At 43.9% G+C, this 127,167-nt stretch overlaps 3 protein-coding genes across 5 annotated transcripts; 2 read left to right on the plus strand and 1 right to left on the minus strand.

Moving 5' to 3' along the window:
* Positions 1 to 16,884: 16,884 nt before the first annotated feature.
* On the plus strand, positions 16,885 to 19,635 carry LOC147902550 (pescadillo homolog). The gene has a single exon (XM_087373712.1). The coding sequence runs from the start codon at positions 17,041 to 17,043 to the stop codon at positions 18,901 to 18,903; it is 1,863 nt and encodes a 620-aa protein (XP_087229838.1). The 5' UTR covers positions 16,885 to 17,040; the 3' UTR covers positions 18,904 to 19,635.
* Positions 19,636 to 51,161: 31,526 nt separating this feature from the next.
* LOC147902551 (uncharacterized) lies at positions 51,162 to 106,133 on the plus strand. 3 transcript variants are annotated; one of them, XR_015540923.1, is made up of 7 exons: positions 51,162 to 52,195; positions 57,240 to 57,385; positions 76,843 to 76,953; positions 84,846 to 85,070; positions 85,263 to 85,655; positions 85,804 to 86,122; positions 105,134 to 105,251. XR_015540923.1 is itself a non-coding variant. In XM_087374241.1 (7 exons), exons 2-7 carry the CDS (start codon positions 57,293 to 57,295, stop codon positions 105,704 to 105,706), a joined length of 1,005 nt encoding a protein of 334 aa, XP_087230367.1. In that variant the 5' UTR covers positions 51,162 to 52,195; positions 57,262 to 57,292; the 3' UTR covers positions 105,707 to 106,133. The 3 variants fall into 3 exon arrangements, 2 of the variants coding, with proteins under 2 accessions (XP_087230367.1, XP_087230365.1); XM_087374241.1 differs by lacking the exon at positions 85,804 to 86,122 and adding an exon at positions 105,684 to 106,133 and having other exon boundaries at positions 57,262 to 57,385; positions 105,134 to 105,293; XM_087374239.1 differs by lacking the exon at positions 85,804 to 86,122 and adding an exon at positions 105,684 to 106,132 and having other exon boundaries at positions 105,134 to 105,293.
* Positions 106,134 to 118,147: 12,014 nt separating this feature from the next.
* On the minus strand, positions 118,148 to 119,974 carry LOC147902552 (uncharacterized). The gene has a single exon (XM_087374177.1). It carries the CDS (start codon positions 119,915 to 119,917, stop codon positions 118,598 to 118,600), a length of 1,320 nt encoding a protein of 439 aa, XP_087230303.1. The 5' UTR covers positions 119,918 to 119,974; the 3' UTR covers positions 118,148 to 118,597.
* Positions 119,975 to 127,167: the final 7,193 nt, after the last annotated feature.

A 127,167-nucleotide genomic window follows, 5' to 3' on the forward strand; every position in this document is an offset into this window, starting at 1 on the left:
GTGCTTCTGCCACTTGAACTCTAGCTTTAAGGACTGTCATCTGGTCCTCCAGTTGCCGCATTTACTCCTACTGACCTTGCAGAGAATCATTTTCCATGCGCAATTGCATGACTTCTGGTCACTCTAGCAGATTCTCCCCCTGTACCAATTTGTGAAGCTATTTGCATGAGCAAATGCGAACAAAACTGTAGCTGTACGTGCATAGGCCGTGACCAAAAATTGAACCCGATAGAAGACACTGGCGATACACTCGCAGACTCCGAGATCGCCGTTAACACTTCTGCCATCGACACCCTTGTCGCATCAAAGACTGCCACTGATGTTGTAGTAGTCACCGTAGTCGTTACTGCTGAAGCTGCTCCATCCACCGTTGCGTAAGGGAACCTCCCACCACCGGAGTACTGCCTTGGATCACCACTCAGGCATTAGACACTGGAGTCACCATCACCTGCTTTGCCATGACTAGTAACACCATCAGTGTAGACACAGCAATTTGCCTCGTCGCAACCCCACTAGTGGAAACGCCTCCCACACCGCCAATATGTACAGGAGTTGAAGGTGCAAGGGGAGATACCACCCCCTGGCTAAGACGAGGCTTCTTCCATCGTTGTTTCGTAGCCACTCCACCAGAAGATCCCTCAGCTTCATCTTGTACAGGCCCATCAAGTGCGAGAGTGAGCACCAAGGCAGTCGACCGTCGAGGCGCTGTAGACTCTAGATGAATTGGAAACAAAACCTCCGAGACCTGCCCAATCTTGGAATTCACTACCTGCTTCTTATCCACATGAGCTTCCACCCGTAAAGCTTCTACATGAATCTGCTCCTTCAGGATTCAAGCCCATGGCACCGCCCTCTCTTTAGCAGCATCTATCATCCCTCAAGTCCGAGGAGTGATGGTATACATTTTGGCCTGCAAGAACAGCAACTCGAGAATCCAGCGATACATGTCCCTCATCTGAGCATCTGAACACCCACTCAGCTTGTATTCACCCCAGGTAGGAGCTCCAAACTTTGCTAGTGTACACGTTGGTTGCACGATCATCCCTCCATCCATAGGCAAAAAGAGACGTTGATGAATCAATTGCACTGTCAGCTCCCAATGCTCACCCAAAAACTCCACAACAAATCCTACCGCCAAAACTACTGGCAAAGCGCCGATGTTGACGGATGAACAGCCACCCTCTGCCAATTGATACTGCTGAAACTATGAATTCGTATTTGTTGGAGACGAGCATCAATCGATTGGGAATCTATATACACTAATAGAAGAAGAGGAAGAAATTGAGCATGAGCCATCCCCATGGAGAAATGAGATAACAATGAATGCCGATGAGAGCTGGAAGGTGAATGCACTCAAGAGGACTGCAAGTGCGATGACGAGCAAGTAGCAAGCAAATTGGTACATGCAAACAATGGCTCTAGAGTCGTAATTCAGATTGCCAATATCCCGCCCTGACGAAAGTGAGTTGCATGGCGGCTAGTAGGCTAGGACCTCATAGAAGATTACTGTGTCATCATGCCACGAATCCTTCTACTACGTGTCCTCATGCGATGGCTCGGCCGCCTCCACCTCAACCTAGGAAATCTGTGCCTCATGAGAGATGGAGAATGGGCATTGAAGATTACTGTCATGATGGTATGGACGAAGCCGAAACCCATTAACTAGATGTGGAAGTACGTGCCCTTGCAAATCTGTAAAATAAAACAATGTCGATCCGCAATCATGAAAAACCCAAAAAAAACCCCACCATCACAATTTCAACTTCCCTAGCATTTTACCAAGGCGAGCATTGAACAGAAGAACCAGTTGCCCATGCTCAAAAGATTTCTTCTTGGATGCCAAATCACCCTCCACTTGCGCCTAGCTTGAACCTCCAAGGTGAGATAGTAGCTCTCCAGCCATAAATCATCCAATTGATCTAGAACATCCAACTAGAATACCATAGAGTCCTGTGAAAGAATTATGTCCACCGCAATCCTCAGACTCAGAACAATATGCTCGATCGACGTGATTGCTTTCAACCCAAACACCAATTTAAAAGGAGTCAACCCTGTGGCCACCTTGAATGATGTGCAGTATGCCCATAGTGCTACCAGCAACTTCTCATCCCAATCCGTGCGGTGCTCATTCACTAGTAGCGACGTGATCCTTTTAAACGTATGATTGGTAGACTCAGCCACTCCATTTGCTTGTGGATAATAGGGGGAAGACTTCTTATGAATCACCATATAAAAAGCATTCGTCCGCTTGATGACTTTGTTGACAAAATGAGTCCCCCTGTCTCGCTGAGAATCTCAATTGGACACCCAAACTAAGTGAACACATCGTGGTATAGACACCTTGTGACCGATTTTGCGGTGTTGTCCCGCAAGGCCCAAGCTTCCACCCATTTGGTGAAATAATCAGGGCTACCAGAGTGTAGCAATTTCGTGTGCGGCAGCTACGGGCTTGAATGGACCCATGAAATCTAGGCCCCATTTCTGAAATGGTTCCAGAGGCAAGATGGGATAAAGTGGCATGCGGTCTCGATCAGTGGGCCATCTCGACCGTTGGCAAAGATCACAACTTTTTGCAAACCATCAAGCATCCTTCTGTATGGTCAGCCACCATAACCCTGCCTACAAAACTTTCTTTGCAGTGACTTCGTCCGCAAAATGGCCACCCAAAACCCCACAATGGGCTTCCATTAGCACTGCTTCCTGCTCATGAGGTGGAACACACTGCAATAGCGCCTCAGTCAGATGGCATCGGTACAACTCTCCCAGGACTACTTCAAAGGATCGGCTCCGCAATGCCAAGCATTTCCTCTGATCCCGATTTATGTACTTGGGCATGATGCCAATAGATAGGAATCAGAGCATCTCATCATACCACGACCATGGTCCTTCTAGGATGACTTCGGCCTCTGCTGTGATCGGATCCCCGCCCAAAAAATTGTTGCTAGCTCCGCATCAAGGAACTCATCCTCCACCCCCGTTGGCAGCTCCCCAGACTCCAGTCAGGAAAGATAATTTGCAACCGCGTGCTGCGAGCCTGAGCGATGAATAACATCAAAGTTGTATTCCTGTAAGAGCAACACCCATCGTGCCAATCGGTCCGTAAGACTTTGTTGCTTCACCAAATATAATAATGCGGAATGATCAACATGGAAGACAAACGGTTGGCCCAACAAATAATGCCAAAATTTCTTGATAGAATAGATCATGCCTAGTCCTTCTCGCTCCGTGATGGAATAATTCTTTTCGGCCATTGAGAGCCGTCGGCTCGTGTAGTAGACTAGGCAATACCACTTATTCGCATCTTCCTACATCAAGATGCTCCCAATAGCTCTATCCAAGGCATCCACGAACACATGAAAATTTTTCTCCCAATCTAGAGATAGCAGCACTAGTGCCAGCTAAATCTTCAACCTGGCAGTATGCTTGGTCGCACTCTGTGGTCCACACAAATGCCTTTGGTTCCACATGTGCCAATGCATTCAATGGAATCGCCATGTGAGCCAGAAACCGTAGATGTCTACCATGCCATTGAATTTGGCCCAAGAACCACAAGCATTCCCTAGGCATTGTTGGTGCCCGGGCTTGCATAATTACTGCCGCTTTATTAGGATCCATAGCAATTCCTTCCGCCAATATCACATGCCCTAGGAGTCGGCTGCTACGGATTGCAAATGCACATTTCATCGTCACACTGAAGGAGACTTCCCTGCATCGTTGGAAACATTTTCGCAAGTGCTCCAATGTGGCGAACACACTAAGGTCATCTAGGAAAATCCTCATGAAATCTGTCAAATACGACCCGAAGATCTCCTGCATTGCCCGCTGAAAGGTCGAGGGAGCATTCTGCAATCCGAACCACATAACTATCCAGACATAGACCCCCCAAGATGTGATAAATGCTGTTTTGGGCTGGTCTTCCGAAGCCATTTGGATTTGGTTGTACCCGCTATATCCATCCAAGAAGGAGTACACCTCATGCCCTGCCACTTCATCGAGCATAAAATCCATATAGGGCAAGGGAAATGGATCAGGAACTGTGGCCGCATTCAGCTTGCGGTAGTCGACACAAATCCGCAATTTCTTGTTTTTCTTTAGCACAATGACAATCGAGGGAATCCATTCTGGATTTTCAATCGGTGTGATGAATCCCACTCGCAACAAGCGCTCCAGTTCTTCATGCACTTGCTTGGCCACGTGCGGATTCATATGATACCTCTATATCTTCGTCGGAGTGACATCTAGTTTGAGGTTGACCCGATGTTGGTAAAACTTTGGATCTAGACCCTTCATATCCGCATAGTCCCAGGCAAACACATCGGAAAATTCCCACAACAGGGCAATCGATTCGCTGCTGTAGAATTCAGTTGACAACAAAGTGCTGACTTTGACTGGTTTAGATGTGCCATCCGCCCCGAGATAAACCGTATCTAGAGCATCCTCTTGAACACGCATGACTCTGCTCATTCGTTCTTCGAATCCCCTCTCCTGCTGCAGGAGATCCTGTATATCCAATTCTGCTGCTACTTGCTAGGGCTCAAGCTCCTCCTCTAGAATAGGACTCTGGAACAGGGCTCACCATGTCCACCAGACAACTTTGATGCATGTAGCTGTCTGTAATGCCTTCCACATCAATGGTGAAGATAGGAACCAACTCCGGATTTGCCTTGAGAAAGGCTTCCTCCTCATCATCCTCCAATCCGTTCGCCATGTTCACCGTCTCGACCAACACAGGTCGGATTGCATCCGCCAATGGTGCCGCCACTCCCATTGTGACCCGCACTTTCTTCTTTCCTCTCCGCACTGAAATGACGTTTTGCTCCCAATTTTTCTTGACTTTCGCTTGCTGCAATGAAGGCCTACCCAAAAGGATGCTATACTCTGGTGTTGTGGCTTCCATGTTGAGCACCACAAAGGACACCACGAATGATATGCCCGCTACCTCTAGAACAACGGCCCACAAGATTTTGAGTGGTCGTTGATCAACCATGCGGAATAAGAATGGCACTGGCTCCCAAGACATCCAGCCCATTTCTCGGCAGGTCTTCAAAGTGACAATATTGACCCTCGAACTGCCATCTACCAACACCTGAGCAAAAGTCCGACCTTGTGCCTTTGAGGAAATCATCGAAATTCTCATGTCGGTCAAAGGAACTGCCGGAACTGGACACGAATTAGCTTGACATAGCTCCACCTCTTCTGGTTTAGACTCCGTGTGCAGGGAATGCAACAATTGCCAGTGGAATCTTGAAATTAGATTAAGTAATCGGCCCAATGAAATTTGGATACCTAGGAGCCTCCAAAATGCACTCCAACCCCAGCTCCCTTTGAGGAGAATTTGCCCTCCTCTTGGTGTGGTTAGTGACCAACAACGGAGTTGCTTCGATCGCCGTCGAACCATTTCTTGGTAAGTGTAATTTGAGCTTGGCTTGAGTCTGCGCCTCTATTTGAACAACTGGTTCCACAAATAGCACCTTGCATACCTCACTGGGAGTCATTGTGAACTCTGGCAAAGACATCAATGGTGGCTCCTTCGTCACCAACTCGCAACCTTGGCGTCGCACGTGTTCTTGAGCTAACCAATCCAGCATCTTGTCATCGTTCTTGGGAGTTGATCGTTGTAGCTTGGTACCAGCACGTGTGATTATGCTAATCTCCAGACACACCAGCGGATCATCATCAACAATGTGTACCATCAAAGTGCTAGGCATTTTCTTGGACATTTTTTGTCGCTCTGTGTGTTGCCGATCCCATTCCTGAGCCTCCAGGCATTCGTTCCACCAATGGCCTACGCCCAAGCAAAACAGACAGGTTTTCGGGCGATTTTGACCATGACCCCCGCTTCCACGGCCACCACTGCCTCTGCCTCATTGGAACATCTATTGCTAGGGCTGGAACGCTTGTTGCTATGGCTCTTCTTGCACAAAAGATGCAGTCGTATCTTGCCTACTGACCAACCACTCTCTGGCCACACCCATTGTAATGGCATCCCACCGTGTTGTGTGTATTACTGAAGCAAATCACGCACCAATTCACGTTAAGAGTGCACTCGACTGTGGAGTGACCAGGATTGTGGCAATGAGTACACCATATCCCTTTTAAGCCTTTAGGTATGGATCCTTCTTCGGAAGCCACTGGCACGCCGCCCTTACCTCCTTTAGAGGCTCTCCGAGTCTTCGTCTCTACTTCCAAGTCAGAATCCTCCGAACTAGTCGCATCCGAATCTTCCTCACTGTCATCCAACTTCTTGGATTTCGACATTTTCTTCTTGGATTTGCTCTTCCCAAATTTGTGGTTTCTAGATGTCATCCCGTGCAGCAACTCCCCTGCTCGCACTGCTTGCGCCATGATCGCCACGAGTGTTGTTTGTGTCCAATCCACCATGGCCAATGCCGTTCGCAGATCCTATGACAGCCCCGAAATCAAGTAGTCATTGCATACCTCCTGAGTAGGGCTTTGAGCCGCAGACACACGTTGTAAGAGTAAATTGAATTTGGAAGCATAACCTTCCACATCCCGATTGCCTTACTCCAAGCTACACAATCTCTCCAGAGTTTGCGGAATCGTATTTTCTTGACGAAACTTCCTCAAGAATGCATCGCGGGCCGCATCATATGTGGCGAAATGGTTCACTATGTATTGTGCCAACCAACGTGCTGCCTTACCCAATAACGTCGACTCAAAAACCGCCTCTTGTTGGAGTGGTACTATAACTCCCAGATTGTTGATCCCATACACCTTTTCGAACATCCGAACATGCGCATCAGGGTCATCTGACTTTTTTCCCAAAAACTTGGCATACTTGACGTTTACCCGCTGCAATTGCAAGAGTTGCCACAGCCATCACAATGCCTCCAATGTTTGGTGCTTCTCCAAACAGCCTTCCTTGACCGAAGAGATTGCGAGAAGCTATCGAAACCACAGTTGGAGATGAAGATGCACTGAGCACCCGGCGTGCATCAATCGAGACCCGTACCCGTAGCTTTGGCAGTGAAACTAACTGTGCATGTGGACTCTGATGCCGATGGACCCCTCCCGAAGCTTCTTGCAGAGACTGTCATCTCCATGCTCAGGATCACTATTGTGCAGTCGTAGCCGCATCATCGGTGTCAAGGGATCAGGAGGTCCTTTCGAGCATGTGTGCATGCATGCCTACTGGGAAGCTAACAACTGCAAAATGTGCCACCACGACCACCGGATGAGGTTCTTCACTGGAATTTTTGCACTCGCTCAATCGTAAGCGGGGGTCAGGTCACATCCGATGGAGTTCATCTTGAAATCCACAGATGTGTCTCCTCACTGCAGCAATCTCCTCCCGAGTCTCCTTTGGAGTGAGTACAACTGTGTGCAAACCTCCATGTGAAGTGCCTCCACAAAGACGGCAAGGAGCAGATGACATGAGCGCTCAATTGCCCAATCGCGAATTCCTTGCGTGATGGTAAGAATGCGCAACGTGATCGCCAATGTGTAGCGTCATAAATATGCACATACGCTATGGGAAACAATAGACAAATGATACGCATAACATCCGCGAGAACGGAATATAGATATACAAGAGAATGATAGAACACTGAAGAACACTGTATTCCGGAGCAATAGCTCGCACAACATCTGTGTACATAATGACCTCAGAATTCTAGTAATAACATGCGTACAGAACCGTCTGATGGTTAGAGAAGCAGCCATTGAAGACTACAACCACTTGGAGATCTGAACCGCCAACCCTTGCAGTGGCTAATCTACCCTCGTACACCCCTCTAGGTCACTGCTACTAACCCACATGGTTATGTAATAACACTGTGAAAATCTATTATCACAAACAACATTAATAGCTCTTTCTACTTGGCCCTATGCAAGTAACTCATCCTCTTCAGATATAGACTTTAGAACCTCCATTTTATGATTAGCGGACCATTAGCACTTTTGTAGCATGTTCCTCACTCTTGGACTCTGTGTCTTGTTCATGAGTAGCATCAACTAAGAAAGAAGAAAAATTTCCAAGAGTTAACAATTAATGAGGAACATCACACAAACCATCCAAACTAATCTCTTCCGACCCAAACCTTCTTGCTCTCAATAACAATAGGTTGTTATGGCTCTTGCTTGATGGACACCTCTTGTTCTAAAATTTTAGTTAGTCTAGAGAGTAGCTCTTAGTTCAATATAACTTCTTTTGAAGTTGTTTCAAGCTGTTTTGTAGGATATGGTTCTTCAAAGACTCTTCCTCCTTTAGATAGACCTCAAATGGTTTTCTATGTACATCCAACAATCTATTCTTGATCTTCTACCATATAGGCTTCATGTAAGTACACAACTATTATTGTAATTGGTATACAAACTCTGTATTACTTATAAAACTCCCTTCAAATTTCAGGCTCTCATCATCTGCCATACTTCTTATCTGGAATTCCACCATAGATAGAGCCTCCACTCCCTCATTCGGCAACATGTTTTTTGAGGCATCTCTCATTCAGCAACACATTTTTTGGCATTGCCTCAGCGTTCTTCTATGTGATTTCCTCCATCTGCATCAAAGCCCATCGCGCATATCATCCAACCATGCCTTGATGTCCCTTGTAAATCTTGTGCATTCTCAATGGTCTACTACGTTCTAAATTCTCCTTGTTGGATCATAACTTGAGCCTCATCTAACTTCAATAGTGTTTCTCTACTTTATGTAATAAATCCTTGATTTTTAGCGAGCAATCTATGACTTTCATTTTGCACTTTTCTATCCTTGATTCCATGTATTGCTTATACTTCTCATTGCCACTTACAAGTATATAAATAACCAACCTGACCATTTCTAGGTCCATGTATGCTTCCCTTTCCAAAAATGCATGCCAGTAGCCAACGACGGCAGTTGCAAGAATGATTTGAACCATCCGTGAGAGTGTTCTCAACGGAAGCAAGAACGGGAGAGGGAGAGAGAGAAACAAAGAGCCACACAAGTTTTGGTGGATGCAGAACACCCTAATCTTCTTTTTCATTCATTTATATATGTGTTTGAGTATTGTATATAACCGGGGTAAAGGCACAGTGACCTTTAACCCCCACAACCTCCCACTTAAAGGAAAATGTGCCTTTAAGGGAGAACAACCAGGGAGCATACTATCCAATGCTCGTCAATACACGACAATACTCAAACTGCTGACTAGGTAGACTCTTCATCAGCATATCTGCAGGGTTATCATCTGTATGAACCTTGACAAGCTCTATGCGCTTGTCCTCAAGTACCTCCCTGATGAAATGGTACCTGATCTCAATGTGTTTGGTCTTTGCATGAAAGACTGGATTTTGTGCTAGCTGAATAGCACTCATGGAATCACTATGCAATGTCGGTACACCTATATGAATCCCCAAATCTCCCACTAGCCGATCAAGCCATATAGCCTCCTTATAACCCTCTGTGGCTGCAACATACTCAGCCTCTGTGGTAGACAAAGCAAGACACTTCTATGCACGAGACATCCATGACACTACACCACCTGCAAAGGTGAACACATAACCAGAAGTGGATCTCTTACTATCCACATGCCCTGCATAGTCTGAATCTGTGTACCCAAGTACACGCATGTCTCCTCTACCAAAGCAGATGCACATCTCCTTGGTACCCTTCATGTACCTCATGATGCACTTAACTGCCTCCCAATGCCTCTTTCCTAGATTAGCCATATACCGGCTAACAACTCCCACTGCAAATGCAATGTCTGGCCTAGTAGCTATCATAGCATACATAAGACTCCCAACTGCTGATGCATAAGGAACCTTGGCCATCATGGCCCTCTCCTCATCTGATTTGGGACTATTTCTATGACTTAGTTTCACATATGGAGGCAATGGAGTACTCACTGCCTTCCCCCCCTCCATATTGAAACACTGCAATACTTTTGTAACATACTCTTTTTGTGAAAGCCAAAGGAGTTTCCTACTCTGATCACGCGTGATGCGCATACCAAGAATATGACCTGCAAATCCCAAATCCTTCATATCAAAGGCCTCATGCAACTTGGCCTTTAATGCATCTAGCTCATAAGTATTCTTGCTAGCCAATAGCATATCATCCACATATAGTGCCAGGATTATCAGGCTATTATCCTTAGCCCTTTTAGTGTAGAGGCAGTGATCAATTCCACTCCTTCTAAAACCCTGGGACCGAATGAAAGCATCAAACTTCTAATACCATTCTCTAGGCGCTTGCTTAAGACCATAGAGACTCTTCTTCAGCTTGCAAACTAAATGCTCTTTATCCTTTTCTGTAAAGCCTTCCAGTTGCACCATGTAAATTTCCTCATGCAAATCCCCATGCAAGAAAGCTGTCTTGACATCCATCTGCATAAGCTCCATATCCTCTAATGCCACTAGTCCAAGCATGCATCTAAGTGTGGTCATCTTCACAACCGGAGAGAATATCTCATCAAAGTCCACACCCTTCTCTTGCTTGAACCCTTTAGCGACCAAATGGGCCTTGTATCTAGGCACATCATCACCTGTGACCTTCATCTTGTAGACCCATTTACATGGCAATGCTTTCTTTCCATGTGGCAAAGAAACCAAGTCCCAAGTCTTATTCTTCATAAGTGAACTCATCTCTGATTGCATAACATACTCCCACTTGCGTTGATCCTCGCGCATCATAGTCTCTCTGTAGTAAGAAGGCTCTCCACAATCAGGAAGCATCACATAGTCTACCCTTGGAACAAACCTATCAAGTGGTCTAGACACTCTAGATGATCTTCTCAAGGGCATTTCAACTTGCTGTCCCACCTACATATCAGCCACATTTGGCTCATCATTTCTACCAATAGTAGATGATCCATCATCTACCCTTGATTGTATACCTATGGGAGTACTTGGTGGTACCATTTCTTGCACATTTGGTACATAGATAGCTTGCTGTCTATCAACATATGCAGGTGGATTCATGTCCTCGAAAGTGATTCTCCTCATTTCCACATCCCTCATGGGTGCCTTATGCATCTTCTTCTCATTGAAGACTACATCATGGCTGCGTATGATCTTCTTTGCTTCTGGATCCCAGAGACGATAGCCCATCTCTCCACTTTCACCATAACCCAGAAAGATGCATTTGCTAGACTTAGGATCTAGTTTCTTTCGAAGCTCTTTTGGCACATGTGCATATGCCTCACACCCAAATATATGCACATAACCAGAAGTGGATCTCTTACTATCCACATGCCCTGCATAGTCTGAATCTGTGTACCCAAGTACACGCATGTCTCCTATACCAAAGCAGATGCACATCTCCTTGGTACCCTTCATGTACCTCATGATGCACTTAACTGCCTCCCAATGCCTCTTTCCTGGATTAGGCATATACTAGCCAACAACTCCCACTACAAATGCAATGTCTAGTCTAGTAGCTATCATAGCATACATAAGACTCCCAACCATTGATGCATAAGGAACCTTGGCCATCATGGCCCTCTCCTCATCTGATTTGGGACTATCTGTATGACTCAATTTCACATATGGAGGCAATGGAGTACTCACTGCCTCCCCCCCTCCATATTGAAACGCTGTAATACTTTTGTAACATACTCCTTTTGTGAAAGCCAAAGGAGTTTCCTACTCCGATCACGCGCGATGCGCATACCAAGAATATGACCTGCAAGTCCCAAATCCTTCATATCAAAGGCCTCATGCAACTTGGCCTTTAATGCATCTAGCTCATAAGTATTCTTGCTAGCCAATAGCATATCATCCACATATAGTACCAGGATTATCAGGCTATTATCCTTAGCCCTTTTAGTGTAGAGGCAGTGATCAATTTCACTCCTTCTAAAACCCTGGGACTGAATGAAAGCATCAAACTTTTGATACCATTCTCTAGGCGCTTGCTTAAGACCATAGAGACTCTTCTTTAGCTTGCAAACTAAATGCTCTTTGCCCTTTTCTTCAAAGCCTTCTGGCTGCACCATGTAAATTTCCTCATGCAGATCCTCGTGCAAGAAAGCTGTCTTGACATCCAACTGCATAAGCTCCATATCTTATGCTGCCACTAGTCCAAGCATGCATCTAAGTGTGGTCATCTTCACAACCGGAGAGAATATCTCGTCAAAGTCCACACCCTTCTCTTGCTTGAACCCTTTAGCGACCAAACGGGCCTTGTACCTAGGCACATCATCACCTGTGACCTTCATCTTGTAGACCCATTTACATGGCAATGCTTTCTTTCCATGTGGCAAAGAAACCAAGTCCCAAGTCTTATTCTTCATAAGTGAACTCATCTCTGATTGCATAGCATACTCCCACTTGCGTTAATCCTCGCACAACATAGCCTCTCTGTAGCAAGAAGGCTCTCCACAATCAGTAAGCATCACATAGTCTACCCTTGGAACAAACCTATCAGGTGGTCTAGACACTCTAGATGATCTTCTCAAGGGCATTTCAACTTGCTGTCCCACCTGCATATCAGCCACATTTGGCTCATCATTTCTACCAATAGATGATCCATCATCTACCCTTGATTGTATACCTGTGGGAGTACTTGGTGGTACCATTTCTTGCACATTTGGTACATAGACAGCTTGCTGTCTATCAACATATGCAGGTGGATTCATGTCCTGGAAAGTGATTCTCCTCATTTCCACATCCCTCATGGGTGCCTTATGCATCTTCTTCTCATTGAAGACTACATCATGGCTGCGTATGATCTTCTTTGCTTCTGGATCCCAGAGACGATAGCCCATCTCTCCACTTTCACCATAACCCAGAAAGATGCATTTCCTAGACTTAGGATCTAGCTTCTTTCGAAGCTCTTTTGGCACATGTGCATATGCCTCACACCCAAATATATGCAAATGAGAGTAAGAGGGCTTCTTGCCACTCCATGCCTCTTCAAGAATACCACCATCCAAACTCTTACTAGGTGATCTGTTGATCACATGCACTGTAGTCTTCATTGCCTCATCCCAAAAACCATCAGAAAGACTTGCATTGGAAAGCATGCATTGCAACCTTTCTTGAATGGTACGGTTCATCTTTTCTGCAACTGGATTTTGCTCTGGAGTACGAGTTGATGTGAGCTCCCTCTTAATCCCACGTGTATCACAGAAATGCTGAAAGTCATGAGAGAGATACTCTCCACCATTGTCAGTCCGTAGGCATCTAAGCCTTCTACCTGACTGATTCTCAACCAAGGCTAGCCATTTCTGAAATACCTAGAACACATCACTCTTCCGAGCTATAGTATAAGCCCACACTTTCCTAGTTGCATCATGAATGAATGTCACATAGTATTCAGCCCCGCCTAATGACCGTGTAGGCATGGGACCACATACGTCTGAATGCACCAAATCAAGCTTTTCAAACTCTTTCTTTCCCCTTCTTTTATGGGTTGATTTAGTCTGCTTCCCATAGAGACAATGCTCACAAAATTCAAAATCAGAGAAACTCAAATGCGGTACATAACCCAAACAACATAAGAGTTTCATCCCATTTTGGCTCATATGGCCCAACCGGCAATGCCATAAAAAAGTGCTTGGCTGCTCGTTTATTGCAACAACATGATCAAATACCCCTGATACATGTAAGGGATACAAAGTCCCACACTTGGCACCCCTGGCCAAAAGCATAGAGCCCTTCTGAATTTTTCAACTCTGAAAGCCAAAAGTGGTGTGAAAACCAGCATAATCTAGCTGACCCACTGAAATAAGAATCTTGGTCACCTTAGGCACATGTCTCACATGTTTCAAAACAAATGCAAACCCATTTGCAAAAGAAAACTTTATGTCACCTACTCCCACTATGTCACATGCATAGTCATTTCCAAGATGCACACAACCTGTCTTTCCACTATCATAAGTGGAGAACCATTCCCTATGGGGAGTAACATGGAATGAAGCACCACAATCCAAAATCCAATCCTGAGAATATGCATCATTTGAAGTGGTAAGCAACTCTGCAGATAAACTAGACATGAAGAGAATGTCATTGTCACTATCATGTGTGACTGCATTGATCTCCTCGATCTTCACTTTTCCTTTGTCCTCCCTTGGACTCTCTTCCTTCTGATTTGCACCCCAATTTGCATTCTTTTTCTTATCCTTTTGCTCTCTTTTCAGCTTGTAGCAATCCTTTTTCATATGGCCCTTCTTGCCACAGTGGTAACACTCAATGTTCCGTGCCCTAGATTTGCTACGAGACTTCCCTCTTTCTTGGGACTACCCCCTGAACTGTGATCTACCCCTTTGCACATTAAAGGCTGCATCCTGCTTGTTGTCATCCATAGACTTTCGTCTAATCTCCTCGGCCAACAAGCTACCCACAACATCATCAAATTTCAGTACTCCACCAGGTGCAAAGTTACTGACAGTTGTATGGAAGGTATCCCATGAGGATGGCAATGAACATAAGAGAAATATTGCCTTAGTCTCCGCATCAAAATTCATCTTCTGAGCCTGCTAATTTTGAGTAAGCGCATCCCTTATTTGTTCTTTCCACAAAGAAAAGTTTGTCCCATCAAACTTTTTAATGCTGAAAAACTCCTTTTCAAACATGGAAGAGGATGCCATGATGCAAATGAAGCAAAATCCCAAATGCTAGTACCTGCAAAAGAGAAATCACACCAAATACCAGGTGCACCCAAATGTGTATGCCACAATAGAGTGAAATATCACCAAAACTCAAAGCTCAAAGCATCAAAAGATGCAGCTGACTCAAGTGCATGTACTATGCATCCATATGAGCAAATCTGGCCCAAAAGAAAATGCCAACTGCAATGGCAATCCAAAATGCCAATAAGTGCTAAATGGCTCAAGCATAAACATCATCCATGGGCATATGCATCAATAATATCTCATCCAAGAGAGCATAACACTATCAGTGCATCACCTGCAATGTGTCAAAGCTGTCCCTCAGCATAAAATAGCATCCATGTGCAAAGCGTCCATAAAAAATAGCATCCCACAAGGCAATCTGGGCCTATTAGTGCATCCAATAAGGATCGCAATGCATCCAAATGGCCTATAAATCATCCACTGTAACCCAATGCACACCACGAATGAGCACACATGGCTCAAACTGCAACCAGAGTGATCTGCATAAGGTATGCTCAAGAAATCATGGTCCTACGGCAATGAACGCTACTGAAAATAGAACTTGAGATGCCTCAAAACATGGGCGCCATTGCATAATCGGATCTTAGCAAGAAAATTTGCAAATATCTCTCTTCTGCCGGAACTCCAAAATCCCAACCAATGAGTGAGAAATGGGAGTCAACACTTATCCACTGCCATGTGGCATAAATCTAAGGTTTCAAAACCTTAGAATGAAAAATGCATAACAGAGAGACGAAATCCAATACACAGAGATCTATAACTCTAAAAATACTCCACCGAATCGCGCAAGAACTGAAAGGTAGGGGTCTTTGGGCGTTCGGAATGCAATGGGGTAGAAGGTTTTAGAAACCATGGTCTCAATCATTGGGTCTAACACATGGACTGAAAAACGTTTTTGGAAACATAACTATTTGTAAACTCCACCGGAGGGCGAATGATGAGCAACATAGAAGTTTTAGGACCTCTTGAGTCCACCAGAACTAACAGATCTGCAAATGGTTGCCCCAAACTTGAGTTCCAACACCCAGGCAGAAAAACGTAGAAACTGACACAGTGAGTCAGAAATCCAATGAAAGATCCCAGATTCAAGAATAAAGGTGTTTCCAAGCTCCTGAAATGAAATGGACACCAAAAGCAAGCAATAGTTGCCTCTACAAGTGAATACAAAGTCTCTGTCATCGAATGGAACAGGGAAAAGCTTTAAAAAATGACTTTTTCTTTGAAAACACTTAACAGGCTCTCAAAACCACTTCGTAAAACCAAAGTGACTTTTCCAAAGGTTCCTCCAAGGTCTCTGCACACTCGGATGCAAGTAAAGTCACCCACAAAGCTTCCCACAGAGCTTCTCCTTCCTCCCACAGAGCTGCTGAGCTTCCAGGCATTCACGCACGCTCAACTAGATCACCCGGAGAGTGCTCTCAACGGAAGCAAGAACGGAAGAGGGAGAGAGATAAACAAAGAGCCACACAAGTTTTGGTGGGTGCAGAACACCCTAATCTTCTTTTTCATTCATTTATATATGTGTTTGAGTATTGTACATAACCGGGGTAAAGGCACAGTGACCTTTAACCCCCACACATCTGATCAATGAATGAAGAATCCTAATTTGCCCACCGCTTGTTGACCAACTACATTACTCATTTCACACATACCAAATCGGTAAAACGCTCTTCCCTAAAAAACTCAGGACTAATAACTCACACACTCGTGCACCAAAACCAAATGTCACGTGCCATGACTCATTGCTTCCAATGACATCTGTTGCCTCGACTAACCGAACATGGCCATGTCATTTGCTTGTGATTAGCGTTGTCATTTTGCAATTCTTGCTTGTGAAGTCGACAATTGGTTGCTCTGATCAGGAAACGAGCAATCGGCTCATGACCTCGGACTCAAATTGGCTGCCAATCCTACTCCATCAAGGTCGCGACGTGGCTAGAAAACTTGGAAAACCGATTGAAACGGCTTGCGGTCGTTGTCACGACCTAGAGAATGACCCCACCATTCGCTGCATCGACTGTTAATCCTACTCCATCAAGGTCGCGACGCGACTAAAAAACTTGGAAAACCGGATGAAACAACTTGTGGTCATTGTCACGACCTAGAGAATGATCCCCCCATTCGCTGTTTGTCGCTTTCAAACACCCTGAAGGGCCCTAGGTCTCGTTTTTTCCCGCCCCCATACCAGGTGACCGAGCTACACGTGGGGCTTGACACGTTTGAGGTGCTTGAGCCTTGGTCTTGGCCTCCCTAGGTCCTTTCCTTAAGACCTTTAAAGCTTAAACCCTAAACCTATTAACTGTGAAATGCAGCCCCTCTGATGAGTGCCGTTGTTGCAAAATTCTGAGTCCGGCATGCCGCCGTTCAAATTTGCAGCAACTGAGACGGTTTGAGAACAATCCAAGCCGCAATCCGAGTTTCAGAAGAGCTTGTAACAGCACGGCTAGTCTTCTGCTTGCCCATGACGAAGCCCAAGCACTATCGCCCTCCCGGCAAGAAGAAAGAAGGGAATGTCGCTAAGTACACTACCCGTAACAAGGCGCTCAATCGTCTTCAGATCAAGCTTCCCGAGTTCCGGCGATTGTGTATCCTCAAAGGCATTCATCCTCGCGAGCCTAAGAAGAAGTTTGAGGGGCAGGCTAAGACCTATTATCATGTCAAGGACATTAACTTTCTGGCGCACGAGCCATTGTTGGACAGGAGCAGGGAGATCAAGGCCTTTGAAAAGAAGATAAAAAAAGCCATGGCAAAAAAGAATGCGAAGTTAGCTGCTAGATTGGAGAGGAATAAACCCGGTTATTCTCTCGATCACCTCGTGAGGGAAAGATATCCCTCTTTCATTGATGCTCTCCGTGATCTGGATGATCCTCTGACGTTGCTGCATCTCTTTGCAACTTTCCCTGCGGAAGCCTCATATAAGATCCCTGTAGAAACTGTGAACGAGTGTCGTAGGTTGAGCCTTGAATGGCAAGCATACGTAGCGCGAACGCATTCTTTGCGCAGAACTTTCATTTCAGTAAAGGGCATTTATTATCAAGCAGACGTTGCTGGACAGAAAATTACCTGGCTTACTCCTCACGTTCTGAGTCAAGCTCTTCCTGATGATGTGGATATTCGAGTGATGCTAACTTTTGTTGAGTTCTATCAGACTCTTGTGGGGTTTGTGAATTTCAAGCTTTATCATTCTATGGGTTTGAAGTACCCCCCCATTTTGGATCCCCAACTTGAGGCTGAAGCGGCAGAGCTCTACGCTGTGATGAGGGACCTTGGGAAAGGATCTGAAGTCATCGACAGAGATGATGAACAGGAACAGCATACGGGCAGCAAAGAGATGGATGCAGATAAGGTTGAGAGGAGGCTTGCAGAATCACAAGCAAGGCTGGCTTCGCTACAGGAAAGACTTTCAACTATGACAAAAGAGAGTGAGAACGCATTAAGTCAAACAGCCCCAAAACTTTCTAGTACAAGTGAAACTGTCGAAGAATTGGAAAGGGAAGAAGATGAAGACGAGGATACAAGGCAATGTAGAAGTCTTTTCAAGGACCTGAAATTTTTTCTTGGTCGTGAGGTTCCTCGAGAATCATTGCTCTTCATCATTCGTGCATTTGGTGGTGTTGCATCGTGGGATGCAGATGGAGCACCTTTCAAAGAAAGCGATGAAGATGTTACTCACCAAATCGTAGACAGGCCCACTCAGGGTCACGTCATCCTCTCAAGGGATTACGTACAGCCACAATGGGTGTTTGACTCTGTCAATAATCGCATGTTGCTGCCTACGCAGGATTATGCCTTGGGTAGGGTGCCCCCACCTCATTTGTCTCCTTTCGTGGATAATGAAAATGAAGGGTACATGCCAGAATATGCGGAGACCATAAAACGTCTTCAAGCAGCCTCACAGAAAAGAGTCTTACCCCTCCCAGGTGAAGAGGGTCTAGAAATGGAGGAGGCTCAGAGCTTCCTTGCGACCGTAGTTGCTCGTCACAATGAAACAAGTGAAAAGGCTGCGAGGGAGAGCCAGGAAGTTCTTATAGAGAAAGCATACAAGGAGGAACTAGAAAGGGAGGTTGCTGGTATCCCATATTCAAAATCATTGCAGTTGACCTTGGATACCATTGAACAAGTGCAGCAGAGGGAGCTGGAAAACAATGAATTGGCAGGTGAGGGTAATGAAACCTCCTTAGCTATGGCCCAGATTATGATGCCACGTAAAGCGAGGAAGCTGTATGAAGCAATGCAGATGGGAAGGGCAAAGAAAAGAGCAGGAGTAGAGCTACTGAAGGAGAGGAAGAGGAAAGCTGGTAAAATAAGAGAGGATACAAAATGACAGAATTGCAAGATCAAAGACCCTGTGTTGTGAAATCGGTCAATGTGGGGTAGGTTTTTAGAGGCATGCTGACCTTTAATTGTTTGTAGTCCTTGGCAAAGCTTGTTTTGTGCAGATGCTTCTTCGTTCTCTGAAACTTTAAATTATTGTTTAACTCCTCCATCATCGATGGTGTAGTCCTGAAGTTTGACTGGCTTTAGAGCATGGCTCGAATGGCAGCTGAATGAGGTGTACTGGTGAGTGAAATATATTTTTAATATCGTGGCATTGGCAGATTTAGAAGTTAACATTATTATCCCATCAACTAGGGCTGGTGACAATTGACTAACAAAGATAAATAACTGCTCCATAGAAACATCTTTGGATTTGAGGTCATAAAAGTTGGGAGGGTAGAACAATGGACCAAGTCAATTGTGATGTGAGTTTTCAGTGGATGTCTGTTTTCATATCAAGATGTTACAACTGTAAACTCTCACAATGACACTCTGATTTTCTATCCCTGCATGATATGTTATAGAATTGTTGAGCTATTATGGACCATGGTGAATGACACCTACAATAGAAGTGATCATATGTTCGGTTTGGTATAGGGGCACTACTATGAAGAACAGGCCTACGACACAGCAAACTATAAGGAATGTCTACATCTGTTGTTGCACATGATGAGATGATTATGTTATAGTAAATCCTAAACTTCGGCTAAAATGAAGGTTTGGAAGTATTGAAACCCTCCCCCACACGCATGGGCACAATTTTGGCCAACGGTGTAGCTACAGGTTAGCATTTTGTACTTCTTTTGGCACAATGCTGTTAGAATAACTGATGGAGGAGCACTCCTGCATGCCTAAGAATCACACAACACATAAATCAAATCTCATGAGGGTTGAAATACTTCGAAACTTTCATTTGTGGTCCAAGTTTGGGATTTGATTTTGCTATAACATAATCTCATCATGGGGGCACTATTGTGACACCAGTGAGCAGTTTCACTGTGTTGATTTTGAAATTCTGTGGGTGATCAGTATTGGAGACCTTGAAACTTTAGATTTGAATGCGAAAAGAACTTTACCTTTGTTTTGTTGAAGAGCCTTGCAAGATGCTTGTGTTGCCACTGCTAATTATGGGGATCTCACTTTCTCACTCAGTCTCTCACTCACTCACTGACTCACTCACACACACACACACACACACACACACACACACGTGTGCATACCATGGCTTCCCCGCTGCATATGTAAACTTCTACTAGTTTTTCAAAATGATATGTGCATGGAATGGATCTCTGAGCTGCACTTGCAAACTTCTCTGAGCTGCACTTGCCTTCTCCTTTAGTGCTAGCCTTCGTCATGGCTGAGTCTGCCCTTCACCTCCGGAGTGCCGACAGAAACTCAGTACGAAGACTTTGTATAAATGAATGCTCAAGTATGTGTGGGTGTGTGGATTTGTATGTGTGAGAGCATATTTTTATACTATGGTCTACACCCACTGTTGGGCGCTGATGACGTCAGTGGGGATGTCATAGTAGCTAGTCCCTGCTATGCATGATGGAGTTTATGGTTTTCAACCTTGTGAGTGACTATCATGAGATTGAAACTGCACTATGTTGTGTTTTTAGAGGATGAGTTTGGGAATGTTCCTGGATTCATCTAGGTGTATGCACTTGCAAACTTCCCCTTGTGAAGTTTTCGTCGATGTTGCGGCCTGCTGGTTTTGCGATAATTGTTTCTATCTTAAATGGTGCATTGCCTTGGGTCTACTTTATAGTTTTGCGATGGGTTTCATGTTGATGATGCTCTGTTGAGATGCACTCTCCTCTTTCTCTCTTGTTCCTCATCATAGGTGCATCTCTCTATTAATTCAGAAGCAATTTGTCAAAGCTAGTAGTCTCTCATCTAGCCAAGGGTTGACACGTTATGGTAATTGTGATGGATAATTGTATTCCTTGTGGGAGCAGATCTCCAATGGGACTGTACAGCAGCCTGGGAGGATGGCATGGCAAACTCCGTTGCTTGTAAGCCTGTTTAAACGGGCAATAAGCTTCTATGCATTGTTTGTGCATCATGTAGGTGTGTATGCATAGAGCTCATGTTACTTTGCAGTTTTCTCCTGCCCTCTTTCACCTTAAGATACAAGCTCTCATAGGCTGTCAACTAATCAAAGCCTTATGTTGATGACATTGAAACTGATCTTGAATAGGCCCAGTTATCTGTAACTGAATGGCCTGCCTGACCCAGCGTGTGTTTCCCACATGTATCTAGTCAGATTTCTGCATCCCTCAAGCCTTGTTAACTGTGCCTGGTGGCTGCGTTCCATAGCTGCTGTTTATTTACCTTGCAAAGTACTGTGGGTGATCAGGATGTTGGCAAAACTCCTTGCTGTAGCAGCTTTGCCAACCGGCAGCTGAGTTTCGTAAGCGAGTAGCTTGATCAGCTCTTCCTTGAAGCAGGCTTTGCCATCAGGTATGCCTCTCTGCTGATACAGCATTTCCTTCTCCATTCATGTTGATGGAAAAGCTTGAGGGAGTAATCATACTTGTACTTGGATCATTGCTTCATCGAACTCAAAGATGAGGCTATTTCCGAATTGAAACCTCCTGAAGCAGGTGTTATTGTGAAAGGAATATACCGTCTTCAAGAGGGACTAAAAGCCTCTTTGGTGCGTAATAAGCCACCGGCACCAGGTTGGTTGAGTTACTAGGAGTGAAGACTCGAAGGCCAAGTTTACCTAGTGTTTGAATGTAGAAGGACTGGATCCACTAATTGATGGGAAGATACAGCAGCCCAAAATAATTATTTCAATGTGTCTGATTCTATTGAAAACCCAAACCACCAGCTCAATATATTTTGAGCCTGAGGCTACTCTCTCGTTTGTATGGGCGAATGAAAAATGAAATTTGTATTGAGGGTTTTTTGTGGTTATACTTAAATAAAATCCCATTCTTTGTACTCGCTCACTTTGGTCTTTGTCCAATTCTCATGTTTATAATGATTTTGAAGTAACTATGCAATGATGTGGTGATTCTGTACTAACTTATGGGTTACCAGTCTGTTAGAGAACATGTATAAACCAGACTTGTATCTTCTCAAAATAGTGCTTTACAGAAGCTGGCTTGTCTCTAGCAATGTTTTAGACATGCACTTGGCTGCCTTCTTCAATAAGGATGAAGGTGGTTAAGCATTTTTGAAATGGTTGTAGCACAAGTTCAGCAAGGAGCGGGCGAATGGGTGTATGACTTTGTGGCATAAATGAGGGTGTTGGCCATGTGCATGGATCGTATCTAACATGTGCTTATGTAACATGCAACAGTTATCTGATTGTGTAATTCACAGCAAGACCCTTAAACCTTTAGCGAGGAATGAGCATTGTTTACCAGAGAGAGAGAAAGGAGATGAGGGTAGAGAGAGAGTACAGTCGACAACCGATTGGGTCCTTGTACCCATTGAGGGCCCCCTCCCCCAATCAGGGGAGAATTTGCTTTATACTTGGAGGACTGAGAAATACAGAGAACACTTTTTAAAAGAGCACGGAACATGCTTCTGAAGAGCTCACTGTGCACACGTATAGCAGACCCACCAAAGACCTGAGAGGCAACGTCGACCAATATCGAGACCTTGATGCTGTCCACATTGACGATGTAGGACGCTTTTGCAAAGCAAGAGGCTTGTGTTGTATACCGGGATGCATGGTTATTACGTGAGTGAGAGAGTAAAAACTAGAAGTGATAGATCTTATGAGAACTGAGAGATGCTTGAAATATAGAGCTGAGAGTAAGCTGTAAAAGAGAGTTGAGAAAGCTAAGGAAATAGTGTCCAAACCTTGTCCGTTTGTTGGTCCAAACCTTTGAATATTGTGCTGCGTGGTCACCTTCAGATCAGGCTGGACTGATGGCCAAGGGACTGAGGCTAGAGCAGGGCCAGATCTGAGGATCTCAGGGGTTGCACAGGAGGTTGAAGTGGAGTTGTAGGAGGATTGAAGGCAGGAGCAAATTGAATGAGAAAACAAGGCAGCCAAGGGGCCCTTTTATAGCGCTGGACTAAGCCAACCCAGTTTGTAAACAGACCAACTCAGTCTATTTTATAGACTGATGGCCTACAACCAGCCTATAAAAAGCACTTCTTGGCTCATTTGCCAGGGATTTTTTTGGGCAGCTTTTGCAGGCTGCCTTCCTTGCTTACCTGTCCAGCCTTTGGGGACCCTAAAGGGACTCCTAACCTAGGCTAAGACCTAAACTATAAGATGGAAATACTTAACCTACTGTTCTCCATTGGGTACTAGTGAACAAGAACTAACTACTGACTTGACCTAAGGCTAAGAGAATGACCTACGTAGCTTGTGCTTGACTATCCCTGGACAAGGGCTCACAAAGGGGTCACAGCATACGACAAAATCTCCTCTCTGGGAACTATAATGCACTTGTCGATGTAGCCAGTGTGTCACCTTGCACCCAAGTGCAGGGGTGCATGTGACATTTCCTCCTTAACTTGGCGGTAGGTTCATTGCTTCCAAGTAGTCCGCCAATATCTGGGGAAACTCTTGGAAAAAATCTTCGTCAACCACACCGCTTCATGGGTACCTCGATCACGGGACTTGGTGTAAAACTCCCGGATCTTGCGTCGTGGCCCATGCTTGAATTTATGACAAAGGATCTGTTTTGGTTGCAAAACTTCGGCTTCAAGAACTTCAAGTGGTTGCTCGTCAGAAATCTCTGAAAGAGGAGGTCCAAAATATGGCTTCAACCAAGCTACATGGAACACGTTGTAGGCGTAACTTCATTGAGACATCGTTGATCTTTTGAATAATAGGGAATGGTTCGAAGCTCCTGAAGGACAGCTTAGGGCATCGCTTGCCCACCTGCTTCAATCGTTGCTTGATAATGTGTAAATGCACCCATTGATCCTCTTTATACTGGACATCTCGTTTGGATTTATTAGCTTGGCATGTATACGATGCTTGAGTTTTGGCGATGCGGCTTTTCACAGATTCCATAATCTCTGCCATGGATTCGGTGGTTTTGTTGGCTTCAAGAGATGGAGACACCGCACCCATTGACCCTCTTTATACTGGACATCTCGTTTGGATTTATTAGCTTGGCATGTATACGATGCTTGAGCTTTGGCGATGCGGCTTTTCACAGACTCCATAATCTCTGCCATGGATTCGGTGGTTTTGTTGGCTTCAAGAGATGGAGACACCATCCGGGTGTGGAGTGAGGTAAATCGCCATCCAAACGCCGCTTCATAAGGTGTGCGACCAATACTCGAAGAATAGGTATCGTTCTGAATGGCCTGCACAAGCGGAAGAAACTGCTCCCACTTTCCCTGAGCATCATGACAATATGATTTCAAAATATCAAATGCCATACCATTATACTTTTTCGTCTCGTCGTTCGATTGCAAATGGAAAGCGATGGAGATCTGTAGCTTAGTACCAAAATTATCAAACAAGGCTCGCCAAAAGTTAGACGTAAACTTGGAGTCCCTGTCAGATGTTATGGTCTTTGGCAACCCTCCAATGGGATACCAATACTTGATAAATAAACGAGCTACATCTTCACCGATGGCCGTTTGTTTACAGGGAATGAGCATACAATATTTACTAAAGCGACAAACAATAGTAAGACATTGAGTATTACGCGTACCTATGAATGTTGGAAGTGGTCACACGAAATCCATACCTATGTCCTGGAAAGGAGCATCGGGGATGGGCAATGGCATAAGTAAGCCCGCCGCTTTCTTGTGGGAAGCCTTGACCTTTTGGCATATTTGACAATTCTGCACACAGTCGTATACGTGCTTCTGCATCTTTGGCCAATAGAAATAGCGCTCTAACTTCTCCAAAGTCCCGTTGATACCTCTGTGACCAATGGTAAGGGCGTCATGGGCATCATGACGAAGCAACTGTCGTTTGTCTTTGAGTACACAACCTTTTCTTATAGAAAAGCCAACCGTCCTCTAATGAGTAATGGCTTGGAGCAAGCGTCGTGGCTAACTGGAACTACGTGCCAAACTCTGCTGACTCCACGTACTGTGCCTTCATGCTATCAAGATTCTTTTCTTTGATTTCGAGCACAGTGGTCTGCTCAATGGTCTGGATGGAACCTTTCCGACTGAGAGCGTCTGCAACGGGGTTGTTTTTGTCGGGAACGTACTCGATCATTCCCCCAAACTGCTGGAATATTTGACTCCTCCACTGCTACCGATCACTCCATTGCATACTAGGCATTGTCTGAAGCCACTTAAGGGCTCGGTGATCTGTCTTCACCGTGAAGGTCTGTCCGTATAGGAAAGGCTTCCAATGTTTTAATGCCTGGATGACACCGAGGAGCTATCATACACTGAATAGTTCTTTTCGGCATCGTTAAGCTTTCTGCTGTAGTATGCCACGGGCCTATCTTCTTGCTGTAAAACTGCCCCTATGGCAACATTGCTAGCATCTGTGATTACCAGAAATGGGATCATCCCAAGAGGCGATCTTCATAACTGGTGCTGTCGTAGCCAACCGTTGCAAGTCGTGGAAGGCGTGCAAAGCTTTGCCTGTGACTTGAACTTTTTGTCTGCATGTCTTTACTCCCTTGAATAAATCTGTAAGAGGGGCTGCGTATGTATGCTTGACACAAACCCACAAAGGATCGGATCTCCTGGGCCATCGTGGGGACAGCCCAACTTGTGATAGCTTGGATCTTCTCAGGGTCCAATCGAATCCCTTGAGCACTATTGATGTAGCCCAAATACTAAATTTTCAGCAATCCGAATTCACTTTTCTTTGCGTTGAGATATAGCTGGTTATCACGTAATAACTGTAGGGGCATCGCTCATCCTTACTATGCTGCTTGGCTGTCGCGGAAAAGATAAGGATATCATCGAGAAAGATGAACATCACTTCCCAATATACTCTGCGAATACCCGAGACATCATCTTGTTGAATGTTGGTGGTGCATTCTTCAGACCAAAGGGCACGACGATGAACTCATAATGAGCTCGCTCAGTTCGGAAAGTTGTCTTTGGGATGTCAGCTTCAAAAATCCAAACTTGATGATAGCCACTCTTGAGGTCAATCTTTGAAAAAAATCTTGCACCATTGAGTCTTTCCAAGATGTACTTGATGCGGGGCATAGGAAACTTGTCCACAAATAGAATGGGTGCAGCAAAAGGCAAAGAAGGTCTAATAAACTTTGCGTGTAGTAATTGAGACAATTGCTGCTCTAATTCCCCCTCCATAGACTTTAAAAGTCGATGAGGGAGCTTACTTGGAGGTGTCGAGTCCGGAAGGAGATTGATGCGATGGTCTTCCGGTCGGTTGGGAGATAGCTGGGGTGGTAGATCGTCCCGGAGCATGATGTCTTTAAACTCTTGGAGGAGATCCACCATTGCTTGCCCCATCGGAGGAGCGGCTTGAACTGCAACGATCTGGCACTAGACATAGACAAGTGCACACATGACACCCTTGCGGATGGCGCGACCTGCTTGAATATGAGAGATTAATGGAATCCCTGATATGCTCCGATCACCGCGTATCGCGGCAGACTCAAGTAAACCTTTCACAATCGTGAAGATGTCATGCTACCAATTAGGCGTCAGAACATGCTCACGGAACCACTGAATCCCGAGGATCATGTCGCACCCCATCAAAGGAGTCAATATAAAATCCCGCATAAATATGGCCTTTTGAACTGAAAAAGTGAACTGGATGGCCTTATGCGTGATGTGTGTGTGCAAGCCGGGCGTGAACCCGTCCACTGCAAGCTCGTGAGGCACCCACTGTCTTGGCAAGCTGAGGGGAGATGGCATCTTTTGAACTCCCCATATCGAACAGGACAATAAACTGATGCTCGTTAGCTGTGCCATACGCTCGTATGAGCGCCTTGTTTTGATTTGAGAAGTCGCCCTCCTTTCCTTGAAAGACCGACGTGGGAACGGCGTTCAAAGCAAGGAAGACGACATTCGTAGCTGAGGATGGAGGCGGGGCTAGAAGAACCAATACATTGGCGACGGACGAAGTAGGTTTGTTCTTGGTGGTACCGCTTTTGCTGGTCGGGCTGTAGATAGCCTCCCGTAATACTCGCTTTAGCCTTCTCATCAGAAGTCATCTTTGGCTTGGACTCCTTCTTTTGACCAGAAGCCTAACCATCTTTCTTTTGGAAATGGTTGTCCTTATCCTTACCCGCTGTGTTGTTTGACTACTGCGGGGCTTTGGAATCTTTCTGGACCTGCTTGGGCTTTCCCCCATATAGCATCATCTCCTAATTCTATGCGAGAGTCAGTGCCTACTTGTAATCCGGTGGGTTGAAGTTCCGAATGGTTAAAAGTATGTTCGTGTCCAAACCTCAAATGAATTGCTTCATCTTAGCTCCCTCTGTCACGCCCAATTGTTGCGCCAGTGTGATGACCTTATTACTGTATGTCAACACAGGCAAACCATTCTGGGAGAGACAAGCGAACTCATCCTCCACGTTAAGCATATATTGGGGTGGGAGAAAACGGGCTTTGAGGTCGGCCACAAACATTGCCCAAACAAAATTCGTCTTAAACGTTTTTGGGTCAGTATGCTTACTAGCCCAATGCTGCCACCAAGTCACCGCCTCACCTGTAAGATGAGGGGCTGGAAGGTGGACTTTATCTTGCTCATCTTGAATCCGTGCTAACGGAAAATGAGCTACAAACTGATGAATAAACTGTAAAATTGCTGAATGGTCACACTTACCATCATACTTAACAAAATTTGGAGTGGACCGAGTGAGTTGTGTTACCTTTGTCGATGGCGAAGCTGTGGCAGAGACGGCTGCTGCGCTCAAACTTGCCTGCATAGCGTCTAACATTTGTTTGTGTTGGAGAAGCATTGCCTCTCGATCTAGCTTTTGTTGCCTCTCTTCTTGGGCAAGCTCTGCACGTCGCAGTGCCTCCTCATTTTTGCATTCCTCACGCATCATCAAGAGTAGTTTATCAAAATCTGTGGTTCCTCTTTCTTCCAGCGACTTTTCTGCTTCTTTTTCCTCCAGACATCGTTTTGTCTAGTCCAGTTGTCTTCTTCTGCTTTCTTCCAGCTTGGATGAATGTTCTTCGAGTTGTTGCAGCAGGACCCAATTCTGCTCTAGAAGGTTCGCCATCACTTCTTGAGCATTTGGCGGAAGCGTATCTTGTTGGTAGTCTTTAAAGTCTTCGCGGTTAAAATCTTTTCCCGACCCTTCCATGGCGCTTGATTGTGTGTCCTTTCCGGATCTCAACACAACCATACACTCGCGGTTGTCAAGCTGGATACAGACCGAAGCTCTGATACCAATGTAACATGCAACGGTTATCTGATCGTGTAATTCATAGCAAGACCTTCTTTAAACCTTTAGCGAGGAATGAGCATTGTTTGCCATAGAGAGAGAAACGAGATGAAGGTAGAGAGAGAGGTATATTAACATGACCAATGCGTTTATGCCAGATATCAATATCTGCAACTACACCGGTCCCATGTGCAAAAATTGCTGCACTCAATTCAGGCATGTCCGCATCCAACATAAACATCCTTCCCTTCTTCTTTCCTTTTGCTATCAAGCGACCGTTATTTTTCATATCCTCAACAAAGCATCCATGAGGATTAAATCTGACCTGCAAACCTTGCTCAACCATTTGACCGACAGAAACCAGGTTCTTGGTGATATTCGGGACATGAAATACATCTGACAGGTATTTCTTTTTCCCATCCTGCATAGACAAAGGAATTTTACCAATCTGCACAATAGGATGTGTAGTATTATCACCAGTCTCCACAAATCCTAGTTTTTCCATTTTCCTTGCATCCTGCATCCATTCTGCATGACCTGTCATGTGGCAAAGGCATTTATGTAATCTCTTTTTGTTCAATTTGAGGCTCTCAGTATGCACTATTTTTAAGTTTAATATTTGTATTTGAATGGTTATGGCCGCTACCTATAATCTTTTGTTAAAGGCTCTCAGCGATTACCAAGTTTTTATAAATGTAAGATCCTCATTTACACATCAAAATAGAAAACATAAATGAATGTGTGCATTGCATAGGATGCATCTCATTGACATAATTATGACACAAGTAGGTTATACTTACTCTGACACACTGCCATGGATAGATGCTATTGAATTGACAAAGAAGCATTGCTTGGCTAAGATGTCCACAATTACCAAGCTCCAATGCAAGCTGCATTATCAATTAAGAATAATTATTATTTGATATAATCCTCCACAATGTAAGAGATAAGCTAGGTACAACTGATTGGGTCTCTGTACCCACTTAGGGCCCCCTCTCCCAATCAGGAGAGAATTTGTTTTATACTTGGAGAACTGAGAAATACAAAGAACACTCTTCAAGAGAGCATGGAACACGCTTTTGAAGAGCTCACTGTGCACACGTATAGCAGGCTCAAAGACCTGAGAGGCAACGCCAACCAATACCGAGACCTTGATGCTGTCCACACTAACAATGTAGGATGCTTTTGCAAGGCAAGGAAGAGGCTTGTGCTGTCTACCAGAATGCAGGGTTATTACATGAGTGAGAGAGTAAAAACTAGAAGTGATAGATCTTATGAGAGAGCTGAGAGATGACTGAAATATAGAGCTGAGAGTGAGCTGTGTAAACAGTAAAAGAGAGCTGAGAAAGCTGAGGAAACAGTGTCTAAACCTCTCTCCGTTTGCTGGTCCAAACCTCCGATTGTTGTGCTATGTGGTCACCTTCAGATCAGGCTGAATTGATGGCCAAGGGACTGAGGCCAGAGCAGGGCCAAATCTGAGGATCTCAAGAGCTGCACAGGAGGCTGAAGTGGAGTTGTAGGAGGACTAAAGGTAGGAGCAAACTGAATGAGAAAACAGGGCAGCCAAGGGGCCCTTTTATAGGGTTGGAGTGAGCCAACCCAATCTGTAAACAGACTGACTCAGTCTGTTTTACAGATTGGCTGGCCTACAACCAGCCTATAAAAAGCCCTCCTTGGCTCATTTGCCAGGGGAGTTTTTGGGCAGCCTTTGCAGGCCACCTTCCCTGCTTACCTGTCCAGCCTTTGGGGACCCTAAAGGGACTCCCAACCTAGGCTAAGACCTGAACCATAAGATGGAAACACTTAACCTACTGTTCTCCAGTGGGTACTAGTGAACAAGAACTGACTACTGACTTGACCTAAGGCTGAGAGACTGACCTACGTAGCTTGTGCCTGACTATCCCTGGACAAGGGCTCACAAAGGGGTCACAGCATATGACAAAATCTCCTATCTGGGAACTATAATGCACTTGTCCAGTGTGTCACCTTGCACCCAAGTGCAGGGGTGCATGTGACAGCTTAGGCACACAAGACTAGCTTTGCTAGGCTAGGGAGGCAATTCTCAGGTTGGGTTGCAAGGGAAATGGACGAGTTAGAGTTCTTGCTTTTTTTAGTGTTGTTGGGCTAGAGCCTATATAAGGGGCACATGGGTTCAGTTTTTATTCACACAAGTCAAAGCAAGTCTAGCTCTTCCTTGTTGCTTTGGATCTTGGATCGTGTTGCGGACACGTACCTGCTTTCTAGTGTAGCTTGGATTCCCAACGTAGTCGTGAGACCTATGGGCACCTCTTGGTGGTATGGGACGCCAGGAGGTTGTAGATTGGTTGGATGTAGATGTTTCGTGCCAGCAGCCTAGCATGCGACTCAAGGGGATGCTCGAATTCTATGGGTCCTGGACCTATGAGCATCATGGTTGGGTGGTGCGCATGCTTGCGCCTCTCTTTGTGGTTCTATGGTCGGTTATTTGTGCTTGTATTCATGTTCGGAGCGATCGTGGTCGTGTTAGTTGGTATCAAAGCCACTTTGGATGGTGAATTTATGTAGGAGATAGTGATTTTGCTTGGATCTTCCAAGTAGGCGTGAATTTCGTTTTTGCACTGCTTTGGCTAGGAACTACTCAATTTTCTACAGGAGGTAGGGAAGGAGTGATCTCCATGTGTGGGAAGATGTGCTCTGGTTGGCTTGGTGCTTGTTTGGATGGGTGATTGTCAATTTGTTGGCGAAATTGTGGAAGGATGACATGCAAATTTTTGTGAGTGTCTGGAAGGCATTTTTCTCGGGTAGGAGACGCATTTTGATTGGGAGAAGAGGTTGAGGGTAGAGTTTTTGGTTGGAAAGCTTTGGGGTGTAGTAGCATGCAGGCATCGACCTTGAGAGAGAGGGAAATCTCCATTAGATTGAGGTGAGATGGCGAAAAGCAACCTTGCTTTTTGCAAGGTAACCCTAAAAGCAAGCAACTAGATTTGGATGCCTTGCTTTTTCAAGCGCTAGGACATCAATTAGAACTAAAACCCCACGAATCCTTCTTCAACTAAGGCGTACTTTGTTAGATGGCACTCATCTCCAGTTTTGCTAGTTCCTAGGTGGCTCTGGGGCTTGAGTCCAAGCTTGCAATTTCCTCTCTACCTCCTACCATCCCACAACTCCTATCCCGCAATCCCCTCCCTCCTTTGTCTTCATCTACTGGGCTGCTCAGATTCTCTTTTGTGCTGGCTATTGGATTCGGGATAAGTACAGGCTGTTTCATCAGAAAGGCTTGGGAAATCAGCTGATTCCTCAAGGTTTTGACCAGCCCAGCCATTGTTTGGGCAACCTACACTTGGTTCGTTGGATCACTTTGCTCCATCAACTCGTGTTCATTTATGATGATACCATGCAAAGTGATTGGCCTCCTTCACGTTGCGCACGCGCATTTATGATGATACCATGGCCTTGACCAAGAAGTTAACCACACCCGAGACCTAGGGCAAGAATAAGAGAAAGCTCTTTAATGCAACTTCTAGCATGGGAGAAGTGAAATCTTCGGATTCTCCTTCTTAGAAGAAACAGAAATTGGCTAAGGGTAGTAAGTAGCGCTTCCTTTGTTCGATTCAACTTTGGAAGGAAGGACGATGCGTTATTTGTGAGAAGCATAGGCATACTTAGGTTGATTGCCTGCGAAGCCTCACAAGGGCCTCTATCGAAGCTCAAAGGACCACCTACGAAGTCAAAGACAGCTACTTAGACTACTATGGCAGGTATTTTCATCAATGTCCTCACATGCTCTTATTCTTGTGATTGTTTTATTAATAATCTCCTCATTATCTCTACCGGGCTTATGGAGAGATCCAAAGGACACTGATTCATCTTCTCTTTAACTAGGGTAGTTCTCACAATTTTGTTAATCACAAACTTGTGTAGAAGCTACAGTTAACTATGACGCCTAGTGATCACACGTACGAGGTACAGCTTCCAACTAGGGAGCAGTTTAGGATCGCAAGGTTGATCGCCTTCTCAAGCCTATGAGGATACTTTGGAGTGCTATGTTATACACTTGGATCATGTAGACTTGTTGTTGGTCATTGAATGGTTTAAAACCCATGATGTCCAATTTGGTTGGAATCACATACTCTTTCTCTTTTGCATGAGGACACCCACCTCATGATACAGTGTGATGATATACATCCCTCCGAGGGCCCTACTGTAAATGCGATTCAAGTTCGGAATATATTATAAACAACTTGTTATGATGTGTTTCAATCTGTTTTGATTCCATTTTCTTCATTTGTTGTATCTGTGTCTGATACCAATGATTTAAGTGGGGTTGAATATATTGAATTAAAGAAGTTGTTGAACGGTTTCAATGATGTATTTCCCGAGCAACTGTCGGTAGGCTTGCCTCCAAAACGAGCAATAGAGCATTGCATTGATTTAGTCTCGAATGCTGAGCCTATAAGTATATCACCTTATAGGATGAGTTAATTAGAGGAGGAGCAGTTAGCTCACCAACTTTAAGAATATTTAAAGTTGGGATATATATGCCCGAGCTAATCACCTAGGGTGCTCCCGTTCTTTTGAGGAAGAAGGATGGTTCATGGAAAAAGTGTGTGGATTATAAAAGATTGAATAAAGTCATGGTTAAGGATAAGTATCCTCTTTCTCGTGCTATGACTTAATTGACAAATTAACTGGTATGCAAATCAATCAATCTTAGTGAAATACTTCGCTCCAGATTCGTATTTATGTAAAACATATTTACAGGACTGGCTTTTTGACTAAGGTGAGCTGCACCCACGCGTAATCGAGCGCCCCCAAACTCAGCCCGCCCCTTCTGCCTTCCCCACTCCGCTCTTGTTGTCGTGAGCTCGAAAGAGCCACCTGATTCCCGCCATCGCGAGCCTGGAGAAGCTGTGTCGCCACGCGCGTTCGTCTACAAGGGGGCGAGTAGAGCTCACGGCCCCTTCGTAGCTTCTAGCCACAGTCACTCTGTTTTCTCAGTCCGACTCTAGGGGCTGGCTACAGCCAGGCTCGGACGCCCTTTCAGGCCCCTCTCCAACACTCGTGCGCACCATTATTCGAACGACCAGCCAGTCTTCCTCTTTGCATTCTTCTAGCGTCCCATCCTCCACCGCTTGTGCACTGGGACTGGCGTAAGTTTTCGTCTAGCTGCCGCATCATCGTGTCCTGCTCTGACGTAGCCGCAGCAGAGCGAAGTTCACCATCATTCGCTCGACCAGCCCTCAGCTTCCCTGATGTATTGTGTGCTCCTCATTCTCATAGTTTATCCTACATGAGCCTCTTGCATCGAGACTGGCGAAGAAGAGACCAGCCAGCCAACCCTTTTCGAACTCATTGCCAGTCACATCAAGCTCAGATTGTTGAAGGCCGAGCCCCACGTGGATCAACAGCTCTTCTGTATTCTCCATTCTCATCCTTGATTGTGAGCTTGAGCTTGTTTGTACAAGCACCTCGGATGGGCTCGCTTTCAACCTCCCTCTACTGAACCACCTCCGAGCGTCTCCTATTCAAGGTTCAGCTAGGTCCTTTCCGGGAGGAGACGCGGTTGTGTCAATCTTGGCGGGCTTTTCCTCTCCTTCCCCTTTCCTCATGGGCGCTTCCTTCCTCCTCTCTTCACCCTCTTCTTCCATACACCCACCTTTCAGTTGGAGGTGCAATTTATTGCTTATCCGAGTGATACGATTCTTTTGTAGCGACCTTTGGTCTAGCCAGAGGGGCGCTATGGCAGCACCCTCAATCCCCACAATTGTCAAAGTGCGTCTTTCACCGATAGATTAGCAAAAGGTAGAGCATGCAATGAATCTTCATCACGACAAGGCAGTGACAGGCAGGATCGTTGGCCTCAATCCTTCGAGGAGACAGATCAGGGATTGGATCGAGGCCAGCCTGGCACTAAATGGTGACCACATTCAGGAGGTCACTATCTATGGACGCAGAGTTTTCCTCCTACAACTTGGCTCCCTGGATATCGTTCTGGCTCTCGTGGAGAGTAGCCCTATTCTCATGGGCCCTCACTTGGTGTATCTCATCCCTTGGTACCATGGATTCACGATGGAGAACATGGACTCGACTCATCATGTCCCCCGTTTTCTTGTGACGCTCCGCTTTCCAAGACTTCCAAAGGAGTACAAGTCCATCCTCCCTTCCATAGGGCGGGCCTTCGACACAGTTTATGACTCTGAGATGAATGAGAATCAAGATCTTGGAAAAAGTGTTATGACTCTGAGATGAATGAGAATCAAGATCTTCAACGAGATTTTGAATAATGCTTGCTCAACCCTTAGGTGAGAATTGAATAATTGAACCATTTGGTTTACTCGGAGGATTCTAAACTTACACTTCTCAATTTACCTTTCGTGATTATGATGAGCATTCCAATATCGTTATAGATACTACTTTTGAAATGTGATTTTGGATGAGGAGTATACTCAAAGAATCATTGATTAGTCTTCCTCTTGGACTTATGCTAGCGTAAATTTATTGTATATGGGGGAGAATGTTATGTTGGATTTATATGCTTCTCATAGTGAGTGAGGTCTCCTTTGTGGCTATTCCCATCCTTATTCAGGTGAGGATAGGCTATATTAGGAGGCCTTTTCAAGGCTGTTGTGGGGTTTGTTTGGTCGAGCCTCTAGGCAAGCCTTTTATGAAAGGTCAGGTCAATCAACTAGCCTGGTCAGTTGATTGGCCCTGGGATCATAGCTAACTGATTGGCCCTGGTTGGCCCAATAGGTAGGTTATATATAGCCCTGCCCACTCTTGAGTCCTCTTCACAATCTCTCTTCTAGAGCATGCTCTCCTTCTCTGCTGGTGTATTCCCCTACTATATATATTTTTTCCATTGCCTCTTTCTTGTGTCGATTCTCTCTCCCTCTCATGTATGCTTCCACATTGCACTCCACTCTTACATGGTATCAGATTTCTAGGTAAGCTAGGGACTAATGGAGGGTTGAGTTTCTATGCACTTTTTGAGGGCTTTTGCAACCAGATCTAGAGTTGAGGCACTATTTCTGAAGCAACTACCATGCCTTAGCGGTTGCGGATCCAAGTTCTGCAATTACTCAAGAATACAAATCCACGACCATATCCAAGAGCACCAAATCCAGCTCCTCCGACAGTTCCAATACAATAACTTCAAACCAAGGAAGTGGATTCGCCATTCGAGTATGAAGCTGAGTATCCAGTGTACTATGTGGAAGGCATAGAAGGTTTAATACCAGTCTATGCAAAATCAAGTTCGGCCCAACACATATCAAGATGCCACAGGTGTGAAAAGAATCACTAGATCACAGAGTGCCCTCATTGCGGTAGCCCTGCTACTTTCCAACCACTCTATAGAGATTGTGGCATTGGCCATGCCTGTATGGATCAAAAAGAGCCCACCAAGGACCCTAATGTTCCAATTCAATCAAGACAACCTCTTCAAAAGAAAACACAAGTGCCTCTACCTCCACTAAGCAATGAGCAGCCAAGCTCATCCACATTATCTCCCAAGCCTCAAATAAAAGAAGCTCCATATCCTGATGCAGAAATGGAGAAGGCTCTATTTCAGGCACTTCAACAATGGGTGCAAAAGGAGCAAGCTCAATTTGAAGCTGAGAAGCAAGCACAAGATCCAATCGGCCTCACCAAGTATTGACACTGTACCTGAGCCTCTGTTCTAGTAAAAAAATCCACACCATAATGTACTGCCACGCCAACTTGAAGGAGCCGCACTTTCTAGCATGCTAAGTTGCCTTGTGTCAATTCCCATTGGAATCCTCTATGGAATTGTCTCAATATTTGGGAGAGTTTCAAAGGATGTATTGAACTAGCGCATCCCCCTCCACCTATGGAAGACATAGAAGATATCCCTGTGCGGATGGGTGAGAGAGATGACATATCCCCAAGAAATCCTATCAAATCTTGCTGGGATGTCCTTGGTTGCGTGAAGCATCAGACCTCCATGATTGGGGAACTGATAGATTGACAATCCAAAATCGCGACACCGCAGTAAGTGTCAATGTGGGGACAGGAGCAATAAAACCAATTCTGCCTAGAGCGTTGGATGAAAACTCTTCAACGACGATCTCAAGCAAATCAACTCCCCTGCAACAGCATGCCATAGCGGGCGATACACAAAGCAATGTCAATAATTGGATACAAGCATTGTCAACCATTGACAACTGCCATTCACTAGACCCCATCTTCTCACAGATTGATGCTAAGGTCATGCAAGTAGATCCTCCACTCACACATGAAGAACCAATCAATCTAGAGGTGCCATTCTTTATGGTCGATCTTGAATGGGATCCACTCCAATAAGGACTCAAATTTTCCTTGGGACCTTGAAACTAAGGCAAAGAATGCTCAATTTTGAAGATCATGTCTTTGCCAATGACACAGCCATTCTGCATGCTTCCCAAAGTTGAAACTCCAAAGTTGAATAATAGCAGAAGATCCCATAAGAAAGCTGAAGGAGGATATCACCGCAAAGCCAAGGCCAAACACTTCAATGAGTTCGAGTGAGTCCAAACTAGGATCGCGAAATTGTATCTTACTAAGCCAACTCCCTCAAAATCTGAGCCACCTCCTCTTGAATGGTCCCTTAATGGACTTGAAGGAGTATGCACAGCAAATGAACCCTTACTTGGGAATGTTTTGCTCGTGGAAAAGTTACCCCACACTTCCCAACGTAAGAAGTTTCGAAAGTATAAGCCACATGTGTGGATGAAGCTTGATAAAGAGACTTCACAAAAAGAAAGTCCCCAAGAGCCTCAAAAATTGATTAATGATACTATGCCACCCAGTACCCATAGCACATGTCAGGCTAGTTTAGAGGTTGATCTTCAAGAAGTGCCAAAGTACTTCAAGAACTACACAAGTGGTAGTGTCCCCATAGCAATGCCAAGACCAATAAGAGAATCTGAAGTTCAAGAAACCCATAGCATTGGAGAGACTCCAATCTATGAGGGACCAGAAAAAACTCACACAATAAACCTCGCCCTTGAAGGGGAGGAAGAAAAATTGGTATTCATTGGGAAACAGCTTATACAGGAAGATGAAACAAAACTCAAAGCACTCCTAATGGAATACCGAGACTGCCTAGCATGGTCATACAAGGAAATGAAAGGAATTCACCAGAAGTGGCAGTACATACGATACCTATAAGGGAAGATGCCCACCCTAAGGTTTTGAACAGATCCAAAATATGGCACCATGGTCTATGACGACCTAGAAAAACTCTTGGATGTCGGATTCATCTATGAGATAGAGCACACTAATTGGGTTTCACCCATCGTCATCATGCCTAAAAGTAACAAGAAGCTAAGAATATGTGTTAACTTAAAGAATGTGAATGCCACCACAATCAAGAATCACTATCCCCTACCCTTAACAGAAACAATATTGGAAAAGGTGGTTGGATTAGAGATATACAGCTTCTTGGATGGCTTTAGTGGCTATAACCAAGTGCAAATTGCTTCGGTAGACCAATCAAAAACAGCATTTGCTACAAAATGGGGTATATTTGCCTATAGAGTCATGCCATTCGGCATTTGTAATGCCCAGCCACATTCCAGAGATTCATGTTCACAACTTTCAAGTCCTTTCTGAATAAGTTTCCACAGGTGTTCTTGGTGGATGATTTGTGCATCCACTTGAACAAAAAATACCACTTCAAATGTCTTGAAGCAGTTCTAATCAAATGCAAGGAGTATGGCATCTCCCTAAATCCAACAAAATGCCAGTTCATGGTCACCCACGGACTTGTTTTGGGACACATTCTTTCTCAACATGGGATTGCAACTGACATGGACAAAATTAAAATCATGGAATTGCCTCCTAAAAATTCCAAAGACATACAGGTCTTTATGGGACATGCTGGCTATTATAGAAGATTTATCTTGCAGTATGCCATGATAGCCATACCACTTTACAAATTATTAGTGGATATCTTATGGATAGAAGAGTGCAACCAAGCCTTTGAGCTTTTAAAGTGGCGCCTTTATCATAGCACCCATCCTTATATCTACCAATTGGGATATTGATTTTCAAGTTCATATTGATAGATCCAAGTTTGCAATTGGGAGTGTGCTTTGTCTACCTAGTGTGAACATAAGAAATTGACCCATTCTACTTTGCCAGGAGGCAGTTGATCAAGCGAGCGATGTCGAGCAAGCAAGACCAAATAAGCGAGCGAGAAAAAGCGAGCAAAGCAGAAATGCTTGGGCTACAAACACATAATCTCATTGTATGTATGTATGTAATCATTAATAAGTATTTATGGTGCTTTCTCAACATTGAACATGATTATAACATAATATTGCAAGTGCTCATTATTAGTAATCGTGTTCTACATTCTATGAGATGTGCTTAAATAGAAATGGTTTGGCTATCAACAATAGGTACTATATAGTTGAAATGGAATAGAAAACATTTGATTGTTTTTGTCCCAATATATATAGAGAGAGTTCTAACATGCTCTTATTATTACAAAGGGCCTTGCCCTAAATCTGGTGCAAGAAACTGGCAAAAATTCCATTAAATTCACATTTTGATGCATGAAATCTTACTAAATGTTACAAAATGTCATGATAATCATCTAAATGGTGCAAAAGGTCAATAAACTAAATCATGCCTTGCCATTCATTTTGATATGTAACATGACCCTGTTTGGATTTGTAAATCAAAAGATACAGGACATCGAAATTCTCATCTTTTGGCCCAAAAGAGGGAGTGCGTTAACGCACTGCCTGTTTTGGCTTGAATATGACCTTTTGTACCATTTAGTAAGATTTCATGCATCAAAATGTGTATTTAATCCCAAGGGAATGGTAATCCATAGAAAAAGCACACCCTAGTACCCCCAAGGGAATGGATAGGCCAAATCCACCAACAAAATATTATGCATTATCCTCACCAAGGTAGTAGAACCACATCGTTCTGATTGGGCAGAGAAACTAAATGTAGCCTTATGGGCATACCGAACCACACTCAAGGTCACTACAGGGAATACACCTTTTCAATTGGTGTATGGCCTTGAAGCTATGGTCCCACTAGAATTTGTAATACCAAGCCTATGCATAGTAGTACAGAAACACATGGGAGATCATGCATCCCTAAAAGAAAGACTATCATTAGAGAAGCATACAGAGACTAGATTAGTCACCTACCATGCCATGACAACAAAAAAACACAGAAGAAAAGGCATGGTTTTGACAGAAATCTTAAGCCAAAGACATCAAGGAAGGTGACCTGGTCTTGCTATACAATGCCAAAGTCCACAAGGGAAAACTCAAGTATCTAGGTCAAGGACCTTATCGAGTAAGAAAAATGAATCCCATCGAAGCTGTGCTGCTAGAAACATTGGATGGAGTCCAATTCAAAACAACCATAAACAGGAGCCGATTGAAGTGATACTACATCAACACGCAAGCCATCACCGACAATTATGAAGTTTTGGGAACCCCAAGTCTTCAATAGTTAGCACTAGATTGTTACACGCACACTCTTACATGCACACTCACTAGCATATGCATGCACATTCACTGGCATATGCATGTTTTTTCACATATAGGTAAATCTAATCAATTTTTGCTTAGAAATGATTGAGTCTTAGTTACCCTATGAATCCCACAAATAAGCATATAGTTAGTCCCTACCTAATCGATAGATCACGTGCACTCACACGATTTTGCATAGGCACATAATAGATTGCATCAATAAAAGTATCCCACACTTTCATTCCATACTCTCAAAGAATGCAATGAATTCACAAGCAGGACAAGAAATGCCAAAACTCAAGATGAATCGGCAAAAGTGTCTGCAACCTCAGCAACAACGAGACCCCCGCCAAACATCACAGCTATCTCCTAAATGCACAAATATCATGCTTGCATAGAAACTGATCTACAAGATCAATGATACGGGTGCAATCACATCAAACATGTATGCAAGATAGCAAGAAATGCCAGCCTCAACAATGAGACCTGCACCAAACCTCTTCCCAAGAAGATTCGATAACAAAGTCCATAGCCTCAGCAACGAGATCCCCTCCAAAATTCACAGCCGTCTACCTCTCCTCAAGAGGAGATAAGCTACCTAGAAACAGAGCAAAAATTGTATGGTGCCAAGGCTTTACAGCAGGATCGACTGGCACGCCACAAGTTCCACAACCACTAGATTACATGCATGGCATCCCAACTCCGTTAAGCCATAACTCAAGGATGGGTAATAAAATGGATCCAAGAGTATGTTGTCTCTATGCCAACATGGACTTAGGTAGCATAGAATGTGTGTGTAGAGTAGCGGCGGCAAAGCTCTGCTTGTACTTGCATAAGGCTAAGAATAATCTCTCTTAGGAATCCTCAACATGCGAGTTCTACTTACAACTCCTACATGCATGTTCTACATGCAAGTCCTACATGCAACATGCAACTCCTACATGCATGTTCTACATGCAACTCCTACATGCAACTTCTATATGCAAGTTCTACATGTAGAGAGAGAATGTGTTACAATTCCTACATGCAGAGAGAGAAGCTCTCTAACTTGTACAAATACCCCATAATGGAATGAAGCCCACACTCTTTGGGGCATTGTGTTGAGCTTTACTTTGGTATTCCAAGCAATTGTCTCCAAGTTTCCATGCTTCCTTGCACTCCATGTTCAAAAGCATGTCCTAATCTTGCAACTCCTCATCCTCCTCCTCCAACCTTGCAACCCATCCTCTCCCTCTCCTCCTCCTCCTCCTCCTCCACCCTTCTCCTCCCTCCTCCTCCCCCCCTCCTCTCCTCCCTTCTCCTCCCTCCTCCTCCCTCCTCCTCCTCCATCCTCCTCCCCTCCCCTCCCCTCTCCCCTCCTCCTCCATCTTCTCTCTCTTTCCTTCCCCCCCATGCTCTTACACCTTCTTCCTCTCCCACTCCTATGCTCCTCCTAAACCCTTAGTCGCTTAACCCTTGACCTCTATGATCTACGAGGGAGGTGAGTTCCACCATGTACTCTACCCTGAACCTTGGATCCTCCTTCTAACCCTTAAACCTCTCCTAAACCCTGGAACCTACTTCTAAACCTTGGAACCTCCTTTTGAACCTTGAACCTCCCTCTAACCCTCAAACTCCTCCTAAACCCTTCAACCCCCAATGAAGGCAAAAGCCTTCATTACCCCAATCATGATGATGCACGCCCCTTTCACACATGCATGCACTATGTTTGCTTACCACACATGCATGCACTATGTTTGCTTACCACACTTAAGCCCACGTCTCTCACTGGAATACGACCTGAGGTCCTAAGCTAGACTTATACTACAAACGACCACACCGATATATCTATAGGTGACAAAAAGCCTCGGAACCCTGCATACTGAGAATACCTTGCTCTTTCTACAAAAGTTGTGGAAAAGAGCCAACAGTCTTCAGGTCCTACACCATTTGGATCACTTTTTTCCTATCGGATCCTTATAAGCAAAATTCTTTGCCTTCTTAAACTGGATGGTGCAGTTACCTAAAGAGGTGATATTCTCCCTTGTCACTTGTTACCACTTTAGGATTTTACTCCTTGAAATGCTAAAATCCCTTTCTTCCTCTATTGACTTCTCACTCCCCTCTTCTTTTTACAACCTCCCAGGTCCCTCCCTCACCCTCAACATTCTTTCCCTTTCCTCTACCCCCAAACTCACTCCTCCTTTACCCAAAAGAAGGCATGGTTCTCCCCCCAAAATACACCCCCAAATTTTAAAAATTTACCCCTTCTACCCCTCTTAGCAACCCTTTTATCGCCTCGCACATCAAAGATTCCAACCAGAGTTCTTCGCCACTTCTTCTCCCAAAAGAAAAGCACCTGATAATGATGATACATCACACTACTCCATCGACTGGGATAAGCACTGATCATCTCCAACGTGTTTTCTTTTACAAAGCACTCCATCTGAGGACCCCGAGGTATGTTCTGTAAAACTACTCAATAATGGTTTATTTTGTTTTCAGTCTATTCCAAAGAAGAAAAGTTCAATTTACTTTCATGTTCTTTATGCTAACAAAATTTTAACTAAAATCCCTCTTAAATCTCTTATTAGCGATACATTGTTCTTACATTTTAACACTGATTCTGACACTCTCCACACTTTCGACTCTTTCGCTTTTAGCTGGGGATATACTCCACCCCTTAGATCTCTACTTTACAAACCAAAACTCACCTTCCTAGCAAAATCCTTGAGCTCCACCTATCAATGTATTTCACTTAAGAGGTTTAAACCCTTTCTTAAAACTTTAGAGGATCAACTACATGTTTGCACTTCGGACCCCAACTTCTTCCATCATCCCTTTCTTAAATCTCATATCCTTTTTTTCCTCAATCACATTTCCATTACCCCCTTAGTAGCAGCACTTTAAGCACTTATGATTGTATTTCAAGAAATTTGCCTCTATCTTAATTTAGAGCACACAACCTATGAATCTTCCCTCTCCCACCTTTTTTGGAATAGATTCCTCATTCTCTTCCCCAATCGAAAACCCAACAATATATTTTGGAAAACAAAAGTCTTCTTAATGAAGTAAACTGGCTTTCTAGCCATGTGTTTATAACTAGCTTGGACAAAGCTTCCCAAACTCCCATTGTCCTTTGCAAATATTTAGTTCAAAAACTCACCCTTGACATAATGAACTCTCTCGAATTTGTACCCCAAAGTGCTTCACTTTCTGATACACTAGTATCCATTACAAACATGCTTGACACCCTTAGAATTCCCTACAATTCCAACAACCTTCCTTATCTCATGTGCTCTTATAAATCACACAAACACAACTTTAGTTGGCTAACTAATGCTCATGATTGCATTTTTCTCCTCTCACTAACATTATCTCTTTAGGACTAAAGGAGCGTAAAAATGTTATTCCACCCATGGTGATAAACTTCGGGCTACCTGCAAAACTTTCCTCAATGTAAACACCAATTTACTTTGGGGTATAGACTCAAACTTACAATTCCTTATCAACCTACCCCATGAAATCCATTCTCTCTACTCTGCCGACATTGCAAACTGTTATGAAGCCATCCCTATATATACTCTTCCAGTCTTATGGCATCTCTATCATATTTCTGTAAAATTGCTACAAAACTAGGTTTCAAAGGATTCTTCCAAAAAAACGGTTGTTTTTTTCTCACAAAATCAACCAAAGTCAAAACCCTCTACTCCTTTAGTACTTTTCTCAGTTACAACCACTTCTTGCTCAACTTTTGTGTCATTCAGGTTGGCCCTCATTGCTAGACCCAATCTAAAGGCATTCCCATGGGTTTCTCATGTTCACCACTTTGGTGCCACCTCTATCTTACTTCTTTTGAATTCAAATTCATCAAAAAACTTGCATGTCTTGGTTATCCCCATTTCCTCTCTCACTTTCTCCATACCTTCACATACATCGATGACATGCTCTTCATAAATAATCCCTACATCACCAAGTTTCTTGATCCTTCTAGACCACTACAGGATGATGACCCCTTTACCATCTATCCATTACACATTATCTCCCTAAAATGCAGTCTTTCCTCCTCTTTTGTTGACTCTAATCAAAATCTCATCAGCCTCTCGACCACCTTTCTAAACACACACATTACCTTTCCCCTCCTTTCCTAGGTGAATTCTTTACCACTTTCGTTTGGAAGAAAAAACTTCTCAAATTTCCCACAATCTCCCTCATTAGTATAGTAACTGACCTTTCTTCTCCTCATATAAAGTCTGCTTGATCTTCATCCTTTCCATCCTCTATTCTTGCTCCGACAGCTTCGAAGCTTTACTCCACATTTCCACTCTCATAGACATTTGCAAAGACAATGGCTTCCATCCAAATAGAGTCAAAAATATTATCCATAATTATATCTCTTCCAATACTTCCCCTCAACTAAAACTCAATTTATTGACACTTCTTTATCTCTTAGGTAGACAGTAGGTCATCACACTAGGTGATGACCTACTGTCTCACCTAGTGTGATGTACCCTACTGGGGCAAAGGTGGGTACACATACACACACACACACTTCCTAACCCTTCCTCCCTTTCGTTTAATCCATGGTTCCTTTTCGCTCCCACCTTAACCCCCCCTCCCTTTTTCCTCCCCTCGACACCTACTTCCCTTGAATTGTTCCAATTTCTATTTATCTCCCCCAAAGGAAAAAATCTCACTGTTTTAACAATTCTAATCTCCTAAATTCTCCCACCCCCCCTTGCCCTTCCCCCTTTTACACCTACCTCCTATAATCCTAATTTCTATTTTCCCTCCCTCCCAATTTTTTCTCATTAATTAAACATACTCCTCACGCTCCCCAACTCTCCAATTATTGTAGCCCCCCTCTCCTACCCGACCCTCCCGACTACCCTCATCTCCCCCTATTTAAACCCCTCTACTAAGTTCCCTCCCTCGCATGCTCAAAGTCTCCCCGCTGTGCGATACCCGTTGCTCATGGCCTCCGCTTAGTCTGATGAGACTCTGGCCCCTTGCTCTATCTTCTTCCGTTGCTGACTGCCTTCGTCAGACTGTATGCTAACTCAACTCTCCCTAACACCGCATAGGTTTACGATGCCTTGCTCGTGTACACACAGCCTAATTCAAAGCTCTCTTCATCACTCAGGTCTTACACGCCCTGGGGACAACCAAGTATTCTTTGCATTCACATGTCCTTCCCGTCACGTCCCCTCCACTTTACTCTCACGTCCATGCACCTTTACTCTTCTCCTTGCTGATCGCGCCTCTGCACTCTGCGACCGCCACACACTCTTCTCAATTTCTTCATCTAATCACCTCTCCTCCTCCTCCACTATGCACATTGGATGTATAAGGCTTTGTCTTTATTACTATATACAACCCCCCACCTCATTTTTTTACAACCCCCCCCAACCCCTTTTTTCTTTTATTCTTTTTTAATACTCCCTTCCTTATATTTTAAATCCCCTCCCCTCCTGCTTAATCCCCTCACAGTATTTCCTGTATTAACGTACCCCTCCCGCCTTTTTACTATGACTAAGTTTTTTTTATTTTTTAAAAAGTAATCTTGCACTTAGGATTACTTTGCCTTTCATTACTCCTTCGAAATGCTTGAATTTTACGTTAGCTTAAAGATTAGTTTCCTCCCCTTCATTTTTCCTTTACTCTTTCTAGAAATACTTATCCCTTATTCTTGCTCTTCTTAAAACCTTCCTTTTTTTCCAGTATCCTTCCCCATATATAACTATATCCCCTTCTTTCTCTCTCTGTATTTTTTCTCCCCCTATCTAACCAAATTCTTCCTCTACAAATACACTCATTAACTCATTAACTCGTTATTAATTAAACCCGTTCCTAATTAAAGGTTTTCTCTAATTACTCAATACATTTACTTTTTCACAATCAAAGTTGTTTAAAGAATTTCTCTTTTTTCTTACCTCTTTCCTTAAATTTTTTCACTTATTTACTCCTTGTCTCACTACCTTATCCCTAGTCACTCCCTTATTGACTAATTTTTTTTCTAAATTCAAAACAGTTCATTCTGGATAGTCCACACTGAAGTAACCCTTCTTTTTTACACTCAAAACTTTACATCATGATGTGTAGGTTTGTGGCTAAAGCTCCTAATTTATTGTGACCCCGATAACAAGGGAGGAGTGTTTATGGCACCTGTCTTACCAACTAAAGTCAATTTGGTTCTTATCATGTTTGCTTGTTAGATGGTTGCAGGTATGCAAATTCTCCTCTTCAATAAAAGAGATGACTGTCAAGATTTCACCGGCTTCAATTTTATTTGCAAAATATTATTGGCATTCCACTACTCACTCAATCCCTTCCTTTACTCTATAATGTTCTCTTTTTTCTCTTCCCTAACTCCTTTGGTTTTTAACTATGCAAAAGAGGAACGGCACAATGGGAAGACATGATACAATTTGTCAAAAGCCTCTATGAAAAGAGATGGGGAAGAAAAGATCAACCACAACTATACTATCAAAGCAACAAATGGAATCATAGAGAGGAAGACATGGAAAACGGCTTGAAAGAGCTAGCCAATCAGAAGGCTCTAGAGACACAAGGGCTAGTAGCAAAGATGTTAACATTAGGGGTGAGAAAACAAAGAAACTTCTTACAAGGCTTATGAAGCAGGATTGTACCGATCCGTAAGGGGGGAGATAGCAAGATGGAAGAAAATTATCGAACAATCGTGGTAAGTAGCGTAATGGCAAAGTTATATGGCACTATCCTTGAGAAAAAAATTAGCAAATGGACTGAGGAACGAGGAGTGAGGGCACCATCCCAGGCACGTTTTCATCCCAAGCACTCATCTGTTGATCATCTAGTTGCCATAAGGGCTGCAACTAAAGAAGCCAAAGGTAAGACGGAGTTTATCTACTATAGATTCCAAGAAAGCCTTCAATATAGTGCCAGGTAAGAAGCTATGGGAAAGGCTAGAAAAGCTCAAATTTCTTCAAGAACTGAGATAAGTCACATACCAACTCTATAAGGAGCTACTAGCTGAATTAGCATAGCCGCTAGTCAATGAGTCATGCTCTAAGGGGAAAGCTATAATAACAAGTGACATTGGGGTTAAACAAGGTTGGCCCCTCTTACCGACACTCTTTGATCTTTTTATTGATGAGTTGGAAGAAAGAAATAAATAAAGAAAGAAAGAATCTTATATTAGAGTCTTTGGAAGACCGATGGGTCTATGAGACTACTAAAATGAGCATCATCACCCAGCAAGGAAGGGGTTCATATTGTAGGGTATATTTTGTTAATGCTTATCTACATAGATGATGTAGTATTCTTTGCAAAAAATAGCCTACAAGAAGATTTGGACAAAGTAAAGGTCATTGGGACAAGTAGCAAACAATTCTTTTTTTGGGCAAAGAAGAGACTTCCATTAAGCATGAACAAAACCTGCAAGAGCAAGCTCAAAGTGGAAATACATCATGTAATGCATGAGAAAAAAATGCAAGGGAGGAATTTTAGAAAGTTGCAGATAAGAAAGGAGAACCTCAGCTCAAAGATCCTGAAGGGGTGGAGAAAGGGTGAATCAGAGGAGGATCACTCCCAAGTAGGTGATGATTCATTAAAAAAAGGAGCTAGGTAATGTGGTCGTGAACAAGTCGTCTCTCTAAGCATGTGGTATGTAGATATTGGTGCCTCAACTTGAGAATGGTGCTCCTCATGAAGAGAATATGCTGGATTCCAACCACAATAAGCAAGTCCACGAAGACAAGGTGAGGTTGAAAAAACTTATTGGTGAGAGAAGCTCCAATGCCACGCAGCAATCCACTAGCAAGGTATCGAAGAGGATCAATGATGCCATTAGGAATTCCAACATTGGCAAAGAAATAAGTTTCAAATTCTCAAAGATGAATATAAGATACTCAATCAACAATAATGTAGCTAGGGGGAGGGGGAATGATTCAAGCAAATTCATTGGTTAGAGATTGAGAAACTTATGTAGTCATTTCTATAGGTGGAAGATGGAAGAAAGAGATGCCCGCACTTTGTTCCATGGGAACCCATGAAAGTACCCAAGCTACACAGGGGGTTGGGCCTCCCTCACATCAAGACATGCAATGTTCTCTACTATGAAAATGGTTGCAGCCACATTTATGCGAATGTTAGGCCACATGGGCTAACATAATTAAGTGGTATGCAAAAAATGCCAGAATTCATGGAGAAGGATCTTGGAAGGGTCTATCCTAGTATGATAGTATTTGTCTCTGCTATCCATTGAAAATTGTTGGGTCTAGCCAGCTCGGTGGATGCTTGGAAATCTTGTGGGCATTTAACACTGTGGAAAGGGAGAGGTGGTTTGAGGGGGGATGCGAGTCTCTTTGAGAATGTTTTGTGGAGCTGGGCAATCACTAAGGATGGAAAGATGCTTGCTATGGTGGATGTGCCTTAGTCTACAAAGGAAAGGGGACACAAGGAAGGCGCACTCGAAACCACTTGTACTAATTTGTAATAAAATTCCTCTAACTGAGGGAGAAGTGGCTTTGGTGGCTACTATCCCAGATAGAATCTTGGAGGAGTGGCCTTCTAATTGCATTGCATCGGTGAGTTGAAGGGTTAACCAATGGAGGATTGGGAGAACATACATAGGCAAGATCTTTGCGAGACTTATTTAGAGAGTTTGATACAAACCTTTCATTGGCCAAATCTGAAATGGAAGTTGAGACGTAGCCTAGGCTAGTGGTGGGCTCGATTGAGGGAGATTTGGAAATACTGCAAGGCAGGAAAAGCTAGTTTCCAACTATGGAAATCATTATGTGGTTGCTAGTTTAGGGGAAGCTTTCAACATGGGTGATGCTAAATCCGGTGTGTTCGTCATGCAGAAGTACGTTTGAGGAGGTCTATCATTTGTTGTGCTTGTGCATTGTGACTTGTGGAGTATGGCAGCTAAGAGAGCTCAATTAGAAGAGTTGGCATGATGTCCCATTTTTCTATAGTTTCCAAATAGCGGGTTGTTATCATAAGGGACCCCACGTGGTTGCCCTCGATTATGGTGGCTTGCTATCTGTACTTGAGAGCAACTACTGCCCTTACTGTCTGGGGAATGCATCTTGTGTCCACTGATCAACAGACTAAGATCCATCATCATAGCCTTCACATGAGTACTCCTGTTACATCCAAGACTCACAACTTTAGAAGGTTTGACAATTGCTGGCTAGATTTTGTAATGGACTTTTAGGGGTGACTTCCCCATAATACAAGTTGGCATTTCCTCCCACCCCTGGTCCCCCAGCCCCCTCTCGCCCAAAAAAAATAAAAAATTGGCAAACCACTATAGCCCTGCTTTTAACAAGGTGGGACAATCTCAAAGTCCCCATTTAGAGAAAATGTATAGTTACAATTTTTCACTAACTTGTAAAAGGGAGAGGAAAGATGTAAATTGGAAGGTGAGGGAAAGAGAAGAAAGAAATTGAAGGTGTAGGCCCTCATCTCAGTTAAATAATATAACATGCTTTTAATAAAGGTGCTGTCATACAAGCTAAAAGACAAACCATCTCATATAATGCCAAAAACTTCACCCTAAAGGCAAGTGAGAACCACAAAGACAACAAGCATGAGAAAGATGGATCATACACGAAGGATAAAGAAGAGCTTCTAGATCAAATGCGAAGCACCTTGCAAACAGGATGATGATGCCAGATGCAATGGGAAGGAAGAGAACCCATAAAGGAAAGGGTTCTGAACCTTGCCAACCAGAAGAGATGGGCACTAAGGAAAAGATGGCTATTAGCCGCAGCCTCACAAAGCGTATTGAAGATGCGGCATCATGCGAGAGGAGGTAGAGAGAACTGTTTCAACTTTTTTCAAAGATGTGTACAAGGACCTATTGTAGCAATAGGGGTATAGGGATCGACATCAAGAAAGCCTCTATTCTGTCATGGAAATTCAGAGGATGTTACAACCCAACAAAACAATGTGGTTGCATGTTGTTGAGGAGGTCAAACTATCGATAGTATCAACTAAATTGCCACTAACCTCAATTTAAATCAAGATTATCTTGAGCAAAAAAAGTCAGCGTGACTTTTGAACTGAAAACTGAAATATGTCCCCTTAGAGGACTTTAATTCAAAATTCTGAGTAATTAGTTGTGGAGAAAAGAAGAGGGGTGAAAAGGAAGAGAAGCTAAGGGACAACGGGGGGAGAGGAGGAGTTTGAGTTAAAGGATAATGGAGGGTAGGGGGCTTAGGGACAACATGCAAACCACCAACACGAACATGCAAACCATAAACACGTACTCTATGATTTCCTTCGCTCCACAATGCTCTGCTGCATCCACATCCTCCTCTTCCTCAAGGCTTTCATACAACACCGCTCGTACTCTGGCCACCCTCTTCACACGAACATGCAAACCATAAACATGTACTCTATGATTTCCTTCGCTCCACAATGCTCTGCTGCATCCACATCCTCCTCTTCCTCAAGGCTTCCATACAACACCGCTCGTACTCTGGCCACCCTCTTCCCCTTCATCATCAGGCATCTTCGGTTCCATCCCCACAAACACACCTTTAACACGGCCACGCATCGCCTTCGCATTGTGGGCTCACCTGTTCATGCACGCCCTGCTCCGATTGATAATGGAGGCTTAATCATCTTAGGAGAGGGCTCTTAATAACCCTCTCATTGGCCTTTCTTCCATTGGACACGCGGCCATGCGGCCACCACGTGGAGAAGTCTCTAGACCCCCCCACCTCCCACCAATCATCCACTCCCCCCCCCCTCCCCTCGTAACCTAATAGTATTTTTCACCAACTTGGGGTCCCTATTTGCAGGGCTAAAACTACGTTCCTAAATTAGTGCACTTTCCATAGACCCTTTGCAGGGCTAAAACTATGTTCCTAAATCTTTAACCTATTAACCGCGGACACGAGGAAAAAAGAAAGAGAACAGGTGGCAACTCCAGAGAACAAGAGCTTGCCATGTGGAGGGTTTATGAGCCGATGAGAAGGAAAGACGAGAGGTAGGCTTTGAGTGGGGAGGAGGTGAAAAGACGAGAGGTAGGCTTTGAGTGGGGAGGAGGTGGAAAGACAAGAGGCAACTTTGGGAGGAAGGAGGGTCATAAAGGGAGGAAATGGAAGGTCTCAGAGCCTTGGGTTAAGACTTAGCCAGAATTTCAAAAGCTAATCCAAGTTTTTGATGATTGAGCATGAATCACGATGAAACGAAATCTTGAAGAGGATGCAAGTCAATGCATAGAGTGTTTTAAATATGCATTTGTTTTAGACCTTGGCCATTTCTAAATTAATTTTTGGTTTATCCATTTCCTTGATTTCAGCGAAGCAAACAATTGGATCTAGAATAAGGAAGTAAATTGGATTCTTGAATCTAGCATTGATGAAACAATGTAGCACGAACCTTGGGGCATTTAATTTATAAACCACCATTGCCGGATTATTGGAAAGTTTTCCACTAAGCTAATAGTATAATCTCTAGAAAATAGAGTCTCATTTAAAGAGGGAGCTGAATGGAGTGATCATATGCGTGCTTTTGCAATGTGCGCCGCCTGATGCTGAGATGATGGTCCTCTTTCAATGCACAAAGTGTATGTCTTGCAGATGATGGTCCTCTTTCAATGCACAAAGTGGATGTCTTGCAGCCTCTTGCATTACTCTTGAGCCACAGCCGGTTACGAGACCATTCTGATCGAACAATGGGAGCGTGACACTCTGAAGCATTTGCTTTAAGTCATGCATGTAACATTGGTATTGGAGCTTCAATTTGGTTGTGAGCATCATGGACGCGTAAGATACCATGACACAGAGACAGGAATTGTGTTGAGAAGGGGGAACGCCGAGCGGTATCCTCTTCGTCAAAACTCACCATTGGGTACAACGCCACTCAATACATGTCATTGATGCAGATGTAATATATAGTAGACTTTGTCACACATATGATGCAGACGCAAATAGACGGCAAGTCAAACGAGTAGAAGCTTAGCCAAAGGAAGCATGTGACTGTAATCCCAAAGAAGATTGAAATAGCTTGGAGTCTTGGGCAGTGAGCCCGTGCAGAAAGAGGCTGCTTCGATCATGAAGTAAAGCTCATGACGTGAAAGAATGGGACAAGCTGGGTTGATAAGCTAAGACTTGGTCTGCGAAGGGAAGGAAGCACAGGAGCGGGATATGTCGTTCTGTTTTATACAGTAAGATTCTGGGCCCAAGAGCATTAAGAAGGCGGCATGTTAAGAATCCTACGCTCACAATGAAGACTAAACACACTGCACACTACCACGCAACAAGAAAACCAAACGCAGTGAGCTGGTGAAAAGGAGGAAGGAAAGCAACCAAAAGCAAACGGGAAGCAGCAGGAGCTCAAAGCCGGGCGGGGAAGGGAATCGCGACAGCAAGGGGGGCTGAAAAACGGCTGCACAGAGGCCGTAGAACTGCAAAAACGAGGTCGTAGCAGCAAGTAGACTTCTCGTGGCAGCAGGTCAAAACCCACGCAGACATACGAGCAGAACGCGCCGAAGCAGCAAGGAGGCGAGAAATGCAGACGCGCCTGACGATCAGGATCACGAGAGGCCAGCAAGGGTTCGACAAGGGTAACGAAACCAGCAAACGAACCCTAGGAGGGACTGCAAACCACCATAGCTGCTCGGAAGCTCCACGCTGCAAACCACCATACTCGGCTCACACACACACACACAAACACAACTCACACTCACACTCACACTCACACTCACACACACACACACACTCTCTCTCTCTCTTCATTGAATTCAAGTTATCTTATGTAATTAGCTGAATGTTGATGCTTATCTTTTCTTGCATTTCTTGCACCTTTTGATATGCAATAGCTAGTATGTGTTATAGGACAAAATTTATAGGTAGAATAGAAGTATAACCATAAGCTGTTTGGAATGGTGTCAATCCCCATGAGATAGGTTTCCAAAGGTGCTCAGCATGGGCAATAGCAAGAAACTATTTGTCATAGGCTAGGTATCTTGATAAGGTTTGCAAAGGTGGTAAGCATGGACAATAGCAAGAAACTATTTATCATAGAATGGGTATCTTGACTATGTCCCAGAATGGCTTGTGGCTTTTGCATCAGTGTGCTCATGAAGCTATAAGAAGTGTTCGTCATGACCTCAATGGATGATTTGGGTTAGCAGTAGTCACTAATATCGCAGTCAGAGCTTGCTTGAGGTGGTGGAAACGGATATGATGACGGTGAAAGCTGATTGTGGTTGTAGTGCTCTACCAAGTATAGCTTACGGTGTGCTAAAGACATGATGTAAATATAGCTTGTCCGGGTAATGTTGAGCTGTTAGCAAGTCTACTTTGGTAATCTATTGAACTTGGGCTTCAAGTTGAGACACCAAGGAGCTGGCAAGGAAGTTGTGTGAATAGAGTGTCAATGAGCTTTGTTATTGCGGTGCCTTGAATATGGAGACATAGAACCTATGTCACCATTAAATTTATAGTTTGTTGCCAAGACCATGCATATTGTGTGGCCTATTTAAACAAACGTGCCATTCTTGTTTATAGGAGGTGGTGAATCACATGCTCTGCGTCTGTAATTGGTAATTCAATATTGAAGCTAGGGTGAATAGAGCCTTCAAATAGGCCATCTCGTTTGGCTCAGTTGTGTTTGAGAGATTGGCTTTGAAGACATCAATCCCTTTGTCACATGCACCCCTACACTATGGAGCATGGTGACACACAGTTTGACCCATTTGTCGTACGCCGTGACCTGTTGTGAGCCCTAGTCCAGGGATGAGTCAGGCACGAGCTACGGGGGTCCGTTCCCTATTACGAAAGTCACAAGCCACGGTGGAGCAGTTCGGGTCGCCAAGGCAAAGCGTTGCGAGGTATCCACCTAGCAACAAGTTCAGAAGAGGGGAATGTCACATGCACCAGGGTCAAGCCCAGGTGGCAGTGACAACTAGCTGCCTAGCCTTCCGGAAGAGCCCAAAAGAGCCTGGTTTTATAGGCAAGGGCCAGCAGCCTGGTCGGCCAAAACCGACCATGTGCTGGCCCAACGTTGGCTGGTTCCAGCCCTATTTAAGGGGCCTTCAGTCCCCCTTTTCACTCACTCAGCCTTCCTCAGTTCAGGATTCAGCTCGCAGCCTCCAACAGCGCTTCCAGCCAGCATATGTGCGAGGTTTGGGTGTCCTATTTCCGCAGCATGGTTCCATCTCCCGCACGTCGTAGGTAGGGGAGTGGTCTCAGCACAGTTTTGTACTAATTTGGCAACCATGTATAAATAAAGCAGTGTACTATAGTTAGGTAAATATCATGTGTCTCTCATGCTTGAGTTGGCCTTTTATATTCATCTATTTTCCGCACAGCAAGTCTCCGCATTGTTACATTGGTATCAGAGCAGTATGGTTCCTTCTGATTTGAGTTAGGTTGGAGGGAGTCCTGGCAGCAAAGCTTAGTTATAGAAGAGGAGGAGCATGTTTGGGATATTATCTAATTTTGTATTTGGTCCCTACCCTGGACTAGTTGTAGTACCATACTCCATTAGCCTCTCCCTCTCAACCTTCATCGCGCATCGGGCCGGCTCCCGTCTTCACTCGTATGCGTTTACACCTTGCGGGCAAAGTTAGGGGCTTTTTTTTTCCTCTGGCAGTCATTATTGTAGCAATTGATGGTTCTTCCAGCCTTCCATCATGGACTCGTCCAATAGAGCAGCTCTTAGGCAAGTGTTTAGAGAGCAGGATCATCTCCTTGAGCAGCATATGCTCTTTTCTGAGCAGCCCGAGCAGCACAAGAAGACAAAGGAGGATGCAACGACATTGTCACCACGATGCTGCCAGATGAGAGACACTCTCCACGTGCGATACGGAGAGGGACCGGAGCACGCATGATCGAGGTTCGGTCTATTTCAGCCCTTCTCAAAGGTGACCGCCAAAGACGAGGGATCACCCTTGACATAGCCCACCGGATCTGACAGTCAACATTGGGAAAACCAAGGTTATGCTCTTCAACACATCCCGAGTAGTGCTTTCTGTCTATGGTAAGAGGAACTAGATCAAATGCCTAAGCTGCTACTCGTCCAGCAGCTTTATCATGTCCAGTTAGCTCCTCTTGGTCTTCCACTCCGGGAGCTCAGTCAGTTGGATCAGCTTTAGCAGGGGAACATATGGTTTTCACAGCTATGAGGGATGGGTCTTCCACCCTTGGAGATATCTCAGACCCATTAGCATTTGCCATAGATGAGCCTCTTGGGTCCATCGCCCGAAGGAGAGTTCTCTTCCCCATAGTTAGTTCTCTTGGGGATTCCACCCAAGGGGACACCCCAGATGCCATGTGAGTATGCTGGAGTTCCCAGGTTTTCAGTTTTGGTTGCCTAGCTTCAATGGCTTTCTCATCACCCCGGCAATTCTTGGAGTAGTACTAGCATTTCTATGTCGGTGGACCTTCCGCAATGGGGAGAATGCATGCGAGCAGTTGGTAGCCAGTTTCATGCCATTGGACTTCCGAAGTGCAGTGCCTCCATATCAGCAGCCCGATCAGTCCTCAGCAGGTCATGAGGACAGCGGGAAGTTCATATGTGCAGGAGCCTGTCAGAGTGCCATACCACCCAAGGATCAAGAGTTCGCAGTAGTAGTGTGGTGGGATGACTGGCCTCAGTAGTTCAGCTTCCAGTCTTCACGGCAGTACCAGTTCTCAGGAGTTTTTATTGAGCCACCGTGTTATCATAACAGAACATTCGTTTCTCAGCCTTTTCGCGTGGTACCAGATCAGTCCCAATGCCAGACGGCTACGCCTCAGTTCTTGGGAGGACAGTCAAGTTGGTGGTCAGCACGATCACATTTGCTTCACAGATTCACTCAGTCCCTTAGCAACTATCATCATCCAGAATTTAAGTAGGAGGGAATGTCACATGCACCCCTACACTAGGGAGCATGGTGACACACAGTCTGAACCATTTGTCGTACGCCGTGACCCCATTGTGAGCCCTAGTCCAAGGACGAGTGAGGCATGAGCTACGGGGGTCTGTTCCTAGTTCCCAAAGTCACAAGCCATGGCGGAGTAGTTTGGGTCGCCAGGGCAAAGCGTTGCGATGTATCCACCTAGCAACAAGTTCAGAAGAGGGGAATGTCACATGCACTAGGGTCAAGCCCAGGTGGCAGTGACAACTGGCTGCCTAGCCTTCCTGAAATGGCCCAAAAGAGCTTGGTTTTATAGGCAAGGGCCAGCAGCCTGGTCAGCCAAAACCGACCAGACAGTCGGTTGTGCTGGCCCAACGTTGGCTGGTTTCCAGCCCTATATTAGGGGCCTTCAGCCCCCCTTTTCACTCACCCAGCCTTCCTCAGTTCAGAACTCAGCTCCCAGCCTCCAGCAGCGCTTCCAGCCAGCATATGTGCGAGGTTTGGGTGTCCTATCTCTGCAGCCTAGTTCCCATCTCCCGCATGTTGTAGTTAGGGGAGTGGTCTCAGCGTAGTTTTGTATGCTGATTTGGCAACCATGTATAAATAAAGCAGTGTACTATAGCTAGGTAAATCTCATTTGTCTCTCATGCTTGAGTTAGCCTTTTATATTCATCTATTTTCCTTACAGCAAGTCGCTGCATTGTTACACCGTTGATATGAAAACATGGAGCCTGTCATTATCGGAGTGTCCATTGATCTCCAGCATCAATGAGAGATGTAGGCAGATAGGGGCTCCTTTGCTCAAATTGTTGCAATTGAGAGCAAGCTTAAAAATCCACATGGGTAGGGACAAACTATTTATAGGTGACATGCTTGAAATAATCCCAAATAGTTATGGTTTTTTTCTTTCAAGCATCTCTTCAACTAGAGAAATGCAATCTTCTTCAGAGCTTTGCAAACTGGCTAACCTGTGTGTCGAGCACTAATGCTAGATCTTGGACATGACATGCCCAATGATAAGGGTAAACATGTGCAAACTGCTTAATTAAAAACCTTTGCTAAGGTCGGGGCCATAGTACTTATTTCATATGCAATGTATTCAGGACATTGTCCCTCATGCTGTTAAGGAGCTTCAAAGCTGTGTGTCTGATGCCACCGGCAGTGAAAAGTGTGCATTCCATCTTTGACGTATTTTTCCTCTCTGCCAGCCCGTTCTGCTGCGGAGTATAAGGCACTGTACATTGATGAATAATACCCCAAGCTGCCAAAAAATCAGAGAACTCACGGGACATGTACTCTCCCCCCCTGTCAGTGCGTAGAGTAAGGAGCTTGTTCCTTGATTCATTTTCAGCCATGGCAAGCCAATGTCTGAAGCATGGGAACACATCAGATTTGGCCTTCATACCATAGATCCAAGCAAATCTGGTGTAGTCATCCACAAAGGTGCAAAAGTAAAGGTAGCCCCCAAGAGATGCTGTCCGTATCAGCCCGCACACATCACTATGCACCAGGTGAAGCTTCCTGGATGCACCAACTGTCCCATCCTTTGGAAATGAGAAACGGTGCATTTTGCCCAACAAGCATCCCTCACAAACATGTTTAACTTGTGCATGCATGGGTGGGAGAGCAACCACCATGTTTTGTGAATGCATTTAACCAAGCTTCTGTAGTTGAGGTGACCCAACCGAGAGAGAGAGAGAGAGAGAGAGAGAGAGAGAGAGAGAGAGAGCATCATTTTTAACCTTAGTAAGTGTTTTGATCTCAGGCATTAACTTGGCACATTATAGGATTGTGTGTCGGACGAATTTGGAGTGCCTTATGAAGAAACCACAATGTGGATATGCTACATTTATAGCGAAACATATGAAAGGCATGGGTCAACAACGACATACAACTTCAAGAGAAAAACAGGTTAATTGTTTAAACTATGTGCATTTTTCAAACTTCTGAAAATTTGGAATTTACCTTTGAGTTATTTTGACAATGTCTTGGTTGGTGACCTTTCCAAGTATTTAGGCTAATATGAACATGGAATAAGATGTGGATCCCAAGGGCAGTGAATTGTTGCATGTTTTGGGATCTTTGTGGGAGCTTTTTTGTAAGGAGTGTTTGGCTCAATTTTTTGCTATTTGCTTTGAGATGCTACTATTGTTGTCTATTCTCTAAAATCGATGCTTGTGAGTACACACGAAGTTTGACGTTTGATTAGTATACCCTTCTATATTTTGGAGGTTCGTCCGTTGCATACACTATATCCACTAGTGGAGAAACTAGCTAGGTGGTTAGGTTTCTGACAGTGTATTAGAGCCAAGCTGCCTATCTGAAGAGCTGTGAGATGGTGGTGTGCTTGGAAGAGAAGATTTGTGAGCCTCGGGTTTCAAAAGAGGGTGAGATTTGAATCCAGGAGGTGTATGCCTTGGTGATTAAGCCATCGAGTAATAGATTGAATTCGACAACTGAAAGAGAAAGGCAACTTTTGATTAGTGAAGGTGTGACAAGACGGTCAGTGCGTTTTGAGTATTCCCTTGCAATAAATCTCATCGGTGCAAGATACTGCCCCACATGCCAATTTCAAGCTTTGAAATGGTGGGGATGTTGGATGGAGCGAATTATCCAATCTGGAAGGTCAAGATTCAGAGACACATGATTGCACATGGACTGCAGGAGATAACTGAAACATATGAATTAAAATCAGAGGATCAAAAGGATGCATCAAAGAGGCGTGGAAGATCAAGAGGACATCAAAGAATGGATGCAGAAAAATGCTGATGCACTATCAATTATTATCAATATGTTTGCAAATTCAATGCTTCCACACATTAACTGATGGAGACTTTGCTTGAGGTATAGATAATTCTAAAGTACTTGTACAAGATGATGAATAGTTGTTGCATTGCAATGCTCCAAAATCAATTGTTCATGCTGAGTATGGAAGAAGCTGACCGGGTGAGCAATTATCTAGTCAAAGTTGGAGTGTTAAAACATCAAGTAGCTGCTGTAGGTCAAAAGGTGGACAGCAATCAGTTGGTCACTCTCATGTTCAGTAAATTGCCAGGGAGCTTCAATTGGTTAGTGGCAATCCTGACAGCTAGAGAAAGAAAGAAAGAAAGAAAGTTTATTAAAGTCTATTGAAGACCGATGGGTCTAAGAGACTGATAGGAAACCTGATACAATGAGCAAAAAGGGTGGAGCTACTAAATGATCATCCCAACCCATGCTAGAAAACGGTGTAGGACATAGTCAGTGCCATCATCATCAATATCACTATAGTCATAGTCCTCACTAACATCATCATCATCTAGTTGATCTTGCAAAGAGTCAGCTAAGGTGATACAAGGTGAATTGTTCTTCGTGACTACACCCAATAGTGCTTCTATAGGGTGCATAGATCTAGGTTTCACAGTGCTTATGTCCAATGTAGAGCGATGGCGAGAAAATCAGGCTCACCTATTGGGGTAGTCACCAATGTAGAGCGATTTGGCTGGCCTTGCTTTTCAAAAGCTAGGGCACCAATTGGGATTAAAGCCCATGAATTTTGCGTTGCCCTTATTTCATTGGCAGCGAGCCTCTTCTAGTTCTGAATTCCAGCTTGCCTCGTTCCTCTCTACCTCTTGCCACCCCACCGCTCCTCTATTGCCATTCTTCCTTGCATATTCGCTGCTGTTGGCCGTACGATTTGCTGCTTGGCTGCGGGTCTTGGAGTGCGTCAGCCCATAGGCTGGTTCGTCAGCAGAGCTCAAGGCTTTGCGAGTTCATTCCAGCGCTGTTACTAGGGATTCGAACAACCTTGTTATTGCTCAGCAGCCCACCTTCAGTTCGTGCTCCAGGTAGGTCCTCCCCAATCGACGTTGTGCCAGGTCTTGCAGTTCACAACCTTGTTCGTTCTTTCATGGCTGATGCAAGTAACCCCCCTAAGGCGGATCAGAATATAAGTAATTCCAATCCACCCTCCCCCATGTCTGAACGGGATATTGAAGGGGACAATTATGATGTTCATGAGGATTTAGTTACAAAGGACGCTTTCAACCAATTCCTCACGAGATTGGATGAAAAGTTTGTGCTCCTCAATTCAAACCATGAACAGTTGTTCCAGCAAATTGTTGCTATGCAGACCCAGCTTTAGACCCTGACTCTTATGGATGCGATGGCTTCTGTTCTTGGGCCCAATATTACCCTAGCACAATTCTCGGGGGAACATAAGGATCGGAAGGAAGAAGTTGCGGATACTTCGCTGCATAAATGACAATTCCACCTCAATTTTCACCCCTACCTGCAAGACAAGCGCTTATAGTTAGCAGTTGGATATCTAGCAAGAAAGGCTCTACTCTGGTGGGAGGAATTGAGGCCTCAGCCATCCACTTGGGCAGAGTTCGAAGAAGCTTTTAGAACCAAGTTTCAAAAAAAGGAAGATGATTATGATATCGTGGCCAAGTTCAAGGCCTCGGATATGACCAAACAGGGCCACTTTTGAGACCTATCCCCATAAATTCCGTGACCTATAGACCCGTGCTACAAAGATGGATCTAGTGACCCTTTTGGGTTTCTTTGTGGCCGGCTTGCCCGATTCCTACATGTTGCAAGTTAAGAACAATGAGAGCTCTACCTTGAAGGAGTCCATTCATTTTGCACTCATTTATGATGATTTGATGGCCTTGACCAAGAAGTTGACTACACTTGAGACCCAGGGCAAGAACAAGAGAAAGTTCTTCAATGCAACTACTAGCACTGGAGAAGTGAGATCTTCCGATACTCCTTCTCAAAAGTAGCAGAAGTCTGCTAAGGGCAGCGCTTCCTCCGTTTGCTTCGGCTTCGGAAGGAAGGGTGATGCTTTATTTGTGAGGAGCGTGGGCATACCCGGGCTGATTGCCCAAAGAGGCCCGGAGCCTCATAGGGACCTACACTGAAGCTCAGAGCCGCTCAGACTACTTTGACAGGTATTTGTGTCAATGTCCTCACACGCCGTGATTGTTCTTTTAATAATTCATTGTTTGACCCCCATGATCTCTACAGGGCTTATGGTGAGATTCGAGGGAAACGGATTTAACCCAGCAGTTCTTACAACTTTGTTAATCACAACTTGTGCGGAAGCTACAATTGATTATGACGCATAGTGAACACACCTACAAGGTGCAGCTTCCAGTTGGGAAGCAGTTTGGGATCGCAACTTCCCGTCTAGATTCAAGCCTACGAGGATATTTTAGAGTGCTATGTTATGCACTTGGATCATGTAACTTGTTGTTGGGATGAGGTGTTTTAATGTGTTTTGATTCCATTTTCATCATTTGTTGTATCTGTGTGTGATGCAAATGATTTAAGTCTAGTTGAACATATTGAATTAAAGAAATTGTTGAATGATTTTAGTGATGTATTTCCCGAACAATTGTCGATAGGCTTGCCATCAAAACATGCAGTAGACCATCGCATAGATTTAAGTCTGATTGAACATATTGAAATAAAGAAATTGTTGAATGATTTTAGTGATGTATTTCCTAAACAACTGCCGGTAGGCTTGCCATCAGAATGGGCAGTAGTCCGTGGTTCTCAGCCTATAAGTTGAGGAGGACGTGTTAGCTCAGTAACTTCAAGAATACTTGAAGTTGGTCTGTATATGCCTGAGCAAATCACCTTGGGATGCTTGCGTTCTTCTAAGGAAGAAGGATGGTTCTTGGAGATTGTGTGTGGATTATTAAAGTTTGGATAAAATCACGGTTAGGAATAAGTATCTGTTAGAAAGGTAGCATGAGCAAGAGCAAGTGAGCAAATGAGAGCAATAGCAAGTATGATTTCATTCATGAGTAGAGTTACATATAGTGGAATGCCCCTAAGTAGGTGGCTCTAGATCCATGATTATCTCCCTGATTGTCTCCATCAGTAATACCTCCAAATCCTCCATCAACCTGACCACCAAGTCCCTAACTTATCTCAATCACACCAACATAGGTGACACCTAACTGATGAGTCACCTACACACCTACCATGGTGCTCACTAGCACTCACACCATGTCCTACACAAGCACTAGCACACTGGCACACACACACCACATGACCATGTCCATAAGTGTGTCCCCTAAATACCCCCCCTTAAATTGATGACCTTCTACCCTAGCAGTAGACAATGGGATACTACATGGTTTTCATGCTCCCGACCTTGTTCTCACTCTAGTTGCATCGGTAGTAGACTCATGTGGACACCCTAGCTCCACCATGATCTCACTCCAAATCAGGTTACCTCGGTTTACAATAAGAGAGTCCACCTGGAATATGTGTCTTTGGGTATCACCATAGGACATATGACTTAAAGCAGGTAAACATGACTCAAAGCATGACAAACATGACTAACTTGCTTATGCTACCTTTCTAACATGGTATCAAAGCCTAGTTGACTGAGGCTTGACTTTGCTACCACGTGGTCATCCCTACCAAGCTCCATTCTTGCTTCCATGGTGTCTTACCCTTTGCCCACGATTTTGCAAGAGCAAATACTCAGCATCGCAACCGATGGACTCAAGAATCCTTCAAGCTGGAGATTGCTCATGTCTGGGCGACCTTTCTGACCAGAGGGATCTCCCTAAATTGCCGCCGATTTTGTGTGCCGCTTCCTCTTCTTCATGGCGGGATTTTTGCAATGCTGGCTGCATAGCTAAACCATTCTCAAATTCCTCTTACAGAAGGCTGGGTGACCCCAAGGGCTACCTCCTGATGGAATTTCATCTCTGTTGGTGAAGTATTCGGGCCACACTCGTCGATTTTACAGTCAGAATTCACTATGTAATGCTGGGCGACGTGATGCATGATTGTGCGGTTCTTCTCTGGTATTCAGGCTTTCATTCTGTGTGAAAACCCCCATGAATGCTACTCTGATACCATGTTAGAAAGGTAGCATGAGCAAGAGCAAGTGAGCAAATGAGAGCAATAGCAAGTATGATTTCATTCATGAGTAGAGTTACATATAGTGAAATGCCCTTGAGTAGGTGGCTCCAGATCCATGATTATCTCCCTGATTGTCTCCATCAATAACACCCCCAAGTCCTCCATCAACTTGACCACCAAGTCCCTAACTTATCTCAATCACACCAACATAGGTGACACCTAATTGATGAGTCACATGACACACCTACCATGGTGCTCACTAGCACTCACACCATGTCCTACACAAGCACTAGCACACTGGCGCACACACACACCACATGACCATGTCCATAAGTGTGTCCCCTAAACATTAATTTATCCAACAGTATCCTCTCCCTCGTGCTGATGACTTAATAGACAGATTGGTTGGAGTGAAGTATTTCACTAAGATTGACTTACGGACTAGCTACCACCAGATTCGTATTTACAAGGATAGCCTCTCGGACTAGGTATGGTCATTATGAGTTCCTCGTATTACCTTTTGGATTGACCAATACTCCCCAACTTTCCAACAAATGATGAATGACTTGTTTCAAGAGTTCTTGGGTAAGTTTGTTGTTGTGTTCTTGGATGATATCTTAGTTTACTCAGTAAGACTTTAGAGGACATCTGAGGATTGTCTTAATAAGATAGAATAAGCTGTTTGCTAAGCTTAGTAAATGTGATTTCTTTATGAGACATATCATTTACTTAGGATACAAGATTACTCATGAAGGTGGTAGCGTTGATGAAGACCGTATTCAAAAGGTTTTGACTTCGCCTATACCTTAGATAATCGTTTTCCCCTATGATTTACTATCTTTTTGAGAAAATCAGTTCATGATTATTCCAAAATCATGGTCCCCTTGACCAACGTATTGAAGGGTTGTGGCTGTAGGTCTACACAACCTATTACTTGGAATGAGGATTTGAACAAGGCTTTCGATACTTTGACCCGAGCCTTATGTGTTAGAGGCCGATGCGAGTGACTATGCCATCAGGGCAGCATTATTCCAAGAGGGCCGACCTGTAGCTTTTGAGAGTAAAAAGCTCGATGATACTTAATATCGTTGGCCTACCATGGAAAAGGAACTCTATGTAGTCGTATATGCTCTTAAGTTTTGGAGGCATTACCTGTATGGTTCCAAATTTGTCATGTTGACTGATCATCAGCGGATTTGGTATGTGTGTGAAGGGGATGATTTGAGGGGTAGAAAGGCTCGATGGGCTTAGTTGATGCAGGATTTTGATTTTGAGATTTGATATAGGAAAGGTTCTTTAAATAGTGTTGCTGATGCCCTAAGTTGGTTTAAGATGGTGAATGCTTTGTCATTTATTGAGATATCCTCTGACCTATTTCAATCCTTGAGAGGGCTTTACGTGACTGATAGTCATTTCAGTCATTATTGGCAGAAACTCCGGAATGGGAGCTCTATGATTGACCAAGACTTAGGAATTGTGTCACCTATACGGTTCAGGCGACAGGACGCCAGTGGATGATTTGGAATGGCTTGTTATTCCAAAATGAAAAAAATTGTGTACTAGATGTGTCGGATCTTCGATCGAGGATTCTTTGAGAGTGTCATGATGCAGCTAGTACGGGACATCCTGGAGTACACAGGAATTTGTCTCTTTGAAACATAGTTTTTATTGGCCTAAGATGAGAGAATTTGTTTAGGACTATGTAGGAGGTTGCCGTTTTTGTCAAGTGACCAAGGCAAAACGCATTAGAAGCGTATGATTGCTACAATCCTTAGACATTCCTGGTAATAAGTGGAAAAGTAGTTCCATGGATTTTATTACAGGATTGCCACGAATGCGCAAGGGTCACGACTGTTAGAATTATTATTATAATTCAGCAGTGACCAATGTAATGTAATAAGTAGGTTAGGGGCACTTTTCCCTCATTTAGAGGTTTTTCCCCCTAACCACAGTTAGTTCACTAACTACGGTTAGTGAAGGATAAGGTTTTGTCACTTAGACAAAACCCATCCCACTTCTTGTATTAGTCACTTCTTCAATTGCAAGTATACTACGTTCAGCTCTCTTGCTTCTTGCTCTCTCACTCTCTCGTTTCTAACATATGGTATCAGAGCAGCTAGATCCTGCTCCTAGCTTCCTAGCCCGCAAGCTCCTTGCTCCCTGCTCACTGATTCCGTACAGCAGCCCACGCTTCAGTTCTTGAGGTGCCGTACACCTTGCGCCATCGCTTGCTCCATGCTCACTGATTTCGTACATCTACCGTACTGTTTGCCGTTGTACCGTACTGTTTGCTGCCGTACATTTTGTAAATCTCCTGCTGTCCGTACTGTACCTATGCCGCACTACTTGTTCCGTTTAGATACGCGCCGATTGTCCGTACAGCTCGTCGTCAGCAGCTTGTCGTTCGTACTCCGTACAGTTGGTTGTCCGTACAACGAGACAGTACTCAGTCCGTATCTTGTACGAAATTCGTACTGACAGTTCCGTACAAGTTGAAAGCGTCCGTACACTCCTGTTGCAAGGCCTTATGTGCAAGTTTTATTCTTGCAGGTACTCTAGCAATTGGTTTTTTGGTAGGCATTGTTTGTAGACAGCCATTGTTTGGCTAAGATCTTGCAAGAATTTGGGGCATTCCGTATTTGTGGACAGACATTGCATTTGGGTTGCAGGTTGTCCAAAATTTGGGGCTTTTGCAATCACACTGCAATTTTGCAGTGAAATTTGGGGCTTTTTCAGGCAGAGTGCAATTTGTGCAACATTTGGGGCTTTCAAACCATTTGCCCTCTTTTGTATGCAATTTCCCACAAGAAATTGGGGCTTTTGCATTTGGGTTGCAATTTTGTAGGTAAAAGGGCATTTTGGAAGTTTGCAGACAGTTTGGGACTCAGTACGAGTCAAATTGCAGACTTTTGCCACCTTTTGCAGATTCTATTTGCAGATTTTTGGGCATTGAGCAGAGCATTGTGGTGCATTTTGAGCCTTTGACAGGCTGTGACACTATTTGTCACTGTGGGCATATTTTCCTTTGCAGATTTTACTTGTGCATCTTACATCCCAGGAAGGGATTTTACTTGTTCAGTTTGCTGTATTTCTGAGTTTATTTGGCAAAAATGGCATAGAACAACTCAAATGAGGTGTTCGGGGTTCTCACACAGGAGGATTAGTTGGATGGCACCAACTACTCCTTGTGGAGTTTCATGGTTCGCAATATCTTAGTTGGCATAAATCTTTGGGATTATGTCAATGGAGATGAAGAAAGACTAGATACAATGCTTATACCTGTCACTCCTACAGCTGGAGGCAGGGGTAGAGGTACAAATACATCACAGGTAATTGGAGCAGCCGCTCCAGGAGCTTCCACAGCAGAGCATGAAAGATGGGACTCTAGAGATGCACAAGCTCTTTCAGTAATTTCTCTTTCTGTCAAGAGGTTCATTATACCTCATATTCGGTCATGCAAGACATCTATGGCAGCTTGGGTAATACTGGAGAGTATGTTTGCAGCAAGGAACGATGCCAGGGTTTCCTTTCTTAAGCGAGAACTTTCCCAGACACATATGGAGGAGGGAGATTCCATGAATTCTCACCTCGCGAAGCTTTAGGATCTCAGGGAACAATTGCTGAACATTGATGAAGTCATTCGGGATTCAGAGATGATCTCGACCACTCTGAACTCTCTTCCTGAGTCCTATCTTGGTTTCCACACCTCGCTGAATTTGTCATTGAGGGGGGGGCAGCAATCCTCTCTCCTTTCACGAGTTGGTAGGACTTCTATTGCAGGAGGAACAAACACGCAAAAATATGGCAACCCGGGCTGGCGAGCATGCTATGCTCTCTAAGTTCAAGCTAAAGGGTAAAGGGCAGCATAAGCCACATGCCAATCAGCCCACACATCAGCATAAAGCTGATTATGGACAGCCTTCTTATAAGGCACAGGGTGATACAAACAAGCAGAAAAAGAAGGGCATCTGTCATTACTGCAAGAAGCCAGGTCATTATATTGGAGAGTGCAAGAAGAGCATAGCCAAAGAAAAGAAAAGGGATTCCGGTATCAGATGCATCAGGTCCACATTGCCATGATGGAGGAGATGCTGCAGCCAACTTGGTTGAAGAGCACTATGCCTTTTTGACTTGCACTTCAGATTTTTTAGTGGGTAGTTCAGATACTACAGCCACTAATGATGATGACCCATATGCTTTTTTGACTTGCAGTTACGATCCTTCAAAGGATGAATGCTCTTTCAGTGTTGATGAGACACTACATACTTGGTATTTTGATAGTGGCGCGCCAAAGCACATCACTTCCAAGAAAAATCTGTTTGTAACTTTGCATTCTTCACACACCAAGAAGAAGGTAACTGGAGCGGCTACAGGTTCTCATGCTATCACGGATGATTCGTGGTAAGTCATCCGTTCCTCACCAGATCATTCAGGCTGAGTTTGGGTCACCCCCTTTACGGCTAGATGCTGCATTTCAGGTCATCACATATCTGTATCGAGTTAGGGAATATGGGGATTATACCCCGGGGCGTAGCAGGCTACCATGGATAGCTCTATCCTCTTCTATGGCACTTGCAGCAGGAGGAGATCAGAGGTGCTGGTATGCACGTACAGAGAGATGGTTTGAGCGACTGGGGCTCCACATGGATAGACTACCTCCCTTCCAGTATAGCATGGATGCTCCATTCTCTCTCCTCTTATCAGGTCAACCAGGTTATCCGTGAGGATCTACTACAGCTACACACCTTTCGGACCTGGTTGGAACCGAGTGAACTCCCAGTGAAGCTTAGCTTCTACAGAGATCACTTCTTACATATCACAGTGGAGGGTTTCATTGACCCACCAGGATACACACAGATTCACCTATCCCACTCGATGAGGATCTCTCTTGGGTAGTTTCGGGTCTCTTCACACAGAGTTCGCATCGAGAGCGGTAGAGCAGAGCGACTACCCAGGGAGCGGCGCATATGCACACTATGCGACATACAGGAGGTTGAGACAGAGGAGCATTTCATCTTCAGGTGTCATGTGTACTATGAGATTCCACTGCCTCTTCAGAGATAGTTATGGGATTTTAGTCCATTTTCTCTCCTACCCAGACCAGCGATGTTTGGCAGGTTTCATTCATGAGGCACTTAGACACCGCGAGAGGATACTCCGAGCACGGAGACAGGAGCATACTTCTTCCTCGGTTGATTCCTCTCAGAGCTCTATCACGGAGTTCTTTCAGCTAGATCACATGGATCCCAACGAGACGAGGCCTTGACATGACCGTGACCCAGAGCCCGTGACCCGACAGCTCAGACAGAGGGTCGACACACAGATCACACTTGGAGACATTCTCTCCTTGTTTAGAGTCGGGCTCTGACCGACGGGGGCCACAGTAGCCCTGGTTAGACGCAGAGCTACGATCAGGAGACGTGCCAGGACCGCACCTCTGAGTGGCCGACAACACTCTATTGCCGACTTCATGCCTCCACTACCTCATCCATCCTGATATCTTATTGTTGCTGGGGATGATGATGATATTGATGATGATGGTGAGATTGATATATAGTCGACCATTGACATGACTATGTTGTACGTAGGACTTAGTACTGCCATTCTGCATTTTTGCATTTTTTGCATTTTGCATTGGTATGGACGCTCGTTTAGTAGCTCCACTACCACATCTCGTTATATCAGGATTTTCACAATCTCATAGACTTATCGGTCTTCCGAAGACTTTAATAAACTTTCTTTCTTTCTTTCTTTCTAGGTGCATGTGTGCATCCACTAGCAGTCATATGGTTGTGTGTGTGTATGTAGGAGAGGCACACTTAGTGCCATAGACAATGACATAGGTGATGATGTAATGCAAAGGCCCCCACATGGGGTGGTGCCCATGATTGTGGAGTTCCTATGATTTAGGAGCTACCTCCTTTGATGTAGGAGAGGTGCCATTGACTTAGGCCACCCTCTCTCCATTTCTATAAAAGAGGGACTTCCCTCTCACAATGAAGAGAACACCCATTGCTACATCTTTTGTGTTCTCACTCCTCTTGCCACAATGCATCTATTCTCCCCTACGTTCCAACATTTGGTATCAGAGCCATGATCCTCCTCGAGCTTTAAGACTCCTAGGCTGCCACCTCATCATCTTCTTCAACATTCTTCTATATCTCTCCCATTTTTCCCAATTCTGCCCGAATCTTGCAGCATCAATTTCTCTAGATCCAACCGTTAAATTTCAAAATGCTTCTGGCTCCATCTTCCCCACGCAAGAGTGCATCTCATCACCGTTGGGATTGCCAGAATTTTATTGTCAGCGACCGTGTCGCTTTGTTCTCGCCAATCTAGCTCAAAATTCCGCCTGGTGGGAAACAATTTCATAACACCCTCTTAGTCATAGTTGGACAACCTTATGAGCTAGTTGCTGTCCAAGTTTAAGCGTATTTGGTCCACAAATGAAGGAGAAATCAGAGAAAAACCAGTCAGAAATGGTGCACTTCTCACTGACGATCTGGCGCAACATTGCGTCATTCCTTTCTGGAGGAAGTACTTTGGTATTAGCTCTTTCATTCCACACAAAAAGCCCCATCAATAGAGCTTTCAACTGTTTGAATTGCACCCTCCAACTTCAGACTGTTCAATTTGGGGGTAACAGTGATATTTGCTTCTAATATGAACCATTGAATATGGTTAAGTGCTAGAAAGTTTCATTATTATCTCAGTTATCTTTGGTCTTTTGGATGTTTGACCATTGGAAGTGATTTGAGGCATTTTTTAGTCTTATCTTTGGAGCACTGTCCTGCGGTTTGACAGTTTTGGTAAATGCTCATGATGCATTTATGATATATTTTGAATGGAATATGTTTGAATGCTATTTTGTGAAGGAACAGACACTTCCTTGTAAGTGGTAAGACCTTCCTAATGGCTAACATGAGTAAGATAGATGGTCATTCTTTCCATACTTGGCAGACCAAATTCATTCTCATGAAGAAAGGTCTGTGGAATATTGCTTGTGGAAAGAAGAAGAAACCTTCAACAAGAAAAGGTGAAATAGCATGGACAGTAAAATATGAAAAGGCCCTTGCTATCATAGCATTGGGACTTAGTGACTCATACATTCATGACATAGATGGGTTTGGGTGCAACTTGAAAAGGTATTTGGTGCACAAGTTTTACTCAAAAGTCTTCTAGATGATGAGTATAGCAACACTTTTACATCCAACTTGGTGGATAGTAAAGCTTCTCTTTTGGAAGAGGAGAGAAATGACTCCTACTAACTAATCTTGCCTTGTATCTGTTCACAGAACCATCTGCATTGTGCTTCACCTTATAAACCCATTTACAGCCAATTGCATTCTTGTCTTTAGGCAAAGGCACCAATTCCCATGTTGCATTTGCATCCAAGGCATCCATTTCTTCATCCATGGCTTTCTCCCATCTTTCTTTTCCCATGGCTTGCTCAAAAGAAATGGGTTCTGGTTCCTGTATCACTTTGACCATATAGGCATAGTGAATGGCTGTAAATCCATCATATTTCAGCCTATCCACAGGATACCTAGCTCTGGTAGACCTGTGCAAAATAGGCTCACTTCTAGGTGCTCTCAAAACATCCCTGGTCTTCCTTACTCCAGGTGTAACAACAGAAGGAATACCCAACTCATCATCAATGCTCTGTTCTGAGCCACTGGATTCACTATCCACATAAGAGTGACCTGCATTCACATCAAACATGGGCTGATCTACCTTCTATTTTCCTTTTCGTGATACCTGCGGACCACTATCTGCATTGCTTTGAGGAGATTCTCTTGATCTCAATCTATCTGTCCATGGCAAGGTATGTGAACCACTGCTAGAGGACACTGCAGGTCCACTGATATTTTGTGATTGTTGCTGTAAATTCTGTGCAGCATTACCATTTTGTGCATCTACATCAATCATCACATTTACTGGTTTATACCAGCTGCTCATCTCATCAAAAACAACTCCTCTGCTCACTGTAAACTTACGAGTAGAAGGGTTATAGCATCTATACCCTTTCTGCTGCAGAGAATAACCAATAAAGACGCACTTCTCAGCTTTTGGATCCAACTTGGACCTCAATTCATCTGGCACATGAACATAGGCAATGCAACCAAAAATTTTCAAATGGGAAATATCTGGTTTCCTACCAGTATACATCTCCTCTGGCGTCATGCCATGTATTGCTGCAGTGGGAGTCCTGTTCATTATGTAAACTACTGTACTCCAAGGAAAGTGAAGCATACCTTTGCTAGCATGAGATCCTAGCCATAGATTTATCCTTGACTACCATGAGATCGCATGAGAAACTATGTGACTAGATGTATCCTTGAGAGACATAGCAAGAGGCAAACCCTTGAGTGGGGGTATGTTGGGATATGTGTGATCAAGGGCTTGCTAGGTGCATGTGTGCATCCACTAGCAGTCATATGGTTGTGTGTGTGTGTGTAGGAGAGGTACACTTAGTGCCATAGACCATGACACAGGTGATGATGTAATGCAAAGGCCCCCACATGGGGTGGTGCCCATGATTGTGGAGTTCCTATGATTTAGGAGCTACCTCCTTTGATGTAGGAGAGGTGCCATTGATTTAGGCCACCCTCTCTCCATTTCTATAAAAGAGGGACTTCCCTCTCACAATGAAGAGAACACCCATTGCTACATCTTTTGTGTTCCCACTCCTCTTGCCACAATGCATCTATTCTCCCCCACGTTCCAACAGTATTGTTTCAGTCCTTTAATGCTTATATACGGGTTTCAACCTAAATCTCCAGTAATGGTTGCATTCAAATGAATCAAGAATGATGCTGCGAAAACATTCTTGCAAGACATGCAAGAGATGCTGCAATTTGTCAAGGAGTCTATTAGAAGTGCCCAAGACAGGGACAAATTTTATGCTAGTAGACATCGTTCCCCCAGAGAGTTCTCTATTGGAACGATGGTATACTTGTGTATTATCAAGGAATCCAAGAGTCTCAGTAATGGACATGTTAGGAAGTTATCCCCCAGATACTGGAGTCCATTCAAGGTTATCCGAAGAATTGGCTAAGTTGCATATGAACCGGATTTGCCTCTTAATGTAAGAATTCATCCAATCTTTCATGTCAGTAGTTGAAAGAAGTGCTAGGTGCTGAGGATCAAACTCCTCAGGAACTTATAGAGGTTGAAGATTTATTTTTATATCGCACGAGCCTGAGAGTATTCTTGGCTTTCGTGAATGTCAAGCTAGAAATAGGCAATCACGGAATACAAGATTAAGTGGAAGGATCGTGTTGAGGAGGACTCTACGTGGGAGACATTGACTAACCTTCGGAGAGAGTTTCCAGACTTTCTTTTGAACTCAAGAGTGACTTCTTAGAGGAAGGGGAGATTGTATCTAACGTGTGTTTAGGCGCACATGACTAGCTTTGATAGCCTGGGGAGGGTAGTGGCTAGGCAGGTGATTCTCAGGTTGGGTTGCAAGGGCAATGAACAAGTTAGGGTTCCAGCTATTTTTAGCGGCATTGGGCTAGATCCTATATAAAGGGCCCAAAGGTTCACTTTTCATTCACGCAAGTCAGAGCAGGTCTAGCTCTTCCTTGCTGGTCTAGATCCTCGATTGTGTTGCGGACGCGCACGTGCTTTTTAGTGTATCCCGGGTTCCCAGCGCAGTCTTGAGGCCATATGGGCGCCTTCTGGTGGTACGGGACATCGGGAGGTTGTGGACTGGTTGGATGCATATGTTCGTGCCAGTAGCCTAGCCTGTGGCTCGAGGGATGCTCATATTCTATGGGTCTTGGACCCATGAGCATGACGGTTGGGTGGTGAGCATGCTTGTGCCTCTCTTTGTGGTTCTATGATTGGTGGTTTGTGCTTGTGTGCTGGTATGGATTTCCAGGAGCGATGGTGGTTGCATCAATGTTGAGGACAAGGCTGTATCCATCATGGAGGATGAGGAAGATAAAGACCACTTTGAGACGGATTTTGGGTTGGTAACTACCATTGATTGGAGTATTGGCTCTAGAACTCATAGGTGTGCAATGTGCTGACAAGATTACTTAATTGAGGTACTCGGCATGCAAATTTAATCTTCCAGATAATGGCCTGGATGTGGAAATTTGCACCAATGGGAAGTACATTTTTTGAGCATTAAAAAATGTTAGACCAAGTTTTCCTTTTGGCACATCATGAATTCTTCCATATTCATGGAGATATAACTTTTTCACACACTGTCAATGGTGTTTTGAGAATTCCTTATGGAAATGGAGTTCTTATGGATAATGTATGAATGCTGAAACTTGAGAGGAAAGAAACACAAATTAAAATACACAAATAAAAAAATATACACATGAAGGAAAGACATAGGAACAAGGAATTACTAAATTTACTTTTTTAATAACCAAGGAGCTATGAAATTTTTGAATAAAGAATCATGCATTGGAAGTTCTCCGTGAATACTAAGCTTTGCATGCTCAATTATGCATTTGTGGTTCCCATATTCTGTTCTACTTCACTAGTAGCACAGACATCCTCATGCTGGGATAGCAAGGGCCAATTTGATTTACTAGTTCATATAGGTGCCCTCTTCTCTCCTCTAGGATGTGGCCCAGATGATGCTGATCTGCTGCTCCTTGCTGCTCCTTGGAAGGCTGCTCCAGGTGATGATAAATGAGGCCCAAAGCCTCCTCTTATATAAGCCCCAAGGCCTGCCCAAAAAACCAACCAGGAGAGATGGATATGGCCGACCTAGTCAGCCCCTCCCTGGCTGACTTTTGCTGCTACAAAAGCGCCCCCTCTGGGGCTCACAAAACTAGGCCAATAGCCCTCACTTCTATGCAGGGTCCAGCCCTCCTGGTCTGCTCCATTCTTGTCCTGGTTGGTTGACTATATCCAGCCCAACCAGCCGCCTCTTTGGCCGACCTTGTTGCTGTCTGCCCCCGCCATGATCCAGGCTCTCTGCAGGTCCCATAACCCCCGCCACACAGGTGCCTGTTGCCCCGGACTGTCTCTGCCTCGTGTCGCCATCTCCAGCGCTTCCTGGCCCATGTTCCAGGCCATGTGCAGCCCTGACATGCTGCCACATGGTGCGCATTTGCTGGCGCCATCTCCGACCTGCTCAAGCCATCCAAACCTTCGTGGCTCTACTCCGACCTGATCTAGCCAGCCAGGGACATGCTCTTGCCTTGTGCTGCCCATGTGGGAGCCCCATGCTTTTCTTCTCTCTCTGGTCCGTCCCCCCGATGCACACCTCATTTGGGGGCTCACAAGTGGGGAAGTGACCATTCATTTTCCAGCAGATATGAGTTTCACCCAGTGAACAATACATTTTCCAGATCCTGAGACACGCTGCACTCGTCAGCAGATGGACATGTAGATCACATTGAGCAACCTCCCTGAAGGACAAATTGATGTAATGGGGTGTACCAAGGGGTACAAGGTTTGTGTGAGTTTGTGTCACCACATGGTGGTTAGTGTGACCAGGTTAGGTGGTAGAAGGTTCTATTAGGTGTGATTGAGAGATTCATGGGCTTGATTGAGAGATCAGTGGAGTGATTTGTGGATCTGGAGATGCTCTCCTTTGGGGCACATGCATTGTATCAGTTGCCCTTATAAGGGCCTCTCCTCTTTTGAATAAACATCTCTTTGTTCCATTTGTTGAATCCTTCATGCTGTTCCATCATGTGGTATTAGAGCCACGTCCACCCTCTTTGAGCCTTCTTTGAGTGCCATATCATCATCTTTTCCAAATGAAGCTTTTCTTCATTCTCTTACCACAGATTTGCTTAGGCTTGTTCTCCTTCATCTCTGAGATATTTCTTGCGCCATCTGAGCCCAAGCTTTCTCATGTTGGGGTGAATCCCTGGCTAGGAGAAATTAGGGAATAGTTTCTTCATTTGCCCGTGCCGACACGTTTTCTAGCTGTTGAAGATTCACACAATTCTCCCTGTAGGAGCCACCATTCATAATGGCTCTAGTTGCTATTGGGCAACACTATAAGGAGCATGCTGATGAAGTTTGGTCCCATTTGGTTCAGTAATCTGCCCGCAATCGACCAAAACACAGTCGATCTTTCTCATACAATGCTACGCGATTCTTGACGAATCGGTGCAATTCCTTTTCGTGGCTTCTTGTGTGGGGTATGAGCTTCGAATCAGTACCAAAGGCCCTCTCTGAATCGCTTCTGATCGCTCCAATTTTGGCCTACAAGTTCACTGTTTCATGGTTGACTATTTTCTGGATGTTTGACTGTGTTTGACAGAGTTGACCAAGTCAAACTGAGAAATTTATTGAGGGATTTTATTCCCAACATGCTATTTGACTTTGGAAAGCATTGGTTTGACTCTCTTGACTTTGATTGTCCTGAATGATTGAGACATTTGTAACCGTTGGTCAAGAGCAAGATTTATCTTTGTAAGGGACTAGACACTGCCACATCAGTGGTAAGACCTTCCGTATGGCCTCTAAAACCAAGATAGATAAGTTTGAGGGAGAGGGTTTTTATACTTGGCAGACTAAAACTAAATTTATTCTTATGAAGAAGGGGATCTGAAACGTGGCTAATGGAAAAGAAAAGAAACCAACCACTAGGAAAGGAGAAGCTTTATGGCTTTGTAAGGATGAAAAGGCACTAGCCATAATTACTCTTGGATTGAGTGATTCTTTTATCTACCACATTGATGGTTGTGAGACTGCTCATGCTGCATGGAGTCCTCTTGAGCTTGTCTTTGGAGCACAGGGGAAGTGTTCCAAGTTTAGCTTGCTCATCAAATTCTTTGATCTGAAATTGGATAGAGGAGAATCCATCTCTTCACATTTAAACTCCATGAAGAGCATACTGACTTAGTTAGCTAGCATCAAGTTTGATCTTGATGATGACATTGTAATTGCTATCTTACTCAAAAGCCTAACTGAGGAATATGGCACTATTGTCACTACTGTTACCAATATACCAAAAATTAGTTTGGTGGAAATTGAGACATCCCTCTTGGAAGAGAAAAGGAAAATCAAATAGAGGAATGACTACAAAGAACATGGGGCATATTTAATCAAAAGCAACTTCAAGGGATCCTTCAGCAAGAGCAAGATGAAGTGCAACTTTTCTGGAAAACCTGGACATTTTGAGAAAGAGTGCTATGCAAAGAAGAAATGTTCAGCAAATCTTGTGGAAGAAACAGAGAAAGAAGAAGAAGAAGAACCAGAGGATGTTAACGCTGTGATTGCTTTCACCACCCAAGTCAACCTTGATGAGGGTGATGACCCATATCTCTTCTAAGTTGTGTGTGGTCAATAAGGGTTCTCTGCCCTGGGATGTCCCCCTTAAATGATTGTTAGTCCTTTGTTTGAGGTTTTATCTTGTTGGACCCATGGGGATTCCCATACATAGTCATTGTTTAATCTTCTAGTTGTAAACCAAGAGCCATAACCAGAGTGAGTCACAGGTTGGGGTTACGAGTGTTGTTACTAGGTGTGAACAAACCATGAAGCTTCCCATGTACTACTGCCGGGGTGAGGTCATCAATTTGTGGGGGGGTATGAAGGACAAATTGATGTAATGGGGTGTACCAAGGGGTACAAGGTTTGTGTGAGTTTGTGTGTCACCACATGGTGGTTAGTGTGACCAGGTTAGGTGGTAAAAGGTTCTATTAGGTGTGATTGAGAGATTCATGGGCTTGATTGAGAGATCAGTGGAGTGATTTGTGGATCTGGAGATGCTCTCCTTTGGGACAGATGCATTGTATCAGTTGCCCTTATAAGGGCCTCTCCTCTTTTGAATGAACATCTCTTTGTTCCATTTGCTAAATCCTTCATGTTGTTCCATCACTCCCATCCTTGTTCAGGCTTGGGACACGACTCACAGGGGTTATGATAGTCCTGGTCAGGAGCAAAGTCATTACCGGGAAATCGAGATGGGCAGCACCTCCAGACAGTCGCCAACGCTCCATCAGTGGATACATATCCATACCCCTGTGACACACACATACCCTTGTGGGGGTGCATGGCATTGACCAAAGCCAGCCAGCCTTGATGGCGATTGACTAGATGATGATGATGATAACGATGATGATGACGATGATGCCAGTACTGATGATATGACTATGTACTTAGCACTTAGCATTCAGCATGGGTGATGATGCTCATTTAGTAGCTCCACCCTTTTTGCTTGCTGTATCAGTTTTCTCTCAGTCTCATAGACCCATCGGTCTTTTGAAGTTTTTAATAAACTTTCTTTCTTTCTTTCTTTCTCTCTCTTTGTGTGTATGTGCAAGTGCAAATCTGTGCCTGTGTGCATCTTGATGTGCAACTTTCATTATTCATTGTGTTTGCTTGGGTAGGGTTATAGTGCTGCAGTTAAAGTCCAGTCTAAAGCTTTCACTCAGAATCTTAAAGTGCCATGGTATTGGAAGCTTAATCTTAGTGCTCGCCATAAAGTTGGTAATGTTTATATTTGGCTCCTGGTAGCTTTAAGGATGTGCCTGCTTAATTTTTTGACTTGCTTGGATGTGTACCAGGCTGCTTCAAATATTGGTGAAAAAGAAGTGGTCCCTGACATAGAGGAGCTACGGCGGACCAACTGCTGGCGGCTGTGGCAAGAAAGGGGGTTTTCTGTTCAGGATATTTCTGTAAGTGTTTTGGATGTTGATTCATGCAAGTTAAAGGATCTCTTATATACTATTGCTTTGTGTTTTAGAAGAAAGTTAGATAAGAGCCCTGCATGGTCCTTTGGTTTACATGTAAAAATTACTTCCAAGCCAAATGTACGTTTTATCAGGGTGTTTTAGGAAAATTTTGTATGTCTTCATCATTGGAAGTGTCCATTAGCAGTCTCCTCAACCCCCTCGTTCAAGCCATGTATCTGAGGAATCTCTTGTGCAGGGCTCTTCTAGCTTGACTTTTCTCATGTATACTGAAGGCCTATGGTAACAACAATCTTAAATTAGCTCAGCATGTCGATCAGTTGGTATGTTATCTACTCATTGTAACTAATGGGCATACATATACCATATGTAAAGTTACTTTTTAGATGTAGAGTCTCCAAAGATTGACACAATAGTCTAGAGATTTTAGCACTTATGGAATTACACTGCCCTCTAGAGTATTGGATGCTTGATCCCTTACCACAGATAATCTTGAGCTAGCTTGGGTGATGTGGTGCCGGTATAAGTAGGAATTGAGAAGGCCACAACTTATGTGCCCTTTTGCTATTTGGCGCAATTTTTGCATATTAATGGTTAAATGAGGTTCATAAGGACGAAAATTGTCTTGATGTGCTCTCTAGTGCTGATCTTGGTCTGCCCTTCCCTGGAGGGAATCGATAGCAACCCAGGATCTTGGTGTAACCTTAATTTTAAAATACACTGAATGCATGATTGAAGGTGTTTATTAATTCATGTGCCTGCATGACCTGCATGTGAACTGTGCCAAATTTTGGATGTTGATGACATGTAGTGATGTCGTAGCATGCAGTCTATGTATGCATGATTTTATGGCTTTAAAACTGTGCCCATGGAGTCTTGTGAAGACTTGTCTTCATGTGTTTTTGTTTGTGTTTATGATGCTGGAGGGGGGATCTCAGTGAGCACTCCAAAAGTAGCTCCAATCGTGGGAAGGAGTGATTGTACACTTGGGTCAGGCTGGAAGTCCGATGAAGAGAGATGTCGTCTGCTTGTCCTCCACTATAGGGTTGAAACCGAGAGAGAAGGGCTTGAAGAAGATCTTCCTAGAACCGAGTGGTAAGGGGTTCGCATTGAGCACAGTGCTCGCAGCTCTAGGATTTTAAAAAGCCACATGAAAGAATCCTTGTCCTAATAAAATGAATGTTGGTGACGTGTTGGGTGAGGTCCTCAAATAAGTTTGCAAGCATCCAGTCCCTATCCTGTGATCTGGAAGGGTGGGACCCATGGATACATGTGAAAAGTGTGGTAGAGCTCTCAAGCTCCACTTCCTTTTGCAACCGCAGTAGCTCGTCTTTTGAGAAAATACATGTTCTCATGGCTGGGGGAAGTGGATGAGGATTCACTGGATGGGTCGCCATTCGTCAATCAATGGTGGAAGGCCGATTCAAACAGATGAATCCATTTGTCCTCGGAGAGGAAAGAGAGGGAGGGGAGAAGGAGGGAGGCTGGGAACCTAAGGAGGGAGCTCTATGGGAGAAGAGCTAGGAGACTTGGTTTGAGGGGGTGAGAGGGAGGGCTGAGAGGGGAGAGTTAGGGACTGAGAGGGGCTGAGAGGCAGGGAGGGTCTGAGAGGGGAGAGCTGAGGGGTGAAGGTGGGTGAGAAAGAAAGATGTATTAACGTCTGCAGAATGCTTCGTGGGCCTCTGAGACAAAGTGCAAAACCAAAAGGTAACTCATACAAGCCACTAAGGGCTGAAGCAAAGGGCTCACTAAGGCCCTTGCTGAAAGCTAAAGTGCTAAGGTAGTGAACAAAATAGTGGAGTAGCAAAATATCATGAGAGTATCAAGTGCTTAGAGCTAACGCTCCTAGTACATGCCCAGGTTCCATATATCCAGGTAACCTGGTGGCTCTCGTATGAGATGTGAGGAGCTCTCGTATCTGTGTCTGTCGAGCCGTCTCTCGATGCGGTGGAGGGCATGGTCTCCTCGATCTCAGTATCCCGATGGGCTATGTCAAGGGTGACGCCGGTGACCTCTGAGGAGGGCTGAAATAGTCCGAACCTCGCGTGCTTTGGTCCCTCTCCGTGTCGCATTTGGAGTGCGTGTCTCCTGTCTGGCAGCATCGTGGCGGAGACTCCCTCTGCTAATCCGTGATGCTCTCATCACATCAAGCTCCTCTCCCTCAGCCTCACTGGCAGCTGACTCAGATGCATAGAAATCTGTAACAAGTGTCTGTGCTCTGTCGATCTCGGTGACCTGTGGCATCAATCCTTGCCGCTCTCTTGTTTGTCGCATCATTATATCCCTCCGTCGTCTCATCTCAATCAGATAGAGCCCAACACAAACCTGATCGAAAAAATGAATCAGTCGTGTAAGTGGACCAAAGCCATGCCCCTCCTGAAAGAGACAGTGATATCGCCCTCGGATCTCATAGTAGACTGGGCAGACACATAGAAAGTGCTCCTCTGTCGTGTCTCCTCCATTTGAGCATAGTGTGCAGATCCTTTGCTTGTAAGACTCTCCTATCCTCGAGATACTAGGGCCTAATGACGAGACCATGCTCTGAGACCCTCAAGAAGTGGTCATGGTAGAACTGCATCTTGGTGGGGAACTCCTCTCCCCCCCAAGCCCTCGCTATATGGAGCTGGAGAGAGAGGGAAGAGATTGGGGCCCTTCCTTTCACCCCCTCAGCCCCTAACTCTCCCCTCTGTAGCATGTTATGTGAAGTGATGCTCGCAAACAAATGCTATTCCCAAAAGAGTACTGCTGTAATGACAATAAATAAAACAGTGCCTCTTGAGTTACAAAGCCCTTTGAGTTGCAAAGACCTTTGCCAAATAGTTAAAAGTTCTTTGAAATGTGTAGGACACAAAATGCAAAAGCTGCATTCTTTGTCACCACAAAACACGGGTCTTGTTCTCCCAAGGTTTCTCCTAATCAACACAGACCAAATTGTGTCTTTCTTCTGCGAGGCGCTGAGAATCCATTGTCCCTTGAAACTTGCAGATGATCTCTTAACATTGAACATCTTTAGGCCCCCCTCTTGCTTTGGGAGAATACAAAAGTCCCACCTGATGTTAGCTATTTTTCTTTGACCCATCTCCTTTCCCCATAAGAAGGTTTTGAAGAGTGAATTCAGCTAACTCCTGTTTTAGATGGGTAACTAGTAGGATTTAAAAAAAGTAATTGAGGGATAGTTATTATGGTTAAGAACAGATTTATGCTTGGCTAGCGTACCTTGTCATTTAAAAATTTTCCCTTGATCCTCTGCATTACCCATTCCCACCTATTTTTCATGGAGAAGCTTGCACCTCTTTTCCTCCATAAAATCTGGAGGTCTATTTCTGGTCCCAAAAATCCTTGTTTTACTTGTTAAAGCTGCCTCAAAGGGAGAAGTAAATGGCCTCACATCTCATCCCTTTGCATTGAAGAGATCCATTAGGCAAGGTTTTCCTCTCTCTCCCCTGCTATTTGCAATAGTTGTAGATGCTTTAGGTTGGCTCATTCAGGACAAGGTTGATGATTAACTAATTAAAGGCATACATGTAGATAATGAGAGGCAAATTGTGTGGTAAAAATTTGCAGACAATACAAACCTCATACCTTACAATGACCCAATGTTTGTTGGAATGTCCTTTTTTTTGGGGCAAATCTATTTGGTAGTGTCTTGTTCAGCAGTCTTGTTCAGCATCAAACTCCAAAATCAACCATTGTTGAAGAGATCTTGCTTGTGTTGCATACAATTCTTGATATCTTGCAATCTTACCAAGTGTCGATACTCTCTTCCAATCTAGATCTTGCCTGGGTGTCCTTGTTTGGACCCAAAGCACTAGTGTTGTGTTCTAACCTTTTCCTTTTCTCCCTACTTAATTTTCCCAAGCTATAGGTTAGGATCATCTTGTAATCCTTTGCACTTCTCATGGTACCAAACCATTGGGAGGAATAAACCCTTCTCTGCAAGGGAATGAGTATGTGCTATTAGGTGAATAGAGTTAGTGAGAAGCTTGGTCTTGGCATCAAGGCTGGGCTGCCTTTCTATTGGCTCTAGAAATGAGGCCAAGTAACTGTCATATATGTAATCTAGAAAAGAAAGTTTATCAAAAGTCTTCGGAAGACCAAAGGATCTATGAGACTAAAACAAACCTGGTACAATGAGCTAGGGGGTGGAGCCTCTAAGCGAGCATCAACACCCATGACGAATACAAACAAAACCCATAATCATAACCATACCGGTACATAGAGAGATCCTCTGGGCTCATGGTGAGGATGCGGAACTGGTGGCACTATGGTGATCATCTGGAAGCTAGTAGAGATGTGAAGCCTAAGAAGGGGTCAATGATGTGTGAGGCTGTTGTGCAATCATAAAACCTGTGATGGAGTGCTGACGTCTATTGGCCCGTGTGGTCCGTTGTGATCTCCGAGCTATGGCTTTGTGACGAACAAATGTCACCGTCACTCCTGTCGGCCAGTGCCTCCAATATGGTGAGCATGGAGGGAAGATTCCCTAGTTTGATATGTGCCTCGACCTTGGTGAGTCTAGCATGTCTCCTCGAATCCGCGCTCCTTGAGTCATCCTGGTCAGTGTTGTTTGGCTGTAAAAATGAGCAATCATACTCTGATTGGAGTTTGATTGTGCATCTTGATCAAGCCTACGTGTCCTACGCAAATGCTCCCTATGTCAGATGTCCTCATGAATGAAAGATCTTTGATCTGGGTAGGACAGGAGACTAGATAGCCGAAACCATTCTTGAAGAGGTAGTTATAGCGACCTTTGATCTCATACATAGTACACAAGGCATCTGAAGATGAAATGCTCCTCTGACTCGATCTCTTCATGGTCACATAGGGTGCCTCTCTAAGAATGCCCTCAGTCGGTCCTCTCTCAATGCGAAGTCGGTGTGATGAGACGCAGAACTGCTCAATAGATATCCTCAAGGAGTGGGGGACCTGGATCCATGTGGATCTTGGTGGGTTGATGAAGCCCTCTACAAAAAACTGCAAGCAATGGTCTGAATGTGCGTAACTATAAGAGAGTGATTGAAGACATAGTGGTAATAAGTGGATGAAATAATGGCAGGCGGTGGCCGGATGGGGTGAGGCATTGTAAGATGGAATGATATATGTAAGTGGTCAGCTCGTGGCATGAGTGAGTGGACAGTGAGGCTGGAGATATTTGAGACAAAGGCAGGACGACCCTACAATGTAGGCCACGATGCGGTGGATGATTCAATGAGGGATGTATGTATAGTGCTCTGACCTTGGCCATCTTTGTGGACCATTGTATAGCACATCTCATGGGCTGCACACATGCTAAGTAAGTATATCTGTAGTGTGTGACCTCTAGGCTTGGGCATGTGTGTTCTCTTGGAAGTTTAGGACCTTTGCGTGAACATCCGGTGTCCTGACATTGAAGTCCCCTGGCAACATAACCTTTCCTTGTCCATATCTTTGGATGTGGTCATATAGTATCAAAAAAGGTGATATGTGTGCTTGGCTTGTGAAAGCCTTGACATAGTCTAATGACTTTGGAGAGAAGTAAATTGCTGGAGTAGATTCTATGTCAGGCCTCTTGATCCATAGATGGCGGGCGTGTTCATATTTTTCTAGTACAATAATGTATGATTGTAGGCGTGAGTGGAGCAAGATTGCCACTCCAATTGACCACCATACCCCTCCATGAGTTTATGTTTCTAACTGCAAAGAATCTGGTCTCCCATGCTTGAACAAAGCACATTGAGGTTAAATACCGCTCTGTACAAGGGAAGATTCTCTTCAAACACATCAGTAATAAACCAAAGAAAATGCTTTAGACATCTTCCAAGGTTCTCAGTTGAGAGACACATGAGTACCCTATGAAGCCTTTTGGTATTGGATCTTCATCGTAGTCTAGAGATTGGACATTGAGAAGGGGTATTAGAGCTCAATGCTCCACCCTTGGGGCAGCTATTTAAATTTGAATGCTCAAATGAAGGCCCCCCTATGAAGAGAAGCTATGTAAAAGTAGCATTTCGGTCATCTATGGCTGAGCAAAAGACATGGCGATGAATGCATAGCATTGCCAAGCGTTGGGTCCCACAAATGACCCACGCTCTCTAAGATCCAAGGATACCTATGTGGCAGCCACATGTAGGTTGATGACATGGCAAATAAGGTGGTAGATGATATGAAAATTTATTGGGATGGATAAATTTCACTCTCTCTTCATCATTTAAGTCTCATTTCGTGTTTACTATCCCTTACTTTACTTGTTACGAGCATTAGGAAAGCTACTGACCTTGGCGAGTTTGCTGTACTTTCTTCAGCTCGTTTGGAGCATCATCTTTATGAGATCTCCTTTCTTCATCTTCGTCCTCTTCATCCATGAATTAGGCTTGAGATTTATTGCTTCTATTTTGTGCAAAGTGCATTGTAATTCTTGCACGAACACTAGAAAATGATGTTTAAATAAGAATCTGTGAGAACTTTGAGGCTAGAAAGACTTGGATGGCCTAGAGAGAGCCCTCCTGAGTTACAATGCTTTGTAGTGTTTAAGAAGCTTGTATCACAATCCCTTAATGAGCATCGCCTTAGAGTGTAAATTTGTCCTTGAATATCCGTAGCCAACTTGGTGGAAATCTCAATCCAAAACCTCTCTGTTCTAAATGCCCATGTGAAAAACGATGAGATATTGGATACCACGACATTGGAGTTCCTATATTTTTTAATCTAGATGGCATCATTTATATCCCTTGCAAGGGATCCCTTTAAGGGTATGGATCTCCTTTCATTTTGAATCAGGACTTGCTGCCTAGGACTTGGTGCATGCATGCAATATCTTTGGGCAGTAAGTGCCCGCCCAATGCATCTACAGATCGCAGTTAGAAATGTGCCGCAGACTTTGGTTTTGGGAATCAATGACTTATGATAATGATTTGAATGCTCGGGCAAGTGTCCTTTTGATGTCGTAGTAGTCCGGACATCTGAGAATCACATGGTCCATAGTCTCTATCTTGCATAGGCCAGAGATGATGTAGAGTTGTCCTCACTCTCTGCTTGTCTTGATGTGCATATTTATCATAGGCTGGACCAACTGGTTCCTATCTTGCTTAAACTAGATGTATCCCTAGCCAAGGGATCCCTTTGAGGTGATGGATCTCCTTCCCTTTGGAAGCAGGAGTTACGAGGTGCTGCCAGACTTGGTACATGCGTGCCATCTCTCTGTGCAGTAAGTGCCCTATACCTCTACAGATCTCAATTTAGAAACAATGCCACAGACTTCGGTTTTGGGAATCAATGGCCTGTGATAGTTTTGAATGCTTCACAGAATAGTTAGTTTCCTTGGATCTTGTAGTAGTCTGGAAATCTGAGAATCACGTGATCCATAGTCTCTATCTTGTGTAGGTCAGAGATGGTATATACCATAGAGTTGTCCTGCATGGAATACCCACACCTCTGGTTGTCTCGATGTACAATTTATCGCGGGCTGGACCAGCCGCTTCTATGGATAAGAAAACCAAAAAATTGAATAGAGATCTCATCCTGTTAGAACCTTCTACAATGAGAGTTGTATAGTATAAAGAGAGATTATTTTCCTATTCCTTCTGTGTGGAAATACTCATAGACAGTTGTGGTGTTTTGTTGCTTCAAACATAAACTTGAGAACCTCTACAACCTGGTGCCCTATATCCTTTTGCAGTAAATCAGAGTACTTCCTCTGAGTTTTGACTATAATCTTACCAATTCTTCTCATATGGAAGCAAGCAGGGCGTTTCAAAAAGGCTTTTTTCTCTGTTTCACTTTTCTAGGGATATTCCTGGTTTGCATCTCTAATGGTGAAGATTGTTTGAATACGAGCTTTTGTTATCCTTACTACTAAGAATTGAGAAGCTAAGCCTATTCAATATGATAATGTTTTACAGTTCTTTCTCCGTATGCAACCTGAGACAGTGATTAACAACATCTTCAGTGGAGTGCGGAAGTCACAAAATGTGGATTGGTGCAGACTTTGCAAGGTGGTGAAGATTACTCCAGATATAGCTCAATCCATTTTGATGGGAAGGACTAAGGCAAAAGTGAAGCTGCCATCTTCAGGCAACGAAATAAGTTTGTCTATATCTGATATCCAAAAATGTTGTCCACGGAATGTATGCCCCGATTTTCTCATGTACTGAATTAATTTTGAACCTTATGCAAATGTTTTTCACTTACTTTTTACAAGTTATTTTCTGTTGATGGATATCATTATTCTTTATGAAGTATGGAAGCTAGCCTCTAGGTAGGATACTTTCAAACTTCAGCTCAAATAAGGGGAAGTAAGATGTTTTCCTTGTCAATAGGTGACATCGCTGCACATAGGGTTAGTGCATGTGATGTTGGGACGTGGCTTGTCTTCATCGGACATTGTACGGATTTCAAAACTTGTGGCCACAGAGTGTGATGCTATAGCAACTGATGATGCTGCTAACAGAGAGTCTGTAAAACTTTCCAGTGCAGATCAGTGCCAAGTCATAGAAGGGAATAGTGCCAGTAACAGGACTGCAAAAGGTCCTAGTAAGGATCTTGTAGTAAGCCCTGACAATTCCAATGCTAGAGGAGTGTGTGTGCCTGCTGCAGATACATTTGCCAGTTCAGGAAACAAAGAAGTTTATGAGTACATTGATGAACATGATGCACAAAAGAAAGTAGTGACAATGTTTGGCATACTTCAGTGGCTTGAGAAATCTAATGGAGTAAGTTAATAGTCCCTTTTGTCTTTATAATGTCATTATATGCAATGCGACTTGTAATTGGTGCCATTTCTCCTGCTTTATGTGTAATTACTGCACACAATGCTGCTGTTGTTTAATCAATTAAGTATCTTCTCGAATCTTGTGCTAGGGCGTACCTGAGAAAAGTACAGGTATGATCATGACCACAGTTATGTTGGAGAGTGGTAAAGGTCCTATGGATTGTCAGTCATGACACTTTTCTGTGTGTCCATACTCATAATGGCCTCCAGTGCAGCACATTCATGCATGTGGTGCTCATCTTGGTGAAGACGCTGTTTTTCGAGCAGCAATTTATCTTTCTGAAGTTGGTCACGTTCAGTTGCAAGGAAGCCAAAGTACTGGAGGCATTGGAACATGCCTGTTGTGTGGAGATGAATGTGTTTTGGAGCTGAACCCTGTCAGCATCCCATGCCGTCTTTTCTTCACAGGTTTGTTATCTGTGTCTTGAATGTAGCCTTGTTGCGCTTGAGATCTGCCAGTTTAGTTGCACGAGCTTTCTTGACTTGCTGCAATTCAAGAGCTCTTTGTTGCGCTATTTTTGCTCTCGTCTCAGCGCTGTAATTTGCTTCTCTTCCCAAGAGTGGTCCTGGTGGTACTGTGCATTTTGTGCCATGTCCTGTACCTTTACCTAATTCCTTGATGTGATTGAGATAGTTATGAGCAATAGATGAATACAATGCAGTGCCTAACTGGCTGAAAGACGACCCACCATATGAAGAGAGTGATTGGTTCTCTACGGGTGCCATAGTATCAAAGATCCATGAAGGGCTCCTAGAGTCCAAGAGGGAGCTCCCTTGTCAGGGGTCAACACCCGTGAGAGTGGACAGGTAAAAGTTTTATCTAAACCCTCTTCCACCAAATACAGGTGTTTATGCTGCCCACTCAATTGTAAGGCTCATCACCGACAACTCCGATTAGAATCCAAACATGGCCTATCGAGCGAACCAGACACGTTACGTGAGTATCACCGTCTAGTTCGCCAGAAGAATGAAACTTTGTTCGCCGTAACAAGGAGGAATTACTGAACATTCTGTTTAGTAAAAACTCCAAATACTTTTGGCGGCGGTTCCTTGAACGGCGGTCCCCCTCACCACTCACAGATACTCAGGTTTGGCACAACTATGCCCACACATTATATGACATCCTCGATCAGCCCACTCTTGATCTCTCACACACACCACGACGGACCTCTTGTAAAGGCGCGTCATGAAGCTTCACAATGGCCGAGCGAAAGATCACGAGTGTTTATGCACTGAGTTTGTTGCATACGGGATTGATATCCTAGCCCCTATCCTAGCAAAGCTATTTAATGAAGCAGTTTGCCTCGGTTTCCCGCACACATATCACACCTATTCACAAGGCAAGGGATCCCATGAGTCCATGTAAGTACAGGACCATTGTGATTGGGCATGTCATGTCCAAGATATATGCCTCAGCACCTGACATGATCCCGTAGGACAATTTGTTGTTGCCTCGGTGTCAATTGTGGGATTTTCTTGTAGTGTCAATTGCGTGTATACTTCTAATGAGGCCCAAATGAGAGATGAGTGTTGGAGGGAGTTTGAATAATAAGGTCATAGGGAATAGGTGGATTCTTGCAGGTGATTGGAATATGACAAAGTCCAGCGGGATAGATTGCTCAATGTTAGGGAGCTGTTGGCCGGATTGGAAGCATGGGATGACTGTGTATGGTCAAAAGTCTTATAGATGAGGTCATCCCCTATGTAGAGATGCAGGGACTCAGAGCAGACATGATCTCATCTATCCATCCACCCCCGTCCGAACTCTGCCTGAAACCCTCTTGTGTAGTGCCATAACAGCCCAAACTATCTCCTAGTCAAAGCCCAACTCCTGCAACCGTTTGATGAGACGTGCACATGGTTTTGTATCAAAGGCTTTGCGGAAATCCACAAAGTAGCAATAAACCCTTTGGCTTCGTGCCTTGGCCTCCTCTATGACACTCCTGAGTGTAAGTATGTGGTCCATGGTCCTGTGATCACGTCGAAAACTTGCCTGCTCCATTGGGGTCAAACAAGGCTGCCCACTTTCGCCGACCTTGTTTGGCCTTTATATAGACGAGCTTGAGTCTTTTGAGGACCCTAGGAGGAGCTGGTCACTCTTTGGCCGGTTACTTGCTCCAGATTTTATTGTACATTGATGATGTGGTGCTCTTATCTTCGTCCACTGAGGGGCTCTTGAGACACCTAGATGCATTATTGGCTTTTTGTGAGTCCCGTGACTTGAAGGTCACTTGGGTAAAACCAAGGTTATGATCTACACACAGAGAGCAGTTTACTTTTGACGGGCTAGTAGTTGAGATTGTCTCATGATACAATTACCTAAGGGTTCTATTCTATGGACCTATCTTCACGACGAGGCCGGCGATGTAGGCCCACCTGAGTAGAGGATACGCCTCCCTTGCCCAACTGGAGAGACAGTGAGTCCATTCACATTTTCAGGATCCACGAACCAAGGTTCTCCTTTTTGACTCCTTGGTCCGCATGCATGGCAGCACTTGCTGGGGGCCAAACCTATCCGATACAGATTGGACTTGAGTGGAGAGATTACAGGTTCTCTTGTTATCACGGATGATCCGTAGTAAGCCATCTGTTCCTCATCAGATCATTCAGGCTGAGATTGGAGCATCTCCAGATTATCACTTATCTATACTATTTGTGAGATTATGGCTCCTGTACTGCAGGGCGAAGCAGGCTACCTTGGTTGGCGTTATCGTCTTCTATGGCATTAGTAGCTCATCAGGGTGACCAGAGATGTTGGTACGCACACACATGCATATGGTTTGACAGTCTGGGTTTCCATGTAGACAGGTTGCCACCCTTTCAGTATAGCATTGATGCTCCGTTTGTCTCGTTTGGGGGCAACGAGTTCAACCCGATCATCTGAGAGGATTTTTTTAAAGTTATATACATTCTAGACTTGGTTGGCGTAGGCCGAGCTTCCTGTGAAGCTCAGTTTCTATCGGACCACTGCCTACGCATCTCCGAGGAGGGTTTCATTATCCCGCGTGGGTACACTTAGATCCACCTACCAACACTCACTTATGATTGCCATTGGATAGTTCTGTGTGTCATCTCTCCGACTCCATATCGAGAGTGGACGAGAAGAGGGGATCCCCGGAGAGAGCCCTATCTACACATTATGTGAGCGGCCTGAGGTTGAGTCAAAGGAGCAATTGCCTTCCGTTACCTAGTCTACTACGAGATCCGTGGATGATACCATTGCCTTTCAAAGATGAATTCGAGGGCCTCTCCAAACTCCTCTCATACCCAGATCAGAGGTGCCTTGCCGCCTTCATTCACGAGGCGATCTGACATAGAGAGTGTCTCATCAGATCACGGAGATAGGGGTGGGAGGTCTTGTCTGGTTTATCTAGGGTATGATCACAGAGTTCTCCTTCCAGAGCATGATGCTTCCCCGACCACAAATAGCAGGAGAGGCAAAGACCCCGAGATCGAGATGCTGCACACTCGACAGAGGACAGACGCACAAATCACACTAGTTGATATTTCATCTATTTTTAGACTTCGGATGCGGTTGTCAGGGGTCACTGTGGCGCTTGTTAGGTGTAGAGTCGCCGCCAGGAGGGCATGATGGACTTCTTCTCCAGATTGCAGATAGTGATCTATAACGGGCTTCTTGCCTACACTACCTAGTCCATCATCGGGTGTACCTTGACGTTTCATACCTTGTGTGTGTTGCATTGTATTGTATTGTATTGGATCAGATTGCATCTATTGTGAGGATGATGATGCCAGGGATGACTATGACTATGGTGACATGTATGATGATAGCATTGACTATGTCTACACAGTTTTCTCTGGCATGGGTTGGGATGCTTGCTTAGTAGCTCCGCCCATTTACTCATTGTATTAGGTTTTCTATTAGTCTCATAGACCCTTTGGTCTTTACCCGAAGGTGAGATGGATTCTCTGGAATTGAGTATTAGAAGGCCATGATTCAAAATCCAAACATTCCCGCCGTACTCGCACTAGTAGCATGACTACCTCCATCTGTTACATAATTCTTGCCAAGGTTTTCGCAAGAAAATACTCAAGTAATTACTACTCTTCAGTTTCATCAGAACAAGTTGAGCCAAACGCATATTCTATCGATCTGGGGAGTCGTCCTATTGCCTTCAGTACCACAAGATATTTATTTCGGTGCTAAGTACCTTCAATAAACTCTCTCTCTCTCTCTCTCTCTCTCTCTCTCTCACGGCCCATTGCCCTCCAATTGCTCTGCCGTGTCCCCCTTGCTTTTTGCTTCTTTGCTGTCCTGCTATGCTGCTTGATGCGTTCTTTACCACCTCGTTTCCTCTTCACCAAGAAATGCTAACTTTAAGTTTCCCACTGAACAGGGAAGGCTATAGCAGACGTTGATGGGCGTGTTAATGCCATGGAAACCAACTACAAGAAAGAGCTTCAAGAACACGAGAAGAATACGGACTCGGCCTTAATAAGCATGCACGTGACATGCACACCAAAATTAGCAAAATGCTTTCATGTCACATACCTCAAGTCAACGATTGAGGCTATGCAGCTTGACTTGAAGTGCCATTAAGACTGTATTGTTAATATGGTAGAATTGGCACTGCAAGTTAGAGGACCATAGGGGCAACAAAAGTTTATTGGGCTTGTTACCTATGTGGACCATTAGGTCATATTGTGAGATCATGTCCAATTCCTTGAAATTTATCATTATTTGGACCATCACAAGAAGACAAGAAGACCCTAGGTGGAAGTAAGTGTAAGCAAGGAAAGCACGAGCAAGAGTCCAATGTGAGGACTACTACAGTGATGAGTTACACAAATCCTCTCATTTCCATGTACTTGGAGAACAATGCCAAACTTTCGGAATGCTAATACATAGTAGTTGGTATGATGCTGAATGCCGTGAAGCACATGCCCGCTTAAAGCACAAGGTAAGTATAGGGAAGATCACGATGCGCAAAGCACAATGACTCAATCGGTGTCTTATTTGTCGCAAGAAGCGAGCTTATTATGCATGCAATTACACTTACTATTTTGAAGTTTGGATTGCAAGGAATCTTGGAGTGGTTTAATGAGCACCAACCACCCACACCCATCACTAGTCCGGATACTTGACCCCCCTACAACATCCCAACCAGCCACCCCTTCCACACAACCTATCCCTAGAATTTTCACACCTACTTTTTTCACCACAGCCATTGACCGATTCCAAAATGGCCAAGCATCTGATCATGAGGTGTCAAGAAGCCGAGCACCTTACACATGCCCGGGACTTGCTAGCCCCTCTTCTAACACACATGTTTAACAGCACATTATGTAAGGCTCTCCCATCGATATGGTCCATGAATCCTATCTTGAGAGAAAATGACCCCATGGAGCTAGGCAACTACCGTACTAAGTGATTGGTGACACTATGGTCAAGCTATTTGGGTCCGTATTGGATGGAGAGTTGAGCCTTTTTGCTAAGACATGAGGATGCAAAGCCTTTAGTCAGGTTGGTTTTTGGAGGAGCTTCTCCACATTACACCACATCTTCATTGTGAGATCCATCATCGAGGAGGGAAAGGCTAGACGCAAGAAGATTTATTTTGTGGATTTTCACAAAGCCTCCGACACTGTAGCAAGCCTTCTCAAGAGAAACTATGACCTAGGAGTGCCATTAGAGTTCACTTGGAGCATCGTGACAGGGTGAGTACGAGCACATGGAGGTTTTATCCATGAAATATAGAGCACCGTTGGCATGAAGCAGGGCTGCCCCTTCATTGGGATTATCAGTGTCACTTCCCCACTTGTGAGCCCCCATATGAGGAGGACATGGGGGAGGGGCACCAGCAGCAATTGTTGGGAAAGAGAGATGCCATGTGGGCAGAGAGAGATGCTGCCACAGGAGCAGCATCAACAAATCTTTGGAATCTTTAACTTTTACAACAAGAAGGTTCTCTAAGGATAGACGTGTGGGCAGCAAGGAAAAGCTGCTGTTGGAGGGAAGTAGGTGGACAGAAGGGCCCACAGGTGAGGCAGATACAAGGACAATGGCCATTAGCAAAGGCTGCATCAGAGCAGGTCTTTTAGGCCCTGCAGCCAGGTTGGGAGCATTGCAGCAAGTCGGAGCAGACAGTCGTGGCAGTGCAGCAGCAAGTTGGACCAGTAATACTGGTCAGGGCAGTGCCAAAACAGGGTGCAGCAGTCAGCGAATGCCATGTGGCAGTCAGGCAGGGCCAAATCAGCATACAAAACTGAGCTGAAGAACTCCCCTATTTGCGACTGTGGGAGAATGAGCTATGCTGCTGTGCTGAAACAGGACTGGAAATACCTCCTCTGACTGCTGTCCGTGCCAACGCCCTCCCTGCATGAATCTCTGCCCGTATTGGTGGCTGCAGGCTGGGAAAACGTGGAGAAGAAATGGCCAGAACTAAATGCCAAAACAAGGGGCAGATCAGCCCCTTTTATGGGCCTGAAACAGGCCGACTGGTCTACCGACCTCCTAGCCGGGTCATCCGATTGGAATGGTCGGGTCAATTGACCCGACCCAACCCAGATGGCCCTTGGTTGGGATGCTGGAAGCCCTCAAAAGGCACTGAATCCTTACCCAAATGCTTTGAGAGATGCTGCGAGTTGTTGACCATGCAGCTAGTTGTAACTTTCACCTGTACTTGGCACTAGTGAGAGAGAGAGAGAGAGAGAGAGAGAGAGACTATATAATTTACAAACTTCATATATTAATAATTATGTATGCAGTATTTTACATACTTTATATTTTATGTGTTTTATGAAGGGAAGGACAGAGGGAGAGAAGAACCACGGGGAGAAGGTGAGAGAGAGAGAGAGAGAGAGAGAGAGAGGACTCCAAACATGCAGGTGTGAAGTGATGAGCCACACCACAAACTCATAGGTTTTATTAGGATTAGGTTTTTCCCCCTATGACTGTCTTAAGACAGTCATAGGTGTCATATCTTTAATAAAGGGGTGGCAATGTGCCTTTACCCCAACAACCTCCCACCTAAAGGCCAATATGCCTAAAGGGGAGAAAGAATAAAAATTACAGCAATATACAGTTACTGTATACAAGACCATAAAATAAGAGTGGTCTCATCCTAATCCCATGATGTGGCGGCAATGTGCAAACCGCTCTGTAGGCAAGCTCTTAGTGAGCAAATCTGCAGGATTATCATTAGTATGCACTTTCACAAGCTCAAGTCGCTTGTCTTCCAGTACCTCCCTGATGAAATGATATTTCACATCTATGTGCTTGGTCTTTTGATGAAAGACCGGATTCTTTGCCAACATGATAGCACTCTGACTATCACAATGCAAAATTGGCATATCTCCTGTAATGCCCAAATCTCCCACCAGCCGAGTAAGCCATATTGCTTCCTTGCAAGCCTCAGTGGCTGCAACATATTCAGCTTCAGTAGTTGACAGTGCAACGCATTTCTGCAACCGAGACACCCATGATATAGCACCTCCTGCAAATGTGAAAATATAACCGGTAGTAGATTTCCGGTTATCTGCATTCCCTGCATAGTCTGAATCTGTAAAACCATGCACCAATGCATCCTGCCTACCATAGCATATGCACAAGTCTTTGGTACCCTTGAGATACCTCAAGACACCTTTCACTGCTTTCCAGTGCCGCTTGCCTGGATTTGCCATATACCTGCTGATGACTCCCACCGCAAAAGCAATATCCGGACGAGTGGCAACCATGGCATACATCAAAGAACCAACTGCAGATGCATACGGAACCTTGGCCATTTCAGCCTTATCATCATCTGATCTGGGGCTGTCCTTACTGCTGAGTTTTAAATGTGGAGGCAACGGGGTACTAATAGACTTCCCCCCCTCCATTTTAAACCTCTGCAGTACTTTGTCAATGTACTCCTTCTGTGACAGAAACAAAAGTCCCTTGGACCTGTCATGAGTAATCCGCATGCCAAGAATATGGTTTGCATCACCCAAGTCTTTCATATCAAAAGACTTATGCAGTTGTTTCTTCAAAGCACTAATCTCCTGCTGAGATTTGCTGGCAATCAGCATGTCATCCACATGTAGAATGAGTAGCATCAAACTGCCATCCTTTGCCCGTTTGGTGTACAAGCAATGATCGGTCTCACACCTATGATACCCTTGGGACTGCATGAAGGCATCAAACTTCTTGTACCATTCTCTTGGTGCCTGCTTGAGTCCATACAAGCTCCTTTTGAGCTTACACACAAGCTGCTCTTTCCCTTTAACAGCATATCCCTCTGGCTGACTCATGTAGATCTCATCATGGAGATCTCCGTGAAGAAAAGCAGTCTTCACATCCATCTGACATAAATCCATGTCCTCATGAGCAACAAGAGCTAACACTGCTCTCAAAGTAGTCATCTTGAGAACAGGGGAAAAGATCTCATCAAAGTCAATGCCCTTCTCCTGCTTAAATCCCTTGGCAACCAATCTGGCCTTATACCTCGGTAAAGCATTTGAATCCACTTTGACTTTGTAAACCCACTTGCATGGCAAAACCTTTCTGCCTGCAGGTAGCTGCACCAAGTCCCATGTATCATTTTGAAGTAGGGAGTCCATTTCAGATTGCATGGCTTTCTCCCACTTCCTTTTCTCTGTTCTTCCCATAGCTTCCTTGAAGCTGGAAGGCTCACCACAATCTGTCAGCATAATAAAATCAGCCACATTATTGGCTTCTGGAACAAACCTGGCAGGAGGCCGTTGTACACGGGTGCTCCTCCTAACAAAATGTTCCGGATTAGGCTGCTGTCCAGCCTGTTCGTCATGCATGACGGGTGGCTGTACCACCATATCTGGCTGTTCTACAGCCCCATTTGCTGGCATATTCAGTGGTGCATCATTGGCAAAATTATCTGGCTGATTTTCAGCCTGTATACCCTCTTGAACAGGATTATCTGCAGCAGCCTGCTGCTGCATATAAATGGGCATTCTTTGCTGTCCAACATCATCATAAATAACCCTCCTGTATTCCACAGGTTGCACGGGTTCCTTGTGTACACTATCTTCTTTAAAGATGACATCATTGCTGCGTATAATCTTCCGTTTAACGGGATCCCATAACCTGTACCCCATTTCACCTTCGTCACCATAACCCATGAAGATGCATCTGAAAGACTTTGGCTCCAGTTTGGTGCGCAGTTCTTTGCGTACATGAGGAAAGCACTCGCAGCCAAATACACGTAAGTGCTTATATGAGGGTGGCTTGCCAGACCACACCTCCTCTGGCACTTTCAACTCCAAAGCCTTGTTTGGCGACCTGTTAATAATGTGAACTGCTGTTTGCACGGCTTCTGCCCAAAAGCCATGGGGCAATGCAGCATAAGACAACATACATCGAACCTTCTCCTGAATAGTTCGATTCATTCGCTCACTTACACCATTTTGAGATGCATTATGAGGGGCTGTGAGTTCCTGTTTGATGCCCTTAGCTTCGCAAAACTGCACAAAAGCATGTGACACATACTCACCCCCATTATCGGATCTGAGGCATTTCAGCCTGCGACCTGTCCGATTTTCAACCTGAGCGACAAACTTCTTGAAAGCATCTAAGGCATCGCTTTTATGCTTCAAGAAATAGACCCACACTCTGCGTGTGGCATCATCAATAAAAGTAATGAAATACTTTGCACCCCCTAGTGATAACTGTGGCATCTCACACAAATCAGTGTGCACTAGATCAAGCGGTGCTCTATTCTGGGGAGTTCTCCTCTTATGAGGAGTCACAGAATGCTTGCCAAATATGCAATGATCACAAGTAGGCAAATCTGAAAAAGAAAGAGACGGCAGATAACCCAAACGTGACAGTTCTTGCATTCCTTTAACAGACATGTGTCCCAACCGGCTATGCCACAATGAAACCTTTGGCAGCTCGGTTATGGCAACAACATGATTACCCACACTGGAAACATAAAGAGGGTACAAGGTATCACTCTTATAACCCTCAGCCACTACAACCTGGCCATCAGTAATCACCCATTTGGAATCCCCAAATGTGGTGTGATAACCACTGTCATCCAACAAGCCAGTGCTAATCAGATTTTTCTTGATTTGCGGCACATGGCGAACACCATCAAGCATAAATGACCGTCAATCAGGGAATACTATCTGTATATTGCCAATCCCTGCAATCTGACATGCATAGTTGTTCCCAAGGTGAACAACTCCATGAGTACCTGTGTAAGAAGTAAACCACTCCTTATGAGGAGTAACATGAAAAGAAGCACCTGAATCCAAGAGCCAGGTGTGCATGTCATGGCCATCAATAACCAATGTGTGTGCAATTACAGCAGAAGAACATAATACCTCATGTCTGTCACTGTCACTGTCCTCTGCTGCAACATTCACTGCATCCAAGTCATCTACCTTAGCCTTGCCTTTGCCTTTGCTTCCACTGCCTGCATCCTTTGCTTCAGCCTTCTTGGCTTTCTGATCTCGTATAAACTTGAAGCACTTAGACTTCACATGTCCCTTCTTGCCACAATAAAAGCATTCAATATCCTTTTTACCACGGGACTGACTGCGGGATTTGGACTTGCTAGCAGATCTTCCCTTCTGCTGAGTCCTGCCTCTTTCCTATACCTGCAAAGCATTTGAAGACTTGCTGCCCGCATTATTTTTCCTGCTCATCTCCTCCATGAGGAGAGAGCTCTCTACATCAGCATATAAAAGAGTGACATTCGAATTAGACAAGGTGGTCTTGAAAGTGTCCCAACTCTCAGGAAGGGTACACAACAAGAAAGTAGCCTTGAACTCCTCATCAAGGTTCAACCCCTGTGCAATGAGCTGTGTAAAGATGGCATTGAACTCACTCAAGTGTGAGGTCATAGCTGTACCTTCCTTCATGCGAAGATCAACCAGCTTCTTCAACCAATACATCTTACTGGCTGAACTCTTTTGGGCATACAACTCTGCTAGCCTCTGCCATACACCATAAGAGGTCTTTTCAGCCTGAACATTGTACACAAGAGAATCACTGAGAGTAAGCATGATAGCAGCCCTCGCGGACAGATCTAGCTCCTCCCATTCATCATCTGACATCCCAGATGGCTTGACACCCTTCACCCTTATGGGCTTACAAATCTTCTTAAGCAGAAGTACATTCAAACACTGTTCTGCCCATAATGCATAATTGTGTGCCCCTTCCAACTTCTTTATGTTCAGAATTGATGATTCACTTCCCCCTGATGCCATATCAGATAAGGAAAGTACGTGACTCCCTGTAAGTCAAAAAGGACTGAATAAAATTCTGATTTCTCAGAAAAAACCTGCTCTATCAAGAGCCAGGAGCACTCACAATAGTGCTGTTTTTTACTGTCAGAGAATCTGCAGCAAAACAGAAAATTTCTCTCCAGTTACTGTACCTTCTGACACACTGTACCGTGCTCAAATAGGCATAAAAACAGTAATTTCAGAGTGCTGCAGCTGCTCCACAAGTGCTTTAACAGTGCATCATCAGCTGACAAGGCACAAAAACACTGCTGTCCTGATCACTTCTCCCACCTCAGATGAGGTATTGCACTGATTTAATATGCATAAACCACTTGGCATACACTGTTTTGTTCACTGAAAAAAAGACTCCAGACACTTCAGCCTGTCACAAACCTGCAACAGAAAATGGGACAAATCCCAAGCAATCACCCTTCTTCCAAGGGGATAAAAGGCATCTGAAGGTCTCAGACAGTAACCCAAGTGCTCTCAAGCAAAATCTGGGCAAAAGCCCCTTTATCTGACACCTGAACCAAGTGAAGAACACCTCAACACTGAGGTAGCATACAAAATGTAGCGCTCTCCTGGCACTTTCACCTGACAATGCAATGCATAAACAGCCCTGTGTACACAATAACAACACAGATCCCAACGTACAGACACTGAAGAGAAAATCTTTTGAGCACTGTCAACGATGGACAGTTAGGGACTGAGTAAACTCGATGCGCCCTGGCCAAGCGTGGCTCAACTGAGATTTTCCAATGTCGTACACAAAATGTGACCTGCAAGAAATGTCACTGAATACACTGCGGAAACAAGACTAATGTGGGCTCCCTGGCTCCACACTGCCTCAAGGCATACACTGCATAAGCTTCCAGGCAAAAGCCCTTTGATAATGTCACCCAAAAGCTGAGATTTCACTCAGCAAAAGCATAAAAGTCCTCTGCAAGATCAAGGCATTACCTTCCCAAAACAAGATAACTGTGCAATCAACCACACACTGTGGTACTGGTCACCTCAAGCACGAGGGAGAAGAAGGTACTTGCTGTACTTTCAAAAAACACAGTTTTGAGAACTGAAAAATGATCCTGAATGAAAGAGCAGAGTGCTCTTTCTCCTTCTCTTTTTCTCCCAAAAAAAACTGATGTACCTGCTGTACTTTTGTACCAGTGTACTTGTGTAGAGTACCTGTGTACCTGCTACCTGTGTACCTGCTGTACCTTTGCAGGGTACAGAAATTTTTTTTTTTCGAAAAAATGTACTTTTCTTGACGCAGATCCCTGACGAAGGAGAAAAACGCCCCTCCCTGTCGCAATCCGTACGGCGGTCCGTACGGTACAGTCGAAGGTACGGTGTCCGTACGGCTGTACGGACGGCCGTACGTCCGTACAACTGTACGGCGCGAATCCGCGCGATGCCCAGATGCTGCCCACGCGTGCGCTGCTCGGCGCCGCCCTGCTGCAGCCCGCGATGCGCCGCCCTGCTGCAGCTGTCCCACGCCGCCCTGCTGCAGCTGCCTGCGCTGCCCTGCGCTGCTGCCTGCGCTGCTTGCTCTATGTCAAGGGGGCACAAGCCCCGAGGGAGGTAGAGGTAGAGGGAGCTGGTAGGCAGGGGTAGGGAGGAAGTGAGGCTCTGATACCAGTTGAAGGGAAGGATAGAGGGAGAGAAGAACCACGGGGAGAAGGTGAGAGAGAGAGAGAGAGAGAGAGAGAGAGAGAGAGAGAGAGAGAGAGAGGACTCCAAACATGCGGGTGTGAAGTGATGAGCCACACCACAAACTCATAGGTTTTATTAGGATTAGGTTTTCCCCCCTATGACTGTCTTAAGACAGTCATAGGTGTCATATCTTTAATAAAGGGGTGGCAAATTGCAATGTGCCTTTACCCCAACATTTTACAAATACAGCGTGTTTCTAGGCGAAACTTTGGAACATTTCTGTTTGAAACCTGTGAAACACGTTTCTGGTAACAATGGCATAGCTGCACACACTTTATCATTCTTTTGCACTATAAGAGACATTTCATGTTTGCAAGGTGACTTCTCTTGTACCACATGATGCTCAAGTTCATAGGTCTTCTCTTGCGTAACATGTCCGTGCTGTGTCTCTTTCAGGTCAGCTTACTTCTTACTGCATTCTCCTCCCAATGACCTTGCTTTCGACAGTAATATCATGTCCTTTCCTTGGGTGCCCTGAAGTACCTTTATGACCTGAATTTTGCTGATGACCACCAGCTGAACCTCCCTTACAAGAAGAAAGGGTTTGTTGGGCTTATTAGCCTCCCCCAATCTCTCTATGTTGGCCTTGATTACTGCCTTGACGAGCTGGGCTTCTCTTCCGATTTTTCTTGGATGCAAAGGGATGCTCATCTTCATTACTTTTCGACCCTAAATTATTTTGGAATTCGATATCCTTGAAGAAGCATTCTGTTCAGAACTATGAATGTAGTAGTAGCTCTTTGCAATCGAATCATAACTTTTAATAAAGATATAAACTTTGGGTGTAAGCTGTTCAAGGTAAGAGGGATTAGGTATGCATCATTGACGCCCTCTCCTACAGCTCCAAGCTGCTCCACTATATCTTTCAGCTTTGTTAGATGACTCCATTGAATCACCCTTGAGACAAGAGCCTCCCCTTCTTTGATTGTACGGTAAATAATGCCAGGAGGCTTCAGATCAGCTGTAGAGGTTGGAGGCCTTCCAGAGCCCCTGATTGGGAGAGCTATCAGGTTTCAGCTGATTTGCAGATTGTCTTTTGGAGGAGGGTCTGGAGGGATTGTAGTGAACAGGTGGAGGTCCAGGTTTGGGGCAGACTCCACTTGTCCTACGTGCTCGTTTGTTTGCTGAGGAGTCACTTCATCGTTGCTTATGGGACTGTAGACATGCGAGAGTCATATGGATGGGAGCTGCCAGGATCTTCAGTACTTTTGCTCCTTCACGTTTCTTCATGACTTGGGGATCAATGGCTTGGCTCTCTTTGTCAAGTCCTCATATCTTCTATGAGTGGTAGGATGCTTCTTGGGCCATCTCGATTGGACAACACCTGGTTGAGCCTTGCTCACTGGAGGATGTCCCTATCTCCCGCTACAAACCAATACATGCTGATGTGGATACTGCTTGGAAGATTTTGGCCAGTATTACTGCTTGGAGATTTGGAGGGCCAGATGCATAGAGGCCTTAGACGGATCACAGGTCCACCCTTCGCACACCCTGGCCAGTATATGGGCTGATACAGTTCACACACTTATGGCCAGTTGGACGAGCATGCAGGGGTCCTCTCGGGCAGCCTTTGCCAAGAGGGATATATTCCTTAGGGAATGGAGGGGTTCCCCTTTTTTTTTAGAGACTACAGCAGGATTGAGGTGGAATTTTCAGCCTCAACCTTGGTTTCTTTCCAACTCATTCTGAGCTGTTTTTTTCTCCTCATGCCTAGCATGATGTATTTCTGCTTCGAGCTCACTCTTGTGGGTTTCTTTCATACTTAATAGAAGTATTATTCATTAAAAAAAAAAACACCCTCGTGCATCTTTGAGCCAACTGATTCTCTAAGTACAGAACTCTAGATAGTTTGAAATTTCATGTTCCTTATGAAATATTTTCTTATGAACATGGGCTTTTTGGCCTCTGAATAGGTCTCTCTCTCTCTCTCTCTCTCTCTCTCTCTCTCTCACACACACACACACACACACACACACACACACACACACACACATGCGCACACACGCACACTGTGGACATGCGCATGCACCTGCGTGCGCACGAAATCCATTTTTTTAAATATTGCATAAAACAGTCCTAAAGAAAGGGACAGCCAATTACAAGCATCAACAAATATCAATATATGACAAGAAGGTAGGATAATGTAAATCTTGCGCATGTAGACAATCATAAAATGATTTCTGTAGAGATTCCCGAAAGAATTGACTTCTCTTGTACCATATGTTTGCTAGGGATGGGTCACCAAGACTCGATGGTTATGATCCAAGAGTCCATAGTGCCCAATATCGGACCCAATAAAAAAGATCATATGCCCACCTTACTAGATGAAATCGTGATATCGGCCAAGGATAGTGTACGACAAACATGATCATTTGATTGGAGAACCTAGTATTTGAGCCAGTCAAGAATCTCAAGATAGGTATGGGCTGAAAAGCCATTTAAGATGGCAGTGTATGTGCTTCCAATCCAAAAGCATACGAGAGAGAAAAGGGCATCCTTTTACTCTGCCAACGATGTGACCCAAGAGAAAGTTCCAATCGGAGGTTTGCTAGTGACCAAAAGCTGCAGAAGACAAGTGCAATATCAAAAGTTGCATCATAAATATCGATGGCTGATCACCTTGCATGAACTGCAACATCATTTTCTCCCTACGAGCTAGAATATGCATATGAATATTCAGGATCTTTAGTCTCCCATGCATTTTAATTTAGCAAAATGATTCATTGAAAGCATTCTAAGAACTTTCTGGTGAAAGTGCGACTACCAGAAACGCTCCATGACATAAAAAAAGAGATGTCTTGCTTGGTAAACATCATCAAGTGCAACTAAAACTACCAATATTCCAGTTTTTCCTTAGGCATGTCAAGCACCCAGCCCATTTGCTGACGTTGAGTGACAAACCATCCCAAAGGGTACCAAAGATGACGTATAAGCTGTGTGGACAACACTATCTGGCCCAGCCATAAGATACGATGCCAAGCTTTCTCATGAAGAGGAATAATTTTGGATTTCTGAAAATTTAATTGCAAACCAGCAGCCAGACCATATAAAGATAAAGCATGAGACACAAGAGATCCTTTTTTGTGTTTATGGGCAAGAAAAAGGAATCATCAATACACCTGCACAATCAAGGTCCTGCTGCCATGTGTCTCCAAACCATGCAAGGCACCCATAGCTACCAAATGATCCATGTCTTGAAGTATGAGATGAGTAGTGATGGCATAAAACAAAGCACTAAGAGGACAACCTTGTCGTATTGAGCGAAAAAGAGTCCAACGATCCATAATATCACTTGCTAGAATGCCAATAGTCTTGATATAACCAATAAATAAGATGCTGTGTTTTTTCCCCAAATCCAACAAAGCACTAAGAGGACAGCCTTGTCATGCTGAGCAAAAAAGAGTCCAGCGATCCTATTACTTGCTAGAATGCCAACAGTCTTGATATAACTAATAATAAGATGCTGCATTTTTTCCCCAAATCTTAGAACCTTCATAAGATGAAACCCCATTGTACCGTGTCAAAGGCTTTAGCAATATCCACTTGTAATAAGAGAACATCTTGCCAATGTATTTTGCATATTTTATCCAGACATAGGCATTGGCAATATTGTCAGTAATATGTTTGCGGGGAATGAAACCATACTAAGTATGTTGCAACCCATCATGCAGAAAGCCTTTCATGTGAGCCACAATCATCTTAGCGACCAGCTTATATATGGCATGCATAAGAGTAATGGGTCTCCAATTTGTAAAAGACTCACATAAATGTTTTTTGGGGAAAATTTCACCAAGCCTTTCTTCCAACTGGTTGGCATCTGTTACATTTCCCACGCACAATTTACCTTGTATAGCTAAATGAATGAGCGTGAACTTTGACGAAGGCTGCTCTCCTTTTGCTTCTGTGAAGGAACTGAGCTTAGGTGAAATAGCATCCCAACATTGTAGATATAACTCCACGGTGAGACCATCCCAACCTGGACTTTTCCATTTTCCACATGCTCGAATGGCATCTTTCAAGTCTCTCTCCTGAGAGAAAATTCAAACTGTATAGCCTACTGAGGACATAGAATTGGATAGACATGTTGAAGGAGCTTCTGGTGAGCCGACATCACATTTTGTGATCGAGGATCAACCTGCCGAAAATGATAAGCAAAGTGAGAGACATAAGTCTCAGCAAGTTGCACTCTGGAATTGGTCCAAGTACCATCCAGCAGGTTGGAATCTCTCATCTTGTGAGGTTGCTAATTTCTAAATCTTTTTTGGGATCACGAACCATCTGTTTTGGGAGCTGGTTTTTCTCTAGCTGTGGTGGTTCATTTGAGCTTCGAAATCTGCATTGATGAGTATGAACTGCTTATGGATGAGATGCTTACAATCTATCTGATGTAGTTACCCCTTTGCCATCCTTTAGTCTGGGGCTACCCTATTAAAACATAGTTTTAGAAGTGAGGCAGCAAGGGCAATCTTCTTCAAATGAGGAAGGTCCATTCTGTCAGAGTGTGGCTACAGTTTTGTGTGCAACTGGTCGAAGGTACTGCAATTCTTGTAACTTGACTAGGGCCCATGGACTTTAATTTTCCAACTTCTGACTCTTTGAATCTTGCAGTTGCCAGTAATCCATATAAAATGTAGAGGTCTTGTGATTCTACCTCTGATGAGCATCGCTGAACCCTTGCCTTGCTAGAGGTGAGGTGTCACTTTCGTCTATGAACATGGTGATTAGAACTTCTGAAATTGAGTGTTAAAAGACAAGGATGCCGCCATGAATTTTGGCAATCTATTACTAGATATCTGTACTATGTAGAGTGGGTATGGCTCTACTAGGGGGCCTGTATTGGGAAGACAGAGGAGGTGCTGAATCGGCCCAAGGGAAGGACATAGCTGCACCTCATGCTGAAATTTCACACTTGTAGGTGTCTACTTTGGATCATTGTGCTTAGAAGAAGAGGAGGCTCTTTGAAGTCTCGCAAAGGAAAGAAGCGGCAGCTGAGGTAGTAGGATGAAACTAGGTTTGGAAAATTCGGCAAGGGGGCACGGATGCTGAAGCATTGTGGATAGGGGAACTGCATTTCTCAGCCTATGATAGAGTAAGGGTATGTTGCAAGGTCCCCTATAGAAGTCTAAGGTACTGGAAGAGTTGAGTATTGGGAGGGAGAAACGCTCTAAGAATGGGCGCTTTGAGATGCTCATGCTGGTGTAACCTGGAGAGGCTGGACTGACAGAACCGAGGTTTGAAGACTTGATATTCATAATGTAGCAACATGTCTTATATAGAATGGCCTGGCTGGTTTAACGAAATGAGAGAACTGGCTGAAGTGAAACTATGTAGTGATCCCAATTGTTAAAGAAGCCGTTATGATTTTGCATATCTGGTTGTCAAAGGCTCCACAAACTGCAGGGCGCACTATCTGTAGACATGATCGTTTCAGTAACTGGATCTCTGACGGTAGTGGAGATTAGTGCATGCCAGGTTGCCGCACCAATTGAGGAAGAGATCCTGAGATTATGATTCATGGGTGCCTTGATGTATTACCATTTGCTCTGTTCTTTGTTTGGAAATTTTCTTTGCTGTAATTTGGACACCAAATAAGATGGAATCAATGGATGTGTATGGTGTCCAGCAATGCATGTATGGGGCTGTGATGCCTTGAATTTGGATTCAGACACAAGTGTTGTATGTATAGCTGATTATTTTTAAAGAACCGCTGTAATTTGGAGGGTGAGTTATCACAGCTCGAAGGGAGGGCTTGGTGTAGGTGTTAGAAGAAGGTCACTAACCAACTGTGAGCCCCTGTATGATAAGGGCAAGGGGTTAGTAGACCAGGGTAGTTAGGCTAACCTGGAACAGGCTGGTGCACAATGTCTGTGCCTGTTTGGAGAAGAATATGTGGGAGTAGGGAAACTCCAGAAACAGATTAGTGACATTTTTCTCTCTGTTGTCCTCGCCCTATATAAAGGGTTTTGTTTTGCACAAGCTATCAGCCCTTCAAAGGCAATACAAGCTAGGAGTGCCTTGAGCATATAGCTCCCTTTGAGATCTGATCACTGGAATTCATGGTAGTGTGCCACTTGAGGGAGCAGCTGAGCTCATAGGTAATGTGAGGCTTAATGATATTTTCAAGCTCATAATGGCGTTGTGTTACGTGTACTAATCACATAGACTATGAAGTAGGTGACAGCCATGCGACGTGCAAGAATTATTTGTGATCATTCATTTCTTCATGCGTGCCTCTTTTCAGGGTATCTTTCATATAGTCGCATAGTGAGCTGATCTCTTGCCTGTTTCTGCTTTGGGTGATTATATATGCAGTAAAATCGTGTCTGGAATTCATGCATTCCTAGTAACTTTATTTGCAGGTTTGACGGAAGTATGGCGTGTATGATTGGCAACTCGAGCCTGTGGTTAATTCTGATATATTGCATCGTGAGACATCCTGTAGTGGGATAAATAACTTTTGACAAGTTGACGTATATGTGACATGGCTGGTATCTGCAGGCTACTTTATACGATATAGCAAAGGCTTTTGAAGATTGTGATGAAATTTATTTGATGCGGCTGCTCTTAAATCTGGTGGAGAGTTCAGTGATTGTAAGGAGCGACGGAAAGTTTAGACTTCTATCAAAGAACTGCAGAGACATGCACTCTAAAGAATCACGTATCAGGAATCAATGATCAAACTTTCCCTTTTTGTTTTCTGTCTTTCTAGTTTTTGTTTTTGCCTAGCATTTTAGTAGATGGATACTCTCATTCATGTACAGTTATCAATATTCATGCTAGAGCACTGAACACCGTATCAGCAGCGTGTAGAAATTTAAATTCAGCTTATAATGAACCTCTCAGTTTTTGTTAGAAAGACTACTGTATGGCAGCAACCTGATGAAGGGTTTTCAGGGATACTAATCAGCCTATAATGAAATTCCTAGCTTTTGTCAGAAAGACTAATGCATGACGAGGTGCCTTTTTTCAAAAGACCAAAAGATGTAGAACGAGGGACCTGTGTGGTCCTGTATTTGGCTAATTCTGAGCAGTCTCAATTTTTGTGCAGCCTTCAACTCAGAGAGGATTTAATTTATGCCGTGCATGCTGTCCAGAAGCTTAAAACAACTTGAAAGAAATGAGAGGCATCATTTTTGGGGAACACGCCAAGTAATCCCCATTGGGGGTTGTCTGTGTTGAAATCCAATTGCAGATGAATTCTCAAAGGAGTAGAACTGCAGCTGGAGATTCCTGAACGAATGACCATGTAGAAGAGATGCAGGCAGCTGAAAATTGATAAGCAAACTGCAACGCATGAATTGAGATGCGTTCTGCCCCAAGTGCAATCTTTTTATTGTTGTTAAGCATCTTTGCCAGGCAGGAATTTTTTTTTCTTAAACGTTTGGTTTGTATTGATCTAGTGTTGATACTGAGTGGGTCTTGATCAACAGGGTTGCAACTGATCCATTAAACAAGGCATGCTGCAAATACAAGCAGTATCCCAACATTTATTTAAATATTCAAAATTTCCTCTGCATGCTCAATTCTCCTTTGTCAGCTTGTCTTTGTGCACAAAAATGCCCTCGTGGTTTTGTAATTGAACCTTCATACTGTTCAGCTGATTTTACGCTGTCCTGGAATAATGTTTCTCCTTTCCTTTCATTGACTCGGCACATTTGCACTCTTAACATTAAAGTGTTTCCCCTTTGTTCTTCTTTCCATAGTCCCCCCAACACACAAACACCCCCCAAACATTTGAGTGTTTTCACTTTGCTCTTCTTTTCTTGGAAGCCTTCCCCCCTGCTTCTCTCTCTCTCTCTCTCTCACACACACACACCCTTTTTTTTTGGGAGAAATCTTTGATTGATTATATTATATGAGTAGCAATCTCAAAATAAGGTGCTACAATTACATCAACTGAAAATTTCAGTATATGCCAAAAAGACCTCATGATCTATGCAGTGGGTTTGCAAGCAATCAAAGAAAGATTGCTGCAGAGAACGCCTAAAAAAGCCAAACAGAGAGAAAGTAGGATCACCAAAGACTTTACAATTCCTGTATGTCCATGAAGTCCATAGTGCCCAGTAGCGAACCCAGACGAAGAAAAGATGAAACTCCGGTCTGGATGGATGAAACCCAAATAGCCAAAAGAGCTTCCCAAACGAAATAGATGGGAATCTCGCTCGCAGGCGTTGTCGAAGCATATCAAAAAACTCACGAGAGCACATACAATGTCAAAACAAGTGAGAGATAGTCTTCGAAGAAGCAGAACATCCGTGGCAAAGTGCAGGAGCAATGTGTCGACGAGCTAATAGTTGTCCAGATGGAAACACTTTCAAAAGAACTCGCCAAAACAAAACATGTTACTTGATAGGCCTAAAGTTGCTGCAATCTTTTTCTCCACCACTTGGTTGGGTGATGCATTCGTCAAACAGAATCACCTCTCTGAAACCCAAGGTTGAGACAAAAAGATTTTATACAATGCAGGTATAGTAATTTGAGATAGCCTCAAAGGATGAGAAGAAAATCTTGGAGAAGTCAAAGTCCAATCTTTCAGTCGGTTGTGGAGTTCTAAAGGAGGAATCGGAATAAAAGGCGAAAGCATAGAAGTAATTTGTTGTCACAAAGGACGATAATGAGAGTCCAATCCATATGTAGTGATTGCTAGAGAAAAGAGAAGCATAGTACCATCATCTATAACATCAGTAACCGAGGTGATGCCTTTACACAAGACAAAGTAGAAACGTCGAGGTTACTGTAAAGCCAAGGGAGATTGAAAGACTTTCGACTAGTGAATGCTTTCAGCTCTCAAAGAATTCCCAAGCAAAGATTGCCGTCCATTCCATTCCATATGAGAAAGAACATGCTTCCAGTCAAGAAGCAAGCGGGAGACAAAAGGACAACCAGGTCAAGTGCCATCAGTGCAGTCAAAAAAGAAATCCCAGTGATCGAGTTGCCAATGATTAAACGCAAAAATACTGATATGAGTGACCAAAGTTCTAATCATAAGAGCCCAAGGCTGATCACCTTGTAGAAATTGCAATAATATTTTTTCCCTCTGGGCAAGAATGTGTACATGAATATTCGTGATGTTCAATCCATCATGCATCTTGGGAGAACAAATGTGATGCATCGAAAGTAGCCTGAGACTTTTTCTGCCATGTTTGGATCACCAAAAGATTTCCATAAAGACAGACTTGAAAGATGTAAGATTTGCCTTAGTGAACATGATCAATGGCAAGTAAAATTGAATATATGCCAAGGATGGACTACACTATTCGAAGACGAATGTGTAAAGGCTAGGTTGTCAATTTCCAATACTCAAGCTTTTTTCGAAGCTTAGCCAAAACCCAATCAGTTTGTGGTCGACGAGTGAGTTCCCACCCCAAAGGGTAACCAAGATGGCGAACAAACTGAGTGGGTGGAATGATATCCTCGGGCCATAATAGATTATGTCAGTTTTTGAAATGCAAAGGAAGTAGCTTAGACTTCTGAAAATTAACATGAAGACCAGCTGTCAAACCATAAACAAAGAGGGCCTGCATCAAGGCATCAAGATCATGGGGCGTATTCTTCGGGGTAAAGAAAGAATCATCAGCATAAGCTTGAGCAGCCATGTTGTAATTAGCATCCAATTCCAAGCCATGAAGTGATCATGTAGCCACAAGATGATCAATATATTGCAGCATAGGATGAGTAGCAATGGCATACAGTAAAGCACTGAGAGGGCATCCCTGGCGGACCGAACAAGGAAGAGTTCACTCATAAGAAATATCCCCAGAAAGAATGCAAGCCGCATTGCTATCTCTGTAAAGCCAGTAAATAACCTGTTGCATTTTTGGCCCAAACCCCAAAGCTCGCATAGTTTGCGAGAGATGAAATCCCATTGAATTGTGTCAAAGGCTTTTGCAATATCTATCTGTAAGAGTAGAACATCCTGTTGTGTGTATTTGGCATATTCAATCCTAATATAAGCATTGGCAATGTTATCTGTGATATGGCGACGTGGAACAAAGCTATATTGGGAGGGATGCGACCCATCATGCAAATAACCTTTAATCCGATCAACCACCATTTTGGCAATGATCTTGTAAATGACTAGCATGAGCGTGATTGGCCTCCAATCACCAAGTGAATCACATAGCTGCATTTTTGGAATCAGCTTGAGAAGATTCTTTTTCCATGACACAGGCATCTGCTGATTTTGCCATGCTGTATTTACCATTTGCAGCAGCAAGGTGAATTTAAGATCTCAGAATGCAAGAAAAAATTCAATAGTGAGATCATCCCATTCTAGAGATTTCCATCTGCCACAGGATCTCAGTGCATCAGACAATTCCCTTTCAGTGAAGGGATGTTCAAGTTTCAAAGTCAGAGCATCGGACAGAATTGGATGAATATGCTGCAAAAGAAGCTGACGTGCAGACACGACTCGAGGAGAAAGGGTATCCACATGCCCAAAATGAGTGGAGAAGTGCTACACACATAAATCAGCAAGCTCTGAACGAGATGTTGACCAAGAGTCATCAGGCATCCGTATTCGACAAATATTGGCAGCCTGTCTTTTGTAGTGTAAACTCTTAAAAAATTGCTTGGAAGAGCAGCCTTTATCCAAAAATGCCATTGTCTGGCTCGAGTTTCCCATTTAGCAAGCTTTCTGCGATCATTGGATTGAAGAGAGAATTGAGCCTAACATAAGAGCATGCTTTCCTCTGAAGACAAAGGGAAGATGAGCAAGCTCAATCAAACTCTGACAAGTAAATTTGTGTGCTATAGTCTCCCTTGTGGCTTGCATATAGGATTTGCCATAATCTCGAATAATTGCTTGCATCCGAGCAACAAAAGCCTGCCAGGCATAATTGAATGCAAGCAATTTGGGCACATGGCTTCACAATGCCCTTCTTGAGCTCCACAGATGCCAGTGCAAGTTGAAATGGTTCAGCCTTTGAATAAGAATGCAAATGCCTCTTCTATGGTAAAAAACAAAGGGGTCAAACAGTTTTTCTCTGTTCAAAACAAAGACAAAGCATCGACTATCTCAAATGGTAATGCTTATTTTCCTGTGCCTTTGTCCTCTCCACCTCAAGGGAAGGGAAGAAAATTTTTGACTGATAGATGGCAAACTCCTTGCAAAGCGATCTGCCCCAGGCGACCTTTGCCTTCTCGAACTTGGAGTGGTGCATCCTCTCATGGGAAAACACCTGTTGAAAACTCTAGTGTTGGCTTGACTTGGGCTGCTGTGATTGCAAATCGGACCTTGTTTCCTGAAGAAGAAGTTGCTGCACTTTTGTCCTCTCCTCAGGCTGATGCTTTATCCTAGGGAAAAGGCCCGGACATTGAGGTGGAAATGCAAACGTAGACAGCCCGTTAGTTGCTGTACATACCTGTCCCATAACTGTAAATATGCTTGATCATCTTAAGTGTGTAACTCTCAATGTACAGGGAATGTGTGATGGTCGCAAATGGAAACTAGTCTGGATGTATATCAGGCAATTGCAGCTTGATATAGTTGCTTTGCAAGAGCATAATCAGCATATGTATGCTGGTCAGATAGGCCATTTTGCTAGTTATGATATCTTCTATGCTGGAGAGCAGTCCTTTTCTGGACTTGCTTTTTTGGTGAAGCACAACCTTCAACCTGTTGTGGCTCTCAATGATCACCATGGTAGATGGATTATTGTTCACTGCCTTGTTCAAGGGAAATTTTTTGAATTTGCATTGGTTTATGCCCCCCAATCTTCTCGTGATAGAGCTTTGATCTAGGCTGCCATGCATACTTATCCATGGCAACAAGATGCCTTCATTTGTGGTGACTTTAATAATGCCCCTCAATCGAGTGACAACACCTTAGGCCACACTCATATCTTGGCTTCTGAAACAAAGGCATGGTCTGATTTTTTGCTTCAGTTGCGCCTGGTTGATCTCTGGAAGGAATTACAGCCCATGCTTCCGGGCTATACCTTTTAGGATAATGTTCAATCTTCTTATTGGGCATGCTTGGACAGATGGTATCAAATTGATCCACAGCATTGTGATGCGTGTACTTGTCAAATTTGGGTTGATCATGCTTTCACACATTCGGATCATGCTCCTCTATGGTTGAGGCTTTCCTTACATGAATTTCCCACTGATAGATTGCCTTGCCGAAGGCTTTTGCTGATTAATAATATAGCTGGAGTGGGATGATCCGTATCCCACAAAATGCAGAAGCGATTTGAATTTCCATTGAGTCGCGGTGGACATACCAGCTTAGTAAGGGAAGCTACAATTTTAGGTAGAAGAGGAGACAAGCATTGAGAAAAATCCACAACTTCTACCCAAACAGGGCAATGATGCCGAATCAATGCCTGATAATCCCAGGTGGGAGACCAGGGCAGGACCATTTGTTGGCCATAGAAGAGAGGAGAGTGCTCTAGCAAAACCTGATGGTGCTCCTCATCAGCCATGATGATCTCAAAAAAGCCCCTCGCTGCATAATGAACTTTTTTGACATAAGAACCACCCAGGGTTCGAGTCAACCAATTCCCAACATCTGCTATAGCAGGCATCCGTCCTGGGAAGAAAATTACAATGGCATGCTTTACATACTCCTTAACTGGATCAAATATATCATCCACTTTCACCATAATGCCAATGGTGGGAAGTGGATCTTTCCAACGTTTACGGGTGTCTTCAAACCCTTCATGCATAACCTCATAAACAAGCTGAGCCTCAGTAGAGTTATGAAGGGAATCATCTGAATCCATCACCTGTTTTTGTTTCTTGTTGGAAACCAACTTGTCTTTGTGAAAGGTTTTCTCATAGGAATAATCCGCCCTTCGAGTTAAGGAAAAGGCTTGGAAGTAGCAATGCTTTACAAGGAGGAAAGCACAGCAGGTACAAAACTGTACGTACTTTTCCTGGCTGTACGGACATCGTACGGATTTTTGACAATACAAAATTTTTTCCCCCTAACAACAAAACTATACGAATTTTCCCGACTGTACGGACGAAACTATACAAACTGTACGGATTTTTCCTAGTTGTACGGACAAAATTGTACGGGTTTTTGACAGTACGATTTTTTTTTTCGCATTTTCTGACAGAGCATACGGACACAAAACAAGCATCAAACTGAGGGAGAAACAAGCAGCTGCAACGTGGGAGCACGAGGGCTAGCACAGAATCTCTCTCTCTAACACACACACGTGAGGCACACACACACACACACCTCTCTCTCACACACACACACACAACGTGCACACACGCGCACATTTCTTTTTTTTTGGGGGGGTAAAAATTTTGATGCTTTATATTACAGAGAAGCTAACATACACACGCATGCACACACATTTCTTTTCTTTTTTTTTGGGTAAAAATTTTGATGCTTTATATTACAGAGAAGCTATCCCAAAAGGAGATAAGCCAAACTACATCCTCTGTGTGTGTGTGTGTGTGTGTGTGTTACCTTTTGGTTTTGCACTTTATCTCATAGGCCCCCGAGGCCTCTTGCAGACGTTAATACATCTTTCGTTCTCTCTCTCTCTCTCTCTCTCTCTCTCTCTCTCTCTCTCTCTCTCCTGTCTTGGACTTTTGAATTCAAATTGTTGTTACCGCCCCCCCTGCCTCTCTCTCTCTCTCTCTCTCTCTCTCTCTCTCTCTCTCTCACACACACACACACACACACACACACACACACACACACACACACACATGCATGCACACACACGCACATGCACACACGTGCAATCTTCCTCCTGCTTGCTCCATAATGAGGATTCAATGTCCACTTGACATTGCAATAGTCTCTCTGAATGGACTCTTGCTCTCCCTCCCCCCCCCCCCTCTCTCTCTCTCAAATGACACATTGAAGGGTAGCTAGGTTGCCATACCCTCTGCCCTTCTCCTTGTCCACCACTTTGCAAAGCCAGGGGTAGCAAACCGCTCCAAGGACTGCACACTTGCACGATGTGAGCCTTGACAATCTTCTCATAAGCGACCTTTCTTGATGCCTTGGTAAGCATGCTTACCATAGTCACAACTGGTGCTCCCTTATCTATTTGGCCTGCTATAATGGTTGAACATTTTGTGAATGTTTAGCAACGAATCATATTTAAATCCCCATCAAAGAAAAATAAAATGTTCATACCATCTTTGCGTGCTCTTGCAAGGTGAAAGGAAAAAGGCCACAGTTGGAATGTCTCATTGTTTAGTTTTTCATTGTAATTAACCACTTGTGTTAAGAAGTCATCGGATTATCAAGTCGTTGCGTTACGAATTCACTGCATTATCAAGTCACCATGTTATGAAGTTGGCATGTTAAGAAGTCGGTGTGTTAAGAAGTCTTCGCATTAAGAAGTCGCTACATTATCAAGTCGCCATGTTAAGAAGCTATTGTGTTGTTGTTATATCTAACCCGTTGCGTTATTGACTCTCTGTGTTGAAAGTCGCAGTGTTAGCATTAACACGGTGATTAAAAATTAGCAGAACACAAGGGGTTTTCAGCCCTTGCGTCAAAGTGGAATCAACTTGAGCAGAATTTTGGCCTCAACTGTGCTGAGCAACACATGCACGTCAAATCAGGAAGAGTCCTAGGAGCTAACCTTGAGCTTGAGGATAGTGACTCAGATACCCTCTTATTGATCATCACATGGAGCTCTATATCCTTGGGGTCAGCAAGCTCGAAAATTGGTTCTTACGCCTTACACAAACCACCACAAGGTGACCTATCGAGCTTGTAAGAGTCCAGGAGCCCGAACGTGGAGACATGGAAGCGCCTTCCAATGTTGAAGCCTCAGTCCCTCCAAGCACTAGCTTTAATGATCCCCAATTTCCTACCCTTTTTACATCATCTAGATTAAGGGAAACCGTTTCCAATTTTATGGGTAGTCTTGGACTAAGAGAACCAACTGACATGTTAAAGCCATTTCCTAGGGAGAATGAGGTGCCAGTGGAACCTCATGTGTCAGCCCAATCATCGGTGCTAGAAGCAACTAGGAAACCAAGTCCCATTGATCTACTGGCAATGAATTGCCATCATATCCTCCTAGTGTGTAAGTGTCTCCTAGATGATCTAGATGATAGTTAATACATTTGGGCTGAGCCTAGATGGTAAGGCGGGCCAATGGTATAGGGATGAGCCTAGATGTAAGGCAGTCAATGGTATAGAGCTCTAAGCACATAAGAGAAAATCATCTCGGAGACACTTAGAAAAGCATTCGTGGTGGGATTCGCCCCCACTGGGCCCAGAAGAAGCCCTATCAACCAGTTGTATGAGGTCAAGCAGAAGGACACAAGACATTGTGGGAATATATCACAAGAATTAAACACTTGAATTCCCACTGCGAGCCTCATGAGAGGATGAGCAATGAACACTTATTGCCACACTTTCTCGTTGGGCTGAGGGATGCGAAGTTGCATGATCATCTGTTCACCCTGAACCCTACATGATTTGAGTTGTGTAGCAAGACCGTTATACTCTTGGATGATAACATGAAGGACAAGGCCTAGTTTGAAAAGTCTCCTGTAGCTGCATCTGACGTATCCCACAGGGGCAAGACTATTAGCACAAGTGAGGCTAAGTCCAATTCCTAAGAGTGCGAATATAGATGAAATAGCCATTGATCTTCTCAATCGAGTGGCCCAACAACGTAAGGGAGGATTGTCAAGAGAAGGTTTGAGAAACCCCCACCTGTTTCCTAGGAGAGACAATGTTTAGTGCGTCCTTTGCATAGGCAACCACCCTACGAATGAGTGCCCTTGCCTTAGAGCTAGGCGGATAGTTTATTGTGCTCATTATGCAAGATGGGGAGATCATGAGACATTGCAATGTTGGTACCCCAAGGCTATTCCCTAGCCCATGTATCAACAAAGGCAACAATTGACCTTGCTTGCACCATTAAACCAGTACAATCAAGGCCAACTTACTGAGGAAACTTGGCCTCTTTCAATGATGAGAAGATTAAGACTTGCATTCTTAGGTCCAATACTTGGAACTAATGGTCTTTGCCTTGAGCAATCCTTACAGAGGTGGTCAACTCCACATCTAGTGCAAAATGGTTCTTCCCAATGACTAGGTAGTTCCTCCAGCAATACTTGATTCATGGGAGTGATTCGTGGTGGTGGGGGTTAAGGCCTAGGATGAGTGGTGGCAATGGGGCTTTTTGAGCCCTAAATTGCCCTTGGTTGGCCGAAGGGGTTACTTGTATAGCTCCCTTAAAGGTAATTAAAAGGCCCAAGGCTAAGGCACTCAGCAAGGAACTGCGTAAGCAAGCCAAAAGAGATAAGGCTTGTACCCCAGTCTGGAGAGGTAAAGAACAAGGGTGCAATTAAGGTGGGAAAAGGTTAAGACAGGGTGATTATCCAAAATGGGTTTGATGAGGACACTACGACCTTCTCCACCTCATCCTCTTCTAATCATAGGCCCTCAACTGATAACCAATTCAATCAACCACTAAAAGGAGGGGATGACACATAGGGAGTGTTGACTCGTAGGAAACCTACGATCCCAAAGATCAAGGTGAATGCTCTGACCCTATCATTGAGAAACGCCTCATTAAGGCATAATAGCTGATGCATGACTGCCAAGCAAATTTTGAGAAATGGCCCAAGTCCAGCAAGGGGCTAGAGCCATCCATCCTAACTACCGGACCTTCAATAGAGCCCCCAAAAGTCTCTCCCATACTCAAAAGAGTAGACGAGGAAACAATCACAAGGTTCATCAACAGGATGTTCACTCATATGGCATAAGATGCTCGAGGTGGACCTTGCAAGAGAAGAACAATTTGTTCTTTAACAAGTTTAAAGAGCCATAGTCGATTGGTGGTGAACCAATCACACAACCCCAAGATGTCGCCGAACTAGTTGCATTCCTGTCCACTGAGATCAAGATGCCCATCGCGACACTATTATGAGGTAATGCCACCCTATGGAGAGATCTCTTGGATTGGATGAATGGGCAAATAGTAACTCTTGCATCCACTGACCTTGAGATAGTTAAATCCCCAATTGACCCCCAACACTTTCCTAAGGTACTCGCCAACAAATTGGGCCAATAGTTTGAAAGTGATGTCACCAATATCCTACCAAGGTAAGAGCATGACTACAATCTTGGATGGTGGTGCGAGTGTAAGCACAGTCACTAAGTAGTGCTGGGCCAAGTGGGAACGACCTAAGATGGATAGCACAAACCTCATAGTCAAATTATTTGGAGCAATAGCCCAACCACTAGGAGTTCTAAAAGACATCAAGCTTAATACCTTTGTTCTGACCTACTGAGTGTGGTTTGTCGTAATGGACTTCCCCAACCAACCAAATGCTATGACAATCATACTGGGTAGACCTTTTATGCAAATTGCAAGATTGGTCCATGACTGGAGCTCAAATAGAATATATTTACGTAAGGATGAGCAAGTCATGAGAGGAGATCTCTAAACTTGAAAAGCTCACCCTATGCCAGGGAATCTAGTCACAGTTGAGTCTAACACCACTAATAGGTCAATGTTGATAAATATATTCAAAGCTTTTAAGGAAGAGGACAATGGAAAGAGTCCTAAAGACTCTTGATATTATCCTTTACCAAAGTTAGAAGACTCAACAAATTGGATACATACATTGGCTACAATAGATTTGCCAATTGCTAAAGGAACTTAATTTATGCACCTTGACAGTGATAAACCTACCATTGCCACTACACCTGCTTACACCATAAGAGCGGTACTATCTAATCAAATTGAACCTACTATTAACAATGCCATTCCTTACTAAGGAGATAGATATGACTTCATCTCAACTTTGAGTAGGGCTAACATCAACAGGTGCAAAATGCCGAATACAGGCCTTGGTAAACGGTCCAACAAGCAACAACCTCATCTCCTAGGAAACATTAAAACATCTCGACCAGGTACTCTTTCAAGTCTGTGATTCTGAAATTCAATCCATAGGAGGTACCTCAATTAAGTTTGTTGATTCTTTAATGCTGAATATTTCCATAGACAATCACATTGTGCCTCGCAAGTTTTTTGTAACTCCTACATATACCATAATGGAAGCTGTGATTCTTGGTAAAAGCTGGATCCAAGACAGTCACAAAGGGTTGTTTAGTGATGAATCAACCCATCAAGATGTACAAATCACTACCAACCTTCGTATCAACATCAACATCCACTTTTATTGACAAGCACCCCACCAACAACAAAAACAATGATGAAGAGCAACTACACAAGTGTGGGTTTGAAACACTCTACTAGAAACCCAAGGGTACTTTGAAGATGAATCATAAAATTGGATTCCAACAAAACCTTGACATCAAAAGCCACCCTAGTATGTAAAAATAAACCCTAGCATCAAAGCCTACAAAATGATGCCATCCAACACGAAAGGTATAATACCAATACCATTGGGTTTCCACAAAACTACTAAAGACCCACATATATTACCTTGGAAACACTTACATTTGGGCCCCTAAGGTACTACGTGCAACAAGATCACCCCCATCATCTTCTAGCAGTAATGACAATGTGCTCAATAAAGAGCAGAAGAATGAATGGAAGCCAAACCTTTAAAATCATCATCAACAACAAATGAGAGGAAAACACCAAATTCAAGCCTATTGATTATGAAAAATCAAGTAATTAACACAAGAATCTATCTTGAAAAAGGTAGAATACAAAAGCCTAAGGTACTACGTGCAACAAGATCACCCCCATCATCTTCTAGCAATAATGACAATGTGCTCAATAAAGAGCAAAAGAACAAATGGAAGCCAAACCTTTAAAATCATCAACATCAAATGAGAGGAAAACACCAAATTCAAGCCTACTCATTATGAAAAATCAAGGCAAGATTGGATAGAATAACCACAAGAATCTATCTTGATAAAGGTAAAATACAAAAGCCTACACTCAAGGACAAGAGAAAGAGCCAATAAACGAGGATCATACACAAAGAACATCCTCTCCTAACATTTCCTACTTGTTGGTAAAGTAATGGGTGGACACACATTCAAAATGAGGCACACATGCTCACTCTCATTCATTTTATCTGTGCCCGTTTGTGAATCCAACCTCATCAAACAACTCATCCACCCATCTAGAGCGCTTCAACCAACCAAAACCACTCAAATTTCGAGAGACAAGGGGCACAACATTCATGCAATGCTACCCTAACCGCCCAATTCAGCTCTCTGCCTTCAAGAATAAAATAAAGTTGAGTGAGTATGTCCCCACTAACATTAGTTAGCCTCCATGGGCCAAAGAGCGTAAGCAAAACCTTTTAAAATGAGGGAAATTACTACATTTATACAAAACCTTTTATAAATGAGGGAAATTACTACATTTATATAAAACATTGCAAGGCGGGCATTCATTTGCAGAGCAACATTTGAGCCAACACAAAATAAGTTTCAACCTTCGAGACTTCGAAGAACTCCTACATTTGTCTGTGATTACTGCTACTTTACATTTGAAGTAGAGAAGCAAAAATAAGACTGCAAGATAAGCAAGGCCTAAGTACGTCCACCCTGGCTATATTCTGAGGAGCAGGTTTTAACTCGCATACTGCGTCGTAACATAAACAAAATTTAGAGTATAGCTTGGCGGCAATTATTTACAAAAATGGCGAGTGTCAAAAGGGCTGGATGCTGAATCGAGCAAAAGTTGAGCCGAAACTGAAGCTACTGAAGCTTTTCAATGCATAGAGTATAGCTTGGCGGCAATTATTTACAAAAATGGCAAGTGTCAAAAGGGCTGGATGCTGAATCGAGCAAAAGCTGAGCCGAAACTGAAGCTACTGAAGCTTTTCATTGCCACTCCGATTGATTTTTATTGGTGCAACAAGATGAATGCTATCTGCGTGCAAACCGAAGCTATGTTGAAGCTTTTCATTGGTACCGCACTTGATCTTTACGAGAGAAAAAAGATGAAGAAGATTGACTTCTTAGCTGCAGCATCAAAATCGAGAAATAGAGAGAGAGAGAGAGAGAGAGAGCCATTGCAGAGACTGTCCTCATTTGCATGCATGGAAAGCAGGCGGGCTCGCGGGTGTTCTTGCAAACTTCTTGCGTGAAGTCGTCTTCTCAAAGACCAGGAAGTGATCGTTGAGCTTTGCAGCTGCATGCTCAAGCTCTTTCTCTAATAACTGTAGCTCCTGCTTCACCAGAGCTTCATCTTCAGCTGCTACCACCTCCTCATCGAAGCGTGGCCCCTCGTCTTCTCCTGCCACTCCCTTAGCAATTTGCGCACTTGAAGCCTTAACCTCCACGCTTCCCAGAACGGCGAGGGTCTTATTTTCTAAACCGCACTCCTGCCTCCTTGGCGAAACTCGCACTGAATCATGAGAGACCACTGCCGGGAGCACCTCGATTCTCGAAGTAGTTCGCAGCAACTCGTCAGAAGCCACTGCTGCTGGCAGCACCTCCATTCTTGCAGAAGTTTGTAGTGGACAAGGGACTTCTGCAGGTAGCAGATCAGCTGTAACTGTTGTCTGAGCCTCTTGTTGCTCTGCGGATCTTGCTACATGGTCGGCTTCAAGCCTGTCTTCCAAACCCAAGTCCCGCGAGATGCTCCTGTCGGATTCCACAACTTTCGACAAGGAAGTAGATTGCTTACCGTTCATGCTTCTTTCCAGAGCAGCGGCAGCATCTTCCTTGTCAATGCGGACATTACTCTGATCTTCACCATCCAAGCGAAAAAGTGAAAGCACTCTCGGTGTGGTTGCAGTCTCCCTGACACGGCCGCCTATGCAGCCTTGTTCGTTCACCTCCTGGATCTCGCCTCCGGGTGGAAGATCACTCGGGGCTTCTTTCGCTGCCAGTATCATATTGTCATTCAAGTTAGCGTCCGTTTGCAGGATGTCTCCACCGCTTGTTGCAAGCTTAGCAAAAGAGTCTTCAATAAGTGCAAGCACGGTCTCCCTGTTCGCCGGCTGCGACAGCAAGCCTTCCTCCCTTAACCGCTTCTCCATCCAAGTCCGACCGGCTTCATTGAGACCCTCCAACCAGTTGAACCAGGAGATCTCTTCCTTGGATGCTCTAGAATAGGTTGGCGTCGTTTCTACCTCGGCCGAGTCGACGAGTCTGCGGCTTCTATCTAACATTTCTGCTCTCGTTCCCAACTTGGACTGCCGCTCCACTTCCTCATCCGTATCATTAACATAAGGACTCAAGCTAACCAGCGCAACCACACAAAGAGCCGTGGAGAGGAGGAGCGGGCTGAAGAAGACGATTATACGAAACAGGGGAGGGCTAAGTAAGAGGAGCAGCAAGCAGGACATCTTGGGATGATCCCTAAAGATAGAGAACACTCGGGAAAGCTGGTGGATGGCCATGGAGAACAGGAGGGTTTTCGCTTCACAGCTATACCTGCGTATGAAGCCTAGTTTGAATGCAACGGTGGCACTGCAGGTATCAGAAATGGGAAGTAAAAGGCGTCGTGGAAATAGAAAAGGGAACTAGGTTGTAGCGATTCATCTAACCGAACAGAGATGAACGGGTAGCGATGATGTATTGCAACGAGTCCTGGCAAAGGCGGCAATCTTCAATCTCGATGAAGTAGGATTGATTTTGATACGGCCGGGACATGAGGTTGAGTGATGGATGTATGTTGAACTGTGCAGGCTGCGAAAAGGATAGAGCGGATCTCAGCAATCAAAAAACATTGTGATAGGCGGCTGCAGCCAGTCCGAGACAGTTGCTGCTGGACTCTCGGTTCGCGTTTTCTGCATACCACCACCTTAATATATAGAGAGTCTGAACAAGGCTGGGGAGTGTCTAGTAATTTAGTAACTAGAGCGAGCGAGCTCAAAACAGCTCCTGTTTTGAATCGTAATCTTGCTTTGAACGAGAGTTATTCTCGTTTACGTAAACGTACTTTTATTGAGAAACCCAACGCGGACTTACTTTTGTGCGGAAACTCTACTGCATTACGACCAAAACGGGAGCCGTTTGGAGCTCACTATAATTCTCGTTTACGTAACCGTGCTTTTGTGCAGAAACTCTACTGTTCCGAAGCAAGATTAAAACAGGAGCTCAGTTATTTATAACCTCGTTTACTTAAACGTACTTTTGTGCAGAAACTCTATTAAAAAACGGGAGCCAAAAACCAGTCTCTTACAAACACGAGTAGCCTGACCCGTCTACGACAGGTTGCAGACCCGCTCTGCTAGGTCTCATGGTGGGATATTTAATTTCAAAAGATAAATCTTGAAGTTTGATGACCCCTTCCAACATTGGAACCAGCTTTCCTAAAACCCCCTCTCTGCTTTCATACATGGAATTTTGCAAGATTACGTGCGTAATGCATTGTATGCCAATGTAGTGGTAGATTGCAACACAATCAATCTTGGTTTATGGGATACATTAGTTTGAGTATAAATAAATAAAACTCAATAATTTTATAACATGTTTGTATGCATATCCTCTCTTTGATTTCATACATGGAATTTTGCAAGATTAAGTGTGTAATGCATTGTATGCCAATGTAGTGCTAGATTGCAACCCAATCAATCTTGGTTTATGGGATAGAGTAGTTTGAGTATAAATAAATAGAATTCATGAATTTGTTTGAATTAAATGTGTTTGAGTACAAATAAATAAAATTCATGAATTTGTTTGAGCATAAACGTATACATTGTGTATGCTTCAATAAACACAACAAAATAAGATTTACTTAAAAATAGCATACCTAACAAAATATACGCTCTATAGAAGAGTACAACAAAATCTTACAAATTCATATATCTAGATATAGAGTGTCTATATCAGCTCCCCCTAAGCAAACAACCTACGTCTATGCCCCATCCCACGCACCACCACAGGCATGTGGCATCATCAATGGATGCCACCAACACCAACACCTACGCAAGGCAAAAACATCATTTAAGAAATCATTAAATCAAGAAAAATTTATAACTATATCTTAATAATACTCAAAACATTAATTAGAATGCTTACCCTAGCGCACAGGAGTGTGTATGTGGTACATAAATGCATATACAAAGCCTCTGTTCGTCCCTCGATAAAATACATGTGATCCCATTAGCTCCATGTACCCAATGAAGTGCACATAGTTGGTCTAGGGACCAATATTCCCAGTAAGACGTTGAGAGCTCATGGCAAAACATCCAAAATTGACGCGTTCTACCCCATCATATGCTGGACCGTGGAGATTCAATGCAAAAGTTGAGAACTGACCTAAAGGAAAATAATATCATGTTTATTCGCTAATATATGTAATCTAAGTAGCTTTCACCAATCTTAATTTATGGGATACATTAGTTTGCGTATAAATAAATAGAATTCATTATTTTTTTAAAATTAAATGTGTTTGTATGCATATAAACAAATGTATATGTGCATGCTTCAATAAACACAATAAAAGAAGATTTACTTAAAAATAGCATACTTAACAAAATATATGCTCTATAAAAGAGTACTACAAAATTTTAAAATTCATATATCTAGATATAGAGTGTCTATATCAGCTCCCCTAAGCAAATAGCCTACGTCTATGTCCCACCCCATGCACCGCCCACAAAGCTCTCAAACTCCAATAGCTGGGCATGCACCCTAGCTCTCCAACCATCAGGATCTATATATTCCTAAAGGTAAATGACTATACTATTAAATAAGTCAACTGAGCAACTGACTACTACACAATTATGTACCTGCTACCCGTGTACCTCTCTCAGTGGTGAATGTAAATGACGTTGCCATCCTATCATATCATATTACAGTAACAATAGATGTGTCAACCTATATATAGAGAAGAAATTAAAAGGCTTCACCAAGCCACAAATTAAAAAGAATATTAGTTATAGTACATTTGATAATCCATAATTTGAAGAAAAAATAACAATGTGTGAACCCATAAAACTCACAAAAATCATACATTGTCAAAATTCCAGAGACGACATTATTTGAATGGAGTATGGAATGAGATCATGAAAATTATATAAAAATAGTCATCACGGATTTTTAATCCACACTTCAAAGGCTTACAATTGATAAACATTTGATTGCCTAAAAGAATACAATGATACAAAAAAAGATTATGAAAATTTATCACCCAACAAAGTCTAAAGAGGCTTTCAAAGAGAATTGTCATACTGCTAGGTTCTTCTTGATGCCAATTGTAAAACCTCCTTATATACAACATTTGTGGTACAACTCATTTCAGCATCCTTATCACTACCCAATCCACACTCTCTAGAAGGAATACTTTGACTGCATTTGATGATCGGACACGCGAGAAAGCCATGTATAATTGCCCATGACTAAACATCAGTGTCGCCAAGTATAAGCCTAGGATAGACATTGTTTGGCCATGTGCCTTGTTTATCGTCTTGCCAAATGCTAGCCGAATAGGAAATTGCCTTCTTCTTTTATCGAATGGAAGTTTCAAGTTACTGGTAATGAAAGTTACTCTTGGAATGAACATCCTATCTCCAGCATTGGTACAAGTGATAATCTCAACTTCCAATATCTTCATGTGAAACTCTTTGCATATCAGCCGAGTCCCATTGCATAATCCATGTCAAGGATTTAGATTGCGCAACAAAATGAGGGGAGCATTTTGTTTTAAAACTAGCCGATGAGGTGGGTATCGACCACCAAGATCGAGCGTGTTAAGATACTCTACTGAATACAAAAAAGAATCTCTACTTGAGCTCTCTATTGAGTCTACACTTAGATACTCCTTTTCCTCACTGGGCATTGCCTTTAGTGCAGTAGCATTGACTGCATCAACTTCAAGGTTTCAAGGTGCGAGAATAGTGTGGTCTCGAATATACAGTGAATAATCCACAACCCTTGCAAGTCCTGTATACACCCACTCAATCATAGAGTTTGTCCTTAAAAGCATCTTTGATGGGATTGCAACAGTGTCTTCTTTTATACACCTGCTAGTTCCATTTCCAATATCTAACACCCATTGTATGAATTCCTGCTCTATTGAATTATCACCTTCGTGAATAACCCGCATATTCTGTATCAGCTTCAATACCTTGATGCATCTCTAAATCCTTGAGTGGCATAATGTAGCGTTGACAATGTCTTCTCGCCTTGCCTTGGGAATTAGTGGCAAGATCTGTCTAAAATCCCCTCCTAACAACACCACCTTTCCACCAAACAGTTGGTCATTTGACACGATATCTTGCAGCGTCCTGTCCAGTGCCTCAAATGCGAATCGATGAGTCATGGGTGCCTCATCCCATATGATCAACTTTGCTATCTTCAGAACATATGCAAGATGACTGTTAACCTTTATATTACAAATCATCCAAATCCAGTGGTATCTTGTGTTGGGCATCCATTGCTTAGCAACAACACTGCAATCCCAGAAGAAGTGCATGCCAAAGTGACATGCCCCTCCCCATGCAACTGAGAAAGCAAACAATTGTATAGGAAAGTCTTTTCAGATCCTCCTGGACCATCAAGAAAAAACACTACACAACATTTGCATAGACCGTTACCAGAATCTGATCGAATGCAGTCCGTTGACAATGATTTAAGGTACTTTTCATCCATTGACCAAGTCGTGCCTCACTCTCAAAATCAAACATTCTTTCTTCTTGCAATAGAGCATTTGTAGCTGCCAATACACATGATCAATCCAAGGTAGGAAATCCTTGAGTGGCATAATGTAGCGTTGACAATGTCTTCTCGCCTTGCCTTGGGAATAGATGGCAAGATCTGCCTAAAACCCCCCCTAACAACACCACCTTTCCACCAAATAGTTGGTCATTTGAATGATATCTTGTAGCATCCTGTCCAGTGCCTCAAATGTGAATCGATGAGTCATGGGTGCCATTAGGAAAAAAGGGAGCTCATTTTGGGGCCCTGTAAGAAATTCACTATTTTCTCTTTTCTCTCTCTACAAAAGCAAGAAAATATGGATACTTGCGTGAGAAATGTCAGTGTGAAAAGGAATAAATATATTCTTTCACATGCTTTACATTCAATGTTCATATAAGAGCAACACTTTTCTGTGCAGAATTTGGTAATTCTGACACCGCAGACGCGTCCGGAACGGCCCAAAACCCCAAAAACGGCACTGGAAACGCTGGAATCGGACATCCGGAGGCCCGGAAACGGCCAAAAAAGGCCGAAAAGTGGGATTTGCAGCAAAATGCGATCTGGCACCTTTTGAAATTTCAAAAGTGCCATATCGCATTTTGCTGCAAATCGCGTTTTTTGACCTTTTTTGGCTGTTTCCGGGCCTCCGCATGTCCGATTCCAGCGTTTCCAGTGCCGTTCTTGGGGTTTTGGGCCGTTCCGGACGCGTCTACGGTGTCAGAATCATCAAATTCTGCACAGAAAATAGATTTTTAAAGATTCAAATCAGATCACCTAATTAATGTGACATGCTTCTACGAACATATAGTACTATTTCTTTTTCTTATTTTCATCTTCTTTTGTTGAATTTTCAACGTTACGTTGGCCTACTCCTAATTGGTTGAGAGCCTATTTTCTCTCTCTTCTAAAAGGCCCCAAAATGAGCTCCCTTTTTTCCTAATGCTCATCCCATATTATCAACTTTGCTATCTTCAAAACATCTGCAAGATGACTGTTAACCTTTATATTGCAACTCATCCAAATCCAGTGGTATCTTGTGTTGTGCATCCATTGCTTAGCAACAATGCTACAATCCTAGAAGAAGTGCATGCCAAAGTGACATGCCCCTCCCCACGCAAGTGAGAAAGCAAACAATTGTATAGGAAAGTCTTTTCAGATCCTCATGGACCATCAAGAAAAAACACCGTGCCAACATTTGCATAGACTGTTACCAGAATCTAATCGAAGGCAGTCCGTTGACAATGATTTAAGGTACTTTTCATCCGTTGACCAAGTCGTGCCTCACTCTCAAAATCAAACATTCTTTCTTCTTGCAATAGAGCATTTGTAGCTACCAATACACATGATCTATCCAAGGTAGGAAATCTTGGAGATGTTGGCTCACAAAAAATCAAAATTGCAACCAAAAGGTGCCTCGACTGTGTGCTATTTTGATGTAAAATGGCCTCTTGCATGCAGATAAATCATTCCTCGTCACTTTCCAACAACCCTCTAGCTACACATGCTGCCTTGAAAGTAGGGTAAACTTGCCCATCAAAAGTGTGTAAGTCATCAAAACACTTACAACCCTTGCAAATGTTAAGTAGCATATGCATGAAATATAATTCACCAGCAGATGGAGAAATGTTATACATCCGACCAATGCTATTGCCCGCCTTCTTCTAGACCACTTTTTATTGGATTTGTTCCATACCATCTCGCATGGAAAGTCACTGTAAAGCAAATTATCTACATCATGTTGCAATCAGTTGTAAGTGAACCATTCCATGAGGTTGGTCAATCTGTTCTGTTCCCTATCCACCACATTGTGCAAATCGTCATCATCTCTAAATATCACATTATTCAACATTGGAAGATGGACCTGCAACCTTTATACATCTAGCTTTTCATCATGCATATCATACTCATAAATGCGCCAGCATGCTTTTGATGCTAATACATAACGTGCATCTAGGTAACTGTTGATCTCATCAATGCCACAATCGACTGGGTTGTGTAGTTGTCCTTGTCCTTCCACATCGTTTATCTGCATCTTGATGGTTGCTTTGTCATGACCCTTATACACATATTTATATAAATACTTGACTGCAGTAATTGTGGAACAAATTTCAACATTGATATGTGTCTTGTACTTCATAGAGAGGAAAGGATTGAATGGCACGATCCAACGATCATCCACTATACACTCTTTCACCCGTATCTTTCTACCATCATCTCGACGCATGTAGATAGGTTAACCATCGTTACCCACCACAGTAGATTGAGAGAAGGGACATGGATAGTGGTGACTGCATTTGCCATCAAACATGCAAGCAGCAGAGACATTAAGTGCACCGCATGGGCCATGAACATTGCATTATGCGATAATCCCATGCAACTCAGGGAAAAGGGTTTTATTTGGCACTTCTACACATACCAATTGATCATAGTGACCAACTTGAGTAGGTTTGAATGCACCTTCCAAAATCAATAGTATGTGTGAGTGCGGAAGACCTCTGTTTTGAAACCCGATCACACATACATACCCAGCAAGTTTTTCAAACAAATCATGCTTTATAATCAACTGCATCATATTCTTGTGTTTTTGATAGAATACATGGGTTGTCAAATCTGGGCGATCTTGTGCTCTTTGACCTGGCAACAATCCTTTAGATATTTCTGACCATTTTGGGTTGAAGGTGAACGTAATAAACAAATCTGATTTACCCTTTTTTCTCACAATTGCCATTGCATGCTGGTATAACTGGCACATATACTGCGGTCCTCTTGTAAAAGAGGATGGCAACACAACTCATACAGCATTGCCCAGTACATTATGCACCGCATCAGCTACGTTTACCATGTCCATCAATCCTTGATAAAATTATGCATGTAAAGAAGATTGATTGTTGTGTATCCACACTAATCTGGACTCTTCCATGTTAATATATGCATCAACAATATATTGTTATAATAATCTCCCCCCTTGTAGAAGGCACGCACTTGTATCAAGCCTTACCTGCAG

The sequence above is a fragment of the Dipteris shenzhenensis genome, chromosome 4 (genome assembly GCF_047967505.1).
Source record: "Dipteris shenzhenensis isolate YYH24624 ecotype China chromosome 4, Dip_SZ_1.0, whole genome shotgun sequence".
NCBI classification, from domain to species: Eukaryota; Viridiplantae; Streptophyta; class Polypodiopsida; order Gleicheniales; family Dipteridaceae; genus Dipteris; species Dipteris shenzhenensis.

Bases quoted from the DNA above. Each gene is read 5' to 3' on its own strand.
- LOC147902550 (XM_087373712.1), top strand. From the start codon at position 17,041: ATGACGAAGCCCAAGCACTATCGCCCTCCCGGCAAGAAGAAAGAAGGG.
- LOC147902551 (XM_087374239.1), top strand. From the start codon at position 52,141: ATGCAGACGCGCCTGACGATCAGGATCACGAGAGGCCAGCAAGGGTTC. The intron at 52,196-57,239 runs GTAACGAAACCA...TTTTGATCTCAG, and splicing joins CCAGCAAGGGTTCGACAAGG to GCATTAACTTGGCACATTAT. The intron at 105,294-105,683 runs GTATCAGGAATC...ATTTTTGTGCAG, and splicing joins CATGCACTCTAAAGAATCAC to CCTTCAACTCAGAGAGGATT.
- LOC147902552 (XM_087374177.1), bottom strand. From the start codon at position 119,917: ATGGCCATCCACCAGCTTTCCCGAGTGTTCTCTATCTTTAGGGATCAT.